General features: G+C 40.4%; 1 protein-coding gene across 3 annotated transcripts; it reads right to left on the reverse strand.

Moving 5' to 3' along the window:
- Positions 1–288: 288 nt before the first annotated feature.
- Positions 289–90,461, reverse strand: MYOCD (myocardin). Of its 3 annotated transcripts, none has more exons than XM_033088954.1 (15): positions 90,111–90,461; positions 57,351–57,416; positions 47,110–47,165; positions 45,554–45,629; positions 42,491–42,652; positions 27,873–28,048; positions 25,259–25,384; positions 20,663–20,913; positions 18,806–18,959; positions 12,226–12,961; positions 12,023–12,084; positions 9,451–9,594; positions 8,282–8,410; positions 6,305–6,362; positions 289–4,219 (listed from the first exon to the last, which is right to left on the reverse strand). In XM_033088954.1, exons 1-15 carry the CDS (start codon positions 90,163–90,165, stop codon positions 3,648–3,650), a joined length of 2,823 nt encoding a protein of 940 aa, XP_032944845.1. In that variant the 5' UTR covers positions 90,166–90,461; the 3' UTR covers positions 289–3,647. The 3 variants fall into 3 exon arrangements, with proteins under 3 accessions (XP_032944845.1, XP_032944846.1, XP_032944844.1); XM_033088955.1 differs by adding an exon at positions 52,234–52,277 and having other exon boundaries at positions 12,023–12,961; positions 90,111–90,184; XM_033088953.1 differs by having other exon boundaries at positions 12,023–12,961; positions 90,111–90,459.
- Positions 90,462–144,179: the final 53,718 nt, after the last annotated feature.

The following is a 144,179-nucleotide window of genomic DNA, read 5'->3' on the forward strand; positions in this document are numbered from 1 at the left end:
TTCAGGTGGAGACTCTTGGTTTCTTCATTTACGGGTGCAGTAATTGCATTGTTAAGCATGGCTTCTCATCTAAAAAATTTGTGATTCACTTTCCATCATTCAATATCTTAGCTGAACTGAGAGGTTCATAGATCAGGAAATTGGGACCTATCTTCTTCCCTCCCTTCCTTCCTTTGTTCCTTCCTTCCTCCCTCCCTTCCTTCGTTTCCTTCCTTCCTTCCTTCCTTCCTTCCTTCCTTCCTTCCTTCCTTCCTTCCTTCCTTCTTTCCTTCTTTTTTCTTTCCCCTCCCTCTCTCTCTCCCTTATAATAGAATGTGTGTCATATCAATAACATTGTTAGAAGCAGCACTGCTACTAATGAGCACTGGCTTAATGAAAGCATTTGCACAAATGAATTTTCTGACTCAGTTGGGTAAGTATGAACCCAGGGTACTGCAGCAGCAGGGACTGCAGTCAAAATGGCTGCAAATGGCTGCAGGTCTGCTTCACCATGGGGGTTCCAGGAGCATTAAGTAAACCACAGGTGGTTATTTTCAGGCTCTAAGAGCATTAAGAAACATGAATGCGGCCATCTTTATAAGTCTCTGTACATCTTTTAGGCCCAATTTGTTGCCAGAATAAAGGATATAACTAAGAGTTTAAAAGAAATTAAAATAAAAATCCCCAATAGGAGACAGATGAATTAACATGGATTATCTGATCCACGGAGAGAAGCCAACTTCATCAGTTTTCTCCCAATTATCCCCAGTTTTATCCCACAAATCTCACATCTGAGCTATGAAGAGACAGAATGAATATGCTATATGGAGACTGTGGGAGGAGGTTAAGACCAATAATCTAGGGGCCTGATCTGTGTTAAGCGTGTTGGTTTGCAGTCGTAAATGGGATCCATGTTTGGTCAACTGTGAAGCTCGTACATCAGTACCAGGTAATATTCTAACAAGATCCCAATAAAAATGCAGGAACTTACAAAGTACAGAGGCCTCCTAACCATGTCTAGTCCTTCAGACATTATCAAAATACCCAAAGGAAAAAATAATTAACACTCTGAGATCAGAGTCTCAGAGTAGGCACACTATGATTTTGTTTTCCAAAGGAAACAAGGTGTGTGCATGGGCCGGAATAACACACAAATCACATAACATGACACATAAAAAAATGTACTGACCAGCAAGCTTTGTCAAGATCCAAATAGAACTTCAACAACTAAGGAATAAACAAATGTGAGGAATGTGTTAAAAGGGTTTCTTTCCAATAGCTTCATTTTCAAAGAAAAGTCTGGTAATTTTGCCTGTAGATTTTTGGTCTGATGACTGACATAAAAGCAAAATGAAAAATTTACCATGTGGATCTTTTAAAGCACAATGCAGATCAAGGAATGTTAAACGAGTTTTATGATCCTTTATGCTCTTCCATGAGAGACTGTATTACCATTTCCAGCTACTAATGGTGAAGCTGTTCTGTCTTTTCACATCCATATTCATTGTCAAGATGAGCTTGTTCATGGGAAGCAAGTGTCTGTGAGTCATCGGGCTGGGGCCATTAGTCATACACAGAGAGGCAATGTGTAGTCTGGTTGATTAATCAGAAACTCATAGTGAGAAAGGCCAAGTATCATTTCACAGCAGATTGAGGCTTAAAGGTTTTTGGTATAGAACTCTGTAACACTGCTTTTCAAGATACACACACGTGTATGTAAATATACTCATGCATGTGTATATGAGTATATATATATACACATATATATATACACGCATACCTATACATGTGTATATATCTGTACACATATGCATAAATATATATATACCCCCCACCCCAAATAAGATCTGGCAGCTTTCAGAGTAGCAGTCACCAAAAACACTTTGTTCACACAAGTTTACAAGTTAACAATGGAATGACTTCTAAATCTTTGGTTTATCAAAAAGAGAACTTCTAAAATCACAACATTTTTGGTTATTTTCTCCATAAGTGCACAGTGAACAACATTTTTTACAAAAGAAGAAAACAGTGTCTTAGTGATTTAAATAAAAAACAAAAACAAAAACCCCCAGCAATAGCTACTTTCTACAGCATGCAACACTATAAAAACAGTGAGTTGGAGCCACAGTGAGCCTTAGAGAGACTGTCCTGACATTTGAGTTTTTCAACTCTCAGCAAAAGCATTAGAGGTAATGAGGAATGCACATGAGACCACTGTCTTTTTTCCTTCCATCATTTTCAAAGTAATTGTATTTTTTTCAGAAACCCACAACTAAAATACTCTCTCCTTGTAAATATGTTTCATATCTATCTTTACCATATAATGATTTCCAATTTCCCCAGACCAACTGAAATCAACGATTGCTGTAAATCAAATAAGGAGAAGAATGAGCTTTGGGACTGATGGGCCAAGTCACCAGTTTCTTCCTAAAGACATTCTTTCAACTTGTTTTGTAGCAAATTATGCATGTGAAGAACGAGTTCTCCAGGTGAACCCGGATTTTTAGTTTTTTAAAATATGGCTTTATTAGGAGTATGTCAGCTTGTTAGATCTGAGAAGTCTTCTCCCAATGTTAGGGCAGAAAAAGAAAGATCTTCAAAACAGGAGCAAGAAAGGATTGGTATCTTGAAAGAAGAGTGGGAGAAAGATAAACTGAGGTGGACCCCCACAACACATACCCTAAAGAAGTTGGATCTCCACAAATAGTTCTGTCACAGTGACCTATGGTATTTATCCCTATATGTGAAACATATAGTTCTGTCAGAATTATCCCTGGTACAACTTCCCGAGGCTAGAGAGACCCTTCTGATCTGCTTAGGTGGTCATCACTAGTCTTTGGAACTAAAGGGGATTGTGTTAGAGAGCCTTCCATGTCCGGAAGTTCTCACCTGTTTCTCAATGCTTGTCACCACAGAGACAGAGGGAGTGATTTGACTAATGGTTGAGAAAGAGGGAAGTTCTGGGTGGGGTTCTCTGGACCAAATGCACGTCAGTTTGTATCAGTGACCACAGAGTCATGGGTACAGGAGTAGAAACCACACCGACGGGGCATCTTTGTGGCCGAGGAACGCTGAGTTGATTTTGCTTCCCTGGGAGTAGCTTGCTACTGTCCCTCTATTCTGCCTCAAGAACTCCCTAACTGAAACTGGGCCTGACTTGTATTTTGAAAGACAGGTAATGGAGACATAAGACTTGCCTCTATCACAGGTATGCCTTCCATAACCTTTGATAGACTGGTTTCCCTGTACTCCCCAAAGAGTTTACCTTTTCTTCCCACAGTATGCCAAAAAATTCATGAGAAAAGCTTACAGGTGAGATTATACCCCAACAATGCCTAAAAACCATAGGGGCTAGGAGAAAACACTGGTGTTTGAAAAGGCAGTGAAATAAGTTTTTTTGTTGTTTTGTTTTTGTTTTTGCATTCTTGCGCTGAGAAAGCACATTTTTAAATGCACTGCTGAAGTCAATAACAGTCATTGAATGTTGGTAAATGTTACCTTTTATATGTATAAAAAAAGACTCCTGTTTGTTCTTGATGATTGTCTCCATTGCTTCTTTTTTATCTCCTCCTCTTCCTCCTCCGCCTTCTTTTGGATAATACACGCATTTATGGTTGTGTGCCTTCCCCCATGGGACTCCTATTGATCTTCCGTAGCACTTTTGCATTCTACCACTGCTGTAAGTGAAGGTCCATGGGGGAATTCAAATTGAGATCCGTGACATCTAGGAAATCGATGTTGAAGATGCTGGGGCCACTGGTGGTAAGGGAGCTGAAGCTCGGTGTGGAACTTGGTGGAGTGAGGTCCAGCCACTCCATGGTTTCCCAGGGAGATTCAGTGAAGCTTAACTGAAGCCCATTGCTGTCCACAGAAGAAGGTGAAAACTGAGTGTGCATCGGGGAGAGGGGACCTGGCAAGATCTCATGTGCATTGAAGAGGTCTTCGGCAGCCTTCCCGGAGAATCCATCCATTATCCCATCAAAAGAAGGCTCCTCATTCCCAATTTTTAGAAGGGCAACATCGCTCACCTTTCCTAAGGGGCTCTGGGAATTTAATAAGACTTCGAGGTGCTCATCGCTGTCTGTGCCATAGTGATTGAAGGAGAGCTGGCCTCCTGAAGATGCTTGTTCAAAGGAGGCTGAGGGCTTGGGGAGGGCAGCAGGAGGGCTTCGGGAAGACCCAGGCATCTTTGGGACTTTTTGAAGACATGAATGATCCTCCCTGGCGTCAGCTGGCATTTCTGTTGGTAAAACACAATGGGCATTGTTACATCCCTTCAAATAGAGCATGCCACACAAAATGAAACTTTGAAATGAATGAGTCACACTGAAATAGAGGAGATGGCTATGCTTCTCTGGTCATTGCTGATCACCCTGTCTCATCCCTGGACTGCTCTATATATGTATCCCCAATTCTTCTTCCCTCTGGTCTCTTCCCAAACCCTTTCTTTCTGGAAGTTCCAGTGTGTGATTATCAAACTCTCAGAGCATGTTCCTTTACCTGCTCCTTCACTGACACCTGGCTGTCCCCTGAGGACACTGCATCCTCTGTTATACCCTCAGGGGGGACTCATTTATTTCAGAGCCAGAAGATGAGACTTTCTGGGTGCCATCCTGCGCCTACTTTCTGATTATTACTCCCTCACCTTCTTATAACTCCTCAGTGTTCTTGAGGATCATACTGCTCTCCCTGCTATCCCCCAACAGCTTCCTGGTCACTCCTCCTCATCCATTGAAAACTCTTGCTCAGTTCATTGCCTTGTACCTATTTCAACTCTTGTCATTGTATGTGATTTCAACATCCTCAGAAGTGACCGTCCAGCTGGCCTCTCAGTTCCTTGATACCCCCATCACCCTCAACTCCTGCGATGCCTCCATTCTCACTCTGTTGGACACACCCTGGACCTCGTCATCCCCAAATACTGCATCCCTCTGAAACCTCAATTTCAACCAAAATCTTCCACCCTCAGTCCATCCCCTCCCATTCCTCCAGCTTTCCTGACGACAAAGATTGCTCAGCCACTTGGAGTCTAATCTACTGACTATTTTGTCACCATCCATCAGCCCCTTCTGGTTTTCATTTCTTTTCTTGTCCAGCCTATATTCTCTGGTCCACCATCATCATTACTCTCTTATCAATATCCTCTTTGCTCTTTTCTCCTTCCACCATTCTCCCTTGGCAAAACTCCACACCGGTGTGAATGTGTGAATCTTATCATCTGTTTTCTCTGAGCCTGCCCTGGATCAGCTGGACGTTGTAAGAGAAAAATTATCCAATGAAGCTGACTGGTTTCACTTTAAATTCATGATGTTAGGCCTACATTTGGCACTAAACACTGCCTAGCAATCCCACCGTGTTTCTCCAGAAAACTCATTTTATTCATGATTGATTCATAACTTCTCTTCTTCCCTCAAATCTCCCGTGCTCCTCTGCTGCACACTCACTCTTTGCTGACCTGCCACATACTTTCTTAAAAATACAAGGCTGTCTGAGATGAACCTTCTCATCTTTCATCATAAAACTTATAAGATTTTGTCCCTGTCTTTTTCTTCTTTCCTCTTGTTACAATGGAGGAATTGCCTGTTCACTCATTTGTTGTCCATCTCCCTTACCAGACTGCAGACTCCACAAAGGTGGGGCCTTGGCCCGGCGCAGCATGGAGCCCACCGCCTGGACACCCCTTCTCTGAATCTTTAAATGTTGTTATTTAAGGGCTCACACATGAGGAACTTTTTCTATCTACATGTTCTCCTTATGTGATCTGATTCATTTGTGTAGTTTCGAATTTGAGGTAGATACTATGTCATTTTAAAAAATAAATAAATGAATGACTTAAAAGGAGGCAAAAAGAATATGCTAGCTTCATCTTTTCTTGCTAGCTTGAATGACATTCAAGCATGAATGGGCCATCCAGTGGGAGATTACTAATTGAATTTCATTTTGAATAGGTAGCACAAAACTTGCTTTATCTGCTTTCTTCTTCTTATAATTAAGAAGATAGGGACATTGGGATTAGAACATTACAGAGAAATAGTACGGCAAGAGAAAATGGTTAGGGAAACAGGACTGAGTTGAAACAGGAAAACTATTAAAATGATTGGTGAAAATGTTCCCAGGACAAAGAGACAAAGGCAGTGAGGGATCATCCATGAAAGCCTTCCTTTATCTGCTCCAAATGAGGACAGGGTGTTCAGATGAAGTGACCACTCTACCCATAGACTCTTGGGTCCAATTTACAGTGAGCATCTGACCTTAGTCCTAAGGGTGTACTCCCTTGAGGACAGGTGCAGAGTATCCCGATGGGCAAGACACAAGGCCGTCTTACCTCCACTTTCAATGAGGACATCCAGGAGTTCGTCCATCTGTTGACTCCGAGTCATTTGCTATTGCAAATTAACCAAAGGAGGACAGAGAAGTTAGAAGGTGGCTACCTCTGGGGTAGAAAATTATTAGAAGTAGCACCACGGATTTTTGAATTAGGTTCGTTAGTTAATTTTTCGATTGTGGTAAAACATACACAACATAAAGTTTACCGTCTGTTTTAGTGGGTACAGTTCTGTGGCATTAAGTACATTCACACTGTTATGCAACCATCATCGCCATCCATCTCCAGAACTCTTTTCATCTTGCAAAAGTGAAACTCTCTACGCATTAAGCAACAACTCACCATACCTTTCTCCTCCCAGCTCCTGGCAGCCACCATTCTACTTTCTCTCCTTATGAATTTGACTGCTCTAGAAACCTCATATAAGTGGATTCCTATAGTGTCTTTCGTTTGGCAACTGGCTTATTTCACTTAGCATAATGTCTTCAATGTCCGTCCATGTTGTAGCATGTGTCAGAATGTCCTTCCTTGTGAAGGCTAACTAATATTCCATTGTACGTATATACCACATGTTGTTTATCCACTCATCTGCTCACGGACACTTGGGTTGCTTCCCCCTTTTGGCTATTGTGAATAAAACTGCTGTGAACACGGGTGTACCTGGCTAAAGGGTTTGGCCCTTTTTCTCACTTTGAAGTGAAGTGGATCTGCCTCCTGATTGGGTGCTGTGGATGTGACCCATGTTTCTCCAGTTCCTCATGGCCATAGTTTGTGGAAACGGTCCACCCTTGTAGGGAAAACACCCCTCCCCTCTGGCTCATCTGAGTTAAATAGAGTCTTATTTCTGGAAGTCCACTTTGGTTGGCCTTTTTCTTTGCTTTTGAGATGGTGAAAGATCAATTGATGTTTACAGACACCACCGGCAGGAAATGAGGAGAAGTGGAACCTAGCCATCTCACTCCTCTGAGAGCCCAGTCCCGATAAACACAGCATCAATAATCAATACGATGGGAGCACTGCTCAAAGAACCAGCCACTTGCCAGTCCAGGAGGCATGAGATGCCTGGAGGGTCTGGGAGGTAATGGAAAGGAGCCAAACCCAGAACAAGAGAGTGGGGCAGAGTGTAGAACACACTCTGTGTTCCAAGGAGGCGGTGGCTATTTTGTTTCAGGCGACTGGCAGCAATGTGGCTTCAGAGATGCCAGATCTCCTAATTTTTTTCAGAAACAAGAGAGCTTACTTACTTGCATAAAATCTCCTAATATTTAAAATACTCTCTAAGCCGAGCGAAACCTAACTGCATGCAGGCGGGTTTGGCTCAGTGGGACACCCGTATGCAGTAACTGGTGTAGATCTTCTGTGCACGTATGAAGGACTAGCTGATACCTTACTCAAACTGCAGCCATTTGGTGCATAAGATCATTGATTGCTTTGCTTTTTTAACTCTGTATTTTTAAAATTTCCAAACCTAAACGAAAGTAGAGGATACAATGAACCTCCATTATTATTCAGCTCAACAGCCATCAATATTTTGCCAGGAACACTGAATTTTGAAGCTAGGAAGAACCTTAGAAAGCGTCACCCTGACAACTGTATTCATATAGTTGAGGACCTATCTTGTGCCTGGACAATGTGGCAAGTGCTACATTATCTAGAATCCTTACAAAGTAGATACCAGCCCTATTTCATATAAGAGAAGTTGAGCACTTGCCCAGCCTTAGTGGCAGTGGCAACGGGCTGGTGGGCAAGCTGGCATTGAGTCCAGGTACTGGGTGCCCAGACCAAGCTCTTCTCTGTCTTGGCCTCACATGGCTTCTGTATACAGGCGACACCTTTCTACAGTTAGCATCTGGACACGACGCCCATTCTGGTGGGCAGGCACCAGACGTATTCAGTACCAGAATCTACACACATGAAGTAAAACAAAGGCAAGTTTAGCCAGCCTATTCTTCAATAAAGAACAAATTAGGCCATTACCTGCTTTACCGCATCTTCGTAGGATGGAGGCTGTGTTATCTCGGAAACTGCTGAAGTTGACTTAGAAAAAGTGGGGGATGGAATTGAAAACTTTGGCCCTGCTTTATCAGAAGAGTGTAAACCAGCCATCTGTGGGAGTAAAATGCAAAAAAGACAATCAGTTCCTGGGTCAGAAATGGTACTGCTTCTGTTTTAGAAACCACAGGCTGCATTTTGGAAAAATTGATTTGAGGGAAAAAAGAAAAGAGCTGGAGCTTAGAAAACAAATCCAATATGTTAACAATCGTACATAACACTACGCACTTATTGCTGGAGGCATCTTAGGATGGGAACCTCACAGATTCATTACCCCTCTAAGGTGCATCCTCTTTTGTTAGAAGAAATCAAGATGATGAAAGGAAATCAAGTAAAAGAGTCCAGTCCAATACAAAGAAGTCCATTAATCCAGGAATTTCCAGAGTAATTTATTCCCCAGGCTGCTTCATTCCTAACTGGGTGTACTGAGGAGAATTGGAGGCACTGTTGGGGGATCTCTTCAAGAACCAGCCTTGTGTATTGTGAGTGTGTTCTGCGGAGTGCCTGGGACATTTCAGGGTCTCTGTCCCCAAAGGATGCCCTGCCCTGACGTGTGGTGTGTAGCACTTTTGTGTCATGGCCATCTTGGGTGTGTTCCTTCTTCTTAGCTCTTCACCGCTCCTTGGAACTCCCCAGATCCTGGGTCCTTCACATCCCCGATTCTTCTACCTGCTGATATGTATCATCTCTTCCTTTTTCTGCAGAGATATTGCACTGTGACCCCAACTTTCTGGATCCCTCCCATCCTTTCCACAGATCCATGTACCTCCCCGTCTTTCTCCAGCACTGTTTTTCCATGCTTCGCTATTCCAATCTTTAACTTCACTGAAACTGGTTTGTTCGCCATGTTGTTTCACAGACACAGCAGGGAAATTTTAGTCATTGTGACTTCTGGGGTGACTCCAGGAAATGACTCCTTGGAGTATCTCCTAACTTACATCTATACATTCATTTCAGGCCTTTTCAAGGGCATTTTTTTCCATCTAAAATGTCCTTTATTTCTGCTTTTGAACCTCATCATTTGGAGGACAGGGCCACAGAAGAAAGAAAAGGCAAAGTCCATCCCAGGTTTAAGCCTATTTCCAGGTGCCTACCTTTTGCTGTACACCTGGGCTTTTGGGGCAAGAGTTTCCCCCAGCACCATGACTGCTGTCTCCCTGGGCTCCGGAGAAAGAGGGGTGGAGGCTGGAAGTCTGGGGAGAGAAGCTTGGAGGATGGCCATCGTGAGCCCCTGAGTTCTACAGAAAGGAAGAAGCAACAAATTAAATGATCACCAGTGGCATACTTGAAAGCAGCCTTTGCTAAGACTACTGGTCCTGGTGTCTTTCACACCTCGCTAAATTTCATCGCCAAAGTCTCAAATCTGGCTTTGTATGTGTCACCTACTGCCCCAAACCTTTCAGTGGCTCTCAAATATCCATAGCATAGGGTCTCTACTTTTCCCCAGGATAAGTGTTCAAGACTCCACAGTCAAGTACTATTTCCTTCCGCAAGCTTAAGTTCTACTAACCTCTCTATGAGCTTCTCTCTGTATGCCCCGTACATTCTACCTCCCTATCTTCTTTCGCACGAATGCCCTTTTCCTGACTCTCCTTTTTTAACTCTGCACTTCTTCTGAAGTCCAACTCCTTCCCCAAATCTTCCCAGACTTTTCTAGCCCTTCGTGATCAGTCTGTCTCCCCCACCCCCATGACAATGCTTTGTGCAACGTTTAATGTCATAAGCACAGATCAGTACTCTTATCCTATATTGCTCTTTATCTTTTTATCGTGTCATCATTTATGTCTTCAAAGAGTGCTTTGTAAACCTGAGATCACTGTACAAACATTAGTTCTTCTTGGGAGTATTGGTATCATTAGAATTGAAGGTCTTATGGTCCAGAGCTATGTTTCAAGAGTTGTTTTTATTACCTTTGTTGCCTAGGACACTTAGGCACCTTTATACATTCAATAAATGTTGTCAATGATGATGCGAATGCATTTAAGCCCCAACTCCTCTCAAAGTGCCCAGTCAGGGGTGAGCATCATTCATTTGCGTGTGTTGTTTGGGTAGGTTTGTGAAAAGTATTCTCGTTATCTACGGCCACACCTCATACTCCCAGGACAGAGAACATTCAGTGTGAAAAGGACATGTATTTTAGAATCACATAATCAGGGGTTCGTGTGATCCTGGGCAACTGGCTTAGCCTCCATGAGCCTCGTTTTCCTCAGTGGCAAATAAAGAGTATTGAATTGGAGCTCAAAAGGTGTTGTGACAATTAGCAAGTTTACTCATATTCATGCCTCTTAATACTCGGCAGATGGCAGGAATGCAATTAATGTGAGTTTTCTTCCTATTTATTCCCTTTCTAACAATATCGCTCTCAAGACCTTTGGATAACATAATTTTCTTTTCCAGATAGACTTAAATAGATGTTCCTAATAATTCTTTGGCTACACACACAAAGTAAAGACTTTGATGATCACCTTGGTCTAGTCTTTGAACTACTTACTCTTCTGAGCCATCTCCCACAATTCTACTCTCCTTCTGTTCCAGCCACACTGCATTTCTATCTGATACTTGAACATTCTATGCATGCTCCCATTTCAGAGCCCTTGCACTTTCTGTCCTTCCTTTGCCGGAAATGCCTTTACTCCAAATATTCACGAGGCTTTATCCTTTATCTCTTTCAAAACTTTGCTCAAATGTTTCTGGCCGTTTTACTTAATTTAAGTCTGCAAACTTCATAACTCCTCACCCCGCTTCTCTGCTTTCTCTCCATAAGACGTATCATCTTCTAATCCATTACGTATTTTACTTATTTTTTTAAAATTTATTTCTGTTTTTCCATGAGAATAGGGATTTTTATTTGGCTAGTTCAGCACTAGTCCCCAGAGACTAGTAAAGAGCCTGGCACACAATAGGTGCTCAGTAAATATTTGCACTCTGCAGACTATCATATGGAGAGACCAGTAAGGTTTGTTAACTTCCCGTTTGGCTTTCTTGATAAATTGGTTTGGCCTATGGTAAGGCTTGATGCCAAGGAATCTTGAAAACAGGGGTTGGCAATCTACGGCCCTTTGAGCCAAATCCGGCCCACTGCCTGTTTTTGTAAATAAAGTTTTATTGGAACACAGCCACGTGCATTTATTTATAAGTTGTCTGTGGCTGTTTTTGTGATAGAGTTGAGTAGTTGTGACAGAGACCACAATGACCACAAAGCCAAAAATACAGAGATGCCAAAAAAATGTATACACATTTTAAGAAAGGAAAACTGTATTAAAATTGTAATACTCAATATATACCGATAACAAAAGATGACTACAAGTCACGTTTGACTTCTGCAATTACAAGAGGTGCTCAAACTGGTTACCATCAGCATCCAGACACTTCTGATTATGGCGAACTACTGCTTGTGCAACGTTGACCAAAGTGTCCACTGGTATACATTTTTTTGGCATCCCCGGTATTTATTACGTAGCTTTTTACAGAATAAGTGTGCCATGCCATGTCTCAGAGAAGCAAGTTGGTCAACTGTCAAGGCTTGAGGATCTTGGTGTCTGGGAACTGCGGTTGGACTTTTGGTAGAGCCTTCCCAGAAAGTTCCGTGAGCTCTGCAGCAGTTGCAAATCCATATCCCACTTCCAGGAAAAGGGGAGCACTGGGCATGGGGCAAGGAGTTCTTACCTGTGCAGTACACACCTGGCTGCTGACAGGTGAGGAGACCCTGTGCCCTTCTCCTTGAGCGCCTGAAGATGAAGGTAGGAAGTAATGGTTGTTTGGTGATGGGGGCAAACTGATATGCTGAGGGCTTTTCACAGCCCCAAGTGGTGAATGTTGAGGGGAGCACTGAGGACTGAGAAATGTGGAAGAAAGTACGTTGGTCTGACCTGAGGTCTCCACGCAGTGAGTGCTCCCAAGGGGCAGCAGTTGAGCAGCTTCACAAGCCTGTGGTTGGCCATCGGAGTTGTTGCTTTGTCTTTTCACAGCTATTTGTTGGGATGCATAAGGACAGCTGGAGATGGCATCTTCCTTCTTGATGGAGGCACCCAAGAAAGGCAGTGGCTTCTTCTCGGCACAGTTGTTCCTTTTCTGCTTCTGCAGCTGCATCCGCAGCTCTTCCACGTGCCTTTGTTCTTGCTGGAGTTTCCAGGTGAGCTCATTGATCACCTTCTGCTTCTCCACCAGCATCTTGTCCTTCTCGGAGTCTAGCCCGTCCAGCTCGGAAGGAATGGAGCCCCCATTCAGACTGCTCATGAGGCTCTCTTCGGGGCAGACGTGAACCGGGGACGGGTGCAGGCCAAAGGACGGGGATGTGTCGTTGAAAGTGTCAGGCAGGGATCCGGCCATGGACAGTTCGGATGAGGCGGGTGAAATTGGGGGGCTGGAGCTGGTGCTACCGAAGTGGTAGAAGCCATTGGATAAGGCACTGGTGGAAGGGGAGGACTGGTAATTGGGCAGCGCGTTGGTGGGCGTAACGGGAAAAGTGACAGTCGTTATCTCACCGAAATTGGGCACAGTGTTCCCGGAACTGTCCTGGAAGGGCCGAAGCCTGTCCATGAGGGCTGTCTTGGTGCCTGACACCGGCAAGCCCCGTATTCGAAGCTGTTGTCTTAATTCAGAAACCTAAAGAAACCACGGCGTTGTTAGTGGGCTGTTTAATGACGATCTTTTAAAGTGTATTTATTATTATGTTAACTTTAAAATATCACAAATGGAATTTCACAATGTTCACTTCTCTTTTTAATACTTTTTTATTTCCTCCCTTGCACCCAATATAAATCTGTTTTGTACAAATTTAATAATTTTTTAAAAATTTGTCATATACCATGTTTCAGGTTGTTCCAGAATTGTAGAAATATCCTAGAAATGTAGCGCTCAAATGAACCACAGAAGGTACCTAGTCTACTGCCGTCCAACCCCCATCCTGGTACTTGTCTTCATTTTACAGATGAGAAAATGATACCTGTCGAGGTTTAGACATCAGCCGGCAACGAGCCATCCTGAAGCATGCTGCCCCTCGGATGTTCTGCCACCCAGGGGACTGCCCTCCCCACACGCCCTCTCTGTGGGTGGTTCTCACACCACAGCAGGCACCAGAACCACTGACCGTGGGATTCAGCATAGCCGGCTGGGCCCCAGCTTAGAATTTCTGATTTAGAGGGTCAGGATTGGGACTGAGAATGGGCATTTGTGACAAGTTTCCAAGTGATGCGTATGCTGCTGGTCTTTGGACCAGTGTTTGAAAACCACAGTTCTACATTAACATTTATGTCCTAAATTTAACAACTGGCTAGGTTATAGTCATGTATTGAGAGATAGTATGTACGGAGATAAGACTACCAGTTCAAATGCTGGGCCTGCCTCTTACTAGCTCAGTGACCACTCTGTGCCTCGGTTTCTCCTCTGCAAATTGGAGATAATTATACCTCCTTTATACATTTTTGTGAGGATTAAAATAGCTTAAAATTTGTAAAGCACTTGGAATAGTGCCTGGCAAATGGTTGGTGCAGTGCAAGGGTTTGTTATTATTATTATGTGGACACACATGCAATTATTTAATCCCTGCATTTTTTGGATAATGTTCATAAATTTTAACCATCTGGCATCTAAAAATATGGAAACTCAATAAATAGTAGTGTATAAAAATGATGGAATGCTTTGGATCTATTAAAACTGATGCTATAAATATTTGTTCATATGTAATAATAAATGTTTTTTCATATATATATTTAAACCTATGCTTGCAGATGAAAATATCTGGGTAAAGATATGCTAAAATGTTAATAATGGTTTTCTTCATCTGTATTTCCTAAATAGCCTACATAAGCACATTACTTTTATAGTTAAAATAGGAAATATATAAATACTTAAATGTCAATAATTCCATAAAACAACTAGAAGAATCTATATGGGGAAATAGTCTTCTGATATTCTGTAGGGAAAAATCTTTTGAGCATGAAAGGATAGAAACCAATAATAAAAATATTGACAACAAAAATTGAAAAACCCTATAAGCCACTAAAAAGAGAATGCAAATAGCAATCTCAGAAAAAAATAATTGCAGGACAAATAATAAAGTATTAGTATGCTCAATGTATCAAGTGTGCTTAACAATCCAAAAGAAAAAGATTGACACCCAATATAAAAACAGGTTATAGGCATCCTCCAACCCTTGACAAACAAAAGATAAAGACAATTTTTCAATGGCCAATAATGTGTGTGTATCATCATTAGTATTCCAAGATATGCAAATGGAATAATATGTACATATTTTTGTATTCATCAAATTGACAAATAAATTTATAATGACCCTTTGTTTTACTGCAATAGCAGCAAACATGAGTGAATAAAAATGTTTTTTTTTTTTTTAAAAAAGCTCTTTAATACTTTAATACCTTGCTATTCCAAGTGTGATTCCTGGACCTGCAGCACCACAGCATCTGGGAATGTGCCAGAAACAGAGTCTTAGCCCCTCCCCATACCTACTGAATCAGAAACTGCATTTTACCAAGAGCCCAGGTGATTCAGTTTGCAGTCAGACATGTTTGGGAAGTGCTGCTTTCACATACTGCTTTGGGGAATAGATTGACACAAATGTTCAGGACAGAAATTTGGCTGTATGTATCAAGAACTTCTAAAAATATTAGTATGTTTTGGTTCAGGAATTCCATTCCTATGTACTTAGCCCAGGGAGATAATCAGAGAAATGAATAAATATACGTATGTACACATTATATTTTCAATTGGAAGCAAAAATTTGGAAGCAACATGTCCAATAGAGGAATGTTAACTAGGTGGTGAAATGATATACTGCTGTGAAAAAATTTTTTTAAATTGAATATTAATAATTATGAAAAATGTTCGTGATATATTAAACAAAAAAGCATGCCAGAAAATTATGTTAACATAATTATTTTAAAATGATTATTTTAAAACAAAACACGTTCATATGCATTTCAAGTCTAGAAATATAATCTACAATGCCATCTGTAAGTCCATTGTCTTTTACAACATTTTTTCTATGCACTATTATATTTCAATAGCAAATATATATTACTTTACTCTCAGCTAAAACTTATTCTAAAAGAACTGCAACAACTTACATTACCATAAGCAATAAAATAGTCTATTCTCTCCTGCCTCCCCAGTTTTGCTAGCATTGTTTTATTATTTTCTTTTTGATTTGCTGGTTTGAAAAAGTGCAAAATGGTAACTCATTATAGTTTTAATTTTGAATTACTTAAAATTAATGAATTCTACATTTATTTTTAGAATCTGTTCTGGCACTGAATAATTTAAAGTACATTATTAAATAGTACAGCTCATATTCTAGAATAAAGTGAATACTTAAATGGAGTTCAGTTTACCTTAAATTTCAGAATATTGCGCAGTGTGGGCTGGCTTGGGACAAAGTTTTGTATACACTTTTCCTACATTCATTGGTGTTTTAATCATTGGTATCTTTTTAAACCATTTAATGGAAAATTTCAAACACACACAAAAATAAATAGAAAGTATAATGAACCCCATGTATCCATCAACCAGCTTCAATAATTATTAACTCATGCCCAATCTTGTTTCATTTATACTCCAAACCACATCTTCCCCTACATTTCCCAAATTATGTTGCAGCAAATCATATAATTTAAGCTGTAAAATATTTTGGTATCTATCTCCAAAAGAAGATACTTACTTAAAAAAAAAAACACAATGCAATACAATACCATTATCACATCTAAAAAATATGAACCGTGTTTTCTTAATATCCATCAAATATTCCCCCAGTTTTTAATATGAATTCACTTTCATATTATCTATCTATCAATCTATCTATCTATCTATCTATCTATCTATCTATCTATCTATCTATCTATCTATCTATCTGTCATCTATCTCCTCCCAGTTTGTTAGAAACCAAATACAAAAACAAAAACAAAAAACATAGACTGGTGTTATCACTTCTAAGTTTATCCTTCCCTCCTCTCCTCCTTCCTTCCCTCCCCCTCTTTCCATTTTGCTCTCTATTTCATTCACTGTTCTAGTTTCAACCCTCCACACTATGAAAACGATTTCCTATTCCTGACAACACAGTTAAGCTGAACTAGGTTGGTATATTTCTAACTGATGAAAACTGGCTCGACTTTTTCTCTTGGTTGTGCTGCTGGTACCTGTGACTCAATTTTCCCAGAGTGAATGAACTTGCCGACCCTTCAAATCAGCTCCTCATTCTACCCTCCCAATTTTAGCCACTGGTGTAACTCCCAGCTACACCCAGTTGAGGTTTCGCCCTCTCCCCTCTCCTCACACAGCCAGTGGTCTAGTCCAGTTAAAGTTTCTTTCATCTGTCCCTCTCTTTCCATTCTCATCTGGAATGACAATAGCAAAGCCTTTGAAATCAGTCACTTAAGTTCAAGTCCCAGTTTTGACATTTATTAACTGGTTAACTTGCATATCATTTAGCCTCTTTCAGTTTTGATTTTTACGTTCATATATAAAACTTACCTTGCAGGGTGAAAATTAAAGCAGATCTATGTTTGACTGATAGTTTATACTCAAAAAAAGGGTAGTTGCCACTATCATCATCGTCATCTCTTAATACCTATGCTAATTGTTATAACTATAACCAGTCAATGATCCTGAGCACACCACCTTTGAGGGCTCTGACAGCTGGCACATCATGTCCGGACTCTGTTTTCTCTGGGGTCAATGTATCTCCAGTCCTACCTGACCTAGACTCCCATCCAGAGGTAGACTACTTTAAAAAGAAATCTTTTTTATTATGGTAAGACATATAACATAAAAATGACCATTTACTCATTTCAAGTGTACAGTTCAGTGTCGTTAGTACATTCACAATGTTGTGCAAATATCCCCACCATCCATCTCCAGAACTTTTTCATGATTTCACACTGAACCTCTGTCCCCATTAAACACTAACCCCGCATTCTCACCTTCCCCCACCCGTGATAACCATCATTCTACTTCCTGTCTCTATGAATTTGACTACTCTAGGTACATCATATAATATCTGTCCCTTTGTGTCTGGCTTATTTCACTCACTGTCATGTTTTCAAGGTAAAACTTTTACCTCTATGGATTTATGACCTGGGGAGTGGAGGGTGGTGACCCGCCACTCTGGCATCTTCTTCTGGGTTTATGGATGCCACATTAAAATCTAAGCACTTGTATTCCAAGTGGAAAGAATAGAGGAAATTTTGATATCAGGACCCAAGCTATATTTTATTTACCAGTGTTGGTACTTGGCAGCCATAGAGTTTCCTTTAATTTGAAATAATCCCAATCCTATCTTTCCCCAAAGAAGATAATGACCAAGGACAGAATGGGAATGGGGGTGGGGAGCAGGTGACGACTGAGGAAGGGCCACAGGACCGGCACAGTGAAGACTATGGGGGCTTTTCGGAATTTAGTTTTTTGGGGGGAGGGGGAAATGATAAGATCTTTAGGGGAGGGAGAGTAATTGTAGGGTGGAAACCAGGTAAACCGGTGTAATCACTGCAAATGGAATGAGGCATTGAAGGGAATAGGTGTGCTCACACATTGGCGGAGCTGACGGCACTGCATTCATCTTTTCCAGTTCTTTTGTAACTACTGTGCGAATGCACATGCCAGTCCTGAGGACTGCTTTGAATCATTAGGTTCAACGCAAAGCTCAGTGTCATTTCAGTGAAATGAGGGCGATGTGGTCTGCGACCCAGAGTAAACTGCTAGCACGTACAGATCGGGTAACAAGTTGCTGCCACATTTCAGAGCAGATAGTACATTGTTTTAAGTGATATTAATTGACCTAGGGTTACCGATATTTTATCTTGTTAAACAAGAACAAATAGCCTTATTTAATAAAATCCCTATTTAATAAAAAGAAACAAAACTCTGCCAGAAACACTCAATTTCCATCTACTATCGTCATCATTTTCTAACGGAAAGGATCTTTCAGCTTTCAGAATATTGGGAGGAAATAAGTACTTTCCATAAAGATTAGTCAGAAATGTTGAACACACTTCGATTTATGAAAATCCCTTTACATGGTTCTTATTTTTCTCATTTTATCAGAGATTGGTAAAAGTTCATCTTGGAATTCACCACTAACTTAGAGCATTCTGGAAGCTCATAGCAATCTCACAGCTCCTCTCTGCTCTATAGGATTCCATTTGATTCCCATGATAACTCATTTAGGCAAATGAGGAATTTGAGGAGCAGAACATTTAAGACGCTCGCCCAAGTTTGCATAGCCAGTGAAAGGGCTGAGTTGGGAGCTGTGGTCTTCTGCTCTATGGGGTATTCAACCACAGCAGTTAATATTCTGTCACGTGCTTGAGCCTCTCCCATACTTGTCCCCCTCCCACTGTTCTATACAAGAAATCAGTTGATGGAAATGTTGTTAAAAATGTACTGATGTATTTGTTAAAAAAAGAAAAAAAGAAAAGAAAAGCATGCCAAATCCTATACCTTCAGATCATCTAGGTTTGACGGGAGTGGGCCTGGTTTGAGAGAAGAGACACCAGTTTGTCCAGAAAAACTGTTTTTGACAGGAGACAAAGGGGTATTGCTCAGCGGTGTTGAAGAAGAATTTGGATTTCTGACCATCTGTTCGTTTGGTTCCCTGAAAAACAAACCAAAAAGAGGCACTTAAAATATGGTCAAATATATATATGAGGGTTTGATGTTGTGATTGATAATAAGAAATATATATTTGCCCTTCATCCCGGTTTCTAGCTCACAGCTTCTAAAACCCGTGGAATTTCCTAAGTGATCAAAGTGACAAAGGCATTTTTTGTTATGAGGTGAATTTTGGACTCCCTCTGAGGAGGGATGATGGTTGCTAGGAGAACCAATCATGTGATCAGAAGGTTGAGACTTTCAGTCCCACCCCTTTCTTACCCCCTTGACCTCCAGGGAGGGGAGGACTACAGATTGAGTTCACCAATAGTCAATGATTTAGTCAATTATTGCTCTGTAATGAGGCTTCTAGAAACACCCAAAAGGATGGGGCTCTGAAAGTTTCCAGGTTTGTCAACACATGGAGGTGCTGGGAGAGTGGCCAGCTCGGAGAGGCCGTGGAAGCTCCACACCCTTCCCCCACACTTTGCCCTAAGCATCGCTTTCATCTGGCTGTTTGTTCCTGAGTTATATCCTTTCCATAATAAACCAGTAATCTAGTAAGTAAAATGTTCCTTGGAGTTCTGTGAGCCACTCTAGCAATTTAACCAAACCCAAGGGGGAGGTCATGGAAACCTGTGATCTATAGTTGGTTGACCAGAAGCAAGGTGACAAGTTCTGGACTTGCAATTGGCATCTTAAGGGGTTAGGGGTGGCAGTCTTGTGCGACTGAGCCCTTAACCCATGGAAACTGATGCAATTTCCAGGTAGCTAGTGTCAGAATTGACACTAGTGGAATTGTTGGACAGCCAGCTGATATTGCAGAATTGCCTGGTGATGTGGGGAAAACCACCCCCACATATTGGAATTGGGTGACCGGAACCCTTAGGGGGTGACTTGTATTTAGATCAGATCACAAGCTACTACATGTCTACACGGATCAGGCAAGTAATGTCAGCAGAAGACGCAGGGTGAGGAAAACAAGAGCCGGCTAGATGGCAAGTGGCAAGTGACGCTCCAGGTGAGTTTGGGATAGACAGGAGGGAGTGGTGGTGACTTTGGCATATGGGTGAGGCAAATCCATCTATGATTTAGCAGATGCACTGTCCTGTGGAGACAGGTGCATGCCTGATGAAGCTTGATTGTATTCAGCACTCAGCATAATTGCTAGCACAATCCAAGACTGAACAGGGACAGGTGATGGAACCCTCATTCCAAGTTTATACTTGAAGACATTGACCATTGAAACGGTGGCCTGGCAATGAGGTCTCACACGGGGGCTTAGGAGTCGATCTGTGAGGATGTCACTCGGTCACTTAGCACTGTTGCTTCCTAAGGCATGAGTGCTGAACCAAGTCAAAAATTGTAAGCTGTGTTGGAGTTGCCCACAATTCCAACATGCATTCTTAGATGTTTTCGCCTCTCATTTCCACAATTCAATCTGAAATTGCTAATCCTTTCCCTTTTCCCAAAGAGACCTCTTATCAGGAGCATGGATTTACTTGCTCTCTCCCAGCCTTATGTTCCAGAAAAGCGGCACGTGGTTTCTAAACAGAACCATACTCTGAACATACTGGAGGAGCACGTGGTACAATACCGGACTCGCTGTGTCCCAAGGTGCGGGTCCGTGTGCCTCAGAGAGAAGCCACCCCAACCTCTGCTTGCAGCTCCTCCGCCCCACCCCCAGCCGGGGCACTCCTGACTTACTTGAGCGGAGCTTGGTGAAGCCCAGCGTAGCCGAACCGGTGCTGCTGCTGCTGCTGCTGGCTGAGGATTTGGAGCTGCAGGAACAGCTGCTGCTGCTGGAGCAGCCGGGCATAGGCCGAGTCCATGGGCGGAGGGGACTTCTCTGCCTTCTGGTCCGGGGGGATGTACTGGTGATATTTGAGCTTCTTCACCTTTGGCTTGGGGTCCTTGGGTTTTTTGTGGCGGTTCTTACTATCACTCAAGGACTTGGTCTGCAAAGAGGATGAAGAAAGGCATGTGCTTTAGGTGATGGTGGGGAATGAGATGGTGCCGCGCGCATCTCGGGAGGCAGGTTGCTCTGGCAGATGGACTTGAATCCCGGAAGTACCATACAGTGAGGTCACCACGTGCAAAGAGATCCTGGGACATTATGATATCTAAGGAACAAATCTATTTCGAGAGTATCCCACTGGAAAGGCCCTCTTAGGCAGGGACTCTTGAATCGTAGAAGTGGCTCCAGGAGTAGAGTGAGATGTAAGCCTGTGTTTCAGTGAGAGTACTTTTCCTCATCTCAGACCAACCTGTGGCCTAATCGAGCGTAAGTTCTGATCTGGGGATGGATTCATAACAAAGTTCTTTCATATGTGTGCATGCAGTCGCCTTTGCTTAAACACTTAGTACACTGACTTCGTAACGACATAAACTTAGATGAAATTAAGCTTGTCCTTGAAAATCCAGAATGTGCAGTTTGTTGCTTCAGGCTGAAAAGTTAGATTTACCACCATCCCCAAATACTGTTATCAAATCAGGAAGTGACATCCTCTGAACTAACGACACTTTACTTACTATGGGAAGGGTTAGTCATGAGCTAGAACTCTTTCAGAAGTTACCCATCATATAGCACGATTTGGTAACGTTGAAAGAAGTTAAGGGTACAGGCTAGAAAGTTAAGAAAACAATTACTTTACTACATCTTAGTTACCTCACCTGAAAGTTGGGGGAAATATTCTATGCTTTCTATCTCAATGATCAATATAAGAATGATAAAGAAATAATATTGAAACAATAACAGGTCTGAGAGGACAGTGTGATTATATCTATAACCTGCTCCTAAAATCAAAAGGCCTCTATGTATTCCATATATTGGGAAACAATAGGTCCATACTGTAATCAGTTGAAGAAACATAAGTTTTTTCAAACCTTGACTTTATTCCGGAAGGATAAAATGAAGAACATGGATGTCATGACAGAAGATTCGTGAGGATTTGGGGGAAAAGTTGGAGGGAAAGTGTGGTACCAGCAGTGTCCAGGAGAGGGGGCTCCTGAATAGCTCGCAGGCATGACTGGGCAGCTTCCCCATTTTAACCACAAAACACATAATATGAATGTGACCTATTGGAAGGAGACAATAACTTGCTTTTCTCTGAGTCAGCGCATCCCACCACCGAAGCCTCTTTTGTGTTTTCTCAAGGAGGCTTCCCGGAGACCAATGAATAATGAGCACAAGTATTCCCGTTTGCTTGGTGGCTCTGTTTCTCCGTGCTCTTTAATCGATTAGCATGCTAGTTAATTAATCAGTCTTCTGCACTTGGGAGAATTTCTGTGGAGCCTGTGCAGTCAGCTTTGCCCTACTTTGCTGCAGCTCAGCTTGTTTCCATCTCTCTCTAGGACTTGCCTTGTCTGGGGGAGCTGCAGCCCTGGGTCTGACAGATAAGTCAGGGGCTACAGAATTTTCTCTCCATGTTGCCTTAGCACAGGGACTCTGAGCCTCCCAGAAGGTACTAAAATTAAACTATTGTATCTGGATAGTGAAGGCAAAGACTGAACCCGTAGAGCTCTGAATCCACAGAACTGGGTAGTTTCACAGTCTTTTGGAGAGCAGAGGATACTAAGTTTGTGGATTTTTGTTGTTTTTTGTTTGTTTGTCTGTTTTGTTTTGTTTTCTACCTAGAACTTCCAGGCCAACAGAAGGGGAGAACATTTTTCTAAAGCAGAGGTGGATCCAAGTCCAGTGCTTTAAGACCCAGGCGTAAATGTGTAAAGCGGTTACTGTGATGTTAGAGGGAAGAGTGCTGCCCGTGGCTAAAGAGTGCATGACTTCCTAACAGCTTTCTGATTCGAGGCTGCTCACACACCTGGGCCTGCCACACAACACACCACCCCAGCAGCCCATAATCAGTTTGCCTGTTCTGCTCTGCAAGATGAAGCCCAAACTCTAGTCTGCCAAAGAAGACAGTTCACCAAACTGCCTAAATCTCCTGTCTCCAACAGCTTACCCCTCCTGCCTCTTTTCCTTGCAATTTTCTGTTGTCTGAAACTCCCCCACTCCACTGGCTATCTGACTCTAGCACATCCGTTGAGTCCAGCTCAAATCCTAGCTCACCTGGGAAGCCTGTCCTCACTCACAGTGATGTCTCTTATCTGCAGGTCTCCTACTCTCATACGGTATTTTGAGGCTGCCTGATAATGGTCACACCACTGCATACCCTGCTGAGGGGGTCGGGGGGGACTGAAATTCAGCCCCCATTCTGCTTCCTAAGCTATTGGCCCTGACAGGGGCTGTGGCTGCCCGGGGGAAGGGGAACCTCTTTTTGTATTGTGGTAAAATGTAAATAACATAAAATCACCAGAGTATCCATTTTAAAGTACACGATCCAGGGCATTCAGTACGCTCACAATGTTGTGCAAGCGACATCACTATCTCGTTCCAGAACATTATTATCACCCCAAAAGGGAACCCCGTGGCCATTAAACAGTGACTCCCCCATTCCCGCCCTCCCGCAGCCCCCCGAAACCACGAATCTGCTTTCTGTCTCTACGGTTCTGGCTCTTCAGGATATTCCTTTCATACTAATGGAATCATACCATATGTGGCCTTTTGTGTCTGGCTGCTTTCACTCAGGATAATGTTTTCAAGGTTCATCTACACTGTAGCGTGTGTCCTCTACATTGTAGCGTGTGTCACTACTTCATTCCTCTTTATGGCTAAATCATATTCCATTGTATGGTTATATGCCACATGTTTATCCATTCTTCGGTTAATGGACATTTGGGTTAGTTCCGACTTTTGACTATTGTGGGTAGCGTTGCTATGCATATTCACGTACAAGTTTTTGTTTGAACACCAGTTTTCAATTCTCCTGGGCATAGACCTAGGAGTGGAATTACTGGGTCCCATAGTAATTCCACGTTTACTATTGAAGCACCACCGCTGTTTTCCTTGGTGGACGCACCATTTCACATCTCCACCAGCAATGTATGAGAGTTCCGATCTCCATATCCTCATCAGCACTTGCTTTTTCCTTTTTCTTCTTTGATTATAGCCATTCTAGTAGGTGTGAAGTGATATTTCATTGTGGTTTTGAGCTGCATTTCCCTGACGACTAATGACATTGAGCACCTGTTCATGTGCTTGGTGGTACTTTCTTTATCTTTGGAGAAATGTCTATTCAAGTCCTTTGGGGCACATTTTTCTCACTTGCTCAAAACATTATATGGGTTAGTGGTGGCTGCGATACCCAACTAGAATATAGACTCCCTGAGGGCAGAAATTAGGTCTTATTCAACTTCTTATTCAACCCTCTTAGAACCTGCACTGAGAATACCTTTCTCTTACATAGAATTGTACAGTTTTCACAGGACTTTTGTTCATTCTCTCACTGGCCTCCTATGAACCTGACAAAGTGAATAGGACAAGGATATTTTCCCCAGCTCAGCAGCCCCCTTCTTTAAGAAGCCCTCTAGTATCCTATTAATTTAGAGATAATGAATATTCAACAACTGAGAATTCACAGGCATCGACCAATCAGAAGGAACGTTGTCTCTTACATAAACAACCAGTCCTGCTGGGTCAGCTGAGTAGCAGTCTGCTCTTCATTGAACTTGACCTGTCTTCCCTCTGGGCAACGATCACATTCTCTTAGCATGTAGTGAGGCTGAAGGCTTGACTAATTTGAATTATGAAAATGTAAATACTTCGGGAGAAATATTAATAAAAGTTTTCTTTGGACACAACATTAGAAATAATGTAAATCATCTCTCTCCACCTGCAAAGAACAAACTTCATCTACAGTCCTATAATTTCAAAGTTGGTGAGCTGAGTGAATTGTAAGGGAGGTTTAAGCTATTGCAGTTCGGAAGTGGAGCTTTACTGGGCAACTGGAATACCCACTGTCCACTTAGAACGTGAAAACCACTTCTGTGTATGCAGTGGAGGTTGGTTACGAGGCCATTGCTTTAACATTGGCTCTTACTAAATTATAATCATTTAACAAATATTTCGTAAGAGTCGTCTCAGCATTCATTAAATGCTGAGAAAGCATGCTTCAAAATCAATGAGAAGTTATTTGGGATAAAATATTATGCAGAAGCCCAGATGACAACCAGGCAGTTAACTGAGGAGAGAGCACTCTGTGAGCTGTTAGAGACAATGCGGAGAAAATTAAACTAAAACTGTGCTATATGCTTAGAACGTTTCGTACTGTGAATGTAACCCGTGCATGTTTATGTATTTCCATGTGGAGACTGGCTTCAATAATATAGGCCTTACACTGTGCAAGTCCCTCGGGTCTGTGAGTGAGGACTCAGGCAGGTGCTTGGAGGTGGGCCCACCCATACCTTTACAGCAGCATGCGCGGGGCTGGGGGTGCTGAGGGGGCCAAGCCCCTGCTTCCCTGTGTCTGATTGATTTCCGAGCTGTGAGGCCGAGTCATTCCTGTCATTTTCTGAGCCAGAAGTAAGATCCTGAAATGCAAATTTTAGCATTATTAGGATACAGGAGCAAAAATTGTGTGACAAAGAATGTTAAAGTCCAGCCCTCCTTCCCCCCCGACACGGAGAGCTCTGCTGTTTAAATCCTAGCTTCGTACCCAAGTACATATAAGACTACTTTCTCCAGGGGAAGGAGCCACATATATAATTTGTCAACCAATTGAGGACACTTTTGAGAGAAAAAGGGATCGTTATTATTAATTATTCCACAAGACAGGTATAGAACTACCCTATTCTAGGCAAAGTGGGATATCTGGTCACCCTGTGTGAGGATTCCAACTGTCTGTCACAAGGTCTACCTGTTGGATGCGATAATGGGATCGAAAAAGAAAGTAAGAGGGAGGACTGGGTGTAGGAACTTTGGGGAAAGTAGGACAACAAGAAAACTAGATGACAGGCTGTTAGCAGATGGAGGGAAAGTGTGTGTACATATGTGTGTGTGCATATGTATGTGTTTTTGTATATCTGTATGTGTCTGCATTTATATGCATGTGTTCACATGTAGGTGTATGTATAGATATGTGTGTATATGTATCTATGTGTGATATGTATATGTGTTCTGTGTGTATATGCATGTGTCTCTGTGTATGTGTGTGTGCAAGTAATATATATGCATACATGTGTGGTGTGTGTCTCTGTGTATATGTATGTGTGTTTATGCGTATTTATGTGCATGCGTGTATATGTAGGTATGTGTCCTGAAAAATCTTTGTGAGAGACATGTTTCTGTATGCATAGGACTTGGAAGAAGGATTATTAGTTATCTTCTCTCTCTCTCTCCTAAATTCCTATGCCGTGACGCTGACAAAAAGGGTCAGGGTCTGCTCAGGAACTCCCTCTGGCACTTCTCCGTCCTTCCCTGAGTCCTGGCACCTGCAAAGGCCTATAGGATCCTTTCCTATTAGAGCCTCAGTGTCCTGATCTGTTCCATGGGTCTGCTGGGTGAAATGACAAAATGGTCTTTGCCCGGCATCGCTCAGTGCTTACTCCCTTCTTCCCCTCTCCTAGGATTAAGCAGAAAAGAAGTTATCCTCTCCTTAAACCATTCTGAAATCAGAAGCTGAGGAATTTACTGTCAGAACAATAGTACAAATGGTCTGATATACTGTTTGATGTTATCAAAGAAGTTTGGCTGCAAAGACCAGCTGTGGCATGCAGGGGAAGGAAAAATGCTTTGATTGTGAACTCTTGCACAATAGATGTATGACTGTTTCGGCTATGCTTTTTATGTCTCCTGTTTTTCTCCCATTCCACATTTTCTCCTTGGCAGCCTTAACTTTGCTCCGATGCGATGAAGGAGGGCATGACAACGGCCAGTAAGTAGCATAGTTTCTGGAAAAAGGGCCCTGGATGATAATTACCAAACTGTCCCTGATAGCTGTACGGTGCTTTACAGTGTAACAAACGTTTTCAAATATAATATCTAATTTCAATCCATCAAATAATTCCTGTGAGGCCAGGAGGAGTAAGCTCTGCCTAAAGGGAAGGGACTGAAGGTCTGGAGGGTTCTCTCCAGAGCCAGTATGAGTGAAACCAGGGGTGGAAGACTCACATCTCCCTGCCATGCAGTGCGTTTCCTTCCCCTCATGTGTGGGCACCCACACACACCTCCATGAGTACCATTGTCCTGGCTGAGGAGACTGGTGTGTGGTTTCTAGAGGCGGATGCTCCAGGGGCCGGGGGGAATCTGAAGTGTTTCTGGAGGCCACACAGCTCCTCAGCCTCATGGAGCCTTAGTTCCTTCTCTGTCAGAATCCCCATCAGTGACACGTGCCTGGAGTGGCCTGGGATATCTAATAGAAAACACTTATAAAGTGTCTCCCACTGAGTGAGCACTTACGACATGGCAGTGGCTGGTGTTAGTCATTATTGTTCTTTATGAATGTGCTTTGAACAGTATTTGCAATATACATTCCTCACATCTTGAGAGCTGGTGAATTTGTCCAGAAAGAGATGCGTGTTGTGCTTAGATCAGGGCTGGAACTGGACCTTGCAGTGACTTGGCTAATGGTAGAACCAACTTGGGCTTTCCTGCTTCGTAGCCAGTCAGCACTTCGTCCCGCCCACCCCCACCACAGCACCCTATGGTGTCTGCTCAGTGCATGGAAAGGCTGTGGGCCTTGAAACCAGCCCTGCTCTGGCACATTTTATCTGGGAGATTGTTGGTGGGTCATCGAAATCTCAGTGAGCCTTATATTTAGTTTGTAAAAATGAAGATGAAAGGCATCGACTTGGAAGAGTGGATGCTTAAAAAAAGTAAGTCAAGGGAATAGTCCTGAGATTCTCCTTCAGGGTTTTATGGAAATTTTCGCCACTACACATAGAACCCTGGACCCAATAGGGTAAGAAGAGGTACCAAGTTGATCTGCAATCAAGGGACATCTCTCGGTCTCAAAGCATACGTGACAGCGTTGATTTTAAGACTATGAAGAGATGACAGGCTGAGATGTGGTTTGTTTACCTGGATTGTCCCCAGAGGGCCTGCCAAAGGGGTCTCTGTAGCTTTAGTGTCTGGGGGGGACCTCGCTGAGCCCTGGGGGTCTTCACTTCGAGTCTGATCTGGAGAAAGCCCATCGCTGCTGCTGTCCTCTTCAAAGGCAAACGCATCTGCTGATTTGGAGAAACTCACCTGGTTACCTGAGGGAGTGAAATCCAAGAACTCGGTCAGTGGCTTAGGCACATCAAAGGGCTTTTTGGAAATGCTTCAATGTGTTATCCCTATTAAGACTAGTTCCTTAGCTCTGTTTGTAGTTCAAGGTAAGAGTGGGGAATATGTGACGTACGAGGTCTGACAATTAAGTTCACGAACTTGTTGCGATGATGTCATTAATTGTTTTTTGATATCAGAGGGATTATTCATTATGAATTTGTACCAACTGGACAAACAGTTAACCAAGTTTACTATTTGGAAGTGCTGAAAAGACTGCATGAGAAAGTTAGGTGACCTGAACTTTTCACCAACAATTCATGTCTCTTGCATCACAACAGTGCACCAGCTCACACGGCACTGTCTGTGAGGGAGTTTTTAGCCAGTAAACAAATAACTGTATTGAAACACCCTCCCTACTCACCTGATCTGGCCCCCAGTGACCTCTTTCTTTACCCGAAGATAAAGGAAATATTGAAAGGAAGACATTTTCATGACATTCAGGACATCAAGGGTAATATGACGATAGCTCTGATGGCCATTCCAGAAAGAGTTCCACAATTGCTTTGAAGGGTGAACTAGGCACTGGCCTCGGTGCATAGCTTCCCAAGGGCAGCACTTCGAAGGTGACCATAGTGATATTCAGCAATGAGATATGTAGCACTTTTTCTAGGATGAGTTTGCAAACGTAATTGTCCGATCTCGTATAAAAGGTCTACCATTATATATTAAACATTATTTTCAGGTTTATCGCTGCCTGAACATTTCCTGTGTGAACCTATGTTTTTGAAATTAAATCAGGGAAGATGAAGGAAAGAAAAAAGGTCACTTTGTGCAGAATGAGGCCAATGGAGACAGCACTAGGAGGACGCCCCATTTCCCTCAGGTTTTACGACGAGAGCTAGAATTGAGATGACAATGTGCTATTTGCATGATGTTCAAATATAAAGCAGGGCACACAGCACAAAAACGTTTAGCAAACTTTGCTAACAAGGATAAGCTAGGACAGCTACTAAGTTTAAATTCCTAAATGTCAGAATTAGCTCATGTCACCGGAGTGTCCCAAAGCCCCATTCAACTAATACGTATCTGTTTATAAAAGCCATAAATGTGTCTCAGAAACCTCAGCATGATCTTTATTTGTTTATTACTTGGGTTTTCTTTTGATTCCTCTTATCTTTGTGTCTATTTTAGAAATCCTCAATGGCTCACACATTCAAAATTTCTTCCACGGCAGCCGACATGGTCTTTGGGCGGGGGGAACAGATGGATATATTAGCTCGAAGAGAGGGGTTATCAGATCAGATGGGACTGTCATAACATCCTTATATGTCTCGTATGCTTTTTAATTGCCAAATTTCATCTGGTTTATCATCCAGCTGCATAGGACAGAATGTGCTGAGGCCACATCGCTCATCTGACCCGATTCCAGGCACAGCTCTTCTAAAGGAATTTAGGTATTATCAGGAAGTTTTCCAGCCCAGTATTCTGCAATCACACTGACAAGAACTTTTGACTCCTGCTCTGTGCAGATAAGGCAGAGGAGCTTTCACCATGCAGACTGGAAAGCCAACGAGGAGCTGGAAGTAATGGAACAAATGTGGTTTGGGGCTTGTCATCGCCGCCACTGCTGGCATCTGTCATGGCCCCTCACTCAGACATCCAAGGGTCAAATCAGGAAAGAGGCCAGACAAGGACAGGGCAGGTGGAAACTCCAGTCGCTGGCCCGTTGGGCAGCCCGCTAACCTGGGGAGGCTTGGGGACCACATTGCTCCTCCAGGGAGCCAAGGATCCTTTATGAAATCATTGCTTTTCTGTGATTATAAAAAGTAATATATCCTTACAAAAATTCACACCATAAGAGCTGTACATAATAATCCCACTTCCCATTAATAATTTGTTTCCTCTTCTAGATTTAATTCTAGACATACAGCAATGCATATACACACAAATTTAAAAAATATTTCATATAGATAGGTCTGAAACTTGCTTTATTTACTTTATGTTTTCTGGAGATCTTTCCATGTAAGCACATAGAGATCTTCCTCAATTAAAAAAAAAAAGTATTTTATTTTTGTAGCAGCTGTACACTATTCCATTATATTAATGGGGACTTTTATTTTTCAACTTTTATTTTCTAAGGCACACTTTTTAACTACCATATAAAAATTTGAAATAATAGATAAGTACAGAGAAGCATATAAAACACAGGTCTACATTTCACCTGAAATAAACGCATGCTAACATTTTCTTATATTTGCATCAGAAAAATATTCATTTCCTAACAGGGGGGTTTCATTGGATATTTGACAAATGCCAAGTTTTTCTTTATAATCAGGGGCCACTCTACTCCCCTTTCAGTACTCTGGTCTCAAACACTTCCCTCTCTCTGTTAAGAGTCCAGAGTTAGCTCTAACCTTTCCTCCCCCTTTTCTCACAGCAAACCCTGTAAATAAGCCTGTATTTGTCATTTTCATGCTATGTGAAAAAATTACACGTAATCCTTTTGTCAAGGGGATCATTTGCCTGAGATCTTCCAGGAAGGTCCTTCCAGGTGCCCCCATGACTATGCTTCCATTGTCAACTCAACCTATTTCTTTAGTTTAGAAACAATGTTGTCATTAAAATTTCAAGTCCTACTTCTATTTGTGGAATTAAAGGCTTTGTCCCTATTAAAAGGAGCACATGTATATGGAGGGCCAGGTGGGCCTGGGAGTTCGGGGGTGAGGTGGGTGTTAAGCCTCCCCACGCCAGAAATCACAGCATTTCATTGGGATCTACTTAGCACATACCCTGAGCCACCACCGTTCCTGTTCTCAGAGAATCCTGCGTGTGGCTCTGCCAGGCCCTGGATGGAGGCAGCCGGTCTTCTCTGCCCAACAGAATTGCCACCTGAGGTCTTTATTTCCTTATATTCCCTCCCCCTGTGTCCATTCTAAGTTAGTATGGATCTCTTCTGTACGTTCTGTTACTTCAGAGGACAAAGACCACCCCCCCACCACCATTTCCACCCACACCCAAACACAGTATCACTTCTCAAATATGTACCAATCAGAGCCAAGGAGCCAAATTGCAAAGCTGTCCTAGTAGTGCAACATGTGGGTAGAAACGCTGCAAGGAAGAGGCAAAGGTAGGGAAGAAAACGAGAGAATGATTTCTCTTCTTATTCCCCAACAACCCCACTTTTCAAGTGGAGTGAGAGCAAATAAATGATGAAAACAGTAGTTTGTATCAGGAGTTCACTTAATAGAACAGCAATAACAAAGGCAATCAACTTTTGTTACGCTTCATAATGGATAAGTAAGTCAGAGTAGGGGGCACATTTTCTCATCTCTGTTCTGAGGACATTGCAAGGTCCAGTCCACCCAGTAATTTAGAGACTAAGCTAAGCCTGTGGGCCCAGGCTTTGTACTCTCAGAGCCACCCGCAGAGGGGGTGGAAAATCAGTTACCTTCCCTGGAGGCCATCAGGTGACATACTGTTTAGGAAACATTGTAAGACCTGCAGATTGGTTGTGGAGAGGTAGCATAGAAAACAGCTGTCTCTCCTTTTTCTACACACATGTACTGAGGACATCTCCATATTCCACAAGATCGTTTACTTGACTTTTTGTGATTTGAGGGGCTGAATGTGACACCGTGATTATGAGAACAAAGAAAGCAGGGATTCTAGGAAAGGTGACTGTGATGATTTCTTTGGAACTTGTCTCAGAAAAGGGTTGGAAGAGTCGTGGAAACCCCGTTGCCACCAGTAAATCAGCATGTCCTTTGCACTTTAACACTGGGCATTTGGTGACCTTGGGTGGAGGCACTGGAATGATGTGGAAAAGTCTAGAAGTCAAGTATCTGGAATAAAGGAGTCAGTAATCAGTTCATTTCCCTCAATACTGGACAGAGCATTCCTCAGTTATTTTTTTCATTTCCAGCCTTCCCACTTTAAGAGAAACCGAGAGAAGCGGAAGGATAATCAGATACGATATGGTGAAGAGATGGAAAACCATGAGAAGGATGTTATCTAAGTGTTGCCCTGGGACACAACTGGAAAACTGTCAAGGACCAGACTGTCTGGGGAGTGCTGTTGGTGGTTAGATGAAGGAGAGAGCAGAGTGCAGTTATCCAAGAAGACTCCTGGACGAGACAGGATTAAATTGAGCCTGAAATGACAGGTCAGCTGTGGCTAGGACAACAGAAAGGGAGGGGGCATTTGGCAATAATGGGGGGAGTGGAAGGGTGCTGGTTAGAAGTGACAGAGTGGGAAGGGTGGGAAGGGTGAGGAGGAAACTCTCCCAACCAGGGGAGAGGATTATTTTGGGACCCAATCCTTGGAAAGACAGAGCTTCTAAGAGTCTACTTTATCAAGTGACATCAATCATTTAAAGAGGTTCCTCTGCTTAAATCTATGGAGAAACCATGAGTTTTCTGTACACACAAAGACGTCATGAGTACATGCAACCACCTACAGGGCAGTTGTTTACACCTGAATGAACAAACAGGGTAAACGCCGAGGCCCCAAATATGACTCCTGCCCGGTATGTAAAAAGTATGACGTGCCAGGTCAGAATACGCTGACAGACACGTTGAGGACCACTTAGGGGCTATCCAGGCCAAAAGACCCCTACATGAGTCCCCGCCAATCACCACTTCCTTGGTTCTATAAGTGGTTAGAATTTGCTGTTGCCAGGGCAGATGAGTGGAAGGGCAGAGAACCCACATACAGTTACACACTCAGCTCACTCCTTGTTGATGAAGAGAACCGTAACGGCGGAGAGGCCCCTGAGAGAAAAATGGCAATGGCTTCCTTCGGAGATGATGTACGTGGTTTTTGGTGTGGTCAGTAAGAAGTTGGGTTCTGGAGTCAAACAGACGTGGTTTGTTCCTTGGTTCTACTACTTCAGTTGTCAAGTTATTTAAACTTATGGAGCCTTAGTTTCCCCCTTCTATAAAATGGGAATAATAATAATGGCTACCTATCAGCGTGTTGAGGATGAAAATAATACAACATGTAAAACACTGAGTTTCGCGTATGTTATATATTATTTGCATCGTCCCTGAGGTGCAAGTGTTCAATAATCGCTAGCTGCTGTTATTGTTATGGTTTTGGTTAGGAGTATCTGCTTGTCTCAAGTTTACCATTATCAAAATAAAGAAGACCACCCGGGAGGCAGTTTATCCTGTGGTCAGCTTTGCAAAGGTCAGCACAACTCCAGAGCCAGAAAAACGAGTGGTTCGTTCTGGCAAAGCAGAGGCAGACCTTCCCCCAGAGCAAGGGGATTGTCACAGGAAAGGCTGCACATTTCTCCCTCCTTCCTGGTTCAAGCCAGACTCATGTGGGGAGGGACAAAGGTCAGCTTATCTGGCTGTCTCTGGAACAACCAAGTCTATCAGCTTTTTGCTGTGGCCCTGGGCCTCTCCTCCAATCTCCCCTGTGCGAGGCTCTCTGGGAGTGCTGTGTGCTGGCTATTGTCCCTGTAGACACGTCAGGTGGTGTGATGACAAGCACTTGCTTTGGGAAGCCCTGACATCACCCCCCAGCTATGCCCACGGGGCTGGCTCTGGGTGCTGGCCCCTTGGGGATCTTGGCCTGGTGACTCTGAGCTTTTCCTCTCCCTCTTGGAAGTGATTAGATGAATGAGTCAGTTGTACTTTCCTCTGCATAAACATTTAAAATTCCAAGATTAGAGTGAGATAATTGGAGTCCTAGTTACCTTTTTGCTAGGCTCACACCAAGGGCTGGAAACCATGAAGTGGAATGTGAAAAGGGACCTTGCTTCCTTATCTGCTTGCAAGCTTGAGTAGTACACTGCTTGCGAGCTATTTTAATTCATGGACAGACCGTCTCCTAACATCCTCCTGGAAGAGACTGAAGCCAAATCCATTGCTTAAGGGAGAAGGTGATTATGTGAAGGTAGAAGTAGTTTAAATGTGGCTCTTGCCTAATGATATTTCTTTACACTGAAGAGACCCTCCTCTGTGGAAGACGGATCGTATTGTCCAACAAAGACACTGCTTTTGAAGGGGGATCAGATGCCTTTATTATGGAAATGGATGTCAGTGGAAATTTGGAGGAACCAAGATTCCTTTTCTTCAGATTTCTTGTTAGAAATTTGCATGAAATCTCTAGATATATCCTGATCCTAGGACTACATAACCTGCATAAGCACTTGACCTGTATCAGCTCTTAGGGCTAATTCTGAGGGACAGAGATCATCGGGTGTGTAAAGATACTTCAGCACTGTCTCTCGCTTCCCCTCTGCAGGACCCCACTTTTTCACAGCTCCCTCTGAGATTTCTAGGGACTTCTCTCCAGCTGCCCTGGGGAGAAGCTCCCCACTTGGGCATGTCCTGCATACTCTCGATGTCTGTGCTCACTTCAGCGGGCAGCCAAGGCCAACACCAGGCAACCGCCTTCTCTCAGCGCTAGCTAACTTTCCTTGTTGCCACTCCCACACCCAGAAAGCTGCCAGCTCCCTGATGCTCTTTTCCCACCCTTTGCCCAGAACCTTCCTCAGAAAAGTATTTTTCATGCATGTCTCAGTATGTTTCTTTCCCCCAAAGATCTGGCACTTTGAAAATTATTTCTCATTATGGAATGATAGATTTTTGTCCATGAGAAAGTTATACCAAAGCAAACCTTTTCTTTTCATGCCAAAGCAAGTGACTCTACCCTCTGGCTTAGGACCTTGGCTATTGTCTATTTGCCTTAAAAGTGAATGATAAAAGAGTGTCAAGAATTCCAAAGTCTCTAAAAATGACCAGATTCTTAGAAAATACAATTTTTTTTTGTTTTGTTACAAAGTCTGAGCCTTGGGGATGCAGGTGAGCAAAGACGAGTGTAGGATCTTTTAGAAAGGTATGTGACAGCTATGAACAGATGACTTCTGGTCTAGCCCTGGTGGACTACAAATGTTGCTTCCTGTGTTAAAGGGCTACACTGATAAAAAGATCTCATTTATCTTTGATAAGGAGGCTGTAGATTCTGAATCACAGGTTTGATTTTTTTTGAAAAAGTAGCTGGAAAGCTGACTCAGGCATTCAGGTGGGAAGCTTGGCTCAATCCAAGGAAAAGGTGAGAACATTTTAAGAGGAGGTGCTTGTCTATAGGAGCAGAACTCCAGGACCCTTCCACTGTTTGAAGAGTTGGGAAAGCCAGCTGGGCTTCTGCTGTACCTTGGCAGAAGCCAGGCCTCTGGACAATAAACAGCTTCCTTGGTAGCTAAGGGATGTTCTAGTCAAGTGAAGAGAATCCTCAGATGACCAGAGAGAGAATTAACAAGCTTGGAGTGCCCCTAGGACACTCAAAACTGAGGGATCACTAAGTGACAATGACTCACGCATAAGCTGAGCAAGGCATGTTCAACTCCAGCCTACGATTTCTGTTTTCATGAAGTCATCTCTCCCGTGTAACATCATTTTTGTTGTATTCAGTGTTCCGGCCTGAGAGAGGGTGGCTGTTAGCAGTTGTTTCAATGGAGGAGAAACAGGGAGTCAGGTGCATACTCTGAGATGTAACCATGATGAAGCCTGAGCCCCCTCCTGTGTTAGTCAAATCAGAAAGACTCCTACTCCTCCACGTGATATCATTCTAGTCATCCGAGCTTATATTTCTTCCGACTGGAATCTGTAAAATTCTACCTGACTCAGAAAATAAATTTTCAGGCTGGAAGTAGGATTGATAGCTGGAACCCCGAAGGAAAGGAAAATTTGGGGGAAAAGACTTTTTGTGGTCATTCAGCTGACTGTAAGAGGGGTGACATCTAGGAATGAGAAGAACAAAATGCCAGAGTGGGAACTGGTTCTCAGACAAAAGTATCATTCCCTGTGTTGGGTGAAGTTCTAGATGATTGTATTTGAGGGTTGGAACATAGTTGGTCTTCAAGGAAACCTGGAGGGAGCAAGTCAATGACTGAGTATTCCACTCAGAGCTTGGCAGAAACATAGAAACGCAGCTGCAGAGAGGGCTAGAAAATGTAAACCCATCTGGAAAGGCACGCGGATGCGGTGGGGGGAGGATACACAGATGCCAGGAGAATGACACACAGCAAACTACAACCCTGAGTCACCACTTCACCACATCAGGGGTGATGATCTGATCACAAGAAGTGATAGAAAAGTGGGGCTGGATCATCATCACCATGGGAAGGGCTACTCAAAGTGCTGTCTCTGCAGCGGGTCTCTGAACAACTCTGTCTTTGTGACATTCCACAGGATGCCATCACCTTGCCTGTGAAAATTCGTGCATGTTCACAGATTACGGATGAAGAGGCTGGTGCACGGGTTGATAACAGGTGTTTAGTTCTCCATCACTGGTGCCCACTTCTGGACTTTCTTGGATTAGGTCAACCTATATCCTCCACCTCCTGGTAGCTATTCCTCCTCTTTATTCTTCACAGAATCCCTGCCTCTATCCTAAATATTATTGCGTGAGAACCTCATTTTAGCCCTGTTCTCTTTTTATATATCCTCCACTTGCCCCAACCACGCTCTAGTGACACTCTTGAGTCTTTGTACCCTGCACTGCTTCTATTTTTATAGCATTCGTCATATTTTATTATGATATAGAATTATTTATTGTTTTTGTTTATTGTCTATCTACCCCACTAGAATTTAAGTTCTCTTAGAGCAGAAATCTTTGAATGTTTTGTTCACTGAGCTATCCCAAGCACTTAGAATAGTGTCTGATATCCAGAAGATATACTCCATAAATATTAAATGAAGAAATAAATAAATGAAAGGGCAGTATTTTCTAAACCATCAGTTTAAATTACCATATACACTAAAATCTCCCAAGTCTATGGCTCTAGACCAATACTTTCTTCTGAATCTTAGTTCAGTAGAACCCACTGCTTACTCAGTCCCTGCCTTTGGAATTCCTGTGGGCCTTTCAAATCCAAGAGTTTGAAACAAGAATTCATCATCTCTCCCAAATCTGTTTTTCCACTTATGGTCCCTTATCTTGATAAATGGCCACCATTTACCCAGTCATCCAACAGAGAAACCTATATGTCATTTTTTTAATCTTCCCTTTGTCCAAATTGATATATTCTACCAATCATTTACTCATGCACAATCGATTACCTCTCAGATACTCTTTCTTCCACACCCTCAGCCATGACTCTGGTTCAGGTTTTTATCAACTGTCATCAAACAAGTCCAACAGCTTCCTAATAGAACCCTTTAACTCTGTGACTTCTAATGAGTCCACTTCACACTGCAGCCACAGGACCTTTCTACCTGCCAAATGCCCAACTTGGCTCACACGCAAAACAAGTTCTACATTCCACTAGAAACTCTTGCAATGGCTCTCCACTGCTTGTTATTAACAGTATTAATATTAGTATTTTAAATTATGTTCCTCCTGATTGAGGAATTAGAAGAGTGCTTAATATGTGTTTCCTTAAGTGATTGAGAAGTTTGAACCTCTACTGCTTTACAGATAAAATTTAAAATGACTTTATCACTTGACCAGTGCTACCTGTGGGTCTTTCATACTCATTCTCTGCCCTCTCCTTTCAGGGCTCAGCTAAGAAGTCATGTCTCCCAGGATGCCTTGGTTATGTACACACATATACATTCCCATTGTGACTTTTATCAATTTCCTTCATACAAATCATCACAAGGACTGATAGTTTTCTTCTTCCGTGCCTCTTTTCTTGCTGAAGTGTAAAGTCCTTGGGGTCAGAAATGAAACAAATTCACTAATGTGTCACCAGTGCCTACCTAATTCTGCATACATTTTTAAATTGAACCCGCCTTGAAAAAAGCCCTATGAGATGGCCATCATTATTGTCGGCATTTCAGAGAGGAACAATTGAGGCACAGTGAGATTAGATAACTCCATGGCTATGTGGCCACAGTCAGAGTACGGCTTTGAAAACCAGGCCAATGGACCCCAAAGTGCCTGCTTTTCCTGCCTTCAGGCAGCTTCACGTCCAGTCCATTATTTTCTCTTATTTATTGCTTTCCTTCCATTCCACTGGCCGTGTCCCTGCTCATGCCCTCCTGACTCCTTATCTGAGTGGGTGCATAGTTTTTGACCACCCCTCTGCCTGCAGTCTCTCCTCCTGCATCTGAAGCCAGTTAATATTCCTGACCCTCAGTTCTTCTCATGGGGATTCTCCTGCTCAACAATCTCGACTTAAAGCAAAATTAAATAAATTCAAGGAAAGACAAGAAACCAACAAAATTTATGAACAACTTCATGAATACTTCTTTGTAATAATGACCAATAAAAAAGAAAGACTTCTATCCAGTGTAATGCAAAAGAGAGGCAGGAAGGAGAAACTATAGGAATTACATTTGCAATGAAAAAAACCCCGCAATATAAGCTTCAGAGATGCTTAGAACAATTGTAAGCCAAACTTGATATAACTTTAGGCTAATAACCTTGAAATTCAGAGGGATAATGAGAACTTTTAGAAAAATGTAAACTGTACAAATTACCTTAAGGATAAAATTTGAATACACAAATAACTCTGGACAAAACTGAAGAAAAGCTATCAAAGAACTACTCCTAAGAAAAGTGTTGAGCCTCAATGATTTTAATAGGTAATGTTTTCAAGCAACTGATTATTGTGAACATATTCAAATATTTCCCAAACATGAAAGATATGGAAAGGTAATTATAACTTATTTTGTGGAGTGCATATATTCTTGACACTTAAACCTGAGAAATACAAAACAACCACATAGACCAATATTATTTATGAACATTGTAGCAGAGAGGACACTATTCATCAAAATTTATGTTCCTTCTTCCATTGTACAGCAAGATTGCTGGGAAATTACTGTTCAGCTAGGAAATGACTTTTCCCGCCATATGTACTATTTTCACAATGGAATGTGAGTGGAAGTGATGTGTTCGTTTCTAAGTTGAGGCTTTTTAAATATGTGTGTGGGCCTTTTTATTCTTTCTTTCCCCCTCACTTCATAGGATGATGGGACTCCAGGGCACAGGTTGGCAAATTATGGCCTGTGAGCCTGCTGTCATTTTGTAAATAAAGTTTTATTAGGACACAGCCATATCCATGTTTTTACTTATTGCCTATGGCGTCTTTCATACTACAACACCTGAACTGAGTAGTTGTGACAGACAGCTTAGATAGCTTGGATTCTTTACTATCCGGCCCTTTAAAAAAAACTTTGCCATCCCTGTTCTAGGGGATGGTGGAGCAGTAAGACTGCAGGGGACTGTTGTGCTTGAAAGAGTTGCCATTGAGAAAAACCCTCTCTGGACTGTTTATGAATAAGATACACTTCTATTGTGAAACTGCTGAACTTTTGTAGTTTGTTTAGGAGCTACCTGTATTGCAACTAATAATGAAAGAGAAGAAAAATCTCAAATAAGAGACTAATGATTTCTAGAGAAAACAAATCTATGTAGAAGTTTTTCCCAGAAATGCAAGGTGATTAGGAAAGATAGCAATATCCCATTACTAGGTCAAAAAAGAAAATCCGTGTAACCATCTTTTCATGCATATTGAAAGCATTTTAAAAACAGCATTAATCTTACAAATTACTCTTAGTGGAATAGGATAGAGAACTACTTCCTTACATAGTAAAAGCTAATATCACATATAGGTCAATGACTAGAGAAATTCCCATTTATGATAAAAACAAAAACAAAAATAAATGTTATAATCAACATTCAACATAACATAGCAAAAAACATAACATATGTAACAATGTAATACTGCTTTTTAAGCACCAGCAATGTAACAATAATAATAATAATTTTCTACTATGTACTATATTAATAATTATTAAACTATGTAATAAAATATTATCTATTGCATAATATAAAATAATATAAATTATATGTGCTTTGTATAATTTATGCATGTAATTTTACATGTGATACACATATACATGATATAAATATTTTACATGCGATAAAATATATTTAACTTGATTTTTATAATATGGTATATTGTACTTTGTAATTTGTACATAATTTGTAATTTAGAAATTGTACATAATTTGTACAAAATTAATATAATTTACAAATACAAATATATAATGTATAATTTATAAATAAAACATGAAAATCACATGTAGTTTATGTTATGAATATTCTGTATGTAATTTTAAAAATTATATTAATTATATAATATACTAATAAAACCATAATGTTACTTTTTGAGTTATCAGCCAGTGCACCAAGGCAGAAATAAAAATGAATGAGGATGCAAATTTTCATTATTTGCAGGCAATATGATTGTGCACCTAGACAATCTAAGGTAAACTGAGAAACTATTGACACTATTAAGAAAATCTTCAAAATTACAAAATAAATGTGCAGAATTAATAGGTTTCCCATATGTCAGCAATAATTGACTTAAAAAAAAATGCCTTACTACAGAAACTAAAAAGAGACTTAAGTAGGTGGAGAGACTGCATTTTTGCCTCATAATTAATGCATTTTAAACATATGAATTCACCATAAATTAATCTATAAATTCACTGCAATTCCAAACAAAATTCTAATAAGATTGAAATTGGCATGTGATAAGCTGATTTTAAATTTCACCTAGCATATACTTGTAAAAGTAGCCAAAAAATATTAGAAAGATCAGACCAATGTAAAGAAACTTGTGAAGACAGATACTAAAACGAATTGTAAAATACATCAATAAAACTGTGAAAAATAAAATTAGACCTTTCTCTTAAACCACACACTTAAATAATTTCATATGCACTAAGGACTGAAACATAAAAATGAAGTATATAAATATTAGAAGACAGCGTAGGTGAATAACTATATTCCTGAGCTAAGAAATGTTTTTAATAAGTAACAAATTCAGAAACAATGAAGAAAAAGATTAATAGATTTAACTATATAGAAATTAAAATCTGCTATAGGTAAAATACACTCTACACACACTCAAAAAGACCAAAGAGAAACTGGTAAAAGGATGTGCAATACCTATGACAGATGGAGGATGAGTGTTTCATATCATATATATGACTTTTACAAAGTAGTAAGGGAAGAAAGTGCCCAGTAGAAAAAAGAGGAGTAACCACAAGTTGCCAGTGACACAAAATCATGTGGAAAAATAAAATCTCACCATAAACCAAAGTATGTAAATTAAAATGAGATCTTTTGCTTGTCATGTAAAAATAAATAATAAATTTATGTGCATGGAGTAGAATGTCTAAAAAAATGATGAAAGATGCCTGATGGAGATCTCTTCCTGTTCTAGATCTTGTCAGAGTCAGTATGGAGATAGTATATGGCTGAGTAAGCTAGTGTAAATTCAAAAGCTCAGGATGATTAGTGTGGTGGGAGAGAGTGAAGAAGAGGGTAAGTCATAAGGACATACGTAGTGGGCGCTGACAGGTTAGCATATTGTCCCTCCTAGAGTTGATATTTTCATATTTACAGGTTCCAAGTACAAAATTCATGTGGCCTTTGAATGGTTAGGTGAGAGCAAGATTTTAGAATGTGCATAATACACTAAATGGTAAGTTTAATAATGAACTTAGTGTTTGATAAAATGAACTTAGTAGTTGACACATACTTTTTGACAATGTGTTTAATTGTGTTTAGATGTGTATTGCTTATTAAATATATAATCCTCAGAGCTCTTTGTGGGCACAAGTGGATGAAAATAAGTTTGCCTATGTGAATGTAAAGCTCCCCTTTCTTCCTTCTATCATAGTTTTCCCAGGTTCCTTCCCACCACCTCTATGAACGAATTCAGTATGCTCAGGTTGTTGGGTCCATTTGGTCTCAACTGTTCAAAAAGGCTACAAAATGATTTTGTATAGTTTATGATAGAATTAATGTTTGTGTCTCCTCCAAAGTATAGGTATCCGGTTGGTGCAAAAGTAATTGCGGTTTTTGCAATCATTTTTAACGTTTTAAACCGCAATTTTTTTGGCATCAAACTAATCCTTCAACCTTTTAGCACACATGAGGGTTGTCAAAGAGTTTTCACATGCTTATATAACCTGAACTTCGCTCCAAGAACCTATGAGTTGGGCGGCTATTGTTATCTCCACATCAGAACGGCGACGTGGCTTGGGGGAAGCCCCAACACACAGCAGCCAAACTGGGCTGAGAGTTCAGTCTTCTCATTCAGGTCCAGTGCTCTTTCTGCTCTACCAGTCCCTTTCCTTCTAAAGGAGGAAGTCTAAACACGGCCACGACTCCTAAGTGATGGATGGAACCTTGTAGAGGAGATATTTTGAGGATTACATCAAGTCAGGTTCTTAATCTACTTGACAAAATTGGTCTATGTTTACTTGACCTTGCAGGGTGAGCAGATGGGAATTTGTCCCTCACTCCCAGGACCTCTTGTTACGGGGACAGCCACCCATGGCATGACTCTTGTCCAGGGAGAGGCCCTCACACCCAGGGGCCCCAGCATGTCAGAGCCATGGCAGCCCTCAGATCTCAGAGCACAGACATAAGCATGCCAGTTTTTCTCCTACCTTTTATGGCCTCTTTCACGGCAGAATCAACAGGGAGTATGTTCTTCTCCACCAGCTCCAGCGGCCCTGGCCGGAGAGCGATTTTTTCATTGAGATCATCTGCGAGCCGGGCTCTTTTCAGCTTCATCTGAGCAGTTGGAATGGACCTCTCTGCAGTGGAGGCTAAGGGGTTGAAATTAAAAGGATCAGTTCTAGAATTTGAAGTTATTATTATTTTCGCTTCTGTAACTAAACCATTGTGTCACATTGTGCTCTATCATCCTAATAATTTTTTAATGAAATCATCATAATTTCACAAGGATTAGCAGCAAATACTAGACGCTTCCAAATAAAGGCAAACGAAGACTCAGATACACAGAAAAGTTAGAGAAACTTGCATTGTGAGGATTTTTGGGGAAAAAAATGTGCCATTTGGATGTAGCTTGCTGTCCCTAAGCTACAGAATTTGGATGCAAATCCTCTCTGTATGTTCCTTGGCACCGGCTGAGCCTACTGTAAATATTATCTAGTATTATAATTAGTTTTAGTAATATGATTTCTTAAGGCTTTTATACTTGTTAATGTGATACTGACTGATTCAAATGTCCTGGTCAGTGGTAAAAGAAAAAAAATTCCTTTGAAACCGTTATTTAATTAAACAGACAGATTTTAAAAAATTAGATTTATCCAACAGGCAGTTTCTGATCATTTAGAGGGTGAGAAGGTCACGAACCGAGCCCCAAATCACCCCTATGCTCTTCTTTCAATTAGGCCCTGATTTATTTCTGTGGAAGAACTTGGAGGAGACTTTAGTTACCCAGGTGTTGGTATAAGGCAGCCCTGGAAGTTAAGATTCCTTAAGAGTTTGCAGCTATACTCTCAAACTTTGCAAATTTAGAAGGTGAGATACTTATAGACCAGGGTCTCAACCCCATTGTTCTGTTATTATCAACCTCCTAACCCAGGCCTAGTGTCTGACCTCGAAATCTCCATACAGTAGAGGTCTAGGGATGTCTAATTGTTGCAATCGGTCAGACTTGTCTACAAGCTGTGTTTGCAAAGCACTTGATGTGAGATGGAAAAATCAATACTCCAGACCAAAGAATGGGAGTGCATACGCCTAAATCCTCTCTGAACCACTCTGGGGTCATTGCAACGGTCACTGCAACGGCTTCTAGCTGGACCTCCTGCTTCAGGGATCTTTCTGATTAAGCTTAACACAAGATTAACCTTCAGGAACACTCCTTTCTTGTATCCATCCCCCTGAAAGGTGCTCTTCTCCTTCCAAGTCTCCCAGTCCTGTTTTGTCAGTCGGCTTGCCACAAACTGAATCCACCCCCTTCATGACCTAAGATTCTCCATCCCCAAACTTTGTGTTCTCCCTTGTGTCCCTGTGTCTTACTGAGTTCACCTTTGCACCTTTGTTACTTAGTTTCCTCACTCTGGAGTGCTTACTATATTCTACACCCCGCTCTACCCTAACGTTCTACTCATATGTCAGGTCTCAGCATAAAGCTTCCTAACGCCTTCTGTTCTTACAGATCCCTTTAACTGTGACTGCCTTTAGCAGTTACAAACATTGGCCCTTAATCTTATTTTACTGCTTCAAAATTGAAGGGCACTGGTCATTTTGTATCCAGCAGATCCTTGGTGCTCCAGGGTGCTAATTTCCAATTGCTGTTGCAGAGAAGAGAGGATTCCGCCGGAATCACTAGAGGCACACACCTGAACTGGAGGCCACTGTGGTTTACCTCCTGATATTTTAATTCGAGACTGTAATGATGTAAGAACATTTCTTATGCTTTTTTTATTATACTATTGCTACGTACTTATTGCCATTAATGTGGAAAATGCTAAAAAAAAAAAAGTATACAAAAGACAATGAAAGCATCGGGAAACTCTCCACTTAAAATCAACTGTTTTTAATACCTGGGTGTCTTTCTTAATTATTTTTATTTATTGGTAGGGGTATTAATTTTTTTATCACAGAATCTGACAGTAAATACAGTTCATGTATATGTTTTTTTCTTCCCTGAACTTGATTGTAAGTACAGTTTTGTTTTCCTTATTTTTTTTCCACTAAACATCACCTTGTAAGCCTTTTCTTATTAAATCATTATTCTTCTAAAGCCTTATTTGCAGTGGTTGCAAGGTATTCAATCATATGATTGATGCATAATTTATTCAGCCCGTCCCCTATTGTTGGACATGTCACTGTTTGCAATGTTTTCACCATCTAAGGTAATTCCATATTAAGCATCATTGTACATAAATCTTTGTATGTCTGATTATTTCCTTTTGATGAAATACAGCATACCTCATTTTATTATGCTTTGCTTAATTCACTTCATAAACGTTGTTTTTACAAATTGAAGGCAAGACCTTCCACCACCAGAAAGATTACAACTCACTTTATTGCAATATTTGCTTTATTGTGGTTGTTTGGAACTGAACCCGAAATATCCCCAAGGTACGCCTGTACTAGAAATTTATTACTGGGCTAAAGGATGGACACATTTTTAAAGGAATTTGATTTACAGAGGGTGTCAAAAAAATGTGTATGCATTTTAAGCAAGGAAAAAACTGTATTAAAATTGTAATACTCAATACAGTCCGATAACAAAAGATGAATACAAGTCATATGTATACATTTTTTTGACATCCCCGGTATGTTGGACATTCCCTAAGTGCTCAGAGAGTTAGGAAATGGCACACCTAAGACTGAAACCCAAAATCTGTTACCTTCTCAGTCATTATGTGGTTTCCCAATTTGATAGTCTACATGGCCTAGAATGACTAAATGTTCAAAAGTACCACTTTTTTTGTCTTGTTCTTTTGTGGTTTTTGGTTTATATAGCACATATCCGTGAAATCATATGGTTCTCTGCTTTTTCTGTCTGACTTATTTCGCTCAGCATTATACTCTCAAGATCCATCAATGTTGTCACAAATGTAAAAGTACCACTTTCTAATGGCAGAGGATCTTTTCTAAGAGGACTCAACAACTGTAGAGAGACAAAGAATTCTGACCAAATGGCCCACCCTTTGGTGGGCATCCTGGTGTATGACATTGGACACACTTACCCTGGAGTATGTGCATATTAACCAGGTCTGCACGGTCGGGTCTGTTTCTGACCTTGCGCTTCAGGGTGTCTTCAGTCTGTGGGCACAAACATAGAATATTCTGTTATCAACCGCATACAGGTGAATCACCTAGTCTCAACTTTCAGAGAAACCCGATTTCTCTTAAAGGGGGAAAGCATTCTGTTTAGGACAAATGGAACATGCAAATATCTCTGGTCTGCTACATTTTGATGCAGGCAGACTTACCAAAACCTCTCTAGTAATTTTAGGATGGAAAAAGAAGATAAAGAGGTAAACAGCTTGCATGTACATCAGAGCTATACACTTAAAAGTCAGGCAGGTACATGTTGGTAAAATATTACTAAAACTGTGATGATAACTAAGCTGCTTGTATTATAGTCAATCCTATTCCATTGCCTTTTCAAACTGCCACATAATTAACTAGGGTTCAAGATGCAATGTAACCTGCGTCCATCTACTATAACATGACAACATATATCCTTCTCCCCTTTAGTCACTTGGCTTCTCTCTTAAGACATGTGAAAATGTAAAGCCCGCAGAGTCCGACCTATCATGAGGTTGGAAGGACACTTAGAGACAGATCATTTACTGAGTCTCATTGTCTTCTTGGTGACGCAGCTGTCTGAGGGGATGATGTGGGCTGTGGCAGGGCCACAGCTGGACCTCAAGTCCCTGACCTCTAGTTCTGCATTTTTATCTTACTATCTTGAATCTCCTATTTGGCCCCTGAGACGGGTCTGGGGATAACTCCAGTTCCAGTGAAAGATAGTTATTCTCCAGGGAGTAAAAACCACAGCCTATCACTAGCAGCTCTGAAGAGTTACAGAGCTCTGCTTCTTTCTCCATCCACAGACAGGCGGCAAGGTTAGGACTCTTAGACAAAGAAATCCCAGGAAAAAGACACCTCCTTTGCATTTCCTTCTCATTTACAGTGCTGATGCTTGCTAAACAGTACTTATATTATTGATAAGTTCAGGTGGCAGAGATTTACGCTGAAGGTGCAGAATATATGCCAATTTCCCCCCCAAATGCCAAAAAAACCAAACCAAACCAAATCAAAACAACAAAAAAACAACCCAGAAACAGAAAGAGATAAACTCAATGCCTTTTGCCTTAAATAACTGCAAACAAGTTCTGTATCCACAGGCCCTACCTTACCACTGAGTTGCATTTAAAGAGTCTGCTTGTTGCTAAGAAAAAACTGTAATGAAAGGTGAGGCAGCTTGCAAACCAACTTTACTTTCCTTTTTCAAGTCTCTTTGACTTCTACCGCATCCTTGCAGTGATCTCCCCAATGTCAGAAAGACTGGGGACATTCTTTAAGCTGAAAAATAGCAGTTTCAGAGCTAGTTGTTGATCCCATTTCCACAGTTTTCAGTTCATAGGTGTAACAGTCTATATGATGTGGCGGCAGGGAACCGGCAAATTGATTCAGTTTGCTGCAGAAATGCTACCTGCTTTAGCCAAAGCTTAGCCGGCAGAGACCCATACCCTGGAGTCTAAGTTCAGAAAAACGACAGTTCGCAAAAAATTACCTTGTCACCATCCGAATGTTTTCTTTGCTCATGGAATATAGTTGGACTTTTCAGGGCTGAAACAGAGAGACAAAGATATGAGCAGCGTGGGTTTTGGGGCTCTGGGCAGCATGGCAGCATTTGCTGGTGCGCTTGCTGAGCTGTGCATAGTATGGACGTGGTCGCCTTTACGAGGCCACAAGCAACGGAAGAGCGAAGGCCTGGAGGACACCATCTTCCCTGAAGCCACAGGATACAGAGGAAGGTGGAATTTAGGCCTAAAACAGGAGGAACAGCAGAGGCAGATGCGACAGGAAGATAGATGGCAGCAACAGGGCATTCCAAGTTCCTGAAGAAGTACAGGTGCCTCTGGAAAACTGGGGACAGAAGTAATACTCTAGTTGGAAGGGGAGATGTAGACTGGGGTGATACTTTCTTTGATACATTATTGTAGGAAGGGACTTGTACCTTGAATGTGGTACGTGGCTGATTGGTAGGAACATGCAATGAAGGGTGTTGAGTGAGAAGCACAGAATCAGACTTGGAGGGCTGAAAGGGATCTTGGAGATAGTGAAATATAACTCCAACCCTGAACAGAATAGAGAGACTGAGGTCCACAGACATTGGTTGACTTGCTCAGGGTCACATAGTTAGGGCCAGGATCCGAGATCCTTTGACAACCTAATTTCTTTTAAAGTGTGATGTTCAAAATATGAACAAGCTGTGGACACAGGCACCGGTCAGTCATAGAACACAGCCCCTGTCAATAACCTGGACTCAATGCCAGCCTCTATTCTGTCACTGTTTACTGTTCTTCCTCCTCACTATCTCATAGCTCCTCTTCACGATGACTTAGTAAAATCTTTTGACTTAGCACAGAAGTAGACCATCATTCAGCAAAATTCTACATTTTTTTTTAAATTAGTTTTTCGGATGCTCTGGAACAATGTCAATCAGGAACCACAAACAATCACTTTTCATTATAAGTGATGAGGTGGAGCAGAGGTTACACAATTGCAATGAATACTTTTCTGAATTGTAAGTCTGGACAAATTGATGAATCACACGATCCAGAGTTTTACTATTACTCCAACAGATGTCCATTCTTAAGCTGTAGGCAATGAAATATTCTTCTAAACTTTGGCTAGCATAAAAGACTGGGTTTCTAGCCAGATTGGCACTTGGGGCGGTGTGTGTGTGTGTGTGTGTGTGTGTGTGTGTGTGTGTGTGTGTATGTGATTCAATTCTTAAAATCTTGCTAAATTTGAGCAATTTTCAGAAGGACATGCTGGATATCAAGCAAACTCCACTGCAGTCCTGGCAGCTGGTCGACCATGTTATCCTCTACTGAGGACACTGCTTGGGAAGGTATGAAGCATACTCTCTCTAAATCTCCCTGTCTCATTCCAACATTAATAGTGTTGACCAAAGGAACATGCAATGTAGTTCCAGCTGGCTGCCTTGTGCAGAGTATACTAGACAAGCATCCTTCTTATTTTGAGCAAAGATTAAGAGGCTTCTCTTCTTATAGAAAAAAAGCAATTGAATATGTTGCTTGAATATCACATTTCCCACTGATCTAACACCAGTTACTCTTGGCTGCTTCTACTCTTAAAATGGACTTCTTTGCAAACCCTGCCATTTCGAATGGCCCTTCTCCCTCATCCCCCTTTTGTCCCCACTCAGTGGCTCTGAGAAATCATCTGGAGCAATGAGTAGTTCCACTGCGTTGCTCATTTATTTTCTCTGATTTGGGTCTGGTCACCAACCTTAGAAAGGAGGCTTGCCTTTTCCTGCGGTGGATCACAGTTGCGGTTTATACTGATGGAGTTCTCAAAGCAACTCCTGTTTCCTCAGGCAACAAAATTATTTAAGTCTGCTTGAAGTCCAGTGCGCCCTGGTGAATTTGTACAATCTGAACTGATGGGTCTTCACCTGTATCTTACACTCTGGAGTTCGTCTAATAGGTATTATATATTGGTGTGGCTTAATCACTTACATACTCCAGAAAAGACATTGATGTTAGTGTGGCCTTATTCAGTGGTTAAACAGAATAACACGTCCTTTTCCTTAAGAAGCAACCCTTAAGGGAATAGTATGAATGTATCTTGAGATATCTCTTACGTTTCAAACTCAATTGGTTTTAATTGGGCTTAAGACTTAGGAGGAAATAATCTGGTTCTCTTGTCCCTGAGGCTCTTTAATTCTTTTCGTTAATTGTTCTAAGAAACATTGCATTTCCTGTATCTTAGTTTGTGGAGCTATAATTCATCACTTCTTGGTGTTAACAACTCCCCTGTGAAATGATTCAGATAGTCCAGTATGCCAATGCCAGGAGCACAAAGGGGTTCTGCAACCTTCTCACACAGGGTGGGAAAAGCTATGTCCGTTCTGCAAGGGCTTGGGGAAAAAGCCAATGAGGTCCACACGCTGCATTTTACCACACACTATTCTCCTCAGGGCTTAAGGGCTGTTATACTGGGGCATTGGCTTGAGGTCACACACTGACGAAAACTATCCTGCCATGGTGCTGTGATTGACATTCACCTTTTCTGTGACTACAGAGAATGTGGGTTTTGGCCACCTCCCCTGAGGGCCAGCAAACCCACAAGGCACCAGCCCCCAAGTTGACTTTTTGGAAAATACATAAAGGATCTCTTTTGCTGCCAGCCCTGGGAAGATCAAATGGCAAAAATTTGTATTTAAGGGACACTGACATTTAAGATTGAAAAGGAACTTGAATTTCTAAATTAAAAAATGTAAGTCAATGTGATTTCAAATGAAAATATGTTTGCACATTCAGTCAACCACACATCTAACTCATCCCCCTCGGAGGACGATTAATTGCTTCTCACAAGGGAATTCATGTTCTCGCCCCAGAGTTTAGTAATGAGCTGTTCCTATTTCTGTCCCTGCAGCTCCAACAAATTTGGGTCAGATGTGTCTAAACATTTGCTTACTTAGAGTTCAGAAAAAGATCCCAAGATAAGAACGGGCCTCCTGCAGTTCCCTGCTCAGCACTCTAATCTCGTGCCTCCAACGGGAGCCCAGAGGAAGGAGAAAATAGGTGCTGGGGCACAGAGAAATCAGTTAAGGAGAGGGGTCTGACTCTCTAGCACAGGGTGGAGGGCCTGGTGTCCGTAGCAGTGTTACCACTGATGAGAATCAAGAGGCAGAATCAAAGAGCCAGTGACGTGGGGCAGCAACTGGAGCAATGATCTCAAAGTGCGGCCCCTGGAAGAGCCTCTTCAGCATCATCTGGAACCTGTCAAAAAATGCCAATTCTTGGGCCCCTCTCCAGACCTACAGAGTCCAAAGCTCTAGTTGTGGGGGACTCCAGGGTCTGTGTTTTAACAAGTTCTCCAGGTGATTCTGATGCCCAAGATTGAGAACACTGCTTTGGAGTTTACAAGCCCAGAGGGTCCTGATTTGGGGTCCTTGGGAGTTCAAAAAGGGAGTAGTGATTTCTAGGCATGATTTTCAGTATTTCAAAAAGCTGGGGGGAAAAAGGTATTTGCCCAGAAAAAGGCTGCTTGGGTGAATGGAACTGTCACGTTTCACTGTTGCTGCGTAGAATCATAACAACTTGGTTTAGTGATGGTTGTTCTCATGAAAAAGCACTGGGTGGTAAATTTATGTGCCATTAATTAATCAAAAAAATATGGATTAATAATTTATATACGAGTATGTAGGGTTCTTTGGGAGGAAAACAAAACTATTTCAAGCATAGGATCTATGGCAGTGATGGGTATAATTCAAAAAGTCTTCGGTGACTAAAATTTTGGGAACCAACCACTTGGGCTCTGTCCTTGCTTTGCCATCTATTTGTGGTATGATCTTGAATAAGTCTGGTAGTTTTCCTGTGCTCTCAGTTTCCCACTTATAAAATGGGTTGAGTAATGCTTGTTCTCTCATTGCCTTGCTTTTATAGACAAATTGGATCATGAGTATTTTTCTTCTAAGCAAATGGGATACACGCCATGCATAAGGGACAATGCTTTGGAAATTATATTCTCTCTTTAGGTTGGCTAAATTGCCTATTCAGTACCTAAAGATAATCTTAGGGGTCTGAAGAGAGTGCATTTTCCCAGGGTAGCTTTGTAAAATTTAAGACCTGGCTTGTGCAATTGGATAAGTTGATACAACATGTCTGGTGTGACCAAAAGATAAGGTGACTGTTTAAATAAAAATAATTTATTACAGTTAAAGACACATTGCCTTTAATCCCCCTCAAAATACTCCCCCTCTCTTTGAACACATTTATCCCATCATTCTTGCCACTTTCTGAAGCAGTTCTGGAAGTCCTCTTTAGTAAGTGTCTTTAGTTGCGCTGTTGTGGCTGCCTTAATGTCCCGAACGTTTTCCTTTCCTGATCATTTTGACTTTGGGGAAGAGCCAGAAGTCTCACGGTGCCAGATCCAGTGAATAAGGTGGGTGAGGACACACCGTAATGTTTTTATTTGACAGAAATTGCTGTACCGGAAGCGATACGTGATACGGAGAGTTGTCATGATGGAGGATGAAGTAAAGATACTCATGAAAGAAGACTTCCAGAACTGGTTCAAAAGTGGCAAGAATGATGGGATAAGTGTGTTCAAAACGAGGGGGAGTATTTTGAGGGGGATTAATGACAATGTGTCTTTTACTGTGATTTTTTTTTAAATTTAAACATTCACCGTATTTTTTGATCACACCTTGTGTGTGAACACTTTCGAATCTCAGAAGGGTACAGAGACAAACTCAAAGTATGCCTGTAATGATTGGTTTACTAGTTTCTAAGGAACAAGAAACCAGAAAATTGAAGGAAAAAGGGTGAAGAGAAGGAAGTTAGGATTGTTGACCCAATTGGGTTTACCATGAAAATCTAGGGCGCCTTTTCTTATCTCCAAATTTGAGAGGTTAGAAAGAAGGGAAGAGGCAGATAGATTAAAACCCCTGTGCCGTGTCTGCTCAAACAGCCAACAGTGTGTGGTAGGGTGCTGTAGGGAGAAGCCAAGTCAAATGAAGGCACTGAGAAAAGGAAGATAGGCTTTGCCCAGTCAACTTCTCAAAACTAGCATGAAGCTGCATGTGGTGTGGGACGGGAATTGCCCCAGTCATTCTTCTCGCTATGCAGGTGGAGTATCACAGAATTCAGGGATTTACCAAGGCTTTGCAGTAAGTATGTGGCTGTTGTGGCTTGGATTAGTCTGCAAAACAAATAAAGGCAGCACCATTCATAGACAGCTCATTGTATCTTTAAATTCATTTACATTGATCAGATCATGGAACCAAAGGTGCCCAGACATTTCATTCTGGCCAGTGGTGGCTTTCTGAGTCTCTGTGGAGCAGTCACAGTCTCTCTGGGTCCCACCCCCACCCCTGCCCCCAGTCCTACACAATCCATTTCAGTTCTCTACTCCTGTTTTCTGCATTCTAGGAAAATAAGCTAAATGCTCCCTCCTCTACCCTGGGTTCATATAGATTAGCCCCACTTTTATAGCAGAGGGAGAGGGAAAGAGAAAGTAATTTCTTTCCTTCAATCCTCCCGGATACCAACTCCCGTGTAGTGATGTGACATCCAATATTGTTAATGGGAACAATTAAGCAGGGGTGATTTGCGGCCTCTTCTAGACTATAAGCACTTTGAAACAGAATTCATGTCTGATTCTTCTGTGCTCTACAGGGCTGTTCTCACACCAGATGGTCAAAATATTCACTGAATTGCTCTATGATCATTAACTGCATCTAGTCCATAGAGCTGATCATCCTTCTGCAGTAAAGCTTCTGAAGTAATTGGAATAAAGTGGTGTCATTTAAGATTCTAGGCAGGAGAGTAATGCCTGAGGAAAAGAACCGTAGGGGAGAAATTTGCATGAGAAATGATGAAGAGATCCAAGCCCCATAGGTCTACAAAGCGAGACTTTTGTGCTCTTGTCCTACAGACATGAGAAAATAGGGAACCTTGATGTCCTCTTGCAGCCAAGAAGGGAAGGGCAGAGAAACCATTCTCTTTGATTTCTAGTTGATGATGACAAAGTAGGCAATACGAAGTCTCCATTTTGAGATTCAGAGATAAGAACTTGGAAATAAGTCCAAACAATAAATTCTTAAATATTTCTTAAGTTATCTTCAAGGAGATAGTTACTAAGATTTTATGACTATTTTGAAAGTGTGAATTCCACAATTGATATTATAAGTGTAAAAGCAATCTTAGAATCTGGCTGAGGCCCATGCTCCTGGCAGAGAACCCTTTTCCCACTGGTTGAAGTTATTCTAGGGATTTAGTGCTGGCCTCAGAACCACCTCCCCGCTTCTTGATTCAAAGTCAAGGGACGATGCTTTTAAATTCATTAAAAGCACCTGATGGGAAATCCTAAACCCATAATGTGTACAAATAAGAAATAAGTAAATGCTTAAGAGAAGTGATTAAGGGGGATTATAAAAGAGAATTTGTCCATAGTTGCTGTGGACTCTGTGTTACTCATCGGCAACCTTAAAACCTGTAGGAGGCATGACCAAAAAGAAGGAAGGAATTCAATGCAATCCATTTGGACTCGTTTCACTGGTCAACTGAAAATTATACGTGGTTTGGTTCACTGGAGTCAGTGGGGGGAGAAAGCTTCAATTGATTTTACCATCAATTTGGCATGCAGTTGAAGTGAGATCTGCCATATAGGTAAGTCAGTGGCATTCTTCATTAAATCTTGGTCATGCTGAAGCAAAGATTATGATGTATTACCTAAAGCCACTTCAAAATCCATTGGCTTGTCTTTTTTTTTTCATATACCTACATCATCTATCATCTATCTATCTATCTATCTATCTATCTATCTATCTATCTATCTATCTATCTATCTATCTATCATCTATCTCCAGCTGAATTTTTTGGCCACAGAATGCTTTACGGTAGAAACTTAAGTAAGTGCTTTAAAAGTTCAAGTGATTCCTTTTGAATATTTGAGAAAAGAGCCCTGCAGTTTAGGGATCAGAACACACAAGCTCTGGCCTCAGCCCTGGCACAATGCACAATAGGAGGTGGTTGCATTTTTGCAATGGACAAGCGCCTGAGATGTAACCTAAGGTCAAACTCAAGACTAATTCTGCCAAAGGATAGCAGTTGTTTCTGTTGACCCGCTAAAAACAGTAGTGCTATACAATAATAACATAAGGACAATTCACTTGGTCATCAGTTTTCACTTTAGGCAATTCATGACATTTTAAAATGTGGGGGAGGATTGCAATTATTTCAAATGTTATCAATAAAGTAAGATTTTTATTAATAATTTTATTGTGCATGCACTTAAATTCTCACAAATCAAATCTGCAGAAAATAGAACCAGATTGGGACCTGGCTTTGGGAAGTTTGAAAAATCTCTTAGGCCTCCTCAACCTCAGTTTTATGAACATTAAAGACAATGGGGATCGAACTAGGTCAGGCATTTTCAAACCCTATTTTGAAGAGAACCAGCTCTCTGGGGAGCATAATCAGGGGGTATCCAGAAGGGATGGGGGTGCTGAATAAATGGGGCAGAGGCTTCTCACCCTGTTTCAGCCAGTGCATACATACACAATATAAGATATCTTTAACAATTAAAAAAAATTGAAAATCATGGAATTAGATGATCTCTAAGATCTATCAGCTTTTCTTCCTTCCATTGCTCCATTCCTCTTCCTTCTACCTTTTCTCTTTCATTCTGTTTCAAAAAATTCAAAGCATAGGATGAAGAAATCAAAAGCCCTCTTGTGGAACATAACGAGGGCCACATTGAATTATACTTATGTGTATTTTTTGTCACCTTTTCCCTTAAAATCTTGGGTTTCCCTGTAAGACTGTCTTGCTCACTATTGTGCCTCTAGTATCTGGTTCATCACCTTGCATGTAGTCTGGTTTATAATGAAATGTGTTGCATTTGATGGAATTGAAAAGACCTTGAGACTGTTGTCTCCTGTTCCCTCTCCATGGGTTGCATTTACACATGTACCCTTAGGTGCGTGAGTAAACAGGCTCCTCTGAACAGCATTAGACGGAATGTTTAATCTCTGATTGTGTTGAAGGGGTTGGCATCTCCTCCCTGCCCCCAATCTCTTGGCAGGTAGAGATTCCTCCTAGATCTAGCTTTCTAAGAAGAGCTAAGTAGTCACAGTTTGTCCAGGCTGGGCCTGCAGTGTGTGCCTGCTGTGGCTTTGACCTTTTTCCACAGCAGAATCTACAACTTTGGAAAGTCTAGATGAGAAGAAGTGGCTCAAAACTAAAGAAAAGAGATGATGCTTAATTAACCTTTATCATTTTGCTAAATTAAAAGGAAAAAATAATTTCCTTACTCATAGAACTTGTTCCAGTAATTATCTTAATGACACAATGGACTATGGATATAAAATTTCTGTCAAGCAGTATTTTGTTAATATGCACATTATTCAATTCTGGAAATCCTAGATAACAAAATATATCCCCATTGGACCCTACTATACACATGGACATTTTATTTACACAACTTACATAGAAGTGTGTTTTAAAAATCTAACATAGGATTAATTCCTATCTTTATTAGGTGTTTTTATTGATTCCCAGAGATTTAATCCCATTAACCTCAATAAATAAATAAATAAATAAATAAATAAATACATAAATAAATAAGTTTATTCTCGTCCAAATGCCAATTGCAAGACGCAAGCTCAGAAAATTTAAGCATATGGGTTGAACTTTAAATTGGTTGTACGCAACTTGAGCTGACTGATAGGTCCTGGTTCTATCCCCTCCATTTGCTTTTCTAAAATTAAGGAAAAGAAACACCAGTGCAGAGATGGATTACTTTTATACTATTCAAATCGATGGCTCATCACATATTTAAGGGTACATGGTACCGATTGTGGTCTGCTGAAAGAATCCTAGTGGGCCTGTACTTTTCTACAATCTTAATAAGTAATTCTTCAAGATAATGGTTAAACCAATTAGATTCTACACATTAGTGACAGGATTCCTAAAAAGACTGGTTTGGTCAGCTTTGAGTGAAGTTCCACTTATCTAACCTGAAATCTGCAGACCTTTGCTTGGTCTCTCCTCTGTCTTAAGCACCTATACAGGTGAGCTGACTAAGAGCAACAGGCCACACACAGACTTGCTTCTGTGGCTTCTCATCATAGTTGTACATGTTGTTTAAGCAACTTTTAAATTGCAGGGTGAGCTGTTTCTTTTGTGCTTAGCAAACCTCTAAGAAAGTTATTCCACTATAAGGCCACTTGCTGATTACTGTTTGTAGGACTCAGCCATTTAAAAAGGAAAAAGCTACTTTTGGGGGGTGGCCGGTTAGCTCAGTTGGTTAGAGCGTGGTGCTAATAATAACACCAAGGTTGCGGGCTCGATCCCCTTATGGGCCAGTGTGAGCTGCGCCCTCCTTAAAAAAAAAAAGCTACTCTTGAAACACAAAGGAAAAAGCTTGAAAAATTCTTAGCTCTGTTTTGGCTCTGAAGCACTCTATACTTAAAAAATTTTTAGACCTTGGATCATAGAGCTCTAATATTACAAACCGCGGGACATTTTATCAAGGGCAAACTTCCACTTGTTTCATATTAAATTCTGAGGTACTAGTCATGACAGAGATCTGGATTTTTGCAAGTGTCATTATGGATCTTCATTTTTAAATTCCGTTGGGAGAGGAAGTTAAAAAACATGACCCAAAGGAGCTTAAACTATGACTTCATTCACCCGTTTAGCTATTTCTATAATTACCAAGAGTTAGCTTTCATTGCTAAATTGGTAGACAATCTCAAATATATCTTCTAAAAGACATGATAATCCTTCTTTGACCCAAATTATGGCCAGTAATTCAATCTTATACCAGTTAGGCTAGAATGGTATTGCTACTCAGTAATCCAGAAGGGAAGCACGTGACCATATTCAACTAATTGTGGACTCGACTAACCCAAACAGAAGTGAAACCAAGGAAGTGAGAAAAAGATAATGTGATTGATGCTTCTGGAAAGGACAGTGATTATATCCAATTTTAAAAGTAAGAAGAGGGATGCCCATAATGATTTGTGTTCACCCTAAAACCAAACCCACCACATTAGAATTTTAAGTACAACCTATATCAGTAAAGGAAGCCTTTGAGGGTGAATAGCATTTGGAGCTAAAGATGCAAGGTCCAGGGTTTCCGCTGGCTTAGAATCTATCAGGACCCATGGGCTTAGCAAAAATGACTTTGAGATGTTTTCCAGCGCCCAAATCACATGGTCCCATGTTAATATGTCAGTAAATATTATTAGGAGACTCAACTACTCACGTGGTATTATGCCTTGGTTAGCCAGTTGCTCCTGGGTCCTTCTCTGCTGAAGCCGTAACTGCAAAACTTAGAAAAGGAAGGGTTAGTTTGCGAGTTAGGCTAAATAAGATCACAATCATCTATATTTACAACATACTTTTTTTTGCATAGCTCTTCTCATTTTATTTCTGACCAGTTGTGAAAATTTGTGTAAGGCACCTTTTTATTTCTGTTGTAGACATGGAGAAAGAAGAATGAGAGACGCTGAGGGGCTTTTGCAGTAAGTTGGTAACAACCTAGGATAACACTTGTCTCCTCTTCGAAGTGAAAGTTCTTTTCAGAGACCCATGCTCCCTCTCTCTATACTATACCACTTGGAAGATAAATGCCATCGATTTCTTCTGCGAATTGGTTTGTAATTTCAAGAGAAGAGACAGAGCAAAGAAAATATACGCTTTGGAGTCTCAGATGGGTTTAAATCTCATCTCTAGCCCCTTCGTAGGTGACTTATTCTGGGCAAGACCTCTCTGACCCTCAGTTTCCTGATCTGCAAATGGGAACAATGCCTATCTTGTAGTGTTGCTATAAAGTTTGAAAAAACAATGTAAATGGGTTGCTTAGCAGCCTGTCTGGAACATAAGTTATGTTGATCCCATTATTGTAAGATATGATAATAGGATAGGATCCGTGGTAGTAGTATGAGACCCTGGAATCCATTTGTAAATTCATAGAAGGGCTACTGGTGTCACGTTTTGCTTAGAGAAATTAAAACACTGTAAATCATCCAAACTATACTCTGTATTATAAAAATTTGTTACTATCCATAGTACAAATAAATTATATATCATATATATGTTTGTGTGTATATATATATATGTATACAAATAGTAAATATATGCATTATGAGCGTAGTGTTTGTGATTTTTCTCCTTTACCTCACCCCTCTACCCCAAACACATTTATCCTCTTCCTTATGGCTATTCCATTTTCTCAGGGAGGTTCTGAGTTCACCATCTTGGTTCTTGGGTTGAAGTTGCTCAGAATCAGCACAGAAAACGCAGACATTTGCCTACACTGAAATAGAAGGGGAATTCCTCAGTGGCTCAAAACTATGCACAATCTATGACAACTGCATGGTAGGGGTAAAGGCAAGAAACTAGGTTAAAATAAACCAAAACAATAACAGCGGCAACTACTTCAGCTGCACTGATCCTTTGCCATGAGCAAGGGATGTGCTAGTGCTTTATATGTACTGTGTCCTCCATATTTTTACTTGGAGGGGATCATTAGGCTCTCTTATCCACTTCACTCTACTAAAGATCATATTGCAAAGAGAGAGCAATTCAGGATTCTTTTGTGAATAAAATTGTCTTATGATTAGAAAAATAAATAAATTATAAAAACAATGGGAACTTTGTGAGGCAGTTACAAATTTAATACTGACTTGGTATTTGATGATATTAAATGATTATTGTTAATTTTTAAAAATATGATGATAGTATTGTGTGATTTTGCTAAGACTTTATTTTTTAGTGATACATGTCTGTTTATGGATGAAGTGATATGATGCCTGGGATTTGCTTCAAAATAATGTGGGAAGGGAGAATGGGGGATTTGGACGAAATAAGAGTATTCATGAATTGAAGCTGAGTGGTAATGGGTACATGGGGATACATTATACTATTCTATTTGTATTTGTTTAAAAACATCTTCCTTAATTAATTATTTTTTTAAAAAACTATAAATAATCTATGAGATGTAAAAGGAGTATGTGATTGCACTGGAAAATACATTCCAAGACATCCGCAGGTGAGTAATTGAAAGCTGTGCCAAGAATCCCCCTTGCTCGGGAGCAGGAGGGGGTCCTTTGCTCAATCTAATAGGATTTTTAGTTGGGGTACCAAAGCAAGAGGTCAACCTCTACCACCTCCTGCACCCCTACCCACACTGGACCAAGCATTGCATATGGGGGTGGGATTGTCTGGCTGCAGGTGGGAGCAGCATCTTGGGAGACACAGGTGAGTTTCCAGATTGTTGGCAATACTTAAGAGGGTTAAGAATCCTTCATTGTCTGAAATTAGCAACTGGTCATCCTATGCCTTTCTCTCCATCCCTGAAATCAGATCAAAACACAAGTAGCAGAACATCTCTTTTTCCTGCAGGCTGTGCTCACCTGTGCTTCAGACAATCTAACAGGTATCCACAAGGGCACTTTGTGAGGGTACCATTGAGAATCACCTAATCTTGGAGGAATGTTAGCACCATGAAAGAAAGACTCCAAACTTACAATGAAAGAATGTATATTCAAGGTTACAATGTGAACAATGGAACAGGTCTTAGAGACAGGCAAGAAAATATTTATTAATTAAAACTAAACTAAACGACCTCACACCCATAAGGATGTATATATAAAGTGTTGGTGAGGCTGTGGAGAAATTGGAACCCTTGCACATTATTAGGGGGAATATAGAATGGTGTAGCCACTGTGATAAACAATATGGCAGCTCCTCAAAAACTTAAAAATAAACTTATTGTGTGATCCAGCATTCCCACTTCTGAGTATGTATCCCAAAGAAATGAAAGCAAAGAATTGAAGAGATACTTGTACATCCATGTTCGTTATTCACAATATCCAAAAGGTGAAAGTAACCCAAGTGTCCATGAGCAGATGATTGGTTGAACAAAATGTGGATATACATACAATAAAATATTAGTCAGCCTTAAAAAGTAAGGATATTCTGACACATGCTACAACATGGAAAAGTTTGAAGGACGTTATGCTAAGTGAAACAAATTACTCACAAAAGAACAAATGTTGTATGAATCCACTTATACGAGGTAACTAGAGTAGTCAAATTCATAGACAGAAAGTAAAATAGTGATTGCCAGGGACTGGGGGAATGAGGAGTATTGTTTAATGGGTATTGAGTTTCAGTTTTGCAAGATGAAGAGAGAGGTGAAGATGGATGGTTGGTGATGGTGGCACAACAATGTGAATATATTTAATGCCACTGAACCGTAAACAAAAAAAGTTAAGATGGTAAATTTTATATTATGTGTGTTTTATTAAAATTTAAAAAAATTAAAATTGCAAGATCAAAGTAAAACTTAGTTCATTAAAATAAATGGATGGCTGAATATCAAATGGATGGCTGAATATTGGAATGAATATAGTTAAAAATGAATTAGTAAGCTAGAAAATTGAACTGAATGTTTCTCTTAGAATGTAACACAAAGGGATAAAGATGTGGAAAGCAAAATCAATATGCACTAAATGTAGAGACGTTGCAAAATATAGAAAAGCTTCCAGGAAAAAAAAATCTTATCCCTGAACTAAAGATAACAATTATTAATGTTTGATTTGTGTACTTGAGGTCCTTTCCCCCTCATATTTACATAGGATCATATTATAAGTTTTCCTTCGTTAGCGGCTTTCTATTAATAATATATCACAGATATATTCCCATGTTATTTAATACCCTTCAAAACATACTATTTTAGTAATTGCATAGCATTTTATTTTTTGCGTCTTCTATAAGTTATTGAACCAAATGCCCATTATTGGGTATTTAGTTTGTTTTCAGTATGTTGCTATGAAAAACAGCAGTGAGTGGTCTTTGTGGTTAATTTTGGGCCACATCCTCAATATTACTTTAGGATACAGTGTAGAAGTAGAATTATTTGGTTACAGGAAATATCAAATTTGAAGGTTTTGGTGCAGAAGGCAAATACCTCTCCTGAAATGTTGTCCTGATTCTCTTCTCACTAGTGAAGTATGGCTGGGTTGCCCACTGCCCTTGGCCTTGCTGCTGTTACCACTTGGAAGCTGCTACAATCCTTTCCACTGGAGCTGGTGGCTTGGCTCCAAGCCTAAAGAGAGTGGTCAGAAGGCCAAGGCCAAGATGGCTTGGCAGTGGAATTTGTCCCTGGGTGGCTTCTTCTCCAGGTTTGGCAAAGCTCTGATGCTAGAGGTGGGGCTGGAATGAACACATCCCTTTCTGTGGCTGCTTCCTCCTACAAAGGGAGCGCCCTGATGCTTTGGGCAGAGACCCTGTGCTTGTGAAGCAACCTTTCCCTCTGGGCACAGCTGTCCTCAGCTGTTACGTGGTTTCCTTCCCAGGCTATCTTTCTGCGCTTTGCTGAGCAGCACCTCTTTCCTGCTTTCAGCCTGCTATGGCCATTTGTGTCTCCAGAGCTCTTGGCAAACCTCCACTGATCCACCGTAGTTAAAAATACTCTGAGAAGAAGGTTGCGTTTTGGCCCACGCCTTCCCTTACTCCCAGTTCTAACTCCCTACCGCCTACAGATTACAGGTATTCGTGTAATTTTTTCTTCACTTCCTTTGAGGCCATATGGTCATCTCTGGGTGGGGAAGGAAAGTGATTTCTTGGTGCCTTTTCCATGTCATCCCAATATGTTCTTTTATGGTTCTGGCATTTGGGTGTCAGACTTTGTTAGCTTCTATAATCAAAGCTAATTTTTTTTCTCTATTTTCGCCTTCTTTCATCAGAATTGGGAGTCAAATGATTGCGTTCCAGTTGCCTCTTTACTCAGAAGTCCTGGGCTCTCGATTCTGATTTCCTCATCTGGCTATTCTTGTTCAGTACTACACTAGTTCAATTATTCTAGACATATGGTTGATTTTCATGTGTGGTAGGGAGAATCTTATATTACCCTTTTTAAAACTTGCTTCTTGACTACTCTAGCCTGTTCCTCTTCCCCCACTCCCAATGAACTTCAGGACCCGAGGAGCAAGTTCCACGCCCCCCCAAGCACCCTGAAAGAAGAGGGAATATGTTCCTTTAATATTCTGTAATCAGAAGTGTAAATGTCATTCATTCAGAGAAGCAGCCCTCTACTTAAGGATCATCAAAGAATATACAGAAACTTCTGGATCAAGTACAGTGCAGGACAAGGAATAGGTTCCCGGCATGCAGCCGGGCCTGAGACTGGGTACCCAACTCAAGAGTGGGAGCTCAAATATCTCTACATACCACTGGGTTGCAGCCAGAACATGTCACTTGCCCATGCCCAGGAGAAGCAGAGCCACCAGGAGAGGAAGGATCAGGGACAACTGCATAGGTCTCTTGAGAGTTTCAGTCTGAAGACGTGGGAAATATCAGGACTGATGGACATTGTGACATTTCTCTCATCACATAGAAAGCCACCTCTGTCACCTGTATAGAGCTGGTGGGCAGACCTTTCTTGAAGGGAGGCAGCTTAGGGAGAAAAGGTGTTGGGAATGGAAGGCATAGACTGAGCTTTGACGCCACCCAGCTGTGTAACGTTAGGCAAGTCACCATGCCTGAGTGCTAGCCTTCTCATTTGTATATAGTAATAATATTAATATTAATGATAAATCATAATAATAATTTCACAGGATTGTTAAGATAGATTTCGCGAGTTAACCACTTTTTAAATGATACAAGACTGTCAAATACCTTTCTGTTTTATATTGATAATGGTTCCTTCAGGAGAAAGCCCACCCATTTGGTTACGGGTATAGAATCTGAAGAAAAGAAAATGTTAAGTTTCAGTGGGAGCACTAATGTGTAACTTAAAAAGTCATTGTTGCCTTAAACATCGGCCACGTCCAGGATTGCCAGTCTCTGGGAGGAGGTGGTGCAAATTGGGAAAGAGGAATTTGTAGGAATCTTGTAGGAAAAGGGCACTGAAGATACAGGGGTTACACAGTCTGTAGAGTGAAGTGGGAAAAGCAGAAGAAAGAAAAAGGAGTGAATAGAAGAAGGTGAGTCATTAACTCAACCAAGATCAGTTCTTTCATCTACCTGTTCATTTCCTGTATTTCTTCGGCCTGGTTCTCTGGCATTGATAGAACTGAAAAGTGCCAGTCTTTGGGATAGATGTTTTCACATAAATCATCTCACTGAAACCTCCGACAAATCCGGTAAGAGTATGAATTATTATCCCATGTTACAGCTCATAAGGCCCAGAGGGTATAAATATCTTATCCAAGGCCAAAGAGTTAGAAGTGAGAGAAGCAAATTTCAAACCCATGACTTTGGACTCTAAAGTTTTGCCTTGGTGCAAATTCCAAATGGAACTATTTGGATGATAAACCAATAACTTTTGCCATGTCATATCTTGTGTTTCAATGTATTTTGCCCATTTGGGGAAGGGGGCATTCTTTTAATGAAGAATCAGGAGCCACTAGAACATAAGAAACATTTCATGCTACCTCTCTCCTAGGTGACTTAACATAAGGGACACTCAGCTCAGCATCACTGCCCACAGTGTCTCCATAGCAACTGTCATGTCGGGTACCATTCTCTTTCTGGAGCCAATAGGCAATTGGGTGACTGTTCTGACACAGGTGATGGGCCCTGTGAGTCTCCAGTTAGGGAGAGGCTCCTGAATGCTCCCAGGCTCTGATGGTATCACACAAAACTGTTGCCATGGTTTTGATGAGAAGTATTGCTTTTCTGAGGATTGCAAAACATTTTATGTTCCAAACCCATGCTCGCTCATTCCTGACAGAGTGGAAAATGTGTCTCCTTGGCTGAAATGTTCCTCTTGAGTCCAGCCCAAAGATGACATTTTTAGGAAAGTTTGAGAAGAATCCTGTGGCTGTTACTGAGTCACGATAGAGTGGAAATGGATCTTTTCTATTTAAAGAGTTTTGTGCTACTGTTTGAAAATGTCACATTGCTAGGGAACGGTGGAAATGGAAAACTTTCCATTTGCCATCAACAAAGAAAGAGCATTACTGAATGTGAAACAATGGAGTTGAAGAGAAGTTCTGTTACCTGTCTGACTGAATAGTGGATTGATGGGAATTTAATTTAAGATTATTGGTTTGAATAAGCTCGGTGCTCTAGAAAGGGATCACTCATATGGAATACAGCACATTCTAAACTCCACTTGGCTACTTGTTACTTAGGCTGCTCCCAGAATATCTCTGGATCTCAGTTTCAATATAAACCTAAAGAAGAGATTAGATTAGATTAGATTAGATTAGATTAGATTAGATCAGGATTTCCCGTTTACCTGATATTAAGAGTCATCTGGGGCCTGAAAAAAAAACACAAAACAAACAAAAAAACACCATTTCTTTGGTCCTTGTCCTGGAGACTATAGTCTAGTAGGTCTGAAACATATTGAAATATATTTCCAGGAAATTCTGAGGAGAAACTCGTTTTCAGAAATAGAAATATGCAAAGATATTATGTGCAAAAATGAGACCATATTTTAATACTGTTTTGTGCCTTGCTTTTTTACTGGCAATATACTATTACTTTTTGGAGAGGTGTGTATATGTCGACTCTCATTTTTAGTGGCCACCAAGCATTTCATCATGTTCCAATATCTTTTTTAACTGATCCCCTTTTGTTGTACATTTAATTTCTTTCCTCCAGAAATGATGTATCATTTTTGTACTCCTTCTGGGACTATCAGGGGGTCCCCGTTTCACTTTACCTTATTGACAATGGATGGTGTTATTAAAGAAGAAAAACGCTTTGCTAATTTGACAAGCAATACTGATACCTCATTGTATGAGTAACCAGGTTATTGTGGATTTATTGACTATTGGTATCTTTTCTTTTGTGAATTGACTAATGACATTCTTTGCAAAATTTTCCATTGAGATTTTTTTTCCTTACAGATTTGGGAGCACTATTTATATTTGAAGCACATTAAACATAGTCATCTATGTGGTAAATGTCCCCTGATTTTTAGTTTGCCATTCAGTTTTGTTTGCGATGAATTTGGCATTTAACATTTCTATATGCAATCCTCTCAAAAACTCTTTTACGATTTCTAACTGTGGTGTATACTTAGCAAGAAAGACCTTCTCCCTATACAGATTTATATTCACCTTAAATGTTTGCATTTTATTTTTCAATCTGGAATTAATTTTACGACATAGTATTAGAAAAGACTAATTCATTTTCTAAATTGTTAACTATCTAACATAATTTCTATATCAAGTGGATTTTAGATATCATGTTTCTCACAAATATATACTTATAAAACCTTGAAACTGTTTCTACTCGTTCTTTATATTCTGACCTCAACATTTATTTTGTTTAGTGGCAGGCTGGGTTGATATTTAACTTAAATATACACTTGGTAGGGTGTAGGAGTCTAATTTGGGATACCCTGAACTCCCCTACCTGCCCCCAGTTACACAATCCTAGTTGAGACTCCCCCAAACAAGCCTTCAGAATGGTTTCCAAGTAATTACAAAATTTCAAGGGACCAAAACTAGAAAGTAGCTTCTACCCACACCAGCAACATATCAAATTAAGGTACTATTTTAATTGGCTTAAATACTATGCATTCATGTGAATTTTTACATACAAGTAAGGAAAGTTTAATCCAATGAAATCTGAGTGTGAATCATTTCTGAATATACTGAAGATTTTAGGAAAAAGAAAGCAGACAAAAGAAGAGAAAGCAGGGATGGGGAAAGGTGGAAAGAGGAAGTCAAAGAGAGAATTAGAATAGGAAAAAAGGTCTAATTTTTTTATTATGAGAAACGGGGGAGTGTGTGTGTTTGTGTGTGTGTGTGTGTGTGTGTGTGTGTGTGTGTGTGAATAACTACTCCAGTGATGGCTATTAATTCATGTGTATTTAATAGAAAAGATGTGTTAAACCAGGGGAACACCAGGTCTTGCCCCAGAAGAGAAACAAGACATAGGCCAAATGTCCTGGCAAAACTCTGGATTGATAAGCCTACGCTTTGGCCACAACATAAGCTGTCTCCTTGGGCCCAACATGGAGGGGATTCTAATTCTACAAAAAAGAAAGAAAGAAAGAGAGAGAAAGGAAGAGAAGGAGAGAGAGAAGGAGGGAGGGAGGAAGGAGGGGAGGAAAGAAATATGAAGGGAAGAAAGGAAAGAGAGAGGATAGAGAAGAAAAGAAAAGAAACCTACTTATACACGAAAGATTTGCTGTAAGAATTTCAGAATGAATCTGGCTATTTACTCAACTCTTTAGATAATTTGGAAGCAGCAAACTGGGGGGCAGGATTATTCACTTGAGCTATTGATCTGCTCTAATAAGCCAGGTTATTACCCATCCATCCCTTAGTTTGTGCCGTACTGACCAAGTTGGCAAGTCCAAATGAAACCCAGAAATCTCTCTTACTGTCACTCACTCAAGGTGGAGAACAACTGCTTTTTCTTCCACTGGGTATAGGAGACATTCCAGTACTTCCAGCAATATTATTGTCCCCAACCAATAATATAGGTATCTTAGTGGTTCCAAACCCTTTGGAAATTGTTAATTCTTATTTATTATTTTCCATCTAGAAGACTACATGTGCCCATGAAGTGTTATGATCCAAAGAATTCCAAAGACATTACTGGGATCTGTAAGTTAAGCTTCTATTTGGTCCATCCAGATAAATCATCATTACTAAGGGCATCCACCTTATCCATCACTTCTCCCATGTTGCCATGGATACAATGCCTTCTTAAGACCATCAGATTCATATTTGATTGATTTTTCTGTTCTACCCTTCCTCCACTCAACTGCTTTTGTTTTTCTTACCAAATTACCAATTTTTCTTAAGCAGAGTCCCCTTAACCTCACTTCACCTATAGTCTCTAGGCAGCCTACTTGCCACAACCTCTACAGCTTCTAACAATGGTCATATGTTTTAAAGGAACACCAGGATGCATGATCTAAAAAGGTATTTTTTCTGAACTATAAATTAATGTGTATTTAAATCTTACTAAAGTCAAACAATAATTTATGTTTATAATATAGTTAGTAAGTCCATTTGGAGAAATAAATGTATAATTACAAAAGCACAGAGACTAATAAAGAAAAAAGGGTGTGTCCTCACTGTCCTAACCATATGTTCATCATCCACAGAATAATTGTCCTCTTTATTCTAATGTTCCACGAATTCTAGTCTCTCTAGGAATGGCTCTGTCCTGATGATGTGGGCAGTTGAAAATAACGCCTCAGATTTGACTGAGTGAACCTAAATGTCTTCTTCCAATGACACTTCAGTATTATAATACAAAGAATTCATCTCTCTGGGCTCCAGCCCCTTTACTCATGAAGGGAAGGACTAAGTTAGAATTAGGTGCAAAGTTTTTTAAAAAGCACTGGAAACTTTTTTTTATCTGAAATAGTACACGGAAGGAAAAAGCAACAGCAAAGGGGTGAGCGATAAAAGCAGAGCTTGAAAATCATTGGATTGGATGATCCCTAAATCCCTTCCAGCTTATGCATTATTTTCATGATTTAGATCTAAAAAATCTCCATTCTCCTGAGAGATATTGCTTAGAGACAGACGGAGTGATTTTATCCAGGAGCAAGGGGTGGAAGTGGATTATGGTGCCATTGTACTAACGTGACCCCATTCTCCCAAATCATGTTGGTCTTTTGAACATTCCTTATGGGAGAGTGAAGTCTCAAGAGCACAGGAAAATTCCCAGTTCCAGCAGAGGACCAAGTCCACGCCCCTTGGCAATTGCAGCTGATGGTGGTGGGCTGTCACTATTTCAGCAGCACCTTTTTTACAATGGGCTCCTAGCTACTATCAGAACCTTCTGTACTCTACCTAGCAATAGCACCCCTCGGTAGCTACAAGAGCAGTTATTCCAATCAGACCCATAATGCTGCTTGCACTCTCGTTGCTCTATACTTTTTCCATGTTATGTATACAATAAGCCCTATGTGTAAATGTAAATATTTTAATAATTTGAATGTCGGCTGATTCGATGCCAAAGTCCAGAATTTCATAGAAAACCAAAGTGAATTGTATTAAAAAATAATACAACATGTTTTATACCATTGCATCTGTATTCAATTTCTGCTTTGCACGTAGACAAATACCCATGAGTAGGGATTACAAGATCTTGCGAAGTTCTGTCTGCTGCAACATATCAGGGGATATCCTTGAAGGTCACACAAGAGTTCAGGAGACCAGGCCTTGTTCCTCTCATTAAATAGCCATGCGACCTTGGTCAAGACGCTTCACCTCTCAGACTTCAGTTTCCTCCTTCGTAAAACAAGAAAGATGAGCTGATGATCTCAGAGGTCCTGTGGAATGCTAACATTTCATGACACTTAGCTTCAATTCCAACCAGGGTCTTTCTTTGCACGTCTCCAAATTCAGGCCTCTGAGCTTTTTCTTAATCTCTCGAGTTTCCCCCATAAGATTACAACATTTCTTGTAAGAGATCTCAGTGTTATGTTCAAAATGCAGGAAAGTGCAGCAAGATTGCAAAGCAATAGGATTCTAAAAAGTCAGATGTGAAACAAAGGGTCTTAAAGTGACCTTCTAGAGGTAAACGTGAACTAGAATAGCTGTTACTAGAAATCTTTAGGATCTGGAGGATCACCGGGCCAGTCTGGTGATCATGAATTCGTGCATTTATCTACCAACGTAGCCTCTCAAAAAGTACTTAGCAGTTCCTGGCTTTTTGCTGAGGCTTCTCTAAATACTGAGGATGATACAAAGTAATTTAAGGCATAAATAACCTAGTGGGGAAGGGAAGAGTTAGATAAAGTGTTAGACAAAATGTGCTTAAAGAATTCATATATATAGAAGGAGAACTGGACCTTTAATTAAGGAGAACTGGACCTTTAAATTTTCTAGTGAGAATCATACGGGTAAGATGGCTACCGAAGGGCATTCTTGATCCAGAGAAGAACACGCATAACTTGGAAGTGGAGGAAACATGATCGTCTCCCATGCTCAGAAAGACCCTGCATTCAGTTAACGTTGTGCTGCTACCAGCTGCAATTTGCATCATGTTTGAACAAGGGCCTTGCATTGTCGTTTTGCATGGGGTCCCACACAATATGTCGTGTCTTCCAGAACGTTGCCTTGTTCAAGGAAAGGGGATCCCAGGGTGGAGTGGTAAGAGATAACATTGGAAAAGGAGGTGGGGATTCAAAGATGGTGGTGGTAGTGGTAGTGGTGGTGGGGGGGGGGTCCTGAAAGCTCCCCTGAAGTGTTTGGACTTTATCCTGTAGGAAGAGGGCAGTGTTGGCATTTTTGGGTCAGCAGAATAACATTGAGATTTTAATATGACTAATGTGTGCTAATATGAATGGGGGAGACACAGCTGGTTTGAAGACTCTTATCATGATCTATGGGTACGGCAAGAAAGTCCATTTGAACATAATGGGAATGGAGAGGAGCGGGAAGATTTGAGAAAAAAGGGGAAAAGAAAAATTACTATGTCTTGATAATAAATGAAGGAGAGAGGGAGGGAGAGAGGGAGAAACAGAGAGAGAGAGAGAGAGAGAGAGAGAGAGAGAGAGAGAGAGAGAGAAAGGGAGACAGAGTCAGGGATAGGTGAATAAAATGTACATAATAATAATTTCTTTAATCTGACTTTTACAGAAAAAAAAAAAACCCAGCAAACTAAAGCATTGTCATTATGATTATTGCTAGTACAATGGGTCAGACTACCAGGAAACTTTCAGGTAATGCTTCTATCTGGGAACTTGACAGTAAGGTGAACATGCTAACATCATTCATTCAATATTTTTTTGATCACCTACTATATTTCCAGGCACCGTTTTAGATGCGAAAGATCCAGCTGTGAATAAAGCTGTCATGGGTTCTGCCTGTGTAAATTTTGCAGTCTAGGGAGGAAGAAAGATGTTAAACAAATAATTACAATGGTGGGAATGTCATGGAAGGGGAGTTGCATGTGGTTTGGGAATTACAGAAGGCTTTTCTGGTCCTTTCTGCCAGGAAACTTAAACAAATAAATAAATGATGTTGTTAAGCCCAGGACACTTAATTTGTTTCTTTCTAGTTCCATTCAGCAACAGCTCGTGTGTGTTCACGTACACGTGTAGGAGTAATTTTCGTTTCCTAAAGGCTTGGCATGTCTCCTGAGAGCAGGAGATCCTGACAGCAAAGTTAATGGCACATTGAGGAATAAAAGAGAAAATGAGAAGCTAGTGTTATCTGCCTTTTGTTCTCCTGTGAATGGTTTTCCCCTGGGTTTACGAGGAAATGCCTTTTTTTTTTTTTTTTCTAATCTGCCATGGGTGTAGTTTTCATGCAGCTAAGATGTTCCCACTGGGTTGCCTCTCTTCCTGATCACAGTTTTTGTTTCAAAGGTCAACCACACAGCCAGGTGAGGCTTTTCCCCAGGAATTTTGGAAATGGGACTGCGAGAGAACAAACTCAGTAGCTTCCGGGGTGGCCATTTTCAACCATGTGAACTGGGAAAACGGTAAAGCTCATTGATATAGAGGGAGAAGAATGGAGCATGGATGAGGACCAGGGAGAGTGGTCTGAAGGTGCTCAAATCCCAAGTTTCAGCTTGTTTTCCTCCAAGTCCCAGCTATATTCCTGTCACTGAGTTCCAGGAGATACCACAGTGCCTCCATAGTAAGTAAGTAAGTTCTGTTTTGCTTAAGCTTGTTCCAGAAATCTATTATGGATTCTCTATTGTTTACAAACAAAGAGACTACCTGTTGATTAGTGTTGAGGAGGGGCATCCAAGCAAAACTTTGAGATTTATTTTTACCAGTCAAAGACTCCTAGGTGTGTAGACCTACAGTTTGTAAAGATGGCCAAAACATATACACCAGAACAAGACATTGGCCAACCCAGGAACCCGGGTTGAGCATGCCATGGAAAGCATCTTGGATGGCTGTGTATATGGTATCCTCTCTATATAATGCCAGGTAAACACCACAAGCTCTGGACATAATAGAACATCAGCCAGTTGAAGGCTCCCTTCTCTCAGAAAGAACAGTAGTACCTGGCCATAATTTAGTCCTTGAACTTCCTTTTATTGAATCGACCTTCGTGTACAATCCCTGACATTGACATTATCTCCTTCAAGAACACTGTTGGACACAGGCCATTGAGACGCTGTTGGCCAGTGGACGATATCCTGGAAAGTCACAAACAGGACAACGATCGGAGGTTTCAGGTCCCTTCCAGAGCTGAAAGCAGACATTGTGGGACACATTTATAGATATAACTCTCCTCTTCTTGCTCAAAGGTGGCCCACCCACACAATTCTTTTCTGTACTTGGCATTATCTAACTCTGGGACAAAGCCATCCTTCATATAAGCAGCCTGAGTCACTCGTAGGTCTGACACATTCTTCCTTGGGATACAAAGGCATCAAACCACCTGGTGAAGAAGAGACAGGGCGACCATTGGTGTAAAGCTGGGAGGACGTGGCCTGATAGGCTAGGGTTGTCTGTGCTGTCCCTGCCCCAATCCTGGCCATGTTTCCCAAACAAGGCTGAGAACCAGGAATTATTTTTGTATGCAGTACTGATGCCTGAGAACACTCTGCTCCTTGCCTTCTGAGTCCAGGTACCAATAATAACTGTTCCCTGGCCAAACATTGCCCTGTGTGCTGATACATAGCCAAATGGTTGCATTGACCAAGAATGACATGGGCCCGACAATCTACCCATATACTGCTGGGAACATCCAGAGAAGAGGGAGCAAAAATGATGACCCTTGGTGGTCAGGAGGGAAAAGGTGAGCCTGAGGGGAGCTGGACTGGCCTTAGTGACCCTCACAGATGAGCAGGGAGGCACGAGAAGGGGCTAGGACCAGGCCCACACTGTTCTTTCTTAACTCTAAGGGGTGGTCTGACTCTGCTTCCTTTAAAGATATCGAGAAACATTAATTCAGGCCAACTTCTAGGATTGGGCATTCACAGGGTAAAGACCAGGAGAATATTTGCATCCAAAGTGCCCCAACTCAGAATGACCACACAGTTATTTCAATGATCTAGCCTCATGCATAGTCTAAAGTTGTTTTAGAAATATGTCTGTTCACACAAACACTGCGAAGCTATTCTTTCCCTAAGCACCACACTCTCAGTTTGTCAAAACATTTGAAGAAGACTAATTCATGCCTCAAAAGGAATTCTCGCTCACTCACAAAGCTGCCAGGTTTGTGAGCTGAAGGCTTTTATGTTATAATATCTCAACACACTAGAGGGACAAGGAACGTGGACCTCAAGTGGAAATGCCTTGGGGCTTACTAAGGGGGACAGAATTCACAATTTGCGTGCTCTCTGAGAGGATAGGATGAGAAAATCAGGATGGCTCAAGCCAGCTCTGGCCAGTTTAAGTGCCTGTGAGAGACAGTATATGGTAGTAGTTGAAAATATGGGCTCTGAAGCCAGGGGTGCATGAGCTCAAGTCCCAGACTTTCCATTTACTAGATATAGAATCTTGTGAGACTTCCTTAATGGCTTGGTGTTTCAGTTTCTTCATCTAGGAATGGGGGAGTGTGTTGGGAACAACAGTACCTCCCTATAGGATTGTTGAGAGGATGGAATTTGCGCCTGTTGCACGCATAGAGTGTGCCCAGCAAATAGTGAGCAACAGATGATTCTTGGGGTGCCATACTGGGGCTGTAGAGGACCTCCCCAAATCTCTGCCTGTATCAGGAGGACAGGCAAGCAAGCGGCAGGCCACATTGTCACCAGGACTGTGCCACGAGGACAGCTGTTCAGCTGCAGGGAATTTTTTCTTCCAACACAAACAGGTCCCTGAAGTACAGAACAGAAACTCGGCAACTGACATAAACAATTTCAAACAATAATCTCAGAAGACAAATCGCTCCATTTGGGCATCAAGATTCCTCTCAGAGGCTTTCCCCGCTTGTTTATGTATTCCATGGCGAAGAGCCATGAGTGAATTAAGCAGACAGCGTGCACACGCCCCAGGAAGGCGGGAGGGGCCTGCGGGGAAAAGAACCCGCCATTTGACCTGCGTTCCTTGAAAGCTATTGTTGGGGGAGGCCCTTGAGAAAAGGGACTCTGATTGATATCTCCTTGTGTTCACCTGTTCATTGAGAGAGGTCAGGGGATATGCGGCCAGGACATCCCGGTTTGAGTCCTGTCTGCCATTTTATGTGGTGTGAATTTCAGCGGGTCATTAACCCTTTCTGAACCTTGGTCCCCCAGCCTTACAAAGAAGAAATCATTATAAGGTACCATTATATCCAAGTGGGTGATTGTAGTGATCTAACTAAGACTCCTTTAGCAGTGATAAATTGCTACACAAACATTAAAGAGGTTAATGTAGGTACCCTGTGAATAATTGGATGAGAACTGGGAACAAAGGGGAACTACAACTTGGAACAAAGGGTGTATTTTATGAGGACAAGGAAAGGGAATTATCCCCAAATTATGAGGAAATTTTTCTTTCCACATTGCCGCAGTTGTTGAATATAGAGTCAAGTTCTTTTCAGATCCTGAGTTAAGCCTGCGGTGCACTATGCTAGCACTGAGAGCATATATTGCCTTCTCTAATTATAAAACAAGTGCATGTTCATTATATAAACTTTGGAAAATGGACAAAAGTCTTAGGATGGATGGAAAGTGAAATTAATGGTAATTCAAGTCTATAGGGATAACCATCTCCTGCTAAAATGTCTTTTTTCTTCCAACTCACAAATATGTGTATGTATATAAAAATATCTACTCTTCAACTTCTCAGAAATTTGGATTGTATTATATATGCAATTTTGAAAACTTCTTGTATTATAATCATATTTCCGTCTCATTAGATATTCTTTGAAAGTACCACATTTACTATGCATGTTATACAGCATTTTCAATATTCAATCTCTTTTTTTGTCAAACGTTTTATGTTTTTCCTTCAATTTTTCTTTAGTATATATAACACTACACAGAACACAAATTTATGACCCTTCATATGATACGTATAGTATATACATAGCATATTACAGACACATACGTGTATGTATTATACATTATACTCATGCTATTATATATACCACTATTGTATTACCATTAATATATACCACTGTTTATATAGATTGATATATACACAAATATTGATATATATGTGATTGATACATATACAAATATATTAATATATAATATATATAATAGTGTGAGTATATATATGAAAAAATGTATGTATCTTTCATTAATATACTTGTATTGTACCTTTAAATTTTGGGACAGTAGTAAACGTACACATATTAAAATTGTTTTGAAATGTTAGAGAATAGTCTCGGCTCTACTGTTTTCACAAGGTTTTGAAGCAACCAAACATAACATTTCAGAACATATTCTGTCTTTGGGAGACACCGTTCCGTGGTGTCAGGGTCTAATCTTTGTGTTAAGACTAGAACCCTCCACAGAGGCTGGCCTTCCACTAAAGCCAAAGTTTCCTTTGCAATGTCTAAGTCCCCTTCTGTTCTCCTCTCCCAGCCAATACTGTGGCAAACTGGCTGAGTTGTCACCTCTCCTTCTAATCTAGTTCCTTGTGTCCTGAGGCCAGTGCAGATGGCTATGCTATTACATGCAAAGAAAGCTTTAAGTAAAGGGGCCATTTTTTTTGAGAGAGCCACTGGTTTCAAAGCCAGGCCTCTGCCTCTCTGCACCAGTTGGGTTTCCCCTGGATACAAACTCCTCAGAGGGTTTATGTGGTAAACTTCATTCTGGGAGCTGGAAGAGCAGAGTTCTGGTTCTACTGAGAGAACTTGTACAAATTTCTTAATGTCCCTGACCCTCAGTCTCCTCATCTGTATGACCAGCTTTGCAATCTCACGGAGTTGGTATGAACATAAAAGCACAGTAACTGATGAAGCCTATTTTTTGTTGTTGTTTGTTTGTTTGTTTGGGAGTGGGAAGGAGACTTTCTAGCACCATAAAAATAAAAGGTATTACTATTTACCAGACTGCTCCACTAGCTGTCTGATCCCCAACCCTTGTTCCTTCTGGAGAGAGCTTTTACCTTCAATTTTAGTTTTCGACAGGACAGTATTTTCAATTATAAGGGTAGGCTTTGGGCTCCCAGTAGAGCCTGAAAAACAGCCATGAGCCTTTGCTGATCCTTATAGGCACTGGTAACTTTTCAAGGGTCCCAGACATGGCCTGGGGCTCTCTTCAGAAACACATAAAGACCTGAGCTCGATGACAACACCTCTCTCTGGAGAATGAATATACTAAAAATTCTTTCCTAAAATTTTTTTTGAAAGGGAGAGAATAAGTGTTAATATGCATATGATCACTTTATTGAATACAGTTGTCGTGCGGGAGACCCTGCTCACTGTGCCATTTGTGGTGAGGTGTGGCCTGTGGGGCCTCTGGTCCCGCTCCCCACATAAGAACGCAGGATATGGTGAGGCCAAAAAGGAACACCCACGGAGCCATAGGTAGGGGAGTCACACCACTATATTCTCTCTGGCGAACTGGCGAGATACACGCAGGAGTAGCCACACGATCTGCAGTCCGACATTCATTTCTCTGCCTGCCAACCAACCAACCAATCAATGCAGCCCCGCAGTTACATCAGTAGCCAATTGGCTAACCGGTTACAGCTGATGGCCAACCAATCACAGTTAATGGTCATTCACCACCTGAGCCAGCACCTCTCCACCACGCGAGGCCGAGAGCCTGGAAACCGCTCTCTGGGACTCTGTCCCCACACAGTGTAAATTCTATAGTGATAATAATTATGTTCATCACTCTTAAAACAAAACCTGGGGTAAAAAAGAAATGAGAATAGCTAGCAGCACTTCTTAAGAGATAATCATGAGAAGCTGGTTGTTATTAATTTAGAAACAATATGATATTTTACAAGAATAAGTTATTTAAAAATATTATAAATTAACATGCCTATTGATATAAATACTGATAAATAATTAATATATAATTATATTAATCTGTGAATAAAATTGCTACCATTTGTGGAGTACATAAGCACATCCTTGCACAATGTCACTTTTTATATGATTTTTTTACTAAAGCCTCATAAAATTTCAATGAGGAGGCATTTTTATTCCTACATTTACAAATGGAGAAGTGAAGTTTCAAGAGCTTAAAGGATACACTCAAATTCATACAATCAGGAAGGGTGGAGTCAGGATTTGAACCCACGTCAGCTAGACTGCAGGGCATATGCCACATTACATACATTGAAAATTTCAGAAATGTATTAATATCAGGGGTTGTGGGTTTTCAGTCTTAACTGAGGGGCAAGTTTTCTCGGCTGTAGTTTGAACGTGAGCATGCTCTAGGATTGGTGGGAATTTAATAACAACTTAAACCTCCCAGGTGTTCAGCCAACTCCCAATTTAGTTGTTCCTCAGATAAGGTATCTTTCATCTCCCATCACTCTATGACTTAAAAATAAATAAGCATTTCAGACAAGAAAAAGCTAAAGGAGTTCATCACCACCAAACCAGTATTACAAGAAATGTTAAAGGGACTTCTTTACAAAGAAGGGGAAAAAAGATTAAAAATATGAATAATAAAAAGGCAATAACTAACTACATATCAACAATAACTTTAAATGTAAATGGATTAAATGCTCTGATCAAAAGACAGAGGGTGGCTGAGTGAATAAGAAAGGAAGAACCTTATGTACGCTGCTCACAAGAGACTCACTTCAGATAGAAAAACACACACAGACTGAAAGTAAAGGGATGGGAAAAGATATTTCATGAAAATGGAACTTAAAAAAAAAAAAGCTGCGGTAGCAATACTAATACCAGACAAAATAAACTTTACATGAAAGGCTACATATAATAGGAGACAGAAGGAAGCAGCAATTCCTCTTCTGGATATTTCTCTGAAAAAACCCAAAACATTAGTTTGAAAAGATATGTGCATCCATATGTTTATTGCAGTATTACTTACAATTGCCAATATATGGAAGCAACCTAAGTGTCCATCAATAGATTAACGGATAAAGAAGAAGTGGTACATATATACAGTGGAACATTACTCAGCCATGAGGAAAAAAAAAGAAATCTTGTTATCTGCAACAACATAGATGGACCTAGGAGGGTATAATGCTAAGTGAAATAAGTCAGACAGAGAAAGACAAATATCATATGATTTCACTTATATGTGAAATCTAAAGAATAAAATAAATGAACAAACAAAACAGAAACAAACTCATAGATACAGAGAACATTTTGAAGGTTGCCAGATGGGATAGGTGGTTGGGGGACTTGGTGAAAAAGGGAAAGGGATTAAGAAGTGCAAATTGGCAGTTACAAAATGGTCATGGGGATATAAAATGCAGATTAAGGAATATAGTCAATCATATTGTAATAACTATGTGTATTGTCAGATGTGTATTAGATTTACCGGGATGATCACTTTGTAAGGTATATAAATGTCTAATCACTACGTTGTACACCTGAAACTAATATAATATTGTATGTCAACTGTGACTGAAAAATTTTTTTTAAATAAATAAGCAAACAATGCTCACTGTTAATTGGTTTATTACCAAAGTTATTCCTGTTTATTAGAGAAGATAATAACAGGCACTGAATAGAAAATAAAAATAAAAAATACAGGAATATGAGAAATAATATGAGAAAAATTAAAAATTACTCCTAATTTCACCACCCAGAGATAATCACTTTGCAAATGGGTCTTTCCAGGCTTTTTCCCCCCCTGTGTTTTAACACTGGTATGTTTTGATCTCTAACTTGTTGAGTTTAAATATTTCAACTTTAAAAATATTTTCTTTTTTATTTTTCTTGCCTTATGGTCAAGAAATGAGCCTGATATTTAGAAATTATTGATATCTCTCTCTCTCTCTCTCTCTCTCTCTCTCTCTCTCTCTCTCTCTCTCTTTCTCTCTCTCTTTTTCTTTGTGTGTGTGTTGGGAGAGAGTGGTAAATTTAAAATTGTCTTCCAATATTCTACATCATTTAAGAGGTTTAAAATATGTAATCAAATTAACTGTAGTATTCATATCCTCTAAATCCTCATTTGAATTTTTGTCTACTTGGTTAGATTACAGAAATGTATTTTCCACTACTATTATAGTGTTATCAATTTCTCTTTGTTCTTTAGACATATTTTCAATATTCCATAGATACCAATACATTCTTATTTTAAAAGATTCAAATGGTAAATGTCTTGCCCTCCTCCCAACCTGGGTGTCACTGTGTATAGTTTGACATATTCTTGAAGGTTTTTTGTGTGTGCATTTACATCTAAATAATTACTTAAAACGTAAATGCAAATATGTTGCCTGATTATTTTATATTCTGCTTTTAAAAAAAATTAATTGTATGTCTTGGAGATCTTTCCAAGTCAGGTCATATAAAATTTTGTCATTTCTTTTTTGCTTTGAGTTATATTTTATAGTATGAGTACCATAATTTAATTAGCCGTGCCCCTATTGATGGATGTGTATCTTTTTCCATCTGTTTTTTTTTTTTTTTTTTTTTTTGCATTATAAACTATGATGCAATGAAAATCCCTGTACATGCCAGTAATTCTTTAGGTTAGATGCCTTGAAGTTTTTTGGTTGATGGTGAAGTTCATTGAAAATTCAATAGAGACTGTCAAATTGCACCCCTTAAGGCTTGACAGATGTGCTTACCAACAGGATATATTTACCTATTTCTCTACACTTGTCCAGCACTTGATGTTATCAATATTTACATTTTTGCTAATGTGATGTTTGGAAAAAAATGGTATCTTACTCTTTTAATTTGCATTTTCTTGCATGTTAGTGAGTCAAGTATATTTCATGGGCTTATTGACTATTTTTCCCCTTGAATTATCTTTCTCTTAGGTTGTGTAAACAATTTTGTTGTTTATAAAAGTCCTTTTAATGACTTTATCTGGCATATTTATTTCAAGTATTTTCTTTCAATCTACTGTTTGACTTTCAAATTTTTTTGATGATTTTTCTTCCCATATAGCATTTTAAACTTTTTAAGTGGCCAAATATGCCAGTTCTTATTTCTACTTGGTGACATGCTTGGGAAGGGTTGTCCCACTTGAAGATTATAAAGTTGTTCTCCTCTATTTTCTTTTAATATTTTATAGATTTCCTTAGTTCTTTGGAATTCTATAAAATATTAAAAGAAAATAGAGGAATTTATTATATGGAATTTATTATAAACTATATTATAAAACAGCTGAACTCATTTATTTCCAAATAGATAGTAAATTTTCGCAACAAACTTTCATCACATATTTTATTGCTGATTTGAACAGCCACCATTATTAGATACTAATAACTAATTAAATATTAATTTATACATACACAATCTGTGCGTGTGTACACACACACGCAAAATTCTGCCCCACTGATAACGTTTGTCTGTTTTACTCGTAATACTAATTACTAGATATTTCTTTTATTTTTCAGCTTTACTGAGATAGAATTGACAAATAAACTTGTAATATATTTCAAGTGTACAACACGATGGTTAGGTAAACATTGTGAAAGAATTCCCTGCCACTGAGTTAATTAACGTACCCACTATCACCTCACATATTTACCTCTTTTTTTTTTCCCTTTGGTGAGGACACCTAAGTTCTACTCTCTTAGCAAATTTCAATTATACAATACGGTGTTATCAACTATAGTCTCCATCTTACGCATTATATCCTCAAACTTTATTGATCTTATAACTGAAAGTTTGTACCCTTTAACCAGCCTCTCCCTATGTCCCCACTGCTCTACTCACTGTTACTAGATATTTCTTACATAGCTATGTTTAGTGTCTTAGAGAAAGTCTATTCTTACTGTTGTTAGTTTTCAAAAAATTCTTGCAGTTTTTTCCTCAAATAAACCGAGATTGAAATAGTTAAGTTTCATTAAAAGTCCTAGGATTTGGGGGTTATGACATGTATAATGTACAGGTTAATTTGTACTAGAAACAAGTGTCTTGATAAATCACTGTTTAGGAAATCAAGGACAATATGGCAGTTGGGTATATGCCTGGAGTTGTAGTCCAGAATGAGGTATATTAAATCCAGTGGGCCAGGTGTGTGTATATGAGGGGTGAGGGTAAGGAGTGGAAGGAGGGAGCTTTAGATTGTAATAGAGATGTTCCTCATGGCACGGTGGAACAAGTGCGATCAGATCTGGTCTCTATCATTTATTGGTTATATTACTGTGTCCAAGTTGTTTAACATCTTTGAGCCTCAGCTTCTTCATCTGTAAAATGGGGACAATCATATCTGTCTCATAGCATTTCTGTAAGGATTAAATGAGATAATAAAAGTGCCACAGATAATAGGTTCTCAATAACTCCTAGTCCTCTTCATTTCGTATTCAATCAGTCATTAGTCATATTTGGTAACAGGTGATCCCCAAATAGTAGATCACACACAGAAGTTCTCAAAGGTATCAGGTAACTGTGGCTCCCCCTTGCCTTTTTATTCTTGACTGAAAAGATATGCAAATCTCATTTAAAATCATCAGTCACCATTGGATAAGTACCCAAGATGACTCTGAGCTAGTTCTGTTATGGGTCAAATGTCCATTGCCATATGGAAATAGGACCAGGGTTCATCTTTGTACATTGTAAGTGTTTCAGAAATACTAGCTACCTTAATGGGTCATAAAGATTAATATCCATTATTCCCACACTTGGATGTTTACTCTAAACAATAAGTATCTTACAAAACCAATCCAGAGGAAGAAAAAGATTATGTGCATAAAGATTTTCACAGTAGTGTTATCTATAATGTAAAAATTATAATGGGCTTGATTTTCCAATACAAGTGGGAAAGGCTTAGTAAATAACTAAATACTCACTTGGTGGACTTTATTTAATACAGTTGTTAAAACAAGAATTATGCCACTATGTAACAGCTTGAAAAACTACGTATGATTTTATTCTGACTGATAAAAAGCCTGAGTGTAAATTTATTCATACACTGATATAACTTCGTAAAAATCTTTATGCATCTGGACAAAGACAGGAAAGGAACACAAAATAGTAAAGACATTTAAAGTATTGAAGAGATTATTGTTCCATTAATCTTGAATAGCATTTTCTGGATTTTGCCTGTTTTGGAGCCTTATTGCCCTGTCTGGAGCTTGAGTATCAAAAAGTTCCATGTGGAACTTTACTTCAGACTGAGAAACCAGCACAACAGGTCTTGAGGAGAACAAAGTTGAATGACTTCCTTAAGGGTAAGTGTTTCCGGAAATAGGAAAGTCGGCACAGCTTCTGGAGTATTTTCCAGTCATTTCACCTTTTCTGTGAAATGGGGATGTTCCCTGGTGTTACTTGACCGTATTTTATGAGAAAAAACTGATGACTTTGTACCACTTAACAGACCGGGGGGAAAGAGAAGCAGATTGAGGGGTGGAAAACTTACTTACATGGTAGTTCAAATTGCAGTGCCAGAACAGATGTGCTAGGCAAGACATACTAAGTATCTGAGATGTTGTATATTCACTCATTATTGTTACACATACCAAGTGATGGCTAAGTTCCTATACACCAGGGAAGCCAATTAACACATTTTACAATATTACAGTAACTTAAGTGACTGTTTCTACTGCTAGAATTCTACTGCTTTTCTAATGATCTAAGGTGGCTGAAAAGAGCAAACGTCAACCGGAGTGATTGAAATGATAAGTACTCCAATGTTGTCTGTAGGAAAATCGGAGAAATTATCTTTCCTCAACCAACAGGAGAGAAGAAATGGTTCTAGAGGGCATCTTGCTGTGCCCTGTAAAAATAAAAGTCAGGAATCAGCCTTATTTATCCTCAATTTTAAAGAATAAATAATACATTTTATTTTAACAGAATTTGGAGACCATTGTATTTTATCTAAGAATAATGATCTAAGTCTGGTTAAGTAAAGCTTGACTTACTGGCTATTCTGTATGATCTCAAAATAAGAATTAGTGCAAATTACAGACTTAATAAACAAACAAACATGACTTGCTTAATAAAGTTGAAAATGGAATGACTGAAATTGTAAGGCTGCAAAACTATTATTTGGTTAGTGTTGTTGTTTTTAAAAATTCTGTTTGTGTCCATCAAAACCTTTTAACTACTACATCCTTCTCTTTGGCACAGTTCACATGCCTCCAGGTTAAGTAATCCCTTCCCACATGGGAAATAGGAACTTCTTTCTGTAAAAAGAAAACCAAAAAAAAAAAAAAACCCTCCATAATTCTACAAAGGTCTTTTCCCTCACAAATGGCATGAATCATTTTATCAATATGGAAACAAAGGCTCAGTGAGCTGAGTTGACTTTTCCAAGGTCAGGGAATCACAAAGTGGGTGTGATGGAGTCCCACGGCGGGTCTGCCCACAGAAGATCAGGAATGAGACCGGGGAGGCAGGTACCTGTGAAATGCACCTGCTGGCTCTTCCTTCCTGATCTGGGCAGAGGTACAAGATAGCTAGCTGGTCACCATCTGCTGCATGACCAGTGAGTTCTTGCTGATAAGATGGAAATAAGGAAGATGAATAAGCACTTTCGGTTCTATCAGCTCCTATTGAAGGGTGGCTTTTTTGAAGTATGTAAAATTCTAATCCTGCACGTGACCATTTCTGCTCTGCCACGCACTTCTGTTAGTCTCCGATTTAATCCTATTAGATTAGAATCCATTCAGTTTGGTTCAATCCAATTTCACAAAATCTTACTGACTTGTGTCTGTTACATACTGCAGCAGAAAAAAATGAATGCCACTCTTTCTGGTTTTAAAAATACTTGCTTTTTAAAGTACCCCAAGAACACAAAATGAGATTGGTCATAATTCTCGGTCCATGTTGCACTGTCATACCAGCATCTTTGGTCCACGAGTGAACATTGCTTAATTCATTTGCCTAAGAATATGCACACATGTAACCACTGCCTAACCCAGGAACACCACCAATAACCTTTCCTTCCTTTGGCCTGCACCCCTATCACCTCATCTTGGCTCTCCCACTCCAGAGATAATTACTTTTTGAATTTTGTATTTATATTTACTCATCCCTTTTTTATTCTAATTTCAATGCACACACACATGTGCCAAGATGTATAAAAACATATGAGGCTTACTTTTATTATTTTTGACTATTCTTTGGGTGCAGAATAAAATGTGTTAATTCAACACATATTTAATGGTGTCTTCTCTCTGCCAATCACTGTTCTAGGTGCTGGGAAATAAAGCAGTGAAAACGAGCAAACAAACTAAACATTCCTACCCTCATGGCCAAATAACAAACAAATAAGCGAGTAAAATATTTAGTATGCCCAATAGTGTTAAGAGCTATGGATAAAAACAAGGCAGGGAAGGTTTGGGGTGCAGGGAGGCTGGGGCTCTTGCACAGTAAATAAGGTGAGGGAAGGTGACCTGGTGAATGAATAAATGTAACACCATCAGACCTGAGGCGAGAGCAATGATGTCAAGCAGGGTCCCGAGCCAGACCCTGAAGGTTCCTTTGGCCTTTAAAAATGATTTTAAACTCCCATTCAGGACTGAAAATATACCCATCGTTTAAGGTCCAGCGGATTGTGTTCCAATGCGGACGTCTGAGAGCACAGTCTGCAGGAACCACGCAGAGGGTATGACAGAGGCAGCTGTGATATTCCATGTGACGACATGGAATGTCTTATGTGCTTCCCAACTGTATCCCAGCTCCTAGCAGTCTCCATTACAAGGGAAACAGGAAAGAAATATTTGTTGAATGAATGAATTAATCAATATATAACGCGCATATAGCATTTTCCAGATTGCCTGTGAGATCCTTGAGAACAGAAATCAGAATCATACCATGGGTATCCTTGGGGTGGGGGAATTGGTCCCGATACAAATAAATAATAGGTTTGAGGCATAAAGAGTGAGCCAGATGTAAGTAAGCAGGCAGGAAGGAAAACCGTTAGAGTTCTTACGTGGGTGGGTGGGGAGGGCTTGCCAGCAACCTACATATAGAGATTAACCCCATTATATAAATCACTGTTGGAAACGGAGGGCTTTTCTGCTCAGAGTAGAATTTTCCGCAATGTGTTTGTTTGTCCAGCTAAACTTGCTCGATGAGATACTATGTGGATAAAGTACCACAGATTTGGGAGTCACTCCCGTTTAGAAGTTCCTAATATACATTAGAAATCTTGAAGTCTTTGAGAAATCCTGCTGTTAAAAATCCAATTTATTTTTTCAGTATATTTTACCCCTCTCTTTTTAAAAAATGTTTCCTTCTGAACAACTGTTAGCATCCTGTGGAATTAGACTTCTGTGGGCCACCCTGGAGAAAACACTGGGATTGTGGCTAGATGATTGATTTTATGAGAAAAATTTTGCAGAAGGAAATCTGCAAGACAGTGGTCTTGTAGAGGTGTGAAAGTTGGGAATGCCATATTGGAAGTTGCTGTCATAGGCAGAATAATGTTCCTTCAAACCCCGAAAGATGTCCATGTCCTCATCCTTGGGACCTATGAATATGTTACCTTCAATGGTCCTATGGACTAAACTGTGTCCCCTCCCAAATGAATATGTTAAAGCCCTACCTAGCCGGCCCCCCCAATCCCCTCGCCCCAATGTGATGGTATTTGGAAATGGGGCCTTTGGGAGGTAGTTATGTTAGAAAAGGTCATGAAGGTGAGATCCTCACAATGGAATTAGTACCATCATGAGAAGAGATACCAGAGACTACCCTCTCTCTCTCTCTCTCTCTTTCTCTGTGCCATGTGAGGACACAGAGGGACGGTGGCTCCCTGCAGGCCAAGAACAGGGCTTTCCCCAGACCCTGACCCTGCTGGCACCCTGACCTTGGACTTCCAGCCTCCAGAACTGTAAGAAAATAAATCTCTGTTGTTTTGCCACCCAGTGTATAGTTTTTTGTGAGAGCAGCCTGTGCTAAGATACATGGCATAGGGGCGTTAATGCTGCAGATGGAATTAAAGTTGCAAATCAGCTGACCTTAGAATAGGGAGGTTATCCTGGATGAGCCTAATGGAATCACAAGGGTCCTTCAATGTGGAGGGCAGACGCAGAAGAATCTAAATCAGAGAGAGATTTGAAGATGTTACACTGTCTTAGAAGGCAGGGGTTGGGGGGTGGGCCACAAGCCCAGGGAGGTGAGAAGCCTCCAGAATCTAGAAAGGACAAGAAAATAGATTCTCCTTAGAGTCTCCAGAAGGAATGCAGCTCTGCCAACACCGAGTGTTGCTCAGTGAAACTCTTTACAGACTTCTCACCTCCATAACTATGAGATAATACATTTGTGCTGTTGTAAGCAGCTGGGTTTGCAGTAATTTGCTACAGTATCAATAGGAAACAAATGCCATTGCTGAGAAAGGAATTAGTTATCAGCAAAGAAAGGAGAAGTTCAGTTATGAACAGTTCGTACAGAAGTCCAGAGTGACAATTCGCCCTTAGCTTTCTCTTATTCTGATTCTGTCTAGTAGAAATGCCTGAATGACTTTTCTTAAACTTTTAAAATATTCTACTGATTATTTCAATAGTGAGATGGAACTGGAGACTAGTTAAGATATTTGTGTTTTAGTAGGCTTCACGCCCAAAAGTTGTCAGTGAAGTTTTGAAAAGAAGGCTGAGCATATGAAGCAATTTAAGGATTTTCTTGAATACTGTGTTAATTATGAAGGTGATAGGAGTGAATTATGCATTCATCCGTTCAAGAAATATTTATTGGGCATCTACTATATGTCAAGTTTCCTGGGAATATAACCGTCCAAAAACGTCACAGTGATGCTTTTATGAAGCTTATAATTTTCAAAACTTTACAAAAATAGGGCCATTCACTTGGAAAAACACCAAATGTTAGGACTGGAAGCAATTTTAGAGATGAACCAGTCAAAAATCCTCTGTTTTGTAGTTGACAAAAATGAGGTCTGAAGAGGTCAATTAAATTATGTAAAGAAAAAACTAAAATATATGTTTAGTTAGTTCTTTGGCCTAGGACAAATAATTTCAAATAATTTAAGCTAAAAGAGCGCCTTTTCCATAACATATAATAAGGCACTAGGTTAAAATATTTGTCTTAGGTTTAAAAACTAATGGTGAAGATAGGATGATAGAGCCTGGGCTTCTCTTGAGGTCATGCTGGAAATTTCTTCAAGAGTGTCCGTGGTAAAAACCTTTGGGACCAACCTCTTAGTCCTATCTCCTTAATTCATAGGAGAGAAAATTCAGCCCCAGAGATGTTAAGGATCTAGCTTACAGAAGAAACCTGTAGTCCTCTTAGATGATCGGAGGAAGCATGGAGGACAGAAAGGCCAGAGAGGATGACCTGTGGAGTCCTGAGAAGTCCCTTGCTTTCTCTGGAAGGACAAACAGCAGTTGCAGTCCCTGGATATAGCTGGGTGTTGGTGTGTTCCACCATCCAGCACTTAGCTGAGTTCAGCGACTGCTTCTCCACCGCCCACTTTGCGGGTTCCTTGGCTTCTTTCAGCTGCAGCTCCAAGTCCCGGAGCCCCTGCTCCTGAGCAGCCTGTCTGCTGAGCTCATCCTCCTTTCCCCAGAAAGCCAGAAGGGAAGTTCCCACATCCTTCCCTAATCCATATGCTGACTCTATCCCAGGGGACCCAGGGTTCCTGCTATGGCAGACACGAATGAGTTCGGCATCTCTGCCTTTACACCTAAAATGCCAAGCTTGCATTTCGGGAAGTCTTTGGGCACCCAGAATCTCGAGAGCTTGACGGAGGCGGCAGAGTATCCATCAGGCTGCTCAGATTGTAGGTAGGGTTGCCAGATAAAATACAGAATGCCTCGTTCGATTTGGATTTCAGTTAAAAGTAAGTCCCCAATACTACAGGATGCGAAACAAACAAACAAACAAACAAACAAACAATAAAAACATTGTTTATCTGAAATTCAAATTTAACTGGGCCTCCTGTATTTCTGTTTGCTAAATTTGACAACCCTACATTTGTGAGGGATACAGGCAAGGTCATCGCAGGTACCAGAGTCTGCCTTTGTGTGGGCTGTTTGAACGGGGACAAGGAGAAAAAGAGAAACAAACGAACAAAACACAAGAGTTCTTAAAGAGCGAAACCCATTAATGGCCCTCCCTCTCTCCTTCGATCCTTTGTGCATGGTGTGTGTGTGTGTGTGTGTGTGTGTGTGTCTATACACATACATAGAAGTACTTGTGTTTTGTTGACACAGGATTACGGTATTGAGGAAAATTGTAGACAGTGATACTGATTACAGATATTGACAAAACAACAGTGAAAAGAATAAAAACAGGAAAAATGTAGTTAAAAAGGAACACTATTTATTGCATTTCTGTGAACTGCTTACTATTTACACCCAACTGCCACAGAGCCAGATCACAATTTTCCTTGTTCCTAATCTTTACATGTTTTCAGAATACCATAAAATGTTACTAAAGGGTCTGATAAATCGTCTTTACATGTTTTCACAGTACCATAAAATGTTACTAAAGGGTCTGAGAAATCACCGAGCCCAACCTTGATTAAGTAAGCAAGACTCAGAGAGGAAGTGACCAACGCAGACTCCGGCTGCCTAACAATATTAATAATAAAACAATATTTTTTGAGGGCTTATTAAGTGCCAGGCATTGTCCTTAATGCTCTACTTGTATAATCACATTTAATCCTCACAGCAACCCTATAATCATTCTCATTATTCAAGCGAGGCTAATTAAGGCGGAGAGAATTATGTAGTTTATCTAAGGTTCAAGGTTATACAGCTAGCAAGTAGAGGTGCTTGTTAATAACCCAGCTAGTTTGGTTCTAGATCCACACACTCAATTGTGAAACACTGCGGTCTCTCAGATAAGCGGAGTACGTATCACCAAACACATTCGTACATGTAAACTTTCACAGTTTACTGCTCCTGCGGCATGATTTTGTGTTTAATAACAAGGTCACTCATATACAGCGTACATCAAGCTGGCTGGACGGCGTTGCCAAACTTGTCAATTTCAGAGTTGAAGTAGTTAGTTATCTGCTCACTAATAAACAAGCCCTATCAAATAGGGAGTCTCGCTATGATCAGAGAGCAATTTAGTTTTACCTTTATTTTTTTGAAATATTTGTAATGAAATATGTCACACCAGGGTCTATCAAAGCAAACGTTAGCACTGACATAGAGTTTTATAAGTTTACATTTTGAGTAGCTCGAGAAAGAAAAAAGAAGAAAACAGGGGGAGGGGTGGGTTGGGAGAGAGAGAAATCAAAACCGAGACTTCCTTATCCACTGTTAGCCACAAAGTAAACCAGGTTCTCTTAGGAAGAGGCCTTTTACTTAACATGCTGCCAGCCAGACTTCCGTGCTGGTGCAGCTATCGTTGCAATTATATCCAGAAAGAATAATCACTGTCTTCAATATTACATTTACTCAGTTTTATACTCTGCTTGTTTTTCTTCTCTTTCAGATTATCAACCTCTTGCACATCAGATGATCAAACTACTTTGTCCATTTCCAGAGCTCAGCTTCCCTATTTATCCAAGGAGGAGGATGAAGCATGCCTGTGTCTGTTTTGACATCATGTTTCCTGAAGCTACCCTTCCTGTGACACAAAAACCTGTCCAAGCTTTAAAAAAATGAGGCAGCAATTGAAATTCTCAGAAGCTCTAGGACCTACCTGGGAGACACCAAAACCCTACCAGTCCACTAAGAGAGGAATTCCAAGCAGTGCAAATATTATCTTCCCTCTGGTCTGCACTTTTGGCAGGAAGGATTTGTATAAGTCTGTTTTGCCATTCTATCCAGTACCCTCACCAAATCCCTTTAGAGACAAAGCTGTCCCTCCTCTGCCCCCCACATGAACTGGCAAGGGTGCATTTGAAACCAACGCAGCTTCTTGCAAAACAAATCTGCAGTCTCTCTTCTTCAGAAAGGTGGCAGTGTTGCCTGCGGTTTTGACCAAATTACAAAGCAGTGGCATGTTTCCCCGGGATTAACAGACCAACCCACCTCACCTCGCCATGGGAAGGAAAGGAAGGAGGTAACCACAGCCAAACCCAGTGGCTGGCAGACTCACCCTGGAGCGTCAGGGCACTGAGTCTTGTGGCCCCCTAAGCTCTCAAGTTTTCATCTCCTTTCAATAGTACAGAGCCGAAGACAATCTCCAACAAACTCCACAGACACCTAAAGGCCAGGAGCATCTAAGGAAGTCACAGAACCCTGATTTTTTAGCATCCACTCTTGTCATTGTTGAAACACCCCTCCTCAGTAAAACAGAGTGGTCCCATTTAGAAGGGCTCAGGAAAACTTAGCCAACTACATTAGCATCCTTCTCACACCTGTTACGCGGAATGTTCACATCCGAGTTCTCATACAGTAATTCATCTTCGAAATAGGAGTGCTGCCACTTATTGAGTGGTTTGTTACCGCTTTTATAAAACCAGTATTATACACACAGCTATGGAGAAAGAACTTAAGGAGCCCCACACATTCAGACGTTCCATGGGCGCCTACACATTCCACCCTTCCTGAGTTCCCAGCTCCCTTCCACTCACCTTCACTCAGCGTCCTTGGAGAAGTTTCTCTACGCGCTACTAACACAGAAATTTGGGGGGAAATTCTCCATTTATAAATATCAGATGGTTTGGGAAAAAAATATTTGTGGCACTGGACTTCTTTTTTTTTTTTCTACAGTGATGTCATTTTAAATACTTGGTGTGCTCCAAATTTGCTATTTTTACTTCCCCCGGGTGACTTTTTTGGGAAATAATATTTGTTTGGATTAGCTACATTTTAAGTGACCCCTGTAATCTAATACACAGCATAGGTTCTTCTTCTCAGCAATTATAACTAATATTATGCAGCTCACAAACTTGAAATCCCTTATTTGTTCATTTTCAAACTTGTTCCTTTTGGATGCACCCCTCCAAATTTTCTCTTCGCAGATACAGAAAAAACAAATAGAAGGAAAAGATTGGCCTCACCGAACAAAAAAACCACACTCATCAACCCACAATATTTAAAATGGAAAACATCAAAGGCCCCCAAAGTCAAATAAGATTTTCACTTCCAAATGTGCTTTTGGGGAACAAGGTTGAAGTCGCCACGGCCGGCCTTGAGACATTTATTGGAAAGCAGTCCAGAGTTGAGAAGTGCAGAAGAGGAAAGTTTAAGAAGGAATGCTAAATGCCTCAGCCCTACCTGATCTGAATTTGCTCCTAATCAGCAAAGAATGCTCAGCCCCCAGGAGGGTCATGTTGAGTCTCAGCGAGCCGCTGGTCCCTTGGCCAGACGCCCCCTGTTTTCCACCAGGAACAGGCTCCCGGGAGCCCAGCTGACCGCAGCTAACAAACCAGAATTCATCCAACTCTTCGTGAGCTCCCCTGGGTAGTACAGTGGCAGCCAGTGACCGAAACCAGTGTCCCCAGAAAACTGGCGGCTCCCCCCTCGCTGTGCGGGGCTGATTAACTCTTAGCCGGCAGGACCCTCCTCCTCCTGTGTCTGGCCAGGGGCAGCGGCATCCCAGGCGTTCTCGGCTGATGTCATAGGCTGCCAGCGATTGCGGAGTATCACCACCACGCCTTTATGAAGGTCCCAAGTTTGCTATCTGATACTTTTTTACTACTGACAGGAGCTCAGCCAATCAGCAGCAGCGAGCGGGGACCTGGCGCTTGGAGCAGCTGGAGGCGTCTCGGGAACCGGGTCTTAACTCTTTGCAGAGGGCTGAGCGGACGCGGAGGCGCAGCGGTGGGAGGCAGGGCCTGGGTCCCGCACCGGCGAGGGGCAGAGCTAAGGAGCCGGAAGGACAGAAAGGAGGGCTGCAAAGCCCCTGAGCTTGCACGTTGTGCAGGCGCGGCGGGCATGCGAGTCTCCCCGGGGTTGGGGCTGGGCCTGGGCGGTGGGAACCGCCCGGGCTTTTCCGCCTCCTGGCTGCAGCCTGGGAGGCGGGCGCGGCGGGAATCTCATACCCGGGAAGGGACGCGCGCGCCTTGAGAGACCAGATAAGCTGGACCCCTTTGCAGGTAAACACAGCTTCCAACAGACCAGAGTCCCCACATTCTCTCCCTGTTTGAGGGGCTCAGGGCACAGGCAGAGACTGTATATATCTCTCAGTTCCAATATCAGACTCGGATACACGTCTACGGAGAAAATAAAAAGCCTTTCATTTTTCTGGAATATGCGCTTTCTGGACAAGCATGACTCAGTGTGTCTGCAGATCCGGCCGGGACACAATGCTCTCCGTTCGGGGCAAGACACAGGAGTTGAACGACCTTCTGGGCTCTCAGTAAGGTGGGACTCGAGGAGGGAGGGGAGGGGTCTCTACAGCAGGGTGATGACAGAGCTGGGGTGGGGCTTAGCGTGGAAAGGCTCCAAGGCTTTTCCTGTGAGTGAGTGCTCCTATGAGTGAGTGCTTCTTAGGGAAAAATCCATTCCAAATCGAACACTGAGCTATTGTGCATCCAGGTGTTACAGGCTCATCGATAAATAAAATGAAGACCCTGCTCTCAAGAAGCTGCTTAATAGTTGGTGGCACAGAAAATAAAAACCAAAGTATATATGTACATATATATATACTTGGTTGGGTTGAATTTATCTGCAATCTTACACGCACATAGGCTTCCAGATATCATGTGTTACGCAAATGCCTGCTTACGTCTCAGGAGACCCTAAACCCTTCAAAGAGCAGTTGGTGACAGGTGAGGACCCGAGGGGACAACTTCTAATGCCCTGAGTTTGGGCCTCTGTCTGAATTCTCTGATTCTCGAGTTCACAGTTTGGATCTGCCCATCCATTTACATCAATAAGGTCTTCTGTGATGGGCCACGGTAATTCCTGATGTGTCAGAAAGGAGGCAGAGCAAGCCCACCCAGGCACCCCTTGGGAACAGTGGCCTAGTCATGGAGGCTGTGTACAGCCCGATGAGAGGTCACGAGCACCCCAGTGATCATGTAACATTCCCATATAGAGTATATTACTTTCTTCGTCCTGCCGTAAACAAGTGGCCTAAAAAAGCACACATTTATTCTCCTGCAGTTCTGGAAGTCAGAAGTCTGAAATGGGTCTCACTGGACTACAACCAAGGTGTTAGCAGGCTGCATTCCCTTCTGGAGGATCTAAGAAGAGCGTTGTTTCCTTGCCCTTTCCAGCTTCTAGAGGCCCTCCTCGTTCCGGGGCTCGTGGCCCTTTCCTCCATCTTCAAAGCCAGCAGCGGGGTGTCAGGTTCTTATCAGGTGGTATGGCTCTGACCTCTCCCTTTCTGCAGGACCCTTGTGATGACATTGGGTCCACCTGGATAAACCCTGGTGCAAGGTCAGCTGATCATCAACCGTAATCCCATCTGTTACCTTATTCACCTCCGCCATGTCATGTAGCATAGTCACAGATTCCCGGGATTAAAACGTGAACATGGAAAGAGGGGGCTCTATTCTGCCTGTGGCACAACATGAGCCCTCTTTCCACCAGCATGTTCTAGTCTTCAGTTGAGCTCCAGGCTCCTGGTCTTCAATGAAAACAGGTCAAGTGGAGGGAGGTTTGGAAATGGGGATACACAGGAGCCTGGAACCAACCTGGCAAGATTGCCGATGCCTGGGGCAGGGAGATACTCTTTGGAGAAGAGATTGGTGAGATAGGAAACATTGCTGAATTATCTGAGTAGAGAAAAAACTATTCTGAGTAACATTTAAAACAAAGGAAAGCCAAACAGATTTTTGTTCTGAGGGTTGCGGAGCTGAGAAGGCAACTTGGCGGAGAACAGTTTTTTCAGTGAAAGTTCTGATAAAAACAGCTGAAGCCAGCATTGAATGTAAGGGTCTGCATGACCTAGATGAGTTGGACAGGAGTAAATTGTTTTTCCTCTGTGGGCAGGGAAGGGGGGAGGAAAGAGAGAGAGAGAGAGAGAGAGAGAGAGAGAGAGAGAGAGAGAGAGAGGCTTCTTTTCTGAGTCCATTTGGGAAATGCTGGTAACCATAGCCCTCTTCAGTTTTCCCATTATGCTGTGGAGTTGCTGATGTCTGCCCTCTGGGATTTATACCCCCTATGGCATGGAATATCTCCGGATATAAATATGCTCATATAGAAGCTCATCCTTGCCCCTCTCCATGCGAGCATTTTTTTGTGTGTGTGAAAAAAAAACTTGGGGTGGAATTAGATGAGGGTGTCTCCAAGGGGAACAGCATAGCCTGCTGTGCTTTGGGAGCAGCAGACAGTCGCAGCAACAGCATGCCACCACCAGCTTCTGTCCTACAGTTTGATCACCCGGGCAGCACTTCTCTGCCTTGGTGCTCTGTGACCTGCTCTCCTGAGGCCTGCAGTGAGCCTGGGATGTGAGGTAGAGCAGACAGGGGAGCTTCTAGCACCAGGAGTAGCTTCACTTGAATCTAAGCTGCCTCTGTGACCAGGGATGAGTTATTTAAGTCCTGTGAGACCCTCAGCATTTTCACATAAAATGGAGTTAGAAATGCTTCCCAGAAGAATTGGAGAGTTTAAATGAGACAATACATTTGGAGGGCCCAGAACAATTCTTGCTGGCATGCGTTAGGCTCCTTCATTGACCCTCCCCCTACCGCCAACCATTCTTGCTGATTCCAAGCAATCCTGAAACCTCCCCTTTGTTATGGCTTGCCTTTCTTTTGCCCTCAGTTATCTCTGGCTGTGTAACAAATTACCAGCTTAACACAGCACACACATTTCTTATCACACTGTTTCCTGGGCCTGACTTAGCCGGTCCTTTGCTCAGGATCTCACAAGGCTACAATCAAGGTGTTGGTTGGGACTGTGGGCTCCTCCGAGGTCCAGCATCCTCTTCCAACCCCACGGGTTGTTGGTAGAATTCAGGTCCTTGCAGCTCTAGAACCCACCATGGCTTGCTTCTTCAAGGACAGCAGGAGAATCTCTCTCTGGGAATTCTTTTTTACAGGGCTCATTGGCTTAGTCAGACTCACCCAGGGTAGGCTCCCTTTTAATTAACTCAAAAGCATACTAATTTCCTAATTAGTATGATAATTAGGAATGAGACCTGCAAAATCTCTTTAATTCATTCATCTAACACAACTGAATCATGACAGTGTCACCTGTCACATTCGCCAGCCCTTCCTCTGCTGAAGGATTATATAAGGATTATATACAACTCATTGAGGTTCACTGTAGAGTTCTGCCTTCCACAGCTGTGGTCCCTGGCCGTTAGCCAACTGAGAGTGATTGTCCGTAGGCGCGAGTCCCTAGCACAGCTCAGGGTAGTGAGCTTGAACTCTGACCCCTTATGAACCTCCTTATGGGTCAGCATGAGATCAGCTACGGGTCACAGAGCAGGGGGTGGTGAGCAGAGAGACAGCTCGTGGGTATGGCCTCAGGACCTCCAGTTCTCCCCTTCTTAGCACAAGCCCTTTGCCTTACTCAAGGTCATTACTGTCTTCTTGGGTTTTGTCATCCTCTTGTCCTAAGTGTCTGTTCCTGGTATCACCCCGCTTGTCTGTTTTCTTGTTTTCTTACCCATGTCTGATGAGCACCTTCAGGGGACCATTTGTTCCTCTTTCATCCATTCATTGAAAATGTACATAGAGATCTTGGCAAGTCACTTTGGCAAGTGCCCTGGTGGACATACAGGATGAAGGCAGATTTGCAAACTCAAGCGATAGGACCAGGAATAAGAGAGAATGTGGTGGGGTGGGGGTATGTTGCAAACTGAGAGCACATGGCTTGTCCACGCGGGCCAACCGTGACTAGCTCTAGTTGACTATAGCCATTTGGGAGGGGCTACAGACACTTGTTGCCATTCCTTCCAGTTGTTCACACAAACTTGAAATCCAGGTAATAATGTTCAATGTATCAGTTTTTAAAAGGTGAGCAACTCTCTGTCATTTTACCATAAGTTTAAAAATACAGTATGAGTCAACCAGGGGCAGATCCAGCTTGTGGAACCTGAGCGCTATACAATGTGGAGGGGCCTTTAAAAAACGAGTGCAAATTTAAAAATGTGGCAGTTAGTGTAAGTGTGACTATTGACTTAGATTGATAAATGCAATTGCAACTAACTAGAGCATGGAAGATTCATTTCCTTTCTCATAAGACCCTTCAGTCAACTGACCAGAAATGGTCATGCAGGAATGTTTGCTAACTGAGTGCTGGCTTCCTCTTCCCACCTGGAAATTTGCTAGAATTCCCAACACCCATAGTACTGGTGCAAGCGGGAGAGCGGGCCCTGAAGCTTATGCTTCATTAACTTTATGAGAAATCTACCTCTGGGGCGAATAAAACATGTCTACAAGCTGAGTGAGATTCAAACAGCACTACTTTGTGGCCTCTACTATGAAATCTGAGCTCTGATCTCCAAGAGGTTTCCTCTAGACTCCAGGAGGGAGGGAGAAGTACGTACTACCAAGTTACCTGTGTAAGGAATGACCTATTTAAGGAAGGCAGCCTCAGCCTATCCATGTGTTTCAATTCCAGAAAGATTTATTAAACACAGACTGTGTTCTGACACTACAGGGTTTATAAAGATTAAAAAAGACATGATTCTGGACCTCTGGGGCCTCAGAACATAGTGGCAGGGCCTCCACAAACTCTCAGCAAACCAGAAATGTAATGTCATTGTTACACTAGTAATGCAATGAAATCTCAGATGGAACTCACGTGAGCCACCCTATTAATACAGCCTGTTTTTCTTCTTTTCATGAAAGTGAATATAAAAGGACTTTTGCCTAATTTAAACAAAAACTTAAGTTAAACAAATGTAAAGAAAGTAGTTTCAGTTGAAAGTATCTGTCACAGCTCCTTCTTCCCCCACCTGACAGCAGTACTTCTCATCCTTTCCCTCTCTCTTTGTACCCCTGTGTCCTTACTCCTGATCAAGAAAAGGGAATACAATTTGATAATTCTGGTTGAAAGCCATCGGACGGGGCCATATTTGCTAGACAGCAGGATCACTGTGTTAAGAAATCATGCGTCTATGTATTGCCTCTTCAGCTTCTTTCTGTGTCCTTGCTGCAGTTACCGAGTGGGGTGGAACATAGATCAGGAACAAAAACTGCTCATTCTGGCAGTGTTTGAATCCATCACACCAGTTGTCCCAGAGACATCCCAGTTATACTTCCAAACCCAACTTAGACTTTACCGTATTCAGAAAAGCCTTAGTTGACAGCCCCAGGCAGAGTTCACCATACCCTCCTTGCTTTCCTACTTTCATATCTTGTATATATTTCTGTGATTGCATTTATCCAGGAGTCTCATCAATGACATTTTAACATGAAAATCCTTCCTCTAGTTTGTATAGGCTACTGGGGAACAGACATAATTGTTTTCACGTATGTATGTCCATAACCCATTACCTATTTTTCCATTTGATTCTATTTTGCTTATTTTCTCTATTATTCATCACATAACTGCCCTTTGACAGAATTTGGGTTTGAATTACTGTATATCAAATAGTACTTCTTGTTTTTGATCTTCTCTCCTACAAATAGATTATACACTTCTTGAGGGTTTTGGCTGCGTCTTACATTCTTTATGTCTACCAAGACATCTTACATGGTGGCTTCCAAAGACTCTTGCAATGGAGGTTGTTGGACAAAGCGTGGGGTGTAGGGACTGGTTTGTTCTGATTCATTCCATTCAGAGCCGATACTACATTATACGCTTTCCTGAGGTGATGAAGAAACCACTTCTGGTTCATAAAGTGTGAGCTGATCTGCGAGTTTGCTTTCTCTTCCAAACTTTTTTTTTCTTTTTTTTTTTGGAACTGGTCACATTCTGTTTCCTAACTCCTCCCTTTGCTCAGCACGCCTGCCCTCTCCCCCGCGCCCCAGAAAACAGAATGGAGGCCCATAAATCCCTGACCTGCTTCAGGTGACCTTACAAATCATACATGACTTGTCTCATTAACCTGGGACGCCTATTATGGCCAAGGAATTGGGGAAGCACTACCCCAGCGAGCAGCGCGCAAAGGCGGGGGAGGGACCCTGGGACTACTGAGGGGACCACGATTGCTCAAGAGCTTTCCAAACCTCGTCTTCACCTCACCCCACATTTCCAGGCTGTGAGTCAGAGGGGAGAGCTTTTAGTTCTAGGGAACACTGGGAAGAGTATTTCTCCTCCTCTGAAAACAACATGGCCCGCTCAGGGAACTAGAGCAGATTAACTAAAACTGACATCTGACTATTAAAATTAGTCCATTCCAAGTGAGAATGTCTGAAAAGGGAGCATTCCAAGTGCTATTAAAACCAGCTATGATAACAGTAAAGAAAATTCATGGTGGAAGGCTTGTTAACCGACAGTACTCTCAGCTGATCTTTGGAACCCACTGTTCAGTAAGAGGAGACTTGAAAAAATCACTCAGTTTAGCACTTGGCCACGGGCTGTTCAGATCCACGGAATGCTTCTGCAGCAAAACTCCTTTTTACGAAAGTGATTTGAACGGATATGCCAGTTTTGTAGACACTGACTCAGCACCTCTTGGACTTAAACCTACGTGATGTTCAGGCAGGGGTTGCAACCCTTCGTATGCTTCTTCTTATGAGATTTATTTTTTATTGAGACTTTATTCTTTTTTAGAGCAGTTATAGGTTCACAGCAAAGGTGAGAGGAGGCGCAGAGATTTCCTATATACCCCTGCCTCTCACATGCATCGTTTCCCCATAATCAACATGCCACCAGGGTGAGAGATTTGTTATAGTTGGTGAGCCACACTGACACATCGTCACGCAGAGTGCATAGTTTATATCCGGGCTCACTCTTGGTGTCGCACATTCAGTGAGTTTGGACAAATGGATAATGACATGCACCCATCATTATAGTATCATGCAGAGTAGTTTTACTGCCCTGAAAACTCCTCTGTGCTCCACTTATTCATCTCTTCCTTGAGATTTTTCTTGTTTTGCAATCGCACTATGTTCATTCTTCTTTTTCCCAATGGCGTATGTACTGTTAACTCTTTAAGCCTTGTTGTGCGTGATTCTCTTTGTGATCCTCACAGCAATCCTGGAGGTGGTGGAAACACTTTTTGAAAGTGGAAGAAACGGATGTAGGAGAGAGGATCCCTGATTCACTGGAAGTTGTCCCTCCAGGTAGAGGCAAGAACAGGTCTTGGGACTCAAGGCTTCTGTGTGACTATTCTTTTCACGAGCTCGTGAAGCCTCTCCTTTGACAGGCGAGTCAGAAGCCTGCTTGAGTTTCCCTCTCTAGGTATACACGTGTCCAGCCTTTGACAGGTGTTTTTTTTTAAATACCCCTGGGTGGTCAGTATTCATGTCAGGGAAAATTTAAACATCTCTACGTTGCTTCCTGAGTCATGCCGTATTTTCTTACAGTACATTGCCAATTTCTGTTTTTCTTCAGGAAAATTCTTTATTACGAACTGACCTTGGTACTGACCCATTCCATAAAAAAATAAAATAAAACCACAAAAACCAGGATTTTGTTACATGATCATTTAAAGCTAAAGAATGGTAACTATGTGTCTAAATCTTTCACGAAATGAAACTGGGGTAACATCCACTGTGTTTGACAGAAAATTTATTAAAAATGACCCAAAGCGAATCCTAGAAGATCCAATAAAATTTACATGTCTGCAGATGGGTAGAGTTTGGAAAGGTTACTGAAACATGGGGCTGTTGGTGGTATAATTCAGCCTCTTGTGTACAGGAGCAGGATGGCTTGTTCAGGCAAAGGATATGTGTTCTGGAGCCAGAATATAATTCCTTGGCCGCACCTTTATTACCTGTGTGACCTTGGGCAAGTTACTTAACCACTCTGTTCTTTGTGCCTCTGTTTCTTCAACCGTAAGATGAGGACATCTAGTTCATAAAGTTCTAGAGAGGATTCAATGGGTAAATAAATACATATAAAGTGCTCAGGACAGAGCCTGCCACGTGGGATACCATAATGATGGGTGCATGTCCCATCAAAGGAGCGACATGATGGTGACTATCATGGTGGTGGTGATGGCAACGGTAGTGATCATACGTATCTACCAACCAACCTGTTTACAGGCAAAGCTCACATGCAGCGAAGCACCTTATATATTTTCAAGTGATCTCCAGATGCTACATATTAAAGTCTCTGAAAGGCGAGCCTTTGGGAAATGACTATTTTCTGTAATGGAAATAGCCAGAGCAATTCCAAAGCAGTGAAAAAGTCAACATCCTTTAACCAGCCTCCGTGTACATCAGATGAGGCTGTCCTTGCATGAAATCCGGGCCTTGTGGCTGGGCCGGTACTGCAGGTGGGGTAGTGGGGGAGCAATTGCCAAGGATGCTGCAGTTAGACCCCAGGTTTGGATTATTGCATCTGAGTTTTTCTAAGGATTCCACTGGAAATATAAATATGGAACGATTCATCCTTAAGTTAATTATAATAATGCAAACAATGATATTTGGCTTTGAGGCATTTAGACTTGGCAAGTTCTGTTTTTGTCCTATTTGAAAAGAGAAAACCCTGCAAACTAATATCTACTTAGGTTGAACTTTGTGAAGGTAGAATTAATCATTTTAAAGGTTTTCTGTCCTCTTTTGTTTTTTGAATTTTTTGTTTGTTTTTGCTGTGTTGGGTTTGTTGATCGGCAGTTTTTTTGTTTTCTGTTTTTTGTTTAGTTTCAAAGAATGCTGATTGGCAGTTTTGAAGACAGAGAACAGGGCCAAGTGTCCTATACCTTCCAGAGAATAGACACATCTACCACCAAAAAATTTCCTGAATCTGGGTTGCAACAAACCTATTAATGTGCGTGTATTTGTAGATATTAATACATACCTGTATGTAATATTAGCTGATATTAAGTGAATGCTTACTGTATGCTAGGGATCTAAATGGTTTTATTAATACCCACAATAGAAAGTAGGTACAATTTTACTCCCACCTTATAGATAGAAAATTGAGGTTCAGAAAAAGTGCCATTCTTAGAGCCGACTCTACCCCAGAGACCACAGCTTAGGGACCCCTGTGCTTTGGAGTGCCTCCCTTGACATTTCTGAAGTCTTCTTGTGGTAGCTGGGAACTGTGGAGGCCAGCAGGGACATCTGGGCTGTGCTCTGAGCCCAAGTCAGGTAGGGTGAGACCCACGCCCTGGTCTCTGGTTCTCCCCTTTGGGTTGTTCTCTAACTCTGTAGTCTGTGTTGGGGTTGACTAGATGCCCAAACGAGCTTCAAAACTGGAGCCTAAAGGATTGTTCTGGAGCTTCATGACCAGCGCTGGTGAGCTGGTAACTTCCTCTGACTGGTGTGTTGTAAGGCTGCCAGAATGGGGCTGACATGCTGATTTTGAGTTACTCAAACTATTTATATAGATACCGTAGGAGCCCTGCCAAAAATAGGTCCCAAAAGCCTCTGCTTAGAGAGGTAAAGCAATGATATTAAGGTCATCCGCTGGTAAATGACAGGGCTGTTACCTGACCTCAGGTGTGTGTGAAGTACTCCCATATTTGTTCTTTATTTTTAAAGATATTAGGAGTTGTAATCCTTACACATATACATTTTGTGAAAATAATCAGTTCCTTCAACAATATTTATTCAGTCTTTTATGTGCAGAAGGATCAAACAACACTTCCACAATTTTCTTTGGTCTGACCACCATGCTAACACTACCTTAGGTATGAATGTAATAGTCTGCCCAGGTTTATTTATGGGATATTGGAACTTCCCAGTTGTGAAGTGATGGTTTGGGTTTCGGATTCTGACACCAGCCCTTAAGCCCCTCATCAATCGTGTAGCCTGATCCTTGAAGAGACATTCATGGATTTTCAGAAATAGCCTTACAACTCTTTAGTTGGAAATGATACCACATCTGGGAACCCAGCAAAAGCATTTCTGATGCCTGACAAAAGTATCACCAGAGAGAGAGAGAGAGAGAGAGACAGAGAGAGAGAGAGAGAGAGAGAGAGAGAGAGAGAGAGAGAGACAACAGCAACCTACAAACATTCATGACTGTGGAATTTAAAAATTACTGACGTTATTTGTTTATTAAAGATTATAACTCACTTCAACATCACAAAGAATGAAACCCTTTAACCAGATAACAAGCACAGCATGTCCTTTATGATAATGCCAACAATAAAACTAGAAGATTTTACTATTTGTTATTTATCGGGTTGACTGGACAAATCATTTTTCTACATGCCAGGCTTGAAAAATTCTTTATTTGCTCTCTCCTTCTTATAAATAAAAACAGCATAGAGCTGATACATTTATCTTAATGCACTTTGCACTGTAAAAGCCACATTAGTTGGCAGTGTGCAGAGGTTCCCGAGTTTGCAGCATTGATGTTCTTCTCCATGACGTTTGAAGAAGGGATTTTTTAGCTCATGGCAATGATAGAACTTGTTTGTTACTTTTTGTTTATCCAATGTATATTCTAAATCCATTTATTTTTCTTTATCTTCAGTCACTGTGCTAGACCACACCCACGTACCTTTCTCACTTAGTTGGTGTGATAACTTCCTAATATTCTCCCAACTTTCACTCGTCCCCTCTGAAGTTCATTCTCTGCACAGAAGCCAGATTGATCCTTTTAACATAAATTAGTTTAAAGTACTCCCTTGCTTAAAACTCTCAGGTGACTTCCCAATACCCTCAGAATTAACCCAAACATCTTATCATGGCTATTCTGTATATCTTCTGATGGTTCCTTTTTTTTCCTTCTTCCTCTATCCTAACCTTCACTTCAGGGGTGTGTGTGTGGGGTGGTGGGGAGGTTGACCAATATGGCAAGCTTGAATAGGCTCCTTTGTCCTCTGCTTTTGGGTGTGTCCAGCCAATGGGGAGCTCTGGCACAGATTAGAGGGAGGTGGGAGGGTGCGGTCAGGGCATTTGTTTCCCAGGGTCCCCGGACCCCAGGCTGCATCTACTGTGGAGGCCACAGCTCTCACCAGGTAGTCTTCCCCATTCGGCTCCCTCCCTGTCGGTCCTGGTGACCATGTCCTCCTCTTGCTTCACCACTAGGACAATTCCAGGTGTCCTGCTATTCCTAGCCCTGGGAATATTGCTCTGGGCTTTGTGGTTTCCCTACCCCACTCACATCTTTGTGAATACTATTCCTTTTATTAGATTTTCCATTTGCCCAATTTTCCTGTGCCATTTGCTCCTTGCTGGGCTGGAAGCCCCCCAAGTCTGGCACCTGTCTAACCCGTCACTCATATCACTCTCTGCTGGTTTACTGTTCTGCAGTCCTGCTGGCCTCCTCTCCTTTCTGCACACACCCCTCACTCGGCTCATTCACTGCCCTCTCCGCCTGGAATATACTTCCCTCAGATCCCTGCACAGCTGGACTTCGTTCACATTGGTATCAGCTGCGCAGAAAGGTCTCCTCTGACATTCGCACGTTAAATAGTCCACTCCTCCCGTTCGCTTTCTATCAATTTATCTGCTGTGTTTTTTTTAAGTTCCTTATCATTAACAGAATTTATCTTATTTAGGTATCGTTTTTTTTTTTGTTTTTTTTTTGTCTCCGTGACTGGAATGTTTCTTCCGTTCCCCTCTGTAACCCAAGTGCCTAGAACTGTGCCTTAAACATAGTAGGTGCTCAATAAGTAGTTGCTAAGTGTTTGTCAAATGAATCCACTTGGACCATCGTATTTTATAGAGGAGGAAGCTGAGATCTGTGGAAATGGACTTTGTCCAGGTCCTCACACAGGGACTTGAACCAGGGTTTCTGTGACCCAGGGCTGACTTGTCCAGTTTTCAAGTTCTTGTCTCATTCATATTCTTTTTTTTTTCTCAATAGAAAGTATCCTCTCCTCTTTACTTTCTATTTACTGAATATGTATTTTATTTCCAATATAGTAAATAATTTCTTCAAAAGCATGAATTTTTTAAACCTTTCCCCCAATCTTTTCATTCCCACTTTCTCTTTCATTCACATATCTTACTCCCATGTCTTCTTATAGCTATGAACCACTAGCTACGGGTTAATGTTTAGATAATGACTAGGGAAAAAACCATGCTAGTCTTGGAGAACAATTAGGAAAATCAAGCCCTGGGAGATCTTTGAGGAAGTCAGGGCATCTGTACTACAAATAGCAGTAATAACTGTTACCATTACTTAATTGATGAGTACGCATTCTGGACCAAACATAGTATGAGGCACTTTACATGTTATCCATATGAATTCTTATATATTCCTCATGACAATCCTGTGAGCTATGTATCCTCCTCTTATTTTAGAGAAAGGAGCTGAACTTCAAGGAGGTTAGGAGACTTCATAAGTCTCCTGGGAAGGTGGCACAGATTCTGACACAGGTCTCACTCATCCTAAACCTAGTGCACTACCTTCTTCAAATCCAATGAAGTGAGTCAGGCAGGAACTGCAGGTTATTCAGTTTCCAAAGTGAGGAGCGAGACAGAAGTAAGACCCTGATCATGAGTTCAGCCAGATCTTGGAAAATTGGATATAGGTGGAGGAATGAAATTCAAGGACTTGAGAGCACAAAGGCGTCTGTTTAAGCTAAGGGGTAGCCATTAGATGTTGAGACCAAACTCAGAGACCAGGGTCAAGGCTCATCATAAAAAATGTTGCTTTCTGACCCTTTGATATTCTGGCAGCTTCCCTGTGCCTTTAAGAGTATTCTTTGGAAATGACATGGAAAAAAACCCTGATATTGAAGGAGGGTCTTTCTCTATGACTCAGTGATAAGAGGAGATACTGGCTGGATCCTCTATAGGGCAGAGATAAGTTGCGCCTGAAACATGATGACTAACTGTTGAGGCCTAATAAAGCAGCAATGCAGGACAGAGTTAGGAAGAAGCATTCAGAGGTTCAGAGTATCTGGCGAAAAAGGAGCAGGTCAAGCTGAGAGCTTGGTGTCTTTTGATTGCCAAATAGGAGACTTCAGGCCATCAAGTGTGAGCTCCTACTTGCAGCACAAGGTTCAGGATTAAATATATTCCCTTGATGGAAGCCACCTGCAAATGCCCACTCTCTGTCCCAGAAGAGTTTCTCTCCGTTTCTGAAAAGGAATGAATGGCCAGAAAGAATGGTTAGGCTGGTCCATCAAAGAGGCCAAAGGCAGGTAGAGGCGGCATCCAGCCATGAAATATTAATCTCCATGCTTCCCGCATCCTGAAGATATTTCTTAATTTATTACCATGCAGGGGCTGTTGTGCAATTGACACAACAAAAAATACTTCTGCACTTTACCAAGTCTACTTTTGAGCCGCCCAATGTTTTCATCATAATATTTACTTCTGGGTAAATAGGCTAAATTCTCCAATTTTGATACAAAACAGAAAGATCAGAGAATGAAAATAAATAGATGACATGGCTGTTTAAAGCTCATGTAAAATATTTTCTAGAAGCATAAATATTTGATTGTAAAACTTTCAATATGTTGTGTCTATTAACTAGTAATGTACAATATTTAAATTATTCAGCCAGCCAAAGTGGGCCAGGGTCATGGCGGAGAACAGAGTAAAGACTCAGCCTGGCGAGATGCCAACTTACAGTCATAACACAACGCTGAGGCTGGCCCCAGACACTATCCATTCCATCTGGGGCTCTTTGGTCAGGACCAAGCCACAGACAAGAGCAGAGGGTTAAATGGAATACTGAGGGACACTAACAATTTCCCAATCACTTTCCATTATTAACTTGGTTTGCACAGAAGCTATTATGTATCATTTATATTTGGACCTTTAGATGTTCAATTCAGTCAGTTGTCTTTGTTATGATTCTTTGATTTTTGTGTTTGGAGGTGGGGGAATGGAGTGATGTTTCTGAAATATCATCCAGGACTTACGTTGAAGTACTTCGAAATTCCATCCGCCCTACTGATATCACTGACTCTCTACATGCATAATCTGTACAGACCATTGGACTCATAGTCAAAAGAACTGAATTTGGAAGACTTTCCTAGCCATTTGAATGTGGGCAGTTCTCTGAATCTCTCTGGGCCTCGGTTTCATCATCTGTAAAATGGGACCAATATGTTTCCTGGCTATTATACTGGGTGGTTGTGAAGATCAAAATACAAACAAGATAGAACAGTTAAAAGTACAAAAGTCCTATAAAAGACTGTCTTAATTGAAGGGAGGATTGCATTCACTTCAGAGTGTACTCCTCTTTGTACATGCTCTAACATCTGACACTGAGTCTGGCACATTGTAAATCTCTGTACAAGCTTGTTGATTGAATGAATGAGCACCGTTGGCAGACTAAGTGTTTCTCTCCTCATTCAGTTCTCCAAGGAGTCAGAGAGGATGAACTTCCAAGAGTGAGGGGCCCCAGCTGATCAAGACCATAATGGGCCCTTGATGTTCTCGAGGGATGCATCCTGAAATCTCAAGAATCCTCAACTTCCTGAATAATGATGAAAAGGAGAAGGGCAAAGCTGCACGGATATGCTGACATCCTGGGTGGCATACTGCTCACTCCTGGCTTGGTGACTCGCTTCTGCCCGTCAGCCTCCCAAGTGATGGAATTCTCAGGAAAAAAGGCAAATTTCTAGATATCACAGACTCTGGGGTGCCTTCCAAATGGTAAAACCCAGAAATCTTAAATCAACAAATGGCAAAGATCTGTGGAGTTGTTATTTTAAATAATTGGGAAGAAAGTAATTTCATAAAGCGTTGTGAATGATGCCTCAATTCTAATCCTCTGCGTTCATTTGCTTCACCCAGAGAATAAGTGAGACAGCTCTCAGTCACATCTGCATATCAGGATGGCTTCATCTCACACTGTTTGAACCCTTTCCCTCTGTTTCATGCAGTAAGTAGTGTAAAGGCGTGCATATCGAGAGGCTGATATCGAACTAGTTTTAACAGATTGTATATTCTCGTGTCTGAATTTAGAACTGACTTGATTACACTATGTACACCCTTTTGTCATTTGTTAACCTCACTCACTAAATACTTAGAGTACCTACTATGTACAAAACAGGAGAAATGCTACCTACTATGAGAGGTAAAGTACGAGACATGACTTTATGCCTTTAAAGACCTTGCCATCTTTTCAGTGGGGCTGTGGGAGGGGATGAAAGGCATGTGTGCAAGAGTATAAACTTGAATGTAGGTGCCTTGTTGGTATTGTGTGTTGATATTATCTGTACAGTGCTGAGCATATGGCAGGCGATAAGGAAATATTTATTGAATGAATGTGTGAAACATGTACTATATTTTATTGATCCTAAGAGACACATTTTTCCATCCTTTACTATCATCCAAAAAGCAATGTCCCTTAAAAATCAATGGAATTCCACACATAATTGGCAGGTTTTTTTGCATTCTTAGTACATTAAATAATGCTTTATTTTATAATCAACACTCTTAACTTTGATGCTATACGGTAAATAATAATACAAAGGAAGATTTATTTAATTATTAGAATACAACGCCTAATTCCTTGGACATCAGAAAGGAAAGTTGCTTTGTGGACCACGCTAGAGTACATTTAAAGAGAAAACAGGAAGATATTGTTGGGACTGGGTGTGGGAGTGGGAAGGTCAACAGGAAAATAGGTGGAAGGAAATTTCAGGTGTGAACGAAGAAAGACACAGAGACAGAAGTGATTATAACATATTTCAGGGCTATTGAAAAGGTAGATATTCCTGGAATGAAAAGTTCATACTGAGTGTAGTACAGCATAGACCTGTAAATAAAGGTAGGATCGTGGCGGATTTCAGAGGGCTTTGAATAACAAGATGGAATGTTTGGATTTCATCTTTTATGTAAATTTTGAGCCAAAGAGTGACATACTAAAACTAGTGGTCTAAGAGGATTAATTTGTGCAGGAGGGTGGATTGAAGTATGTAAAACTAGAGACAGGGAAAACAGTTAGGGGATTATCTTTGTAATCTAGCAGAAACGTAATGAGAGACTGTATTAGGATTGCAGAAATGAGAATGGAGAGTAAAGGTGAGATATGAGAGAAATTTTAATGAATTAGTCAATGAAGTCTCTTACGTTTTACATAACCATCATTTATTTAACTCTTTCTAGGTGCCAGGCAGCATTGTGCTAAGTCTACTTTTAAGCATCATCTCATTTTGCATTCAAAAACACTTGTTATTTTTTCCATTATTTTCTTGTTATCACTTGTTATTTTCTCCATTTTATAGCTGAGGAAACAGTAACAGGTACTTGTGTCATTAAACACTTCTTGCCTTGAATTCTTCTTTGTTTAATGTTAGAATTACTATCCCTGTGCTTTTGTTTGCTTCTGTAAGTTGTGTCTTTGTACATCGTTTTAATTTTTTAAGTCATTTTGTTTTAAGTATTTAGCTAATAAAAAAAAACACATCTGGATTTTCAATCTGATTCAATTCCGGAGTCTTTGAATGGGAGTGGTATAACCCATAAACATTTATTGTGGTAAATTATTTGGTTAGAGTTACTCATCTTGTTTTGTTTTCTGCATTTCTATGCTTCCATCATAGTTCTTAATTTTCTCTTTCTATTTTTCTTTTCTACAGTGATTTTCAAATTCCATACCTTATTCTTAGTCTTTTATTATTATCACTTTTAAAAAAGTTGAACGTATATTTTTCTATTAATGCCATGATCTTTCATTTACATGTTCCCTCTGGTAGGAACAATATTCTCCTTCTCATCACCTAGACATTCTCTAGAACTTAGTTAACTGACACTTCTTCTGGGAATACTTCTCTGATTCTTTCAAACTAGAGTGTAATTTAACTACTGCTACTCTCTTCCTTCTAGTTTTTGTTGCAATTATTAAGAATATTAAATCCAGAAGATTTAATAATCAGACAAATAATTTATTTTTTATTATTCAGTATGCTTAGCAAGACTTATTCTTATATTTGTATTCAGTTTTAAAACCATTTTAACCAAAAATATGAAACTAGTCAAAATGTTCTTATTTTGTCCTTAAACTAGTCACTGTTCTAATTCCTCACCACCATTTATTTGTACTTTGTCTTCTTCAATCCTGTATTATGTTTTTCAATTTTATTTGCTTACTTGTTATGTGAAATCATTTCTCTGGTTTATTTTGCAGGAATAGGTATATTGGTGCAGTTTTAAATTGTACGTGTTGAAGAAAATTTTTGTTTGGCAGAATATTTTCTCACATAAAATCTTTAGACTTGACGTCTCATTTTTATTGTGACAAAGGGAAGTGTGATGTAGAATTGACTTTTTTTCTTTTGTGGATAATTTTTAAAAATACCTGAATGATTATGGGATTTTTGCCCCTAATACTTGAATTTAACAAAATGCAAACAGGATACATCTTGATGTGTGTCTCAGTTCATTTTTTCGATGTAATACATGGTGAAAGACTCATGACTTTTTTTAGTTTAGAAATTATTTTACTTTAATAATATGATTATTGATCCTCTCAATACTCTGATCTCTCAGGAATTCTTGTTCCACAGAAATACTAGAGCTCTTAATCATTCCCCCCATGTTTCTCATACTTTTAAAACTTTATCATTTTTATCTTTTATACTCTAAGTTATGGGGAAACTTCTTGAGCTTGTATTGTAATTAAATTATTCAGTTTTATACAGAATCCATTTTCTATGTACTGCACTTATTACGTTTTAAAATGTGTCTGTCATTTTTTAAGTCACTACGAAATATTTTCAGCTGTCAGATTACTTCCTTTTCAGGACCAACTTCATAAATATAAAATCCTCCTGAAGAACATAAAAAATACAGATTAGAGATTATGTGGCCCATAATTATTTCAATAATTATTATTGAAACGGGGATGGGGTCATCTTTCATTTATCAGATCAGTTCCCTTTTTGGAGATTGTTGAATATTTTCATACATCTACTACTTTTCCCCCAGTAGTGTTCTTACAGATGATTAGTCCAGTAATGCAAGTTGAGGTGGGTTTTTCCGAGGATTTTGTGTATTAGTACTAAAATATTTCAAGTCCAAGGAAAGGAAATAGGGAAATGTTTAGATTTTTAGATCTTTAATTTGCCCTGTTAGAGATCCAGTCCTACCTCCAGTAGGGGGTAAGGAGGAGCTTCAAACCAAATAACTATGACAAGAAGGAATGTGGCTAGGAAAACACAGCATCAGTACACCTTCCCAGGATTTGCAGGTATGCTGGAGCCAGCTCAGACTGGCTCGAGGGGTTTGAATGTTTGCATCTCTTCCCAACTCCATGTTCAGTGACACCACAGTGCTAACCTGAAGTAGATGTTGGTGGAGATAATTACACCATAGAAACTGACAAACAGTATAAATCATGGCTTCCTCCCTCCTTGACAAATGGTTGTTAAACATTTACCAGTATAGAACTGCTCTGAGGAAACATCTTTAGTTTTCTCATTTTTCTGGCCCCAATGTCTAAATCTGCCTAAATCTGTCTAAATCTGTCTAAATCTAGAGAAATTTCGTGCTAAATATGAAACTTGATTTTGGTGCTTTTACACATATCCCCCTAGTATGGGCTGAATTGCATCCTCCCAAAATTCTTATGTTGGAGCCCTACCCCTCAGTACTTCAGAATGTGGTTGTCTTTGAAGGTAGGGTTTTTAAAGAGGTGATTAAATTAAAATGAGGCCATTATAGTGGCCTAAATTCAGTCTGCCTGGAATCCATATAAAATCCATTGGGACACACAGAGAGACATTAGGGATGTGTACACACAGAGAGAAAATCACGTGAGGACACAGGACGAAGACAGCCGTCTACAAGCCAAGGAGAAAGGCTTCAGAACAAACCAACCCTGCCAAACACCTTGATCTTGGACTTCTAGCCCCCAGAATTGTGACAAAATACATTTCTGTTGTTTTAGCCACCTATTCTGCAGCAGTTTGTTTTGGCAGCCTGAACAAGTACACTGTCTCTGGTGATCCCACACCATCTCATATTCCACTTTTCTCCTTCTTCCACTAGAATCTCAGTCAGAACTTTTTCTAATCCCTTACAGAATAGCCTAGAATGCTGGAGTGGAAGCTGTTTCCTACTTGTCAGCTTTCATGTTTGGTTGGTCATGTTAAAGATTCCCGTGCCGAGGGCCAGGCCAGTTCTCCTGTATAGCGCAAAACTGCTATACTCCCTTCCTGCTATCTTTCTACGCTTGGCCCTAGAGTTTTTATCTATGTTGAGAGTCAGACAAGGAAGTGGATGGAAAAGGGGAAGCATCACACTTAAGTGAGAGCACAAGTCAAAGATCAAGGGTAATGAGTTCAAAGGTGATGAAGGACAGAGTTATCTTGACCTAAGAAACAGAAATTTTTCTACAGGGGCTGAAAGGAACTTCCTTCTTCCAAAATACACTATGTAAGAGGACTATGAAATGGTGGACTTAGGGTTACTCACACACAAAATTCTGAAATTTGCATCCTTAGTTCCAAAGACATGCCCAATTGACTTGCACTTGGTTCAGTTTGTGATCAGGAGATTTTCTGAAGTCACCTGCTATTTGAGATGAGATGGCATCATGATTCATAATACTAGACTTCTTCAAATACATGCATAATAGCATAATATATAGAAAATTCATTCCTGCAACAAATGCATACCGAAGAAACCCTATTGTCTGCTAGGCACCGAGGACACAAAGATAAATGAGACAGAGCTTCTGTCCTCAAGCAGTTACAAGGCATAGAAACAATCCCTTACAATACACCAGGTTGCAATAGCAACTCTACCATTTTATGCTTTTTATGCTTGGAGGAGACATTTAACTTTCCTGAGTCTCAATTTTCTTATCTATAAAATGGGATTACTGAAGCCTGTCTGACTATTCCTGAGTTATCCTGAGCATCAACCAAAATCAAGTGGGAGTCAAGGACCATGTTAACAGTAAACTACTTCTCAGGCCTGATCTTCAAGACAGAAACATGGGTACCCATTGGTTTGGCTCTTCCAGCCACAGTGGTCCCCCTGTTTGGCTGGATGGTTTTGGACAACCTTGGTCTACTGGCGCCTGTGCACTCAGAAGACAATGGTCTAGGGTGGCTTCACGTCCTGTTTCTCCCCCTCCCCATGTTCCCTGCCCAGCTGTGCCACAACTTCTGCCATCGTCAACTAACTGTGGGACAGAAGAACATAGGTTTTGAGTCTGAGAGGCAGGGAAGATAGATCTTGTTTTTCTTTGCATGGCAATTTATTAATTTCTTTTCCATCTATGGCAGATATTTGGAGAAAGAAAAGAGACCCACCAGTAAAGATCAAGTCAATACATTTAACAGTAAATCACTGAACAGAAGCCAGATTCACCCATGAGGACTAGTTCAGGAAGGTCCCTTCACCCTCAACAAGGCCACTCATTTGCCTTAATGAAATCTTTTCTATAGGCCAGGTGCTTCTGTGAGTTCCCACAGTAACTGCATTTTCCAGTTAAGGAAAAGCCAAGAGAAGTTAAGTACTGTGCTCCAAATCATATGCGTCAGCCTGATGCCAAGCTTCAGCTTCATCCTCTCTCTCAAACTGCCTCACCGCTGTTGCCGAGCTCCTCATTAGTGTTCAGAAGTAGGGGACTCCTGGAAGCCCAGTGTTAGGCCCTAGAACACAGCATTGTGTTCTCTGTCTCTCATATTTTGGGTCTATACTTTGAATCATATGTAAACATCTCTTTACCTCAATTCCGGCCATTCCTGATTTTGAAACAGTCCAATATTAGGATCAGGGAAGAGGGCTAATATTGAAAAGAGATGACGTTAAGGGTTCTAGATTTTGAATCCCAGTTCTCTATTAATTTGCCTGTGACCTTGGCTAAGACACAACCGGATCACAGTTTCCTAAGAACCATGTCTGTGAAGTGAGGCTGGCTGACTTGGGTTTCATGTTCAAGGGGGGTGGAGGCTCTGCCGGAGCCCAGGTTTCCTACTTCCATCCAGTGTCCTTTCGCTGACAGCTCTGTGGTGGATTGTGCACAGTCCTTCTGTTGGTGGGCAGGAGGGTGGTTGGCCGGGCACACTTCTCAGTTCCCTTTTGCTAGTTAGTTGGCAAATCCTCAGAGAATAAAAACGCCTTTTCGTGTAACTCTAATCAAAACACACTTTGAAAAGGGGTGTCTGTTGCCAAAAATTTATATTTATCCCAAGAAAAATTAGAAACTATTTTTGGATTATCTGCACATGACTCGCCTGCCTTACTGCAGATAAACAGGAATTACTTGCATGCAAACCCCTGTGCTGCTCAGAACATGTCACCCTCCCTCCCACAATTCCGCCCTTGGAAATGGAGGTGCTGTGCTGCTACTGCTCCCTTCAAGCTGTGATAAAATTAAGGGTATGGGGCTCATGAAGGTCTAGGTCTGAAATCTGGCCGCCCTTACTTCCTAGCTCTGTAGCTTTAGGCAAGTTATTTAACCTGTCTGGGCCTCAGTTTGCTCACATATAAAATGGGGATAAGTAACACCTAATTTTAAGGTGGTTGTGGGATTAAATGGAATAAAGCCTTGTCATATGACTGGCACTTAATAATTGCTCTATCCATTTTCTTCTCAGATCTGTTTTTGGCTCGGAAAGAAAAGGTGTTAATCTCCATTTAAGGAAGATAGCTGAGAAGATAGGGATAACACACATATTTACCTTAATCCTCATGTGTTGTGGAGCATGGCTAGTATGCTCTAACTCCAGAGATGGAAGCAGCTAGGGACAGGCTTCTGCAGAACAGGAGACAAGCTGAAAATGGCCTCAGAGACCAGGCATGTCCCATACATGTAGAGAGCAGACAGGAAGAAAGGGGAAATGCAGCTCAGTGGGGAATGCATATACTAGCCATAGGCATTCAGATTTTAAAATCTCAAAACACCATGCCAGCCCAGCAAACCTGTGGGTTGGCTGAATGTGGCTTCAGTTTGTCACTCCTACTCCAGGGAACCATGTTTTTCATTCCTTCAAAAGCTGTTTCACAAAAATCACATCCCCTGGAAACCTCTTCCTTTCTTTTTCTTCCCTTTCTCTCTCTCTTTCTCTCTCTCTCTCTCTCTCTCTCTCTCTCTCTCTCTCTCTCTCTCTCTCTCTCCCTCCGTCCTTCCCTCCCTCCCTTCCCTCCCCCTTTCCTTCCCTCCTGTCCTTCTTTCTTCTCCCTCTTTTTTCTCTCTCTCTCTCTCTCTTTCTCTCCTCATTGCTTCTGGCCTTTTCTAGAATAGCCATTCATTTCCAAGCACCTATTTTGCACAAAACATTGTGGCAGAGACAGAAATGAAAAAAATATATACACGACTGGATGCAGCCAGGCAAATTTAAAGTAAAGCATCTAGAAACGAGAACAGCACTTCAAGCTGTGGAAACAGTGAGTTGTTTCTGGCTGGGCTGGGGGGAGGTGGCTGGCGCAGGAGAGAGGAATGCTTAATGGCGTAGGTGTCACATGAGCTCTGATGGGTTTTGACAGGTGGCAGGAGGGGAGATGGTTCATACCAACCACTGTACATCTGTGGGTATGGGTTTTGCTTGTCTCGCATGTGTATGTTTATTCTCTTTCCTTTTGGAGTGTTGGAAGCTCCTTAGAGGTGAGGACTGGATCCTCTCTTTAGTTTTCCTGGTTTCCTTGACAATCCCTAACACCTATCTTAGTTTCTTGCTATTTAAGAATCTTGTTCTGGTCATTGAGAAAATGAAATGCCAGATTCCTCTATCAGTGAGAAGCAAACAGTCTGAGGCATTTGGGGAACACAGATAAAGTTAGTGAGATTGGCGCTGGGTCTGAATGAGCCTGTGGACTCCTGAGACCCTGGCTGACAGACTACGTCTTGATCCTGATAATGACACGTCAGGACTTCCTCCTCAGCTGAAAGGAGAAGAATGGCAGGCACACCAGTCCCTAATTGTCCCTAATCACAGATGTTTAGAAACAACCAACAAGGAAGACCTCACACATTACAAGTCTTGCCAGGAAGCCGTGGGTCAGATTATCAGCAGTTTATGGATAAAGAGTGTTGATTCCGTTCTAGGAGGATGGACGCAGGCTGATCTGGCAAAACCAATGAAACAGGGTCTCATCCCGTTTTAGAGACTTCTAGTCTTGTTGTGACAGGACATGGTGTTTATCATTGCAGGCTGTTTAAGGGCTAGAGGAAAGGGAAAGATGAAACAGAGGGAGGGATAATAACATCTTCCCAACACCTATTATTTCCTAGACACTAAACTAAGTTCTTTACCTAGATTAGCCCAGGATTAAATGAGCGCTAGGCATTGTTGTTCTCGTTTTACGGTGGAGGAAAACTGAATTGTGGAGGCTGCATGCCTGGCCCAGGACCATGGTTATTAAGCTGCGGAGCTGAGCTTCAACGCAGTGTGCCCAGCATATAAGCTTTCTATCCTACCAAGGTATATCTCTGTCCTAGGTTGGGTTCCTCAGGAAACAGACTCTGACATTGTTAGATTTGGATGTAGGAGTCTTACTGGGAATGGCTTGGGAATAATTCTTACAAGGGAGTGGAAAAGCAGGCAGGGTTGAAGAAGGGGTGAAGTTAAACTATGATGTGATTGCGATAGAAGCTTCAGCAGATGCCAGTCGCGCCAGTACCACAGTGAGGCAAAGTCTTGGGTTGGGGCAAAATTTAAGGGATGCCAGAAAACTTAGTGGTCAAGATGCATAACATTTTAATGCAACATTTAAAAAAAAATTAAGCTAATATTAAACAATTCATGATGAACAAAACATCAAAAATTAAAGACAAAAATCCAACCCTGCATTTGCATGACTCATCTTGCTCTCACTCTAATCCCAGCAACCCTTTTGAGGTCTGTCTTTACTTAAAACTTTGACACTTTATCATGGACTTTTTTTTTTGCCTAATTTAAAAGAATATACTGCATTACTTTTTTAATCTGTCTTAATTACTGAGATTTGGGGTGCCCCCTTAAGTTTTGTACCTGACGAGGGCAGGTTTCTCACTCTCCTCACCCTAGTTCTGGTCCTGAGTCCCAGGAAGCTGTGGATCTTGGATGGTCCTTCAGAGTTGTCCTGCCTTGAGACAATGAGGCCAGGCCTTTTTATTCCCCATTCTCAAGGACCAGTCATTGGATAGATGTTCCTCTGGGGACAGTATGCAACGTTGGGTAATTCTCTCTGGCTGAGAGTGAATCCCCTCATGGGATTCAGCTCTGAACCACCAGCCCCCAACTCTTTCAGCAGCTGGGGCTTCTGCCGGTCACACTACTGTATTCACTGCACTCCCTAACGCAACTTACCTCAAATCCAGAGCTTTCTCCACTGTGTCCTCTGAACTAGAATTCTTAGGGAAGGACATTTATGCAGCGTGTACTGTCCACAAAATAAAATTTCCATTATCCTATGATTTTGTCAAGTTAGATGTTCAGGATTGGAAATATTCATACATTGACTCAAGAAGATATTCTACGTTGCTATTTTCATCTGCAAAGATTACCACTGCTGAGGCTAGACTATGTGTCCCACAGAGTTTACTGGCTTAGCTGAAACTTCTGGTTTTTAATAGCAATGAAATTAGGAGTTTTTGAATCCATTCAGCATCCACCTCCAACCACCCCCACGTGCTCTCCCACTGACAACTAATTCAATTTCACTCACTCAATTTTCTTCATGTTCTCTCAGAGTGGGTTTCTGTTGAACCCGTGGTGCTGAGATCAAAGTTCAGACGTGTTCATTTTGCTGGATCCTGCCTGGGACTCCATCAGAACAAAACTGTGGAGAGGAACTGATCAGAAACAGAAATGAACTCTCAGCAGTAGGTGTGGTCAATGGAATGGAGAACTCCTTGGCTGAGTTGTTGGAGTTTGCCTCTTCAGGTGTGTCAGGTCCCATGGGGACAGGATATAAGGTTACACAGGTTAGGGGATTTATACAGGAGTCACATCTGAGTGAAGGGTGATTGAGCTGGGTGTTCAGAAATGCGTTATCAAGAGCCCACAGGTGTGAGCAGAGGGTGGAAAATACAGAGCAGGCATGTGGGTGGCTGAACTCTGAATGGGATTTGGGATAGGTGTTGGATGCTGTCTTTTCCAGTTGGGCTGCTATAATGGAATACCACAGACCGGGCAGCTTATAAACAACAGAAATTTATTGCCTACAGTTCTGGAGGCTGGGAACGCCAAGATCAAGGCACCAGCAGATTTGATGTTTGATGAAGTCTCACTTCCTGCTTCACAGTTTCTGCCTTCTGGCCGTGTCCTCACCTGGGGGATTAGGTGAGGGAGATCTCTGGGGTCTCTTTTGTAAGGGCGCCAATCCCATTCCTGAGGGTTCCACCCTCATGACCTAATCACCTCCTAAAGTCTCCACTTCCTGATACACCCACAGTGGGGGTTACGTTTCAACACATGAATTTTGAGGGGGATAAAAATAGTCTACAGCATGTGGTCAGGAGAGCTCAGACTTCCCAATCCCTCAGTCACACCTGTTGTCACATTGTCAACCCTGGAGCCGACTACTTGGGTTCAAATTCCATGTCCTGTATCCACTAGCTGTGTTGACTTTGGGCAAGTTACTTAACCCCTCTGTGTTTCACTTCAGAGCAGGTAATAACATCGCCCTTGTAGGTTGGTATAATGATTAAAACAATTAACATGTGTGATGCACTTAGAACAGTACCCAGCACAAAGTAAGTGCTGCTTACTTTTCCCAGACATCTTGTTCTCTTCCTTTTCCTCTGCTCTTCTCTATTTACCCCCTGCCGTTTCTTTCTTTCCCTCCTTCTCTTTCTCTTTCCCTTAGCTGATTCTCCTGGGGAGCTGACACATATGTTTTGATTAATTATTTAAAATGTGGTATCCTCTGTCCTTCATTTAAAATAAGGTAAGGAAAACAGTATGGAGGTATCTCAAAATTCTGAAAATGGAACTACCTTATGATCCAGTAATTCCACTCCTAGGTATCTATCCGGAGAAATCCAGAACTTCAATTCAAAAATCTCTATGCACTCCTATGTTTATTGCAGCACTATACACAATAGCTAAGACATGGAAACAACCAAAATGCCCATCGGTAGATGACTGGATTAAGAAACTGTGGTACATTTATACAATGGAGTATTATGCAGCCATAAGGAAGAAAGAAATCTTACCATTTGCAACAACATGGATGGACCTAGAGAACATTATGTTAAGTGAAATAAGTCAGACAGAGAAAGATAAGTTCCATATGATCTCACTTATTTGCGGATTCTAAAGAAAAGAATAAGTGAATGAACTAATCAGAAACTGTTTGGGAGACAATGAGGAAAAACTGAGGGTTGCTAGATGGGCGGGGGGAGTGGGGGGTGGGGGGGAGGGTGAGGGGATTGGAGGGCAGTCGGTGACCACAGGATGGCCACGGGTTTGAAAATTAATCTGGGGAACGTAATTTGGTGGTTACCAGAGCGTAAGGGTGTTGGGGGGTGGGGGATGAGGGTGAGGGGGATCAAATGTACGGTGATGGAAGGGGAGCTGACTCTGGGTGGTGAACACACAGTGTGATTTATGGATGATGTGATTCAGAATTGCACAACTGAAATCTATGTAATTTTACTAACAATTGTCACCCCAATAAATTAAAAAAAAAAAAATAAAATAAAATAAAATAAGGTAAGGAATAGGTCCAATAGCCTTCTCTTTCCAGTGTTTCTTTCTGATGGCTTCTGGTCCGTAAGGGACATTGTTCCCATGGCTGTGTGGCTGCAAATAGAAAACCTGCTTCCCGCCTTGACCTCTGTTCTCATTACCTCATCATTAAGCCTCTATTAGCTTTTTCTGGACCCTACAGTTGCTTAGATTAGCCTTAATGTGGCATGGCCAAGTACACAAGGACCCCTTCAGGCCATAATAAAAGTTTCTCCGTTTCATGAGAAATCTTGAATTCATTTCGAGATGACTTCAAGAGGGTACAGAAATGTTCTTTTTTTAAAAAGTTATTTTTGTCTGTGGAACACACCATTTCCACAAATAATGAGCCTCCTCCAAAACGCCGCTCTAGGCAGACGAGCTCACAGCTCAGGAGACGGTAACTCTTTCCTTTCCCACTTCTTCACTCTTTGATGGCTTATCAACATGGAAGAAGTTATCGGCTCTTGGGAGTAAGTAAGCTTAGAGATAAGCAAATTTAAAACATACAAGCAAGCCAGCATTGCAAAGTTAAAAATGAGTAAAAGTCCAGGCAGACCAAACAGTTTTTAAAATCTAGTTACTGTGGGTGGGGACGGGCAATTGTTAGAGAGCCATGTAAAGTATCTGAAGCAAAAACAACTTGTGAAAAGAGGGGCTAGATTCAGATAGGCCTGAGACTGGATGTTTTCTTTCTTTCTTTTTTTTTTAAATTTATTGAGGTGACAATTGTTAGTAAAATTACATAGATTTCAGGTGTGCAATTCTATATTACGTCATCTATAAATCCCATTGTGTGTTCACCACCCAGAGTCAGTTCTCCTTCCATCACCATATATTTGATCCCCCTTACCCTCATCTCCCACCCTGGATGTTTTCTTTCTGCATGAAGTCAGAAGCATGAAACGGCCCCATTAAAAAGAAGACACCGTTTGTTGCTTGGGAGCCAAATGAGGCCCATTTACAGAATATAGTTGCAGCTCTAGAATTTGTCCAGAGAAAACTAAAATGGATGGGTTAAAGTTCCATTGATCAGGATTATTTATTGTAAAGCCTAACATTCAGCAACTTCAGGCCTTGCCATTAATCTTAGTCCTGAGTTAAGGACATGACTAATCTGATAGGGAACAGAGGTGTATCTGTGCAAAACTGGCAATGAAAGGACAGGCTCCATCTTTCTATCCTTTTGTCCATCCATCCACTGGGAACTCACCGTAATGTGCTGGTTGCAGTACAAGGTGATACATACGTGAAAAGTCAATCTGACTTCAGAGAATTCACAGACAAGTAGAGAAAAGAACGTGCAAACAAACAATCACAAAGTGAAAGGATGAAATAAGGTTCAGGCAGCACAATTTGAGCACAACCTACAGCTACTTAGAGGAGTCAGAGTTTTTCAGAGAAGACAGGCTTTGTGCTGGGATATTAAGGCTGCGCAGGAGGTTACCAGGCTGACGGTGCTGCTCTCTCTACCCGGAACGCCTCTTCCCTTTGCTGCCTCGCAGATGTGGAGAAAGGAGACAACCTGGTGCATTTGGCCTTTGGGAGATCTGCATTGCTGAAGTATAAAATGTCAGGGCAGCAGTTTTAAGGATCATAGACCTCTCTGAGAATCTGAGGAGCATCCTGTTCCCACTGCAAATACACAAATATGCATAACTTCACATGAAATTTCAGGGAATCCCTGAACATATTGGTGTATATCAGGTCGTGTGTCTCTAGGCTTAGGAATGAGAAAAGACAGAGATGGAGAAACTTTCCTGTCAATTACATCAATAATCTGCCTCCTGAAGACAGATGGAATATGTGAAATCTTAAAAAAAAAAAAGTCAGACTCAAACAGGGAGAAGAAAAGTGGTTGCCAGAAGCTGGGGGTGAGGGAGGGGGAAAAATAGGGAGAGGTTAGTAAAAGTTGACAAACTATCGGTTATAAGATAAATAAATAAGGTGTGAGGATCTAGTGAACAGCATGGTGACTATAGTTGATAACACTGTATTGTATAATAGAAGTTTGGTAAGAGACTAGAGCTTAAATGTTCTCCCTCCCCCAAAAAAGGTAACCATGTGAAGTGTTGGATGTGTTAAGTAAATCAATAGAGGGAAGGAATCCTTTCACAGTGTATACCTGTATCAAGTTATCATTTGGTACACTTTAAATATCTTACAAGTGTATTTGTCAGTTGTACCTTTAAAGCTGAAAAAGAACATTTTTTAAAACCCCACCAGTGCCATATTATTGGAGTTTGTTGTGATGGCTTCAGTCAGTGGTTTTGTGACCAGCATATATTTCCTTCTCTAGTGTATAAAAAACCAACTTAGTTATTCTCAAATAAGTCCTTTATTTTCATCAAGATATATTTTAGTATAAAAGAACCCTTTTAAGTATTATGTCTTAAAATGGACAGAAACACTTAAAGCTGAAAGAACCACTTAATATTTTTGGTCAAAATCTAATGCATCCTTGGTAGCAGCCCCCATATGTAATAGTGCCTGAGTACTTGTATAGCCCAGTCCTGTTTGTGACACCTGCTCTGTAAACATTTGTTGTACCAGAAGATTTTAATTTTCCCATGCCGGACTGCTTCGTGTGGCAAAGTAACCTCATAATGGGAGTGGGGATCACTGAACTTGATATGGACAGATTTTGAACAAAACATGGACATCATGCTTGCTATGGAAGTGTACCTTCAAGACAAGTTTTACCACCTTCACTTCCCCCTTAACTTCTACGCTTCTGACTAGATCGGCACCCCGTAAGCCATTCTGAATAAAATTAGGGAGAATTTGGGATTTCCAATATGAATGCTGCAAACACCGGGGTTGGTTCTCTAGAAGCTAATGGCTTTCTCATTTTGCTTCAAAAATGAATATAGGACAGCACATCATTATTAGACAATAACATGGGCTTTCTTACTCATTTCTGAGAAAAGTACAGGAAATACTCTTACCTACCATTTTAAGGATTAAGCACTTACCATTTCTTACAGCTCATGGCAAACTGCATTCTTTTCAAACTTCCAGATTATTTTTTATGTGCAATGGTGAGCAAACAGACATAAAGTCTTTTGCGGTCTAAAATGCTGATTTTAGGCAAGTTGGTGCCTCTGGGAGATATAGAAGGCTCACTACAGTCTCTGTGAAAGAGACTGCTGGGGACCCTACAAAACTAGCAAGTCTCCATTGTGGCTAGAACTTGCCATGTGACCAAACTCTGGCCAATGAGATGTAGTGGAGTATTTCATGTGACTCCTGGGAAATCTCCTAAAAAAGAGGTGACCACACTTTTCCTCTTTTCTTTCCTCTCCTACTTGGAAGGGAGTCATGATGAATAGTATAGCCTGACAGCTACGTAAGACCATGAAATAACATGAAGAATTTTAGCCACATGCTTAAGGTGGCAGAGAAAACAGTTAAGAGCCTGGATCCCTGATGACATGGTGGTTCCACCATAATAATCCTAAGCCTCTCTCTGGGCTCTATGACAAGACCACTATTATGAGGGATTTTTAGTTTTAGCGGCAAAACCTAGTTCATCTTGCCCTGCCAGCAGAGGTTTGTCTCCATGCCTAGGGGAACAATCACGTTGACTATAAGTTTTTGTTGAAGTAATCATCCATGGTGTATCTTCCTGATTGGCAGCTATCCAAGTATATTAGGCATTCCGTCAGGCTGTGGCATCAGAAGATCGGGGGTCATCAGCCCCATGAAATGTTCCGGTTGGCATAGTTTAGGAATGGCTCTGACACTGCTCCTGTAAGATCTAAGAGAATCTCCAAAGCTCTGCCTTTGATCTGCCATTTGTCAAAATCTCCCGGCTTATTACATAATGGATGTAGACAGGCTGGACTCCTCCCTCTGTTGTAAATATTCTAGATATGAGAAGCACAACTCATTTTTCTTTCAATTATTATCTGACTCTTATGGCTATTTGACTTTTCTGTGTCAAAAAACAAACACAGAACATTAGGATGAAGCTCGGCCTGTCTGCCACAACTGAATTATTTTTTTCTCCTACCCTGCATGTTTTTCTAGTGACTCCTTTTGGAATGTTATTTTGAACTTACAAAGGTTCTTTAAAAAAACTTTGTATATTTCTTTTAAGCATCCCTTGAGAAAGTCAGATTTAAACTTAGCCAATGCGTTGGCTTTTTAAAAGCACTTTCTTAAAATAGTTGATGTAAATCTTGGTGGGAAATCTTTAGGTGCCCCGAATGGACGGAAATAGAAATGTTAATGGAAATGCCATTTGTGAAGACACCAGTGACAGCTCCATTCAGATGGATCCAATCAGAAAAGACGGGAGCTTGCAATCTATTCCAGTGTGAGTCTGATTTTAGGAGCCCCAGAAAGGGGGGAGAAATCGGAAGCCAGTGGAAGAAAGTAAGAAAGCAGGCGATTGTAAAATTGTTTGGACAGGAGAGACTCCTAGGTATGCATGCTAACACATTACCAAAGTCATGGTTATTTTCTAACTCTTTTTTATGGAGCAACCTCATTTTTCAAAGATTACAGATATTATTAAATGAATCACTCTGGTAGGTCGCGGGGCTTGGCATGATGTCAGCTGTTTTGCTGTAGGTCAAGAGGAGAGTGAAGTCACAGAGGTCCACGCTAGATGGAAACGCAGTGGCAAAGGCCTCTGTGCTTGGCTGTATAGAGGAGTATGTTTGTGAATTGTGGCTGTGCCAGCACGGAGGTGTGGCTTGGTGCGGGCGCTGTGGGGGTCAGTATATCTGTTCCAGGCATTCCCCAAACCACTCCAAATAAAAGAAAATAACGTAATTTGACAAGGACAGTTGAGACTTCCCTAGTCTTATTTTAAGGGTGTTTAAAAGTATTCCTGGAATTGCAGTTTTGAAACACGTCTCCTCTCACCCTCACTTCCTTGGTACTTCACCTCTCTCTTCAAACCCGAGGACTCCCCGTAAACCATAACCCCGTGAAGTATTCCATATCCTCCAGAGTTCCCAGTCCAAGGATCTTTGAATGACAGCACAGTGCTGCAATCCTTGCTAGATTCATTGAAGACCCTCTGTCTCTAATAGCACCAGGCAGATTTTCAGCCCATTAATAAATGTCGTGGTTTAGAATCATAAATCCCACCATGAAGCTGGGCATTTTTGCTAATGGTGCAAACTCAAGTTAGGAAACCATAGCTCCCAATCTGCCCTGTTGTGCCACGGTATTATTATTGTACCCTTTCACTGGTAAAAGTGTCCTCGTTTGCAGGATAAATCATGTGGATACCCTACTTGCGGGGGACCAAAGGCCTCTGTGGCCCTGACTCAGCTCAGAGTGTGAGCATGAGTTGCCTGCGCCCAGGCCGGCTGGCATTGGCGCTAGATACTGGCTCTGCTCACAAAATCGTCCTCTTTGTAGAGAGGGAGATCACTGATTGTGAGTGCCCTCCACATGGAAATGTTCCCTCTTTGATGCCACTCATGTTATCCCTAAGGCTTGGATAGGGATCTCACTTCAGGAGCCAGCCCATTCTATGCACCGCTCTGATGGTTAGGGCATTCTTCATAAGACTGAGCTGAAGTCTTCCTCCGGAAAGGGCGAAGGAAGCCCACTCTCCCTCCCACCTGATAGCAGTCGGGATGTTATTATAAAAGGTCAGAGGATGGAATGATGCTATTGGACTGGAGGGTCACGAGAAATCACTTGCGTCCCACGTTCCCGGTTCTCCCTTGACGGCAGAGAGGAGGCATTGCTCTGAGCTCCTTTCATATCCAGCAGGCAGCTGCTTGTCAGAGTGCAGTGTCCAGTGCTCCCCTAAGTGTCAAATGGTCAGTGAGGGCATGAAACTGAGTCCAGGGCTTGGTTTGTCTTACCTCCCAAACCACAGGGTGGACACATCTGCTGATTAAAGCGTCTTGAATGTATGAAGACAGGTGCTATACCACCCCAGTCCTTTGGGTCCCTGGACTTAAAACTCCAGGGCCCCTTGATGTACTTCAAAGTGCCTTTCTACACTGCTTGGGACCTCCTTCCTCAGCTGACTCTAGAAATGCCTTCAGGGTCTCATTTTCTAAAACCTCATGCTTCCTTCTAAGCACACAGTTCCTGTTTTCTTCATTTTTTTCTCCTGTTCTGTAGTTTGGGCAATGACTTCTTCCAGGACATTGGCCCTTCTATATACTCCACAATAATTTTGAGGTTTTGGGGACTACCTGGTGAACAAGATAGGCACACTTTCACTCTCTCATGGGGCTTTAATTCAGGGGATGGATTGGCATCAAGCCTGGGAAAACCATCTCTGGATTCATCTTCACCAAGGCTGATAGCTGAATGACGGGGCAGTACTAATCTTAAAAAACTGCAAGCTTTTTTGCTTTTCAACTTTCCCCCTAACTTTATTGAGATATAATTGACATATAACATTGTACAAGTTTAAGGTGTATAACATGGATTTGATCCACTTATATACTGCAAAATGAGTATCACCATAGCATTAGCTAATACCGCCATCATGTCACATAATTACCAGTTCTGTATTGTGGTGAGGATTTTTGAGATCTACTCTCTTAGCAACTTCCAAGTAAACAATATAGTACCGTCAACTATAGTCACCATGCTGGACATTACATCTTATAACTGAAAGTTTGTACTTTTTGTCCAATATCTCCTCATTTCTCCCAGCCCCCAGCCCCTGGCAACCACCATATTATTCTCTCATTCTGAGCTTAGCTGTTTTAGATTCCACATATAAGTGAGATTATATAGTATTTATCTTTCTCTGTCTGACTTATTTCACTTAGCATAATACCCTCAAGGTCCATCCGTGTGGTTGTGAATGGCAAAATTTCTTTCTTTTTCATAGCTGAATAGTATTTCATTATATATATTATATATTATGTATTATATGTTATATTACATATATTACATATATGTGTGTGTATATGTATATATATCTATACATATATATATGTATATATAAAATCCTTATCCACTTCTTCATCAGTGGGCACAAGTTGTTTCCATGTCTTGACTATTGTAACTAATACAGCAATGAACATGTGGGTGCAGATGTCTCTTCAAGATAGTGATTTCATCTTCTTTGGGTATACTGTGTTTCCCCGAAAATAAGACCTACCCCAAAAATAAGCCCCAGTTAAGATTGTCAGCCAGACGGATGCACTTGGTACATTATAACGATGTTCCAGAAGAAGATGACATGACTGTATTTGAATAAAGGTAGATTGTTGTACATGAAAAAATAAGACATCCCCTGAAAATATGCCCTAATGCGTCTTTTGGAGCAAAAATTAATATAAGACCCAGTCTTTTTGGGGAAACACGGCGGTATACCCAGGATTGAATTGCTGGATCATATGGTAGTTCTATTTTTAATTTTTAAAGGAACCTCCATCCTGTTTTCCACAGAGGCTGCACCAATTTACATTCCCATCAGCAGGGCACAAGGGTTCCCTTTTCTCCACATCCTCGCCAACACTTGTCCCTTGTCTTTTTGATAATAGCCATTCTGACAGCTGTGAGGTGATATCTCATTGTGGTTTTGATTTGCATTTCCCTGATGATTAGTGATGTTGAGCATCTTTTCATTGTTTTGCAACTTTTAATTAATCCTGATTTTCAAACACAATTTTGATAAAAGAAAAAAAAGCTTTCAACCAATCACGCTCACAAAATCTATTTTTGCTATCTTAAGCCCTTCCATCTTTCTTCTTCATTGCAGCACTACTGGATGCACGCTTAAGTATTTTGTGGGTATAGGAGGGCCTTCTAGATGCACGAAGTTGGAATCAGTTCTTCCCAACTTTTCTCCTATGCTCTGTGTGCTCCCTGCCTGGGAGTTCAGGGCCCAGTTGAAAAGCCTTTCAGCTCTTGGTCATTTGGTTCCTGCAGACTTTTTGTCCCTGGTTGCAATTATTCAGCAGCTTACACACCTCTGTCTAACTTGCCGAAGAAAAAGCAAAGATAAGAAAGGCTTTAATCCATTTGCACAGATTCTCTGAGTGGATTCTGGACAACGCTGTTTGGGAACCTACTTCTGATATCACTGTCAAAGGTGTCAGCTGTCCAGAAACCTGCCAAGAGAAAATCACACTGAGATTAGCTAAATGCAGATGGCCACCATGAACCCTTCTCAAGGGCAGAGGTGGGGTGACAGCAAGCAGCACCTCGCTGCCAGATGTTACCCAGAAATGTTGCTCTTTTAATTTCTATTTAGAGCTGTCGGGAGGCAACTGGCTCAGTCCTGAGACCAAATTCGGAGACTTAAATTTCTTTTACTTATTTCTCATCACGGAGATGAATCCCATGTTGTATTCCAATGACCAACAGAAAGGGGAAGCAATGCATATTTCAGGAACTTTGTGTCCCAAACACCAAAAAGATATTGCACCATGATGGCATCCTTAGAACAAGCTGATCGACTCCCAAGGTCACAATTTTGAAGATTCCACATATGTTTGGATGTTTACCATCCCATTTCCAGGACCTTTGCAGTTTTTATTTCTCTTTTCCTGGAATGTTGTTCCCTCACATTTTGGCAGACTCCTCTCTCATTCCATTCATGTCTCTGCTCAGAGTGTCACTTTCACACAAGATCTTCCCGAACTTTTTTTTTTATTATCTTAAACAGCCTCCCCTCTGCCCTGTACCTCACTATACTTTACACTTAATATGGGAGGCCAGACACATATGGCTACAGAGCACTTGAAATATGACTAGTGCCAATGAATTTTTAATTGTCTGTAACTTTAAATTTAAAAACTAAAGGCGTGTGAAAGATTTTCCTATTGAATACCTTTATTGTTTGTTGGGACAACATTTTACTTTACTGATAAAGTTTAGCGTCCAAAGTGAAATATGTTGTAAGTGTAAAATACACTTGGTTTTCAAATTTTTTTAAGGGGCTTTGAAGATTTAGTATGAAAAATAAGGTAAAATATCTCAATGTTTATATTCGTTACATGTTGACCATTTTGGAATATATTTGGTTTTATGAAATGTATTATTAAAATTAATTTCACCACTTTCTTGTTACTTTTTACATGTGATTACTGGAAATTACAAATGTCTACTGGATAGCATTGCTTTATTCCTGTCCCTTTTTGCTCCCTGACATTATATATTTAAATAAATTCTATATTATACAATATAAATAGTAAGTATGATTAATTGTCTGTTTCTTTCTTTAGAAAGCCTATTAGGGTCTTATGTTGCCTTAAGAACCAGTATTAGAATGCCTTCTTGAGACTAATACAGAAGAAACATAGCACCTTCTTAGAATCCCAAGTGGAGGAAAACACACTGGATTTGGCCCCAAGTAGAGAACAACTACTAACAGTAGCTGGATATAAGTAAAGATGAACGAGAGGTAACAGGAAGGTTAGAACAAATCAGAAGATTCCTGAACTTTCTGTCCAAAGCTCTCATTTTATCTTGGACGTCTAAGGTGGAGGACTTGACTTTCTTCAGGACCCAACCCATGGAAGGATGCTTCCTTTTTAAATTAAAATTATGGAAGGGTAGTGAAATTATTCAGTAGACTGTAACTAAAAGAATTGCTACTTAACAAATGAAAATAGCCTCTGCAGTAACCCAAAATCAAGAGCACCTCTGTGGGTACACCTGCCCATATATTTCATGGAAAGATCGCATTCTGGTCTTGTTTTATTTACCTCTAGATTCACACATATCATGGGAAGAAAAAACAACAACAACAACAACAAAAAACCCCAACAAAACAAACAAACAAAGAAAGCTTTTGGAGTGATAACTTAGCTAAAAGTGAGAAAGAAGATGTAATGATGTATTTGTGCAAGCCATTCTGCAGGCTGGCTGGAGAGAGGCTAGGTATAGAGATCTACTTGTTCAGTGCTCACAATGATACACTGTTCACTAGAAAATGACAGTGTCTTTGGCATGAGCATAGAATTATGGGACTTACAAAAATCCATACCATGATCCTATCTCATCCATTCATTCAACAGATATTTTTCAGTGCCTTCTGTGTGCAAGGTATTTTTCTATCTGCTGGGAATATTCCAGTGAGAAAGCAAGGTCCCTGCTTTCATGGGAAGCATGTAAAGTGACCATCTCTGCAGGGTACAAGCCAAAGTGAAGATAGAAGCCAAGAGGAGAGAAGGTGATGGATGTCCTGCGTGCGTTGGAGACCTGGATTTTGGTCCTTCCAGAGACAGGCTCCACTGGGCATTTCCTGCTCTTGGCTTGTGTGGCTTAAGCTAGTTAGTTTTGGGTGTCTATCATTTGCCTGTAAAAGAGTGCTGACTGATACATTAAGATGCTACCACCTATTTTGCAAGTTTATTGAGAGGATTAAATAAAACAAGGGCAAAGCAACTAGTACAATGACTGGCATATTGACTCAAAAATCTCTCAGGGTTCTCCAAATCTTTCTCAAGCTAAACACACAGCACTATGCAAAAAAATCTGGCCAGTGCTACGCATTTCAGAGGAAACTATGTGGATTTCGGCTGCAAAAAGCCTGGTTTCTCTAAGAAAACAGAGTGTGAGTCTTTCACCTGAGTGAACCAGGTTCATCAGGAACAGCTGTGATATGTACACATCAAGCCCTCATGTGTCCCCATTGTAAAATGTGTCTCAGAAGCTTGCCTTCCTCTGTTTTTTTTCTCCTAAGAGGGAGAATTTTTTTTCTGCTTGCAAAATGTTTTGCAAAATCCAAATTTTAAAAGTGGTGCCGCTCTATGCTGCTGTGGCAGCTCTGCGTCCTCCTTAGCTTACTCTGCCCTTCGTGTTCCTGGGAAATCTCTCTGGAACTCTAGGACCCCTCAGAATATATTTGGAAAGCACTATTGTAGGTGATGAGGGAGAATGGAATGATACAGAGGCTTCACCTTGGTAAAAGTAACTGTTGAATTAGTGTCAGAGGACTTAAGAGCAAATTGAGGCATTGTGGTGGATACAGGTATTAGTCCTTGACACTGGACTAATGGAGGGTATTAGTCCTTGCACTTGAATTGTGTGAACTCTCAGAGACTGAGCTGGGGCAGAGAGGGGCACAGCCATCCCAGGAACTTGAAGTAGGTTTATTAATGGGATAAACAAGAGTGAAATTTAGAAGCTGAGCTTTATTAGCGTTAAATGGCAAAATGTAGTCTTTTACGTAGATGTCTCTTGCCTTTCTTTTTTCACTTTCTACAAATGACATGTAAGTTTCTCTACTACCTTATAATTTATAAAGCCCACACTCGTTCACTATCTTTTGTGGATTTGTATATACTAATTTTACATGGCACTGGATCATTTATACTTAATGTGAAATTCAATTCATTCTACTTCTAAATAATTATATTTCTTTACATAATACACTGAATGATTTTTTTAATGCCTGAAGAGAAGCCAAATTTGTGTTTCTGCTATGTTTCTCTCTTTTAAAAATACAACTTTCTTGCTATGGGAAATTTCAAATATATGAGCTTTGACAATTAAGTTCACGAACTTGTTGCAATGATGTTACTAACTTTTTTGAAATCAGAGGGACTATTCATTATGAATTTGTACCAACTGGACAAAGTAAACAATAGTTAACCAAGTTTACTATTTGGAAGTGCAGAAAAGGCTGTGTGAAAAAGTTAAATGACCTGAACTTTTCACCAAAAATTCATGGCTCTTGCTTCACGACAATGCACCAACTCACACAGCACTGTCTGTGAGGGAGTTTCTAGCCAGTAAACAAACAACTGTATTGGAACACCCTCCCTACTCACCTGATCTGGCCCCCAGTGACTTCTTTCTTTACCTGAAGATAAAGGAAATATTGAAAGGAAGACATTTTAATGCCATTCAGGACATCAAGGGTAATATGACGACAGCTCTGACGGCCATTCCAGAAAAAGAGTTCCACAATTGCTTTGAAGGGTGGACTACGTGCTGGCATCGATGGATAGCTTCCCAAGGGGAGTACTTCAAAGCTGACTGTAGTGATATTCAGCAATGAGGTACGTAGCTCTTATTCTAAGATGAGTTCACGAACCTAATTGTCAGACCTCATGTACAAAAGTTGAGAGAAGAGTATAATGAACACTCATATACCCTTCACACACCTTCAACAATTTACTCATGGACAGTCTATTTCATTTGTATTCTCACTTCCAGTCCTCCAGGTTATTTTGAAGCAAATTTCAGATGCATATTATTTCATCCGTGTTTACAACTGATTGTTTTTATTCATGAAATTATGTTCTCTAAAGTCTCCTGATCACTGAAATAGCAAATACTGAATCATTGCTCTTGGGGGACAGGGTTAGGTTCCTAGGAGTCTCTGGTCACAACATTTGTGTCAACCAATTAATATGTACCCTTTTTTATGGTGTGTCTCTTTAAAGACACCTTCTATATTATTGCTTCATTAACATTGGACTTGCGGTAAGCAGCGCTCTAACTCGCACCTGAAGGAAGCTTCCCTAACAGACTCATTTTTTCCAGAAGTCACATCACGGCTTTCCTGTGCTGAGGAACACCAGACAGCACGTCAGCACTACGCTTGGGGCCATTTAAAAAAATAAAGTCACCAGCAAAAGGTATAAAAATGCAAAAACTGAGGCACTAAACAGACTGGGAAACAGACACTTGTTTATCATATGAGAACTGAAACATGAAGAGTCACTTGTTGACCTCAGGTGGGTCCATGTGTGTTAGGTGACTCAAAATTTTCACCTCTCTGCTCATGTCCTTGAATGACTGTGAAAGCACTGTGAGTGTTGTTTTGGGGGATACAAATGAACTTCAGCTCATAGGCAAATTTGCAAAGGTGGAATCCATGAATAATGCGGATCCAGTATATTTCAGTATATATCTCTGAAAAATAAAATCTCTTTCTAAAAAACATAACCAAAGCACTATGTCCCATTATTATATCTAAAAAAATCTAACAGTAATTACTTGAAATCATGAAATACCCAGTCCGTGTTCAAAGTTCCCTGACTGTCTCATAAGTCTTTTCTTCATGTAGAGCTTATTTATTTGAGTCACAGTTAAAGATTTTTGTCAACTGGCCTCAACTTTCTCACTTATTCCAGCAATATTTTCACACCCTTTATAGATCAGTCCACTGAAACCTTGAACCAGGGAGCTTTAGAGGAGCTCATCTCAGGGGTGCTTTTCCGTTTCCTGCTCAATTGGGGGCTGCATTGCACATCTGAAACTGTGGGTGGCTCCCACCTAACTTCCCGCATCTACACTATATTTAATAGACGTTCACCAGAGTTGTTTTCATGCCCTTCCCTTTTTGCAAAGCCAATGCAGATTTTTTTGCTAATTACTTTTTATGGGAGAATGGCAGTTCTACGAACATTAGGAAGGAGAGGGGAATTAAAAACATATGCTTAACCAGTGAGGCTAAACTAAAAAGATTTCATTTTAAAAGACTTACTGTACTCTTCATTTTACAGCCAGTTAAACAAGCTTATACATTCAAAACAGACAACAAAACAAAACAAAACAAAAACATCCACCATTTAGAGGACTGCTCAGTCCTCTAATTTCTAGATGCAACTGAGAATTCATTCATTAAATTTTTTTTTCTACAAAGATTTCTTGAATATCTAACATGTACTAGGCTCTATGTTAGACAGGAATAGGCATGGTCTCTGTTTTCATGCTTCCCATAGTCTACACAGCAAGAAAGTCACACACACAGGGCTTATAAGGGTCAGTGGGATCCATGCTGGGTCAAGAATAGGAGCAGAAGATTCTGGGAGTAGAAGACAGTGATTTATTCTGCCTGGGGCTCAGTGTTTGGAAAGCTTCATGGAGAAGGTAGTATTGAGGGTAAATAAATGGACGTAGGAAGAAGGTAAAAGACGTGGTTGGCAACTAAGGGGCAATCTGGTCCTTCTGGATCATAAAGACAGAGGATTGAAAAGAAAGCTGGTGTATGACAATCAAAGCCTTTAATATGAAGACTTTGGGTTTTATCTCTTAAGCAATAGATGTCCATGCATATTCTTTAAAATAGTATTGTGGCATGATTAGAAGTTCAATAAAATAAGAAACGGCAACCAATTGAATCATTTTTGAGTGATCAAGAAAAGACTACATTCAAACGAACTCCAAATCTAACTAAAATTTACAAGTGTTTCAGATATTGGACTAACAGTATAGAAAATGTAGGAAGTCCCATTTTTTGATTAAGATAAAAAAGAGAGCACCAATAATTTTCATTCAAGTTTAGTCTTAAGCCTAACTTCTTCTCTGGTGATTTTATGGAGAAAGGGAAACACGTCTGCCAGGCTCATATTTTGACTTCACAAGTAACTACGACACACACCTCTTTAGTGATGCTAACGTTTTCCTTATGATTCAAAAATCTGAATTTTCTTCCAGTCAGTGAAAAAAAGCACTCCTGTCATACACTCACCATTATCTACTTTTTGCTCTTGGTTCCTGGAATATTCAGGACATGGGAAAAAGACCATAGTTTCCTGATCCACCATTGTCCTCATTAAGGTGTCTTATCTAAATGTACAGTTTTCTGAAATTCATTCCAGAAGAAAGGATGTTTTCTCTTTAAATGTATATATGCTGCCCAATGTCCCAAAGTGCTAGAACACACCAGACTTTATTATAGTAATAATAATTATTATTGTTAAGAATTTTGTACATACTGGAAAACTTTTCAGACACCAGGCTTTCTCTTAATAATAACTGCAGAGCCCTGAATAAATTCAGTATTTCACAACATGGCATTTTATAATCATGACCCATAACAGGAATTATAAAATTGACATCAATCTCTTTTTACTTTAAATTGGTAATTATCTGCAAAGCTCATCCATCATGTGCAGGCAGCCTAAAATTAAACCCATGCCCAACACAGGGAAAATCATTGCCCTGTGGCTGTAGTTTTCTCCTGCAATTCTAGGTGGAAAAGGCAATAAGATCTATGGGTTGTTATAGAAAAAGAAAAGTCAACTTGCTAATGTGTGACGTGGACCAACGATATCAGCATCATCTGGAAATACAAAATCTCAAGCCCCACCTCAGAACTTCTAAATCAGAATCTGCATTTTAACAGTATTTCCTGGGCAATCTGTATGCACATCACAGTTGAATAGCCCTGCTCGAAGGGTGGCAGAAGAAGAATTTGTCTACTATTAATGGGCTTTGGATAATCAGGTTTGCACTCCCCATAACTGATTTGAACTGGATGCAGAATCTCAGTACCCTCAAAAAAGTCATCTGGCTGTGTTTTAGACAGCTTGTCTGTGTTAAAGTATGATGAGAAAACAAAAGCAGGTGAACAGTGGGTGGCGACCCATCCATCTATGTAGAGTACGTTTCCTAGAATTAATTTCAACTTGTGGATTTTTCTTCTTCCTATTGACTGGATAGAATTTTGTTACATCTCTCATTTCTATAACCAAAGACTTCCTAGCCCCCGCTGATTTCCCACTTGGGCTGAAATTGTATTGAACAAGAATGAAAAAATAAAAGGACTTGAAACATCCCCTTGAAATGTTTTAGAATCAAATTCTGCCAGAGTTGGGAGAAATCACTTTGAATTTTTCTTTCCATTCTAAAGTGGAAGGAAAAGTTTCTACTTTAGTGTCACCATCCCATCACAAGCACATGTTTAGTTACTAATTATGGGTTTTCCCATTGCTTCCAGACTGGATTTTACAACGCCTTTAAGGATTTTTCACTTCCTGGTCATGGCTCACTATTCCCTTTTCCTTCTGCCAAAAGACTAAAGCTTCCTGCTTTCCTATAATCTCCTGCATATGAATTTTTTGCTCTGGATGGAGTTACTAAGCTGAACAAACGTCCATCTTAAAGTCAAATATCAACATAAGTGATTATTTGATGTTACAACTATTCCTTTTTAAAACACAAGGCAATCTTTTCCCAGGTTCTCAGAAGGATTTGAATATACGTTTACTTATCTTATGTTGCTCAAATAAATGTTTCTGGGCCTCACCAGCCTGGGACTGATAATAAGTTTACATTTATACTGTGATCAAATCATAATACTTTGAGCTCAAGTGAGAAGGAAGCCTCCTCTCCTATTGTCCATCAGTTACTTTCTGGTGGTCCCAAGGCTCAACTACAACAAGAGGGCACACACAACTCACACTAAGAACACACCTGGAGCACCCGACTCAGGTGATTAGGGAGAATGTACCATTGGGCCCCACAGGGCACCTACCACATAAGGCCATTCTACCAAGACTGGGAGAAGTAGCAGCTCCATCTAATACATAGAGACAAACACATGGAGGCAGCCAAAATGGGTAGACAAAGAAACATGTCCCAAATGAAAGAACAAGACAAAACTCCAGAAAAAGAACTGAACAAAATGGAGAGAAGCAGTCTACCAGAGGCAGAGTTCAAAACATTGTTTATTGGGATTCTCAGTGATTTCGGGGAGAACTTCAACAAAGAGATAAGAAACATAAAAAATCGAGATAGAAAACATAAAAAAGAACTAGTCAGAAATAAAGAATACAATAACTGAAATGAAGAATACATTGGAATCAACAGTAGATTAGATGAAGAAGAGGATCAAATTGGCAATTTAGAAGATAAGGTAGCAGCAAACATCCAATCAGAACAGTAAAAAGAAAAAAAAGAATCCAAAAAATGAGGATACTTTAAGGAGCATCTGGGACAACACCAAGTGTACCAACATTAACATCATAGGGGTACCAGAAGGAAAAGAGAGAGAGCAAGAAATTGAAAACCTATTTGAAGAAATAATGATGGAAAACTTTCCTAACCTGGTGAAGGAAATACACATACAAGCCCGGGAGGTGCAGAGAGCCCTAAACAAAATGACCCCAAAGAGGCCCACACCAAGACATGTCATAATTAAAATGCTAAATCTTAAAGACAAAGAGAGAATCTTTAAGGTAGCAAGAGAAAGGCAACTAATAACTTAGGAGGGAACTCCCATAAGACTGTCAGCTGATTTCTCAACAGAAACTTTGCAGGCCAGAAGGGATTGGCACAAAATATTCAAAGTAATGAAAAGCAAAGATCTGCAACCAAGATTACCCAGCAAAGCTATTATTAGAATCAAAGGACAGATAAAGAGCTTCCCAGACAAGAAAATGCTAAAGGAGTTCATCACTACTAAACCTGTATTTCAAAAAATATTAAAGGAACTTCTATAAGAAGAGGAAGGAAAAAAAAGATTAAAATATTAGTAATAAAGTATCAATAATTAAATATTTATCAACAATTACTTTAAATGTAAACAGATGAAATGCTAAAATCAAAAGATGCAGGGGTGCTAAAATGGATAAGAAAACAAGACCCTTACACGTGCTGCCTATAAAAGAGTCACTTCAGATCAAAAGACACATACAGACTGATAGTAAAGGGACGGAAAAAAAATATTTCATGAAAATGGAAACAAAACAAAACAAAAAATCTAGAGTAGCAATACTTACACCAGACAAAATTGTCTTTAAAACAAAGGCTATAACAAGAGACAAAGAAGGACTCAGTAATCCCACTTCTAGGTATGAATCTGAAGAAACTCAAAACACTGACGGACATATGCATCCATATATTTATTGCAGCATTATTTAAAATAGCCAAGATATGGAGGCAACCCCTGGGTGTCCAACAATAGATGGATTAGATGAAGTTGTACATATATACAATGTGAAATATTACTCAGCCATAAAAAAATGAAATCTATCATCTGTGACAGCATGGATGGACCTAAAGGATATTATGCTAAGTGGAATAAGTCAGATAGAGAAATCAAATGTCATATGATTTTACTTATATGTGGAATCTAAATCATAAAATAAACGAACAAAACAGAAACAAACTCATAGATACAAAGAACATTTTGATGGTTGCCAAATGGGAAGGACATTGGGGGATGGGTGAAAAAGGGGAAGAAATTAAGAAGTACAAATTGATAGTTACTAAATAGTCATGGGGATGTAAAGTACAGCATAAGAAATATAGTTAATAATACTGTAATAACTGTATGGTGTCAGATGGGTATTAGATTTATTGGTGTGATCACTTCATAAGTTATAAAAATGCCTAATAACTATGTTGTACACCTGAAACTAATATAATATTGTATGTCAACTGTGATTTGAAAAATAAAAAATATATTAAAAATTCAAATCACAGCTTGGAAACCATCCAGTAAATTCATTTCTGGGTAAGACAAGCACATGAACAGATTGCATTAATACATGTTCAAAATACTATAATAAATATCAGTCACATTTGCATTCAAATATTAGGTTACTTATTTCAAATATGGCAGTGCTTTGATTATGTGATAAACCTGAAATAAGCAAAATGGTTATTTACATTTTGTCTTTAGTTTTCAAACTAAAGTGTGTAAGTTTAGTGATTTTTGGGTTTTATTTAAATTTAATGAAGTTGTATTTTGTCTCATCATCTGGTTGTCATTGTCTCTGAAAATCATATTATAAATAACCAATCCAGCAGGAAATAATGTTTCGTGCTGTTAAACTATTCTCTCTTTCTTTTTCTCTTTATTTATATCAGGACTCATCTTTACCTTCTGTCTTGAGTGGACTGACCTAAGCAGAGACAGATATGTTGGATCATAACTAGAGTTGAGGAACATTTATTCAAATCTATCCCCAGGAGAAAGAGACAAAGTTTCTGTGGCCTCAAAGTTTCTAGAAGCTAGCATAGGACCAGGAAACCCCTGATTCCAATTCACGAGACCAAAGATTTGAGAATTGTACCTGTCCCACCCTCACTTCCAGAGATGTTTTAAACTTTAATTTTTATCCTATAATTAATACATATTTATTTTTAAAATTAGAATATAAAAGTAAGCAAAAAAATCACTTAATAAAAAAATTTAAATAGGATCATTCTGACTTGTGTTTTCTTATTAGTTCACGTTCACAAATATACTTCTACATAACTTTATTTTTAAATCAGTTTATTCTTCAATATAGAATGTGCATAGTCACTATATAAAGTTATACACATAGAAATCTTAAAGTCTTTAGGCCTCTCACCCCAATCCAACTCCTTGGACGTACATCCTTTTAAAAAATGTCTTTGTATTTTTAATAATCTTTTGATTTTGGAATAATTTTGATTTTCATGGACGTTACAAAGATAGTATAGAATATTCCCATGTGCCTTTCAGCCAGTCTCCCTCACTGTTCATACCTTACATTACTGTGGTATGTTTCTCAAAACCAAGAAACTGACATTGATATATTATTACTGTTAACTAAACTCCAAATTTTATTTGGATTTTATCAGTTTTCCATTAATGTCTTCTTTCTGTCCCAGGACACCACACTGCCTTTAGTTGTCATGTCTCTTGGGTTTCTCTGGTTTGTGACCGCTTTTCAGTCATTCTTTGTGTTTCATGATCATTCGAGTCCTGAGGAGTACTAGCCTGGGGGGATACTTGTTTTTAACCATTATTCAATATTTCCCATGTGTGTCTGTTAACACGCTAAACATAACAAGATATAGAATTGTTATATAAATGTGACTTATACTATACTCCTGTTTTATATTTTTTTTAAATTGCGATGTCATTTGTGTCAGCACATTACCTTTGAATAAAACATGTTCATAGTATTCCATTGTGGAAACAAAATATTAATGAGTAACCAGCCTCATTGGATGACAGATGTCTCCTTAGCTTTCAGTATTGAGATTCCAAACTATGTTGCAAGGAACATCCTTGATCTAAATACCCAGGCATATCATTGATAATTTTCTAAGGATAAATATTAGTAGTTTTCAAAGACTTTTCACTAAGAAGAAATTATCTCCATGGCACACTAGCTCTCCAGAAAGTTTTGGTGTATTTGCAGTGCCAGTGTGATGCACGACACTGCACGTTGCCTGCCCAGTGCGTTCTTACATGGAGTGTCAGTGCTTTTCATCTTTGACAACTTGATAGATGAAAAGTAGCTGATTACATGTGAAGTTGTATTTTCTTCATGTTGAGTAGTCATATGTCGTTCTTCTTTTTAAAACGTCCTGTGTATGACCACTACCACATTAGGGTAGGGAAAGAAGAAGGAGACAGGTCATCTCCTAATTCATTTAGACAAGCTTTTGCTTTATTAAGGAGAATTAACCCTTTAACCTGATATATTGAACTGATTTTTCTTAAGTTCCTGTTCTCCCCATTTTGTCTATGGTATTTTTTAAATAAAGGGACACAAAAAATTTTAATGCAATCAACAATCCTGTTTCCCATTATAATTTCTGCTCCAAGAATTATAGTCACGAAGCCTTTTCCCATTAACATAGTTCTGTTGCTATTCATCTGTGTTTTCTTCTGATATTTTCATGTCTATTTCTTTCCATATTTAACCCATTTGGGGTTTATTTTGGTTTGAGATAGAGTTCTAACTTTGTTTTTCCAAGTGGTTAGCCAGCTGTCTCAACATTTAATTTAATGAGCAACCTGGCCTTTCCCCACTGATTTGAAAGTCCCTTTTAACACCCCATATTAAGGACTGGAAGGATGCGGAGAGGTTGCCAAAAAGAGAGATAGGAAGAGACAATAGTTGAAAACAATTCCAGTTCTGTTTCCATGACCATGTCCAGTTCAGTGGTCAGTTTTTGCTGAAAGACATAATCTAAGCCAAATCCAAAGATATATTTCTACTCCTGGTCTATCTAGACCTTATATCTCATGCGTTCTGTGCCTTCTCCCCAGGAGCAGAGGTACCTAAACTGCAGTAGGAAACCGCTCAGGACTTTAGGCAACAACTGTTTGCAAAACTGCATATATCCTTTGGAATATATTTCATTAAAAGCTTCCCCAATCTTTATGGTCAACTTTTTACTTTTGCCACTTCTGTACATTTCTGCATAGAGAAACTCTATTCCCCAAATTAAGAAATTCACCACAAGTTACTAAGTATATAACAGCTTATAGGCTTAGTTGCAAATTCATTGATCAACTTGAAGAATTAAAATTTATGTCTCTGACATTAACTATCTAGAGACCAGGCATTGGATTACAATTTTTAAATTTCACCCAGTTCTAAGGAGTGGTTGCAATTATTGTCCCCCATTTTACAGATGAGAAATAGAGGCACAGAGAGGTTAAGTAATTTAGTGAAGATCACACAGCTAGAAGCAATAGAGTGAGAATTCCAACTTCATCACAGCCTGTGCTGACAGTCATCACTTTGATCTGAACCTGAAGATTGATACATTCCAATGGTACCAATTTGGGTCCCTTGTATGGCCTCCGATTCCTGGGCTGAAAGATTTTATTAACTATCAGTGACAACTTCCTGACCATTGTGATTCATTTCACTCTTGAGGTGTATTCTTTCTCGTTTGCGAAATGAAATCAACAAGGACTCCAAGTCTTGAGCCGGAGTGTGGGCTCAACAAATTGCATCGCTGTCATTTCTCCAATTATACAAAAATAATGTTGGTAGAGTTTTATCGGGTTCAATATTTCCTGTGAATTGTACCATTTACCATGAATGATGGCAGCTGACACAGAGCCAATGACTCCTCACATCTCCGTTCCCCCAGATCTCCCTGCGATCCTTTCTGTTGGCTCACAGTGAGAGGTTCAGGGTGATTCATTATCTTTGCAATCATTAATTTTCAGAAGATTTCAATTATAATACAATACAATCATCTTGTGCTCAAGGTACTTATGTAGTCTTTCCCATACACCCCTTGATCTTCCAGATTAGGAAACTGAAACTGGTCAGTGTTAATTATGTGTCCGAGGGCACACAGCTGTTTCGTGGTGGAGTATGATGGAACCCTTAGATCTCCTGACTCCCACATTTCGCTCTTTGTCCGACAGCTTGCTGCTTTCAGTTGTAAGACCAATCCTGCTTTTTGATGATTTTTTCTTTGCATTCACTGGATGGCTGACTCAAGTTTCACGTAACCAAACACAGCTTGAAAGCGCTCTTCCCTGTCGCATACAACAACGTGCCTGTGAAAGAGTTTATGGTAGAGATATGTGTAGTCAACATCAACCTTCTAATCTTTTCTCAGTATAAAGACATATAATTTATAGTGTCGCACCCCTACAATGTAGGGATCAGAGCCTGAATAGTTTGTAAGTATATCTCCTAACTCCTTTTAATGGTCAGATGTCACAAATGCTTTGGAGAAGGCCTGCAAAACACAATTCTTGCATATTTTGGTTGTCACTACATTCAATCGATGCACTTTGCAAAATATGCTTTTAATTTTCTACATAAAAATGCTATGTAAAAACTGCAGTTGGCTCACTTAGCGTTCATTCCTAGCCTCTTCTTTCTTGACATCATCTCTTCTGGTGTCTGGAAAATTGAATACTTATTCCTCAGCTTCTCTTTGGTTGGCCACGTGAAATGTAAGCAACTCTGTTAAAAGAAGTTTCTGGGAAACAGCCATGATGAGAAGCGATAGGTACAGATGCAGAAGGTGGGTTCTCTTTCTCCTTCATTCACCTGGAGTGTTGGTGTGATGCTTGGAAGTGCAATAGCCATCTTGTAACAATGAAGCAAGAAGCATATTTGTTAGCTACATGTATTCTACATGCAAATGATGTCTTTGATCCTTTCCCCAATTATTTTTTACTTACAGTACTCATTTCTCTGAATAATTATAAGAATTACTTATAAAGACAGCCATCATTTTTATATAGAACGTTACAAATTTATTCCTATCTTGATTTTATAATGAGCTTGTATTCTTTCCTATAGTTTCATGTTTAAAATTATTAATTAATTATATCATTAATTAGTTATACATTTAATTAATTACACAATTAATTAGTTATACAAATACTATTTATTCTGGAATATTATATGCACAGAAATCTAATTCTGCTTTTTCTAGTTAGCTAAGTAACTTCTCAACATTTGTTGAAGACTTCTTACTGATTTTTGAAAGTAGGTTTTGTCTATTTGGCTGTTCTGTCCTGTTACATTTAACACTTGCACATTTTACACTTATGAATTATCATGGCTTGTCCATCCACTCTAGAAAGATGGTGTAGACATATATTTTATTATTCTTTCTGCTGAGTGCAACTAAAAATCCTGGATATTCTATATAAAAGAAACATAAGAAGACTCTCAAAGGTAGAGATAAGGCAGATTACTTAGGAACCTCAAGATCCAAGCAATGACATGGTGGTGAGTTCCCTGGGTTTTCCTTTTTCTTCATATATCCCAGACTTGGAACTGAAAAAACTCAACCCAGAAACACCAACAGGCATAAGCAAAATAGACCCCAATAAAAAGTTTTTCTGTCCAGCAAATGACCAGGGAAAATTTAATTTTGCAAGACAGCAAACATTCAGACCATAATGGTTCACACCAGCCAAACAACACAGAAAAAACTGGGTACACCTGGCACCCTCCAGTAAAGGCCAAATGGAGAGCCCGGAGTTCCATCATTGCCAAGTTATAACAAGATATCCTAATATCTCTGCCAGATGGGATCAGAAGAAACCTCGTGGAGAGTCAGGACACTCATCACCTCTCAGTGACAACAAGGCCAACCAACTCCCTCCCTGCAATGTGAGGCCAACCAACTCCCTCCCTGCAATGTGAGTGAGGCCACATGCTCGATGGGAGCAGTAACGAGGCACTCTACTCCCTTTTTGTGTGTGGAAATAGTGTCAGGGAAGGTCTAATGGAAGCCTCAACTCCCACCCTCACCCAGCAGTAACAAAGAGTCGTTCTTCTGGCCTCCAGGTGTCAACGGAGACTGAGTGGACAAATTAGATCTTTCAAGTCCACCCATCTGGAAAAAGCGAGGTGACACCCTCTTCACTCACCAGAGTGATATCAGAGAAGGATTTAAATAAGATCCAGTGTTATAGAATGATATCCAAAATGTCTTGGTTTTAATAAAAAAATCACTCATCATACCAGGAACATAGAAAGTTACAACAAAACAACAGAACACTGCAGTAAAGAAATATAAAGTATAAGGGAGAAGCAAATGTAAATTTTAGAACTAAAATATACAATATCCTAACAGAAAACTGAACAGCTTAGCTCAAGAGCAGAATTGAGAGGAAAGAAGAATCAGAGAACTTGAAGATATAACAATATAATTTTTCCAGTCTGACAATAGAGAGAAAATAGACACAAAAAACAGAAGACGACAGCCTCAAGGGCAGATAGTACTATAACAATAGATGTAAGTCCCAGAAGGAGAGGATAAAGAGAATTGGGCTGGAAAAGTACTTCAAGAAATAATGGCTAAATTTCCCAAATTTGGGTGGAAAAAAGTGTAGATACAAGCAATCCACTGCAAGACACATCATAAACTTCTAAAATTAAAAAAAAAAAAAATTAGAAAGCACTGAGAGAGAACTGATCTATTTGCTATAAGGGAAAAACAATTCAGATAACAGTAGATTTCCCATCAGAGACCACAGAAGTGAGAAGGCAGTGGCACAATATTTCTCACATGTTGAAAGAAAACAAAAAACCCCCAAAAAACTGTCAACCCAGAATTCTATATCCAGAGAAAATAAAATTCAGAAATAAAGACAAAATCAAGACATTACGAGATGAAAGAGAACTAAGATAATTTGTCACTAGCAGATCTATCCTAAATGAAAAGCTCAAGACAGTTACCTAAACGGAAAAGAAAGAATAAAAGAAGGACTCTGAGACCATCAGAAAGGAAGAAAATAATACAGGAGCCAAACTATAGGTAAATACAATACATTTTTCTCCTCTTAAGTTTTCTAAATTATGTTTGATAGTTGAAACAAAAAGCTGTAACACTGTCTAATATGGTTCTCAAAGTATGTAGAGGAAATATTCAAAACAATTATATATGTGTGTGTGTGTGTGTGTGTGTGTGTGTGTGTATGGGGGGATGTATGTGTTAGGATAAAAGGATGTAAAAAGAGGTAAGGTTTCTGCACTTCACCAGAATTGGTAAAGTGCAATAGTGTAAGCTGTGTAAATTATACCGTGGGTGCCAAAAAAATGTATACAAGTGGACACTTTGGTCAGCATTTCTCAAGCAGTAGTTTGCCATAATCAGAAGAGTTTGGACACTGATGGTAACCGCTTTGAGCACCTGTTATAATTGCAGAAGTCAAACATGACTTGTATTCATCTTTTTTTTATCAGTACATATATTTGAGTATTACAATTTTAATAGTTTTCCTTTCTAAAGTGTGTAAACAATATTTTGGCACCTTCTGTATATATAAAATGTAATGTCTAAAGAAATCACTTTCAAAACTGTACAAAGAGATTTATTTTAAAATACTACAGACAAATCAAAATTCTAAAAAATGTTCAAGTACCCTCACAGGAAGTCAAGAAAAAGAAAACAGAAAAATAAAAAAAAAAGAGATAAACAGAAGACAAAATAAAAATAGCCTTAATATATCAATAATTAAAATTATGTTAAATGTAAATGATCTAAATGCACAATTAAGGACAGCAGATTAAAAACAAAAACAAAATGACCCAATTCTATGCTGTCTATAAGGAACTCACTTCAAATCTGATTATATGTGCAGGTTGAAAGTAAAAGGATGGGAAAAATTATATCATGCAAACTAATCCCAAAAATCAGGAGTAGCAATGTTAATATCAGACAAAGTAGACTTCAAAGGAAAAAAAAATTACCAGGACACAGAAGAAAATTGTGTAATGAGAAAGAGTCCATCTGTCAAGAATATAGAGCCATCTTAAATGTGTAAGCACAAAACATCAGAAATGCAAAATATATGAAGCAAAAACTGAGAACTAAAAAGAGAAATCCACAAGTAGAGTCAGAAATTTTAACACCTTTCTCCCCCAAACTGATAGAACAATTAGAGAGAATATCAACAAGGATACAGAAAAACTTAACTATACCATCAACCAGCAGAATCTAATTGAGATTTATAAAACACTCCACCTAAAACAGCAGAATATACATTCTTTCCACATGCCCACAGAATATATATCAAGATAGACTATATCCGAGCCATAAAACAAATCTTAACAAATTTTTAAAAATTGAAATTATTTAGAATCCATTTTTCAACTACAATGCACTGAAATCAGACATCAGTAATAGAAAGATAACAGGAAAATCTTTAAACACTTGAAGTCTAACCAACACACTTCTAAATAATCCATGTTCGAAGAAGACAAAATAAAAATAAAAAATAAGAAACTACATTGAACTGAATGACAATAAAAATACATTGTAGCAAAACTTGTAGGACGCAGCTAAAGCAGTGCCAAGAGAGAAACTTATAGCACTACATGCATACATTAGAAAAGAGGAAGTCTAGAATCAATAACCCAAGCTTGCACTTTAAGTACCTAGAAAAAATGAGCAAAATAAACCCACAGCTAGCAGAAGGAAGAAAATAATAAACAAAGATCATAAATCAATGAAATAGAAAACAGAAAAATAATAGAGAAATAATAGCCTTGTTTTTTGATAAGATCAATAAAATTGGCAAACTTCTAGCAAGACTAGAAAAAAAAGAGAATACACAAATTATTAACATCAGGAATGAAACAGGAGATATCCCTACAAATACTGCAGACACGAAAAGGATAACAGAACAATATGAACAACTCTACACATATGAATATGACAATTTAAATGAAATGCATCAATTCCTTGAAAAATATAAACTACAAAAACTCACTCAATATTAAATAGATAATTCAAATACCCTATAACTATTAAGGAAATTGAATCTGCACTTAAAAACCTCCTGTAAAATAAATCTCCAACACAGATTTTCATTGGAGAATTCTAAAAATACTTTTAAAGAATTAATACAAATTCTGCCCAATCCTTTCCAGAGAAAAGAGGAGAGAACCCTTCTCAATTCATTTTATAAAGACATTATTACCCTGATGCCAATATTAGACAAAACAAACAAACAAAAGCCAGATAACTAC

Source organism: Rhinolophus ferrumequinum, chromosome 21 (assembly GCF_004115265.2).
Source record: "Rhinolophus ferrumequinum isolate MPI-CBG mRhiFer1 chromosome 21, mRhiFer1_v1.p, whole genome shotgun sequence".
Classification (NCBI taxonomy): domain Eukaryota; kingdom Metazoa; phylum Chordata; class Mammalia; order Chiroptera; family Rhinolophidae; genus Rhinolophus; species Rhinolophus ferrumequinum.

What these genes read in the sequence shown, in the direction of transcription:
- MYOCD (XM_033088953.1), bottom strand. Translation starts at nt 90,165, where the DNA reads ATGACCCTCCTGGGGGCTGAGCATTCTTTGCTGATTAGGAGCAAATTC. An exon ending in TAATATGCACATACTCCAGG is followed by an intron (nt 42,653 to 45,553) that starts GTAAGTGTGTCC and finishes TCAACCCCTTAG; the next exon opens with CCTCCACTGCAGAGAGGTCC. An exon ending in ACGAAGATGCGGTAAAGCAG is followed by an intron (nt 6,363 to 8,281) that starts GTAATGGCCTAA and finishes AATTTGCAATAG; the next exon opens with CAAATGACTCGGAGTCAACA.